The following is a 144,179-nucleotide window of genomic DNA, read 5'->3' as shown; positions in this document are numbered from 1 at the left end:
AAATCAAACAAAGGAACAAAAGAAACCATTTAAACTGACACCCAAATTTGACTCATATGCGCAATTCAATACGAAAATAGAAGACATCCTTAAAGAGATCCTTCATGCAAAAATCATAAAACCACCCAATAAAAGTTCTTTGGAGCCCCTGTGGAGGATAATTTAACTGAAACTGATGAATCTTCACCTCCCAGGGAGGAACCACATGTGCCTACTAAAAAGAAGGGGTCACCCAAGCTTGATATAAAGTCCTTACCTCCTTCTCGCAAGTATACCTTTTTAGGTGAAAAGGACTCCTATCCAGTGATTTTGAGCTCCTCTCTGAGCATCTGTGAAGAGGAAGTGTTGCTACAAGTACTGAGAGACCACAAAATAACTCTTGGTTGGACCATTGGTGATTTAAAGGGGATAAGCCCATCCATGTGTATGCACAAAATTCTGTTTGAGGAAGATTTTAAATCTGTGGTGCAACCACAAAGGCGGCTTAATCCAATTATAAAAGAGGTGGTCCAGAAAGAGGTTATGAAGCTATGAGATGCAAGGATCATTTACCCAATTTCTAATAGCCCTTAGGTAAGTCCTGTGCAAGTTGTTCCCAAGAAGGGAGTTACAGTGGTTATAAATGAAAAGAATGAGTTGATTCCTACAAGAACCGTCACCAGTTGGAGAATGTGTATTGACTACAAGAGGCTTAACACTGCTACTAGAAAGGACCATTCTCCCTACCCTTCATTGATTAGATGCTTAAGAAGTTAGCTGTACATGCATTTTTTACTTTTTGTATGGATATTCAGGATATAATTAGATTGTAGTAGACCCTCAAGACTAGAAGAAAATGGTGTTTACTTGTTCTTTTGGAGTATTTGCTTACCACCAGATGCCATTTGGGTTATGCAATGCCCTAGTAACTTTTCAAAGGTGTATACTTTCTATATTTTTTGACATGATTGAAAAGTTTATTGAGATATTTATGGATGATTTTTCTGTATTTAGTAATTCTTTTGATACTTACCTGCAACATCTAGCTTTAGTCTTGAAATGGTGCCAAGAGAAAAAATTTATTTTAAACTAGAAAAAATATTATTTTATGGTAACTGAAGGTATAGTTCTAGGATACCATATTTCAAGCAAAGACATAGAGGGTTTTTACAAAGGACTGCATGCATACTTTTGATACTCTGAAAGCTAAGCTTATCTCTGCACCCATCATACTTCCTCTCAATTGGGATTTACCATTTAAGTTGATGTGTGATGCTAGTAAATATGCCACAGAAACTGTTTTGGAGCAGAGACAAGACAAGCTATTGCATGTCATATACTATGTAAGTCGTGTCTTAAATGATGTCAAAAAAAATTACACGACTACAGAAAAAGAATTTTTAGTTGTGGTTTATGCATTTGATAAGTTTAGGTCCTATCTAATTCGTTAGAAAGTTATTGTTTACTTTGACCATACTGCACTTAAGTTTCTTTTGACTAAGTAGGACGCTAAACCTAGATTGATTAGGTGGGTGCTTCTTCTTCAGGAGTTTGATATTGAGATCAGAGATCGAAAGGATTCGGAGAATCAGGTAGTTGATCACCTTTTCAGAATTGAACCTGAAGAAGTAGTAGTTCACCCCATTCCAGTGAATGAAGCTTTCCCTGATGAGCCGCTCTTTGTTATACATGGAGCTCCTTGGTTTGCAGACACAACAAACTACAAAGCCAGCAGGATGATTTCCAAAGAATTCACTAAATAGAAAGTTAAGAAGTTGCTCCATGATACACAGTATTTTTTATGGGAGGAACCTTATCTATTCAAGAGATGCTCAGCTGAAATCATTCGAAGATGTATACCGGATGAAGAAACACAACAAGTGCTCTGGCACTGTCATGATTCTAAACATGGTGGTTATTTTGGTGGAGAGAGGACTGCAGCCAGTGACGGACCCAGCAAATTTTAAGAGTGAGGACAAAATATATATTTTAAGAAATTTTTTTTGAATATTTCCAATTATACTAAAAATATAATGGAGATATAAAAATTAAAAAGAGTTAGTAAACACTTTCATTCTTGAAATATTTTAATTTATTTTTGATATACTGTCAGATTAAAAATTTTATGCATCTATTTAATTATGTATTGTAATTAAAAAAATTACATTTTACATTCATCACGTAAATAATTATCTAAAAAATATACATATTTTAACATATCAAAATTAACTTTTATGCTTTTAAACAATTATTCTACTACTCATTATAATTTTCAAATATTAATTATATCTCATTCAATTAGAAAATTTATTTGTTGTAATATTTATGAAATAAAATATTTTTAATCTAAAATAATTGTTACAAAAAAAATTATTTAAGAGATAAAATTAAAAATTATTATATAATATTAAAATAAAGAGTAATAATTAATAAATAGATACTTTTTTATTTATTATAACTAATTTTTTAAGACAAAATAAGATACTGATAATTTTATTTATATTTAGAGAACTGAGATTTAGTTTGATAATTAACTAGTTGATTAGTTTTAAAAATTATATTATCATTGTTCATTAATTTTTTATTGAGTTAATTTATTTACTTATTTTTAATTTTAATATTGAATCAAATTTAACAAAATAAATATTATTACATGTTAAATTTAATAAAAAAAAGTTTAACATGAATCTAAAAATAAAATTTTATAAATTTTTGTGGGAACAAAAATATAATTACATTGAAATAAATATATTGATTTATATAATATTGTTACTTTTCTTTAACTTAGTGGGGGCAAATGCCCCCTCCTTCTTGAACCTGTATCCGTCCCTGACTGCAGCAAAGGTCCTCCAATGTATGCAATTTCTATTGGCCCACTCTCTTTAGAGATGTTCGAAACCTTGTGTGGAACTATGATTGGAAATTAATCTAAGCATAATGACATGCCACAGCAAGCTATCTTAGAAGTAGAGTTATTTGATCTATGGAAAATTAATTTTATGGAACCATTCACTCCCTCATACTCAAACAACTACATTTTGGTGGTTGTGGATTATGTGTTCAAGTGGGTAGAGGCAATGCCTTTGACCACCAATGATGCCAAGGTTGTGATTAACTTTCTTTAGAGGTACATATTCAGCAGGTTTGGTGTCTCACAAACCTTAATCAGTGATAGGGACAGTCACTTCTGCAACAAACAACTAAATTCTCTTCTTCAGATATGTTACCTCCACATGCTAGTGATACATCGATGTGGCTGTACTACGATAAAAAAAATTCTCTTAGAACCATGACAATTAACAAACCAATTCACTAAAATCCCATTAAATAATGTAGACCCTTTTCAAAAAAATCATATCTAAGTTATATCAAGAATCACCTAAAGCGGACAACTCTACTACAAATAAGTTTTAATGTAAATAATATTACAACTTTGGACATAAATAACCTAACATTTAATAATTTAATTAAATTACATTAAATCAAATTAAATTAAATTCTAATAGTACATAGTAGTTAATCTAATTTCAAGATGTAACGTAAAAAAATTAAACTAAATTAAATTATATTAATTTAAACACTAATATTTAAGGATAAATTAAATTAATTTTAATAAATTTAAACTAGATTACTAGCCCATTAACCTAATGTTTAAGAATTAAATTAAATTTTTAAAAAATAAACTAAATTAAATTTTTGACAAATTTTTATTGCCTATTTAATCTAACATTCGAAACCTAAAGTAGATTTATCTAAACTCTAAAAAAAACTTCTAATCTAGTTAATCACTACTGTAACAAAGTATTGTTTATCACTCTTCTACCTTGGATTTGTACTTTTAAAATTCTAACAAACTACTAAATCACTATTCTAACTACCTTTTGTAGTTTAAAAATCTCAATAGTGCATATAATAAAATTCTAAACAACTTAACATCACAAACTATTATTATTTTTGAAAGGTATTAAATTTCACTCACTAACCTTTTCATGGATGGAACCAACAATATGGACAATACCATCTAACCGATAAATATATTCGGGTCGTCTTCCATATTTGCAGTTTGAAATTAATATCGTTTTGTTGGTGCAAACTTTTTTTGGAATTTGGATTTGGGGTGGATGGTTTTGGTGAAATGTAATTCGAAACATGTGGATTCAAATTCTTTATATATGTATATCTATATACCAAATTGAAGCAACTTATTTCAATTTACCACCAACATCGTTGCAAGTAAATCAAAGTCATTCAATTCGATTTTCTATAGCCTAATTTGAATTCATTCCATTCGAATTATTATAAACATATACCATGAGTATAATTCAAAACAAATGTTATCTAATTACTATTGGTAGATTTCAAACCATATTAAATCAAATGTGATAGATTCGATTTATGTATATATCTAATAATTTGAATCTAATTGATTCAATTTACCCCTGAAATGGATAAATCAAATTTAGTCAATTCGATTTATATATAATTAGAAATAAAAATATGCCCGTAATGTTTCTTAGTTTAGGGGATTTACATAAAATTGATTGCCATCTCATTTTCTTACGCGAATTTTTCTTAATAATATATTTCTCGTGGATTGTATTTTTACAAATAAAAAAGTATTTACAACGAATCTCTACGGATGAATAATACGACCCTACAAATTATACTTTTATAAATAAAAAAATGTTTTCTCTTACAATATGTTCTATGTGAATTATTTATTTTAAAGACACCCTCATAAGTTTGTCAAACACTAAATCATCTACTTCGATGGTTACTTGAAATTGGGTTATTTTTAGACCTGAACGTGAGGTACAAACTTTTTTTGAACAGTGTTTGGCTTCTGTCGGTGCCGAGGTGTCGCCGTCCGAGTTTCTTGTGAGAAGATGGGGTGATACCTACAAGAGACTCTGATGTTTAAGTTAGTAAGAATTTTAAGCAGATTTTTTGTAGATTAGGTTCTTAATATACCCGAAGATGTTAGTATATTTATAGTAAAAAGAATAACCATCTTTTAGAATAACTTCACCTTTAATAAGGAATAACTGTTTTTTTTTTTTAAGTTGTTAAGATCTCTTTTTTGAATAAGTAAAAAATATCTTAAGAGTTAGTTACTTATTTACATAAGTAAAATTGAACTGCCTCATCACGTCCGACTTTTATAAAATCGGATAGGTATAATAGTTAGATCTTTTAAATAAATTTTTATTCATTTTGGACGGAATTATATCTTTGGACTAGAATATAAACATTATTTAATATTTAAATTATTAATCAATACTAAATCAATATATTAAAAAATTGGCCCACGAATAAGAACTACGTGGTAAAATAATAATGACAAGAATAGATCCCTGTTTTATCCAAAAATTGATATTTTTTCTTTCTTTCTTTCAAATTCTATAATGTACCATTTTTATAACTATTATTTACATAAAAATAATCAGAATAATTTCTGTGTAAAAAAAGATAATTAAAAAGTGTTAAATAATTAAATTATTTAAAATAACATACAGGGACAGATTCATTTTTTAGGGTGTGGGGGCAAGCGCCCCACTACAATTTGGAATTTTATTGAGTAGTATATAATAATAATATTTATTTGTCTCCATTAAATTATTAAATTTGACCCCACAATAATTTTTTATTCAACTTTCGACACTTGATAGCCAATTTGAGAACTTCATATTAGATGTTCATTATAATGATCAAGTTTCAAATTTAAATAAGATTGATGTTCTTTTTTAGAAATCGACTCAAAAGAATATTATCTATCCATTTGTATTTCTTCTTTTAAAATTAGTTTTAGTTTTTTTATAATAACTGCACTAATTAAATAAACTTTTTCAACTATGAATATCATCGAGAGCTAATTGTATGAAAGTTGAATTTTAAATGATTGTTTAACGACATATAAAAAAAGACATTTTAATTATATTGTCAAGATTTTAAAATATGAAATATAAAAAATTAAATCTTAAATTATATGTTATTATTTAAATTACTATTTTAGTATTTTAATTTGTAATTAGATATTTTAAAACCTAATCATATTTTACAATAACAAAATATAATTATAACAACAATTATGCTACGTATACATAAAATTAAATAATCACTTGTACAGAATAAATCTTAAAATATAAATTTTGAAATACAAAATACACATTAAAACTAAATGTTAAATGATATATATATTTATACACAAATTTATAGTAGATAAATTGATAGCTAATTTTTTATGTAAACGTAATATTTTTATTATAAAAATTATTATCATATTATATATATTTCGCCCCCACTATCAAAATTTTCTGGATCCGCCACTGATAACATATATATCTTCATTATTATTTTCATGAATAAATGACCATTTGTACCCATGAGAGATGAGAACGCTGACATTTGTACCCATGATAGCTCGAAACTAACCTTGTACCCATGAGAGATGCTGTCCGTGTGACAAAAGTGCCCCGCCTTGGATCTGAGCTTGGTTCGTGCCTTTCTGAACCTACGTGGCACTCCCACCCCCCCAAAGCCTATCTGACGTGGATGTGAACGTTGATTATCAAAAGAGATAGGAAAAAGAAACGTCAGTTCCCGCGAGAATCAGTGGTGCCCTAGCAGAGGTTCCTCGTCGCTGTTGGTCCATTCGAAGCCGGAGAAGACGACCAGAGTACGCTGAATTGAGTAGCAAGGAAAGGCTTTTACCATTCCCTTCGTATTCGACATCGAGGTGGTCACTCCCTTTGAAGAATTACACAGGTATGTCGTTTCCCACCAAGGAATAATTTGATATGTTGTTGCAAGTAGTTAGACAAACGTTACTGGCTAATGAAACCGTATGAGTTACTGTATTTCCTTCGGAATTGATAGAGAGTAGTTTTAGGGTTTGTGTTAGCATCAGTTACAGAGAATGTGTGTTTATTGGTTTGTTAAATTTTACTTCCAGGGATGGCTACCATCCACATAACTCTGTCAATTCATCATAGAGGAAGGTTTGAGAGAGAGCCAGTTGGTAAGGTTAGCTACATTGGTGGAGAAGTGACGGAGATAGAGAGGGTAAACGTTGATACCCTCAATGGTTTTTTCATCTCTGACTTGCTGAAGGACATTGGTTATACGTCCATTTCTGAGTTTTACTGGCTAGAACCTGGGAAGGAGCTTGATGATGGGTTGAGGCTGCTAAGGGTTGATATGGATGTAGTTAGGATGTATGAGGCAGCCATGAAGAATGGAAACAGAATTAATTTGTATTCAGAGCATCCTGTGGATCAGCCTGTTGTAGTTGAGGTTAAGGAATTGACTCCATCAAAGGGGAGAAGAAAGGTCTGTGTTAAAAGGGTACCAACTCCAAAGAAGACTCCAAAAAGAAGATTAGCAGTAGTGGAAGATGATGACGATGCTGAGATAGTTGGTAATGTCCAAGTTGAAAAACAGGCTCAAAAAAGTGCTGAGCCCCAGCCCATGGTAAAGGCCCATAAAGAGAACAACCCAGCTCCTGTAGCAACACAAGAACCAAATAACATTTCCCAACCTCCTCCAACACCTGTCCAGCTGGATGAACTACCATCAACTCAGTCCCAACCTTCACAGCCATCTTTTGAGATAGAGCAGCAACCATCTGAAACTCATGGGACAGACCCAGTCCCTTCCCATGATGCCAATGTATCTGAAGCTTCACAGCAATCTTGGCACTCTGATGATACAGACCAATTCATTCCCTCTCAGGCCAATGTCTCTGATCATATTGTACCAGAGCAGCTCACCCAATACATCCCACATCCTTACAGAAATCCACTTTCACAAGAAATCCCTGAGTCAGCCCCACCTTCTGACTCGAACAGAACTCCCCAGAATAATGAAACCAATCCTTCAGATGAGGCTGAGGGTCGGACAAAAAATAACAGGAGAAGATCAACAAAGAGGCCCCCTCCTACAGGACAGTCATTCATCCCTAATCCTGATCCAGACAAGCCTCCAACCTTTTATGTCCCAGTTGATGAGGAAGATTTTTCGGATGACAACGCTGGGTATCATTGCTATGAATCAGAGAACTTGCGTAGCATACCTAGTGATGAAGATTCTGATGAGACCACAGCCTTTCCTCAGAGTAATGCCGATGTCCCTGTTAGCCAGGTGAGGTTGGAAGTGGGAATGGAATTTGAGACTCTAAATCAATTTAAGAAAGCAAACAACCACATTTATCCCATTGCATATGCAATTGTTGAATCAGAAAACAAGGACAGTTGGAAGTGGTTTTTAGATATCCTTCAGGATGACGTGGGAGATTTTCAGGCGAACGGGTTTAACTTCATGTCGGACATGCAGAAGGTATGTATGTTTTAATTCTGCTATGTGTTTTAATTCTGCTATGTGTAGTTTTTTATGTTTCATTAATGAACTACGTTCAGATGCTTAGTGTAGAAGAATGACCAGTGTGGTTTAGGGTCTGGAAGTATGACTTATTAAATTATGATAGATGTTGTTTATGGTCATTAAAGTCTGAAAATTGAACTATTGTAGAAGAATTGTTATTGAAATATTGTTTTCATGCTTGTTATTGTAGAAGAATTGTTATTATCATTATTAGGGTGATAATTGAATGCTATTTATATTAATGGTTATCTGCAAGGGTTAATTCCTGCAGTCCAAGAAATGTACCCAAAGGATAAGAGTGATCCTCATAGAACTAAGAGGAGGATTGGCACCATCGTATGCAAATACTGCCTCCAGGTGTGTGCAGTGTATTATAATTCGTTGTTTAAGTTCATGTGTACCAATTTAAGTTCACATGTACCAACTTAAGTTCATGTGTACCAATTTAATTATACCCTATTTTACGTAGGCTGGTCATAACAAGCGAAGCTGTAACAAGAGAAAGGAAGCAATGGGTGAAGCGAGTGCTGCACCACAAGTCCCTGCAAGTGATGAGGATGAAGATATGTTGGCTGAGATGTACTATGAGGAGACATTAGAAGCTGCCGAGGCTAAAGCAGCAGCAATTGAGGTGAGAAACGGTTCCACAGCAGCCCAGACTTCACAGGTTAGTTCGTTACTTGATTCGTTTCCTTAATTACATTTGTTTAACGACTCATATTGGTAAACTGGTTGTTCTTTAGAATCCAGCCTCCACCCCCGATGCCACAACCAGCAGCCACACAACCCCATGATACAACAACCACTGGAGCAACTAGGAAACAATATAAAAAGAGAAGTATCAAGCGACCACCCCCTCTGCACATACCCCACAAGCTTCTGCACCATCTCTGAAGAATCCAATCACAACCCCTTCCACACACAACTCTCAAACAACCCCAAATCCACTGCAGGGTGCTAGTGCAGGGACAACCACAAGGTTTGTGCAGTTCATGCCTACAACGGATGTGGACGGTATTTCTAGAATTAGAGGCATAGCTGTTAGAGGCAGGGGTGAAGGAAGAGGTCGAGGCAGGAGAGGTGCATCAAGCGGAGCCAAAAATGGAATCTCCAGCGGGAGCAGTAACTCAACACCAATGTCATAGACTGTGTTGCTTATGTTTTTTTGCTATTTTGATGTAATTGCCATAACTGATATACTAATTTTAGGGCACTGGTTGGTTTATTACACTATGTTGGAGTAAGCAGCATTGCTGTTTTGGTTGTTCTGACTGTGAAATGCTACTTCTGCTATATTTAACTATGTTTTTTGGTTTATTTCATGGTCAGTCCATTTTTTGATTAGCTTTCCTGGTTTTCAGCTTATGCTTCTAGTTGCAAAATCTATGTATAACGGTTATTCACTCTATTATGGAACAAGATTATCATTAATCTATGTATAACCATCAGGTCTCTATGTCACATATTGAGCTTAATTATGATTCTTTAAGTAGAAAATATAGTTGCATGTGCATATATATCCAACTGAGTACCAATAAAAGTTATCATATAGAACTAACAGAGCAGCAACAGAATCAAAGTGTCTATGTCAAAAACAGGAAATACATTCATTCTCTCATGATTTACAAAGGCCCTAATTCAATACAAATTTTACATTTTCACAAAGAAATACAGCAGAAAGATCAAACAAAATACAACACCCAACGCTATCCATAAAAGCAACAGTCTAATTTCCCTAATTTCACCCCTAATTTCAACCCTAAGTTTGTCTATCCCTCTTGCCAGGATTGACGATGCTTGCTGATTTTTCCCAGGTTCAGTGACAATGAGCCCATCATCATGCCTTGGATAAGAACTCCATGACTGTCTTTTGGCCAAACATCTTGCTATGCTCTTCCATCCTTCTTCGATTTCATCAACCCATACAAAGTATTTGCAGTCTCTTATCTGCCAAAACAAAACAAATGCACCGTTTCATCAACTTAAATGCAAACAAAACTTTCTCACCTGAACTCCAACAGCGTATGCCCTTACCGCCCATAGAGGACATCTGATGAACCATCGATTAGGGTTCGTAACGGTGCCAGACTCCATCAACGCAAACTCTCTTCCACAGAAGCATCTGCCGTCCAGCTTCTTCACCTTCTTCTTCTTCGAATTTGAAGAAGAACTGCCACTGCCATCAGTTGGAGCAGGGGTAAATCTGCGGAAAGACATTGAGGGAGGTACGACCTAATTCTTTATCACCGTGGGTGTACGTCACACTCATTGAGATTCAACAAGCTTCGATTCTCTGGATCCTGGTTTGTATTGAGGAGGGGGGAAGCTACCTAGAGTTTTGATTTCGTGAGTTCAGCCTATCCCTTTTGATAATCAACGTTCACATCCACGTCAGATAGGCTTTGGGGGGTGGGAGTGCCACGTAGGTTCGAAAAGGCACGAACCAAGCTCAGATCCAAGGTGGGGCACTTTTATCACACGGACAGCATCTCTCATGGGTACAAGATTAGTTTCGAGCTATCATGGATACGAATGTCAGCGTTTTCATCTCTCATGAGTACAAATGGTCATGTATTCTTATTTTCATATAAAGTTTACTACTAGTCTACAACTATACTAACGTGAATAATCATTTTTTTATTAGGCATCATTTTAAATTTTTAGTAATACGGTGGCCGGTGGGATTTTCAAAACAACCACTAATGGATGCTTCTGCATTATTTTTAGTGTTCTCTGAACCAATAATAAATTGGTTATCAAATCAAAGTAACCGATCAAACAATCAGTTAATTAATCAAATAAGTTTAATTTTTTAATAATGAATTGATTTACAATAATAAAATAAAAAATTTTATATATAAATATATTATTTTATTATATTTCATTCAATTTAAATTAAATTTTATTTAAATTTTTTAATTTTTAATTTTTCAGTTTCTAAAATCTTGATTATTTCACCTTTCAAAATACTGATATGATAATATATTTGTATGTTATAACTTAAAATTTTGATTTGGTAAAATTTTTATTTTTTAAAAAATAATTTATAAAAATTAGCTTTTGAAAAATAAGAGAAAGTATTAAATTAAGAGGATGATTCAAATAAAAATGTCTATTTCATTTTTTGTTAAAGATATTTTTGTATTGTATTTTAATTAATTTTTATATAACTTATTTAGTATTTTTTGTTATATATTATTAAATTCCTCAAAAAAATTTTTTTTAAAAATAATAAAAAATATTTATATTGGACTAAAATAAAAAAAAGTAATAAATTAGTTATTAGATTTTTTCTAAAATTATTTATATAAAAAAAGTGTCACATTCATCGAGATATATATATATATATATATATATATATATATATATATATATATATATATATATATAATTTTTTAAAAATAAAATTTATTATACGAATTATATCAATAACAAGACTCAAGCTTCATAAAATATTTGTAAAAAATAAAAATAATAATAACTAGTTTATATTCGTGCGATATATAAAATAATTACTATATTATTATTACATTATAGATTAAAATTCATAAATTTAAATTTATTTTTATTTTTAATATAAGCATTAGAAATAAATAAAATTTTTATAATTAGATGTCATGTAACAATATATAATATTAATTAATTTTTAAAAATACTGAAAAAATAGTTTCTTTTATTTTAGTCAAATAACTATTTATTAAAGTGGACAAACTAATTAATTTCTTTTCATATATATATTTTTTTAAAGACAATAAAAATAATTGATTAGAGCATTGGTTGAGATAATTAAAATTACTATTTTATTAAATTTTAATTTAAAGAGAAATCTTAGTTAATTTTGGTATAGAAATTTTGAATTTGAAAGCCTCGATATAAAGGCAATTCACATAAATAAAATAAGTTGGAGAAACTGTTACGCAAATACAATATTGTAAAAAACCATACGAAAATGCAACAAACCCAATTATATGTAATCCGCGACACCCTAACGCGGAATCTGAATACATGTAATCTGCTACACCCTGTTGCGGATTACGTTGAGAACGTGAAAACACATAAACCGCTACATCCTGTAGTGGTTTATGAACAGTTGGGCCCAGATTGTATTTCGCGAGACCCTGTAGCTAGGGGTGGCAAACGGGTCTAAACCCGCCGGGCCGGCCCCGTGTAACCCGCCAAAAAAGGCGGACCGGGCTAAAAAATTAAGACCGCCAAATAGCAAAAGCCCGCGTAACCCGCACCGCTTAAATTGCGGACTTTGGTAGGGCGGGACGGGCTTCCCCGCTGGGCTTAGTATTTTTTTGGTAAGGGGTAGTTTTACAATTTTTTTGCCAAAACTCAACTTCTCCCAACCCAACTTACAAGAGAATGAAGATGAAAATTGAGTGTTTTAAATTATGTTTATTTTGTTTTAGAGACAATATTTATAATTATATTTTGGATTATGTTTATTTTGCTTTGGGAACAATATTTATAATTACAAAGACTTTAATGTTTGTAAATATAAAAATTATAATTTGTTTATACTTTTAAAAATTATAATAGTTAAAAGTAAAAAACAAAAAAAAAATTTTATGCTTTTATATATATTATTTAATAGTTAAAAGTAAAAAAAAAAAAGAATATTTGGCAGGCTTAGCCCGCCGGCCTGCCAACCCGCTGTTAGGTGGGGCGGGACGGGCTTCTGGCGAGGCGGGGTGGGCTTCCCCGCTTGCCACCCCTACCTGTAGCGGATTATGAAGAGAGTGGCTCACTTTGGAACAAATCCATGAATACTAGTATAATAGTAACAACTCATGATGCAAAATGCACGAAGTCATACAAATATAATCGTCATAAGCAATAAGTCGTAGAAATATAATAGCCACCAGGCATTAACACTAACACAAAATAAATTAACTACATAAGTCATACAAATATAATAGTCACAAGTCGTTAACACTAACAGGAAATAAATAAGTCATAATTCGTACAAATATAGCGGTCGGAACTAACACAAGGGGCACTACTGCCTGTCACCATCATCATCATGGTCGCCCCGAAATGGACCAAGTAGGTGCGAGTCTGTGCCACATCGAGTCGGACGCCTAACTCTGGTCGCTCGCCGATCTCCGGGTGGAGCATCTTGTAGCCAACTCCAAATGTAGATGGCAGCGTCCCCCCATGCTAAATCAAGTGTTGTACGGGCTGCCTGCGGGATCATTCAGGTCGACCGGCAGCTGGGACTCAGGAAGCTGGGACTCAGGCGATACTGAATAATCCGTTGTTCCTTTCCATCAGACATGGGTAAATATGTGGCCCATCTGAATGACAGAAATATCACATAAATTTGTAATTTCATATGTAGAACGTTAATAACTTGAAAGAATACGTGTATTAACGAATATCTAGATACCAACAGAAAAGAAAAAGCGTCAAAATCCTGCAGCCTCAATGAGGGAAACTGCCAAAAAATTCATGACTGTAGCAACTATAGGGCTCGGCCAAGTTGGTGACATTTCTGTTTGCCATCCTACAGATGCATCAGTACAACCAGGCCAACGCAGCTGCGCCCTAGCTATAGCTGCCTATGTCGTCAAGTCTCGCCACAAATGGCAACCAGCAAAGGTGGACCCGATTACCATTCTTGTCCATGAACAGCTGTGTTGACAGAAGCATCAGCCGGTAACACCCTGAACCTCTCATGGAACCATGTGAAGTGGACCGTGTATAACTTTCTCTTATCCGGTGGCGGAAGCTCACCAAATAACTCCTGGAACCACTCCCACGCCGGTCTAGCCCCTCGATGTGCAAGTGGAAGTCAGTCATGCACCCAAAAATAGGCTGGCCATCCACGGGCAGCCCCAACTGATATGCTACATCCTGGAACGTGATAGTACACTCTCCGAACGGCATATGGAAAGTGTGGGTCGTCTCAGGCCGCTACCTCTCGATAAATGCGCTGACCAGAGGCTCATCCAACCAGAACCAATGCGCGTTCAGCCTAGTCAGGTGGTACAACCCAGCCCTCTCCAAGAAAGGTATGATCCTATCATGTAACGGTATATTCTGTTGTCTATAAACGCTATAAATAAATCGGGTTGGCTGCATATTCACAAATAAAGAACACCTGATTAATTTCTAACAATGACATCACCAAATCATAATTTATGTTTCAAGACGTAAACTACCTAGGTTTTAAAATTACAAATTTACCATCCACAACTTAAATTTCAAATTCTCTACATTTAAATTTAAATTTTAGTTTTCAAAACCTAAGCTAAACTAAGGTTCTATTTTTCTAATTAATAAATAACTTCCTTAAGATTAAATAAAATATACAGGTATCATTCAATTGAAAGAAAATAAAGAGACTTACCTCATCATTGATCGTTTCGGCTACGTGAGCAATGCCGTTGAGCCGGTACAGCCGCCTTTCATCTTCCATTGTTCCACTGCTCCAAGAATATCCTCTGGCTTCTCTCTACTTTCTCTCTCTAAGTCCCTATCAAAACTCTTCAAATGAAATCCGCTACACCCTCACGCAGTTTTTATAATAAGCTACTCTCTTCATAATCCACTACAGGGTCTCGCGGAATACACTCTGGGCCCAACTGTTAATAAACCGCTACACTGTGTTTTCACGTTCTCAACGTAATCCGGGACAGGGTGTAGCGGATTATGTGTATTCAGATTCCGCGTTAGGGTGTCGCGGATTACATATAATTGGATTTGTTGCATTTTCGTCTGGTTTTTCACAATGTTGTATTTGCGTAACAGTTTCTCCAACTTATTTTATTTATGTGAATTGCCCTTGATAAAAATTATGTTAAATTTTGATTTATTTTATTCTCATTTAAATTAATCACTATATAAGTTAAAGTTCTATTTTGAAGTTACACTCAAACTTCAATCTGATTTTTAAAATTTTAATTTACTTAAATTAAAAAAAAAACATTTATATTTATGTTACATATAAAATAATTACCATATTATTATTATTACATTATTTATATATATGGACAAAAAAATCCAACTGTTTTAAAATACAATTTTTTCTAATATTTGATTAAATTATTCTTGCATTTAGTACTCTTTTTATTGGTGGGACTTCCTCTTAGTTAAAAGTATAATCATTATAAATATTTTAATTACTAATGTTAGAGATGTTCGCAGATCGGATATGACCAAAACTTCGATATGATCCGCACTAAATTCATCAGATCAGATTCGATATCCACACTTTTTATGTTTGAATCGGATATCAAATATATCCGTAAAATAAAAAATATTTAAAAAAATTATTTCTATAAAAAAAGGTCAATCTCTTTTAAAAATATTTACTCCTATCTAATTAGAGTGTGGATCAGATTCGATCCAATCCGATCATCTTATAGATCGGATCATATCCACAAATTAGGATAAATACCATGAATTTGTGGATATAATCTGATCTATGAACACCTTTAATTAGTGCTATAAGTTCGTTGCTGCAAAAGTATGCTTCTTTTTTATTATAAACCATTATTAGATCTTAATTATCATTAAAGCAATTTAATTGTCAACAAAGAGATAATACTTATATTGGTTTCTGAAGTTATGTTCGTGTTTTAATCTAATTTCAAAAGTTTCGATTTATTCAATTTAGTCTCCCAATTTAGTAGTTATTACTCACATTGGTTTCTGATCTTATTTTTGTCACAGTCTCACAGAATCGTTTTTTTTTTTTTTTGAACAAGAGAACTCAACACAATACAGTGGAGCGACATACAGACAAACAGCAACCAAGATCAAAAAGGAAAAAATAAAACCAACAGAACAACAGCAAAACATCAAGAGAAAGCAAACAATCCCTGATGTCTTCTCCGGCATTGCCATCAACAACAAAAGGGATCCAAACTACTCCATTCTCTATAACTGGTTAGAGACATCTGAAACACCTCTTCTGGACCACCTTCTTTGTTATAAAAAATACGCCTGTTCCTCTCGATCCAGACATTCCAGGTAACCGCACAGAAGCATATCATCCACTTGTTCCGCTCCACCTTTCTGTTTGCAGCTCCTGTCCAACTCTCAAAATGTTCTTTTATTGAGCCCGGGATAGCCCACGATCTCCCGAATTCAGTAAGCCATCGACACCACACCTGCCAAGTAAACTCACAACCCAAGAACAAGTGGTGAATATGCTCAACATCTCTTTTACATAATACACATATGTTGTCTCCATGATTAATAATCCCAAATCTAAGTAGTCTTTCTTTTGTGTTCACTCTCCCTATCAAAGCAAACCAAGTAAATAACTCCACCCATGGTGGAACCAAACCTTTCCATATGGTTCTGGTGAAACTGTAGCTGGTGATATCCTCCGGAAGAGTATCTGACTGCACCACCTGCATAAAAGAGTTAGTTGAAAAGATTTCCTCCTTATCAAACTTCCAGACAACTATGTCTTGCTTATCCCACGCTAGTTTGACAGGCCTTAGAGAGACATGCAAGAGGTCCACCAATTCCAACTCTCATTGATACAAGGCTCACCTCCACTGAAAGTTCCAAATCCACTCTATCCCATCCCAAAACCCACAATCCCCTATGACAGATCCTTTCTGGTTTGAAATAGAAAAAAGTCTCGAAAATCTCATCTTAAGCGGACCACCTTGTAGCCAGACATCTTCCCAGAATCTAGTCCTTCTTCCATCACCCACCTCCATAGACAACCCAGCAATCATCTTATCTCTTACATTACAATCCTTGAGCTGCAACTGACATATGTCCCTCCATGGTCTCCCTCTAGTAGGTAGTGGCTGGGCTGATAATATCACATTGGGATTCAAGTCATAGCAAGAGCATACAATCTTCTTCCATAAAGGACACTCCTCCTTTGAAAAATGCCACCACCACTTGAAGAGGAGTGCAGTATTTCTAAGTACTGCATCACCTACCCCCAATCCACCCTCCTTCTTAGGGGCCCGAACCACTTCCCACTTAACTAGTGCTATGCCATTCCTATCTTCCTCCTTGCTCCATAGAAATCTTCTTTGCATCAATATCAACTTTTCTGCCACAGCCTTCGGCATCTTGTACAGGCTCAGGTAGTACACTGGTAGGCTATTCAGTACAGACTTAATAAGGACTAACTTACCCGCTTTATTTAGCACCTTCGCCTTCCACAAGCTGAGCTTTTCCTCAACCTTGTCAAGTATTGGTTTCCATGTCTTAACCAATCTTGGGTTTGCTCCTAGAGGAATGCCAAGATATCTTACTGGAAGGTTCGCCTCTTTACATCCCAATAGGTTGCACATGTTGTCAGTCCAACGCTCTTCACAATTGATCGGGATTAAACTTGATTTATCGAAGTTAATCGTTAACCCCGACATTACCTCAAAGCACCGTAGCAGCCTGACATAGTTTCTGATGGTCTCCTCCTTCGGTGGACAGAATAAAATAGTGTCATCTGCAAACTGAAGATGTGATAACTCTATATTTTCATTACCAACCAGCAGCGGCGAAATTCGTCGGTTCCTAACTGCCTCCCCTATCATCCTGTGCAGAACATCCACTACCAGAACAAACAAAAAAGGAGACAGTGGGTCCCCTTGTCTCAAACCCCTCTCCATCTTGAACGGTTTAGATGGGAATCCATTTATTAGGATTGACATGGATGTTGTACCCACACACTCCTTAACCCATCCTCTCCATCTCCAACCAAAGCCCATCTTCTGCAGCACAATATCCACAAAGTTCCATTTTACCTGATCATAAGCCTTCTGAAAGTCTAATTTAATAATTGCCGCCTTCTTCTTCCTCATCTTCAACCACTGCACTGTTTCGCACGCAATAAGTGCCCCGTCATGAATTTTCCGACCCTTCACAAATGCGCTTTGAGTCTCCCCAACTAGACCTGGCATTACCGACCTCATCCTTCTAACCATTACCTTAGATATTACCTTGTATATGCAGCCTACCATGCTAATCGGCCGGAGGTCCTTTATCTCCTTTGCCCCAGTGAACTTCAGCGCAAGGGCCACCCAAGTAATATTGGAGTCAGAAGGCAGCCTTGATGTCCGAAAGAAGTCTAGAACAGATGTCGTAAATTCTGTACCAATCTCATCCCAGCACTTCTTGATGAAGTTCATATTATACCTGTCGCTACCTGGCGCCTTAGATGATTCACAATCCCAAACAGCCTCTCTAATCTCCTCCAAAGTCGGTATTCTCTCCAAAGCACCCGATTCTTCTTCATTAATCCGGTTTACCAATCCGTCTCTAAAACCCACCACCGGTGATCTCTCTTGATGATACAAGTCTTTGTAAAACTCCTCGATGGCGATCTTGATCCGAGCTTGATTTCTTATCAACCTTCCATTAATCACCAAGGCATCAATTCTATTATTCCTTCTTCTTGCCGATGCCAAGTTATGAAAGTACCTCGTGTTTTTATCCATGTCTTTCGCATGCCGAGAGTGCGACATCTGTTTCCAGTGTATCTCTTTCCTCACATACCACTGCTTGCAACAACTTACAAGAGCCTTCCTTCTAGCTTCCATTGTACCATCATAGTCTCCATTCCCAACCGCGTCATCTACCTTCTTGATCTCCTCCTCAAAACACTGAATTTTCTTATCCATATCACCAAATTTTTCTTTATGCCATTTTCTCAGGGGAACCGTTAGAGCCTTCAACTTATCTGTGAACTGCCCCCCTCTGATCTTCCTCCATTCCTCTCTGACCATTCTTAGGAATCCTTCATGTGTAAACCAGGAGTCTAGTGACCGGAATGGACGCGGGCCACCTCTGTATATGGTACCTTCAACTATTATCGGACAATGATCTGAAAGGCCTCTAGGACCTCCTTTTAGGCGAATCTCCGGGAACTCCTCAGTCCATTCTATACTTACTAGGACTCTGTCAATACGACTACAGGATCCGCCTCTATACCATGTAAATTTACGATCGTTCAGCGGTAAATTCACTAACTGCATATCTTGAATCCAACTCTTGAATTCTTCTGCAGATGCTGTTAACCTGTCCTGATTTTTCCTCTCCTCAACCTGTAAAACTTCATTAAAATCACCCATGTAGCATATCGGGACTTGACATAGACCAGCTAGAAAGCTCAGTTCCTCCCATACAGCAAGTTTTTCCAGTCTCGTATGAGGACCATAAACCAAACAGAAAGCACAAGGGAACTCATTTTTCAATAAGACCCCCTCAACACATAACCACCCCTCCCCTTTGTAGCAGTTACTCATGCTGAACAGCATATCGTCCCACATTAATAATAGACCTCCAGACGAGCCTTCCGACTCTACAAACTCCCAACCCACCGCATCGCTTCCCCAAATCCGTACCACATCAAATTTAGTCATAACTTGCATTTTTGTTTCAACCAGACCTAGCATATTCAGTTTTTGTTTCTTTTTTAACTCTTTTATCATACTCAATTTTCTAACTCCCCTTAACCCCTAACATTCCAAGAGCAAAATATCATTTTAAAACATTGCTACACACCTTTTTGAGTTTTTTCGGTCTGCTTCTTCGCGCCTTCTCCTTTTGCTTTGCTAACCTCCTCTTCTCAGCTAACGCTTCATTCTGTTCTTGCAAAATCATCATCAAATTGTCCTCTTCATTGTACTGCACTGCTCCGGATTCAATGGCCAATTCCCACGCCTTCCTATTTTCAATCATCTGTTCTTCCCTCTTCAAGACATTGTCAATTCTGATTATCTGTTGCCCACCGTCGGTTTCCATGCCCGCCCCAGTTTGACTGCTTCCGTCATCAACTCTAGCAGAACCCAGGAACCTGCCATCGTCAATACTACCGTCCAAGTCCTCCCGTCCCACTAATTCCTTCTCGGGCAGAGAGCCAGCATCCTCAACGTCTCTTTCAATCTCGTGTTCAATGGAGAAGCGCCTTGTTGGCTCATGGAGGCTCACCCTTTGTGCCGTCACAAGATCTCCGATCCCTTCTTCTCCCCATCTACGGCCTTGGTTGTCTTCACGGTGGACTCCTTCTCTTCGTGCACTCCCGGCTTCGTTTTGGTTCAGCTGCGGAATCTCCCCTTCGACTTGGATCCCACCAGCGGCGCCCATCTTCCCAATTGGCGGGCTACAACCCGGATGAACACCAACCCGGCACAAACGCATGAGTACTCCACCTGCTTGATCCTCCACTTGGCTTGGGTTACATGCGTGCTCCTCAGCATGGGTTGGGGCCTTGGTATAAACTGGACAACCCAAGCTTCTCTCCTTATCACAGGTGGACCTCACATTGTTTTTGGCCCAATCAATTACCTGTATTTGATCATCCTTTATTTTTGACCTGCTCCGTTCATGCAGCCCAACATTACCATATCCCCAACTAACCGTTTGCTCTGATCCTGAATCAGTAACCAAATCACAGCATCCCATCAAATTAGCAACTCCTCCTATATCAATGCCATCCGTTACCCGTGGGATTTGAATTTGAATTGATTTGCCATTACTCCATTCATTCAATATATTTTCAGGAATTACCAAACTATCCTTTCCGTCCTCTTCCTCCTTTGGCACCGCCATCACCAACTCAGCCGCTGGATCTCTGTTTACCAATGACTCTATCAAACCGCTAGCACCTGAGATATCGCAAGTTCCTCGGATATAAGGTTCACCTATCTCCTCAAACTTACACTCCAATCCAAAACTCTCGTGGCCAACCTCTTTAACTAGGACATTAAATCCACTAGTACCAACAGTGATGTAAATCCACTCATTTATTCTGTCCATAATACGGGTGTCAATTTGCACTCGTGCCACACTGAAAGAGAGACATGATTCTGTGGCTTTGTCGCACCCAACAACTTCTCCCCATTGGCTTCCTATCAACTTGAATGTCTCAGTTGACCATGTATGCAAGGGAACCCCAAAGCACTCTAACCATACCCTTCGAGTTTCACTACGCTCCTCTTCATCCCATCTCCGTACATTATGAAAAAACTTCAGGAGGTTGTTCAACCCGAACGTATAAGTTTCTTCAGCACTGAGTATACTCTCATATGTCAGGAGTGCTTTGTACGCTCCTAATTCCCTGACCTCCACCACTTGGGGTAAATTCTTCTTAATCATGGCCTTCAAGGATTTATAGTCTATCTCTTTTGTCGTTCCGCCTATTAAACTCCTCTATAGCCAGTTAAGATTTGCTTTTGCCACCGGCACTTCCAATTTCTTCGTCCCCCCATTTTTCGTGCGGGTCGTCTGGTGTGACCTTCGTCATCAGCTCTTTCTCATTGTTCCGTCCAACCCTTTGGCGCACTTCATGTTGAGGTTGAATCTTGGCAGAATTCTGCGCGACGTATTCCTCTTGATATCCCTTCGTATTCTTCACTCCATTCGTGCGTCGATACCTAGCTTCTCCTATTGTGACAATCTTTCCTCGTAACCTCATCTTATTCATCTCCGCAATTGCCTTCAGGGCTCCCCCCTTCGTTGTATATCGGATGAACGCAAAAACGTACAGAGTACCATTTTTTTGCTTTCGTGACAAATAGATATCATTTATCCGCCCAGTCCAATTGAACAAGTGATGTAGCTCCTTCTTGGAAATATCTTCTGGAAGGTGATCTACAAAAATAGAGAACGATTCATTTTCCAAACGATAGTACTCTTCTCTATTCCAAACCCTAGGATCTCTACGAAGAAACCTACTCCTACCCCTCTCAGTGTTTTCCACCCCTCTCTCTCTCTCTCTCTCTCTCTCTCACTCATATTCTCTATTCTCTCTCTCAAGAAATGTCCTTGTATGTTTTGAGTCTCACAGAATCGTTAACGGCATACTAAGATGGACTGACGACGGCTACGCTGTACTTTCTAGCGACTATTTGATGTGACAATTGAAACTTTTTTACCATAATTTTTTTCATAAAGCACTTAAAATCCTAATGCGAATCACGGATACCAAGTTAAAAGATCAAATTAAGTAAATTGTAACTTTAAAAATTAGATTGAAGTTTGAATATAACTTTAAAACAGAACTTTAACTTATGTAGTAATTAATTTAAATGAGAATAAAATAAATCAAAATTTAATATAATTTTTATCAATGCTTTTAAATTTAAAATTTCTATATCAAAATTAACTAATATTTTTTTTAAATTGAAATTTTAATAAAACAGTAATTTTAATTATTTCAACTAATGTCCCAATCAATTAATTTTATTGTCTTAAAAAAATATATATGAGAAGAAATTAATTAGTTTGTTTATTTTAATAAATAGTTATTTGATTAAAATAAAAGAAACTATTTTTTCAGAATTTTTAAAAATTAATTAACATTATATATATTTTGTTACACGACATCTAGTTATAAAAATTTTATTTATTTTTAATGTTTATAATAAAAATAAAAACAAATTTAAATTAGTAAAATTTAATCTATAATGTAATAATAATATAGTAATTATTTTATATAGCGCACGAATATAAACTAGTTATTTTTTTTTTTGCAAAACTTTTATGAGGCTTGAACCTTGTTATTGATATAATCATATGATAAATTTTATTTTAAAAAAATTATATATATTTATGAGTGTGACATATTTTTTTATATAAACAATTTTAGAAAAAATTTAATAGTTAATCTATTACTTTTTTGGTTTTAATCCAATCTAAATGTTTTTTATTGTTTTTGGAAAGAAAATCTTTTAAGAGATTTAATAATGTGATAAAGAACACTGAATAAGTTATACATAAACCAATTAAAATGTAATATAAAAATATCTTTAATAAAAGATAAAATAGGCATCTTTATTTGAGTTGTCCCCTTAAATTAATCCCTTACATTTGGACTTAATCCTGTTTTAATTCTTAAAATTAAAGTGTCTTATTTAAAATCTAAAAAAAAATCATTTAACTTTAATATAGTTCTACCGTGAGTTCAAGATTGATATTAAATAATTAATAGAATATCTTACGTTACAACAGTATAAGAACAATGTCGATAATTTGAAAAAGATGTACAAGCTCGAGAGGTATAAAATTAGCAACGGATGCATCTCCGCGAGCCGCTAACCTTAACTCAAATACATGGATAACATACCCGCTTTCCGTGAAAAAGTTCGCCGGCGATAACGAGGACAAGGCCATTGTCATCTCTATCACGGAATTTTACTCGGCTATCGAAGAGGTTGGTTATGAGTATTCTAGATTTAAAAACTAAGCTTCGTTGATTATTTAACTTTGACGTCAACATTGAAGTTAAATAAAACTTTTTTTTGGATTCAAATAGAATATTTTAAATTTTAAAGACCAAAACATGATTAGGCTCAAACATAACGGACCAACTTTACTTTAAAAAAACTTTTTGAAAATTGTAATATTTATATTTGGTAAATTAAATTAAAAATTATTTTTAATAAGTATGAACAACAATAAGTATTTAGTAAAATAACTTTTAAAATTTAAAAATTAAAAATACTATAATAGATATTAATATAAGTATCAAATTTAGATGTTAATTAATAAATAAGATTATATTAGATTTTTTAATTTTGATAAGTACAAGTCAAACTTTTAATTTTTTTTTTATTTTTAAAGATTACAAATATAAGTACATAAATTTTTATAAGAAAAAATTTTAAAAGCTAACACTTTTATTAAAATTTAGCTAGCATTTAACCATAAAAAATATATAATTTTATATTATTAAATATAATTTTATGCTGTTAAAAATATTAATAATAATTAATTAATGACTACAAATTATAAAATGTACTGATCTTCTAACACTACTATGTTCTTAATTTATCAAACACAAAACAAAGTTGCTGTACTTCAAAAAACTTTTCCAAACAAACAAAGTCAGAGTATATACTTAACCATATTCAATCATGATGTTAATTCAAGAAAATTCAGCGATGGAATCAGATTATGCAGCATCGACGAGTCGTTAATTTATGGCACCATCAACAGGAAACGTTCAGCAACGTATTTAATTAACAGCCAGGTTGTATATGTAGTTATGTACAGCCAAATACTACTACTTGGGCTTAGGCCCACTTGCTACAATATCCAGCCAGCTACATCGTACACCCATTCATGCTGATGTTGCCAGTACGATTTTCTGTATGAAAAAATGGAGCTAGTATTATTTATTTAAACACTACATCTTATATGTTATATCATTCATTTTATACAAAATTCACAATACAAGATAAATAGATGGTATAAGATGTTCAGACAAAAGAGTTTAAAAGGATCAAATCAACAAATGTGAAGAATTAAGTAACTAATTAATAATTAATTTAATATGGACTGCATCAATTACATGGGCATGGAAACATATACAGAAAGAAATGGAATAGAGCCAAAGAGAAGCGCGGGCGTTAATTAACGCCGTTGAACAGAGTTGGTGGTGGCGGCGGCGAGTGCAGAACCCGCTTTAACGGCGAGATCACAGAGGAGAGGCAGAGTTAACGGCTCACGAGATTTGGAGGCGGGAACGAGGAAGTAGATTCGGCCAGGGAGAAGGTCCTCGTCGTCGGGAACGCGTGGCATGCACGTGCCTACATGCAATGACTCTGAGTTGCAGAGGAAGCAACCAGGAGTCTCTGAAACCACGTGGCTGGCTGGGATTGGGCGGTGGTACTCCTTGATCCCTTTACCCTCCATGTCCATCACCATGATGCTTGACGGTCTCCGGAAAGATTCGAAAACTGCGTCGCGGCTTTTGCTGGCGGTTAGCGATGATGACGAAGGTGCCTTTGTTTTTGACGGTGTGGTCGGAAACTTGGAGTGAGAATGAGAAGACGCACAAGCACCCATTGGAGATGTATGATGTTTATGACTTAATGAGTTCGTAACTTCGCCACTTGCTTCTACCTTTTTATTGCGGCTTCCTTTTTAAAAAAATATTAAAAAATTATCGAAATTTATTATTTTTATTAGAAAAAATTTTATTCCCTTTTTTATGATATGCTAAAATGACATCTCTTTCTCTGTATTTTATAAGAAAAAGTATATAGAACTAAGAGGTTATCAGTCAAAAACTAAATAAAACCACATCAATTTGTATTAATAATTAATTTTAAATTTTTTAAATTCAAAATTAAAAAAATTTAAAATTAATTAAGTAAACATAATTAAAACCTATAAAAATCTTCCTCTTCTCTCTCACATTAACCTATCCACCTCCAATAATTACACATACAGATCTCTCTCTCTCACTGTCAGGCTCTCTCTGTCTCCCTGCCGCGACCCACTCCTCCGATCGCTTCCGCTTCCAGCCGAAACTGTCTCTACCAGATCGAGAACTCGTGATGATATCTCAGTAATGTCTGCACCAATAAATCCATGTGTATAACGAGCAAGAGCCAAAAGATCGACATTCTTTAAGATTGGTGACTTCCTCAAGCACGCCTTGAAGATCTGGAGACATGAACTCTCATCCGATAAAGGAATGTATATCAATTGGTCAAGACGTCCTGGCTGAAGCAATGCAGGGTCTATAATGTCAGGTATGTTTGTTGCTCCAATGATGAACAATGTTTTCTTAACAGACATTCCATCCATCTCTGTTAGTAGTTGGTTCAACACTCTATCAGCACCGCCGGAATCCCCTCTTGAACTTCCTCGCTGCAGATCCAAAATGTCAAAGCCTTAGAAAAATAATTAGTGGCAATTTGTGTGAAATATAAAAAAAATATTCATTTAATATAAAAAAAACATCCTAGTACTTAACAAAAGAAATATTCAGTTATATTTTAGCAAAAATAATTAAATATTTATAAAATTTAAAAAAAAATGAAATTCTTAAAGAAATAGAGGCATTCACATTTGCAATACAAAAAAATTCGAAAAATATATAAAAGAACATCCATTTAGTATGAAAAAGAAACATTCTGATACTTAATAGAAAAAACATCCATATATATTAACTCGTAGAAATTTTGGATTCACCCAAAGGTATTTTAGCTGGTTTTTGGCTAATACCCTTTTGGTTCCCTAGCATTGTTCATTTTATAAATATACATTCTCCTCCCTTCTAGCTTTTAAAAAACCTCCTCTTTAATCCATTTTAAAATTTGTGTTAACTAATATTAACTTTATCCATTTTTTAAAAGAAATAAATTATTTTTGAAAAAAAATACCCATTAGCAAAAATTTTATTTTTTATTATTAAATTTTGCTTACCAAAATACTTTTTAATAAATTATTTTTTTATGAATTAAATTATATTTTTACCAAAATACTTTTAAAATAATTAATAAATAAATTATTTTTTCTAAGATACCTACCCTTCAATAAATTATAATTTTATCAAATTTTTTGTTAACCATTATTTTTATATTTTACTATTAATTTTTTGATATCAATATATATTATTTTAACATTAAATAAAAAAATCTTACCACTGTTAATATGTATAACAATTAATACATATTGATATTGAAAAATAATCTTACTAAAATTTTTTATTTAATATTAAAATAATATATATAGATATAAAAAAATTAATAGTAAAATATAAAAAAATTGTTAACGAAAATTTTGGTAAACTTATAATTTAATAATTAAAAAATTATTGAAGGGTATTTTAAAAAAATAATATAATTATTAAATTTTTTTAAAAATATAATTTAATCAATAAAAGAATAATTTATTAAAGGATATTTTGGTAAGAAAAATTTAATGATAAAAAATAAAATTTTTGTTAATGGGTATTTTTTAAAAAATAATTCATTTTTTCTTAAAAATGGATAAAGTTAACATTAGTTAATACAAAAAGTTTAAAATAGATTAAAGAGAAAGTTTTTTAAAAGTTAAAAGGGAGGAGAATGTATATTTATAAAATAGAGGGGAAGGGGTGTCATTTTAGCATCTCGCAGAAGAAGGGAGTGAAATTTTCTCTTTTTATTATTATTAATTAATTATTAATATTAAAAAAAAAAGAAATACCCACATGATGATATCTTTCTATAAAAATAATATTGTGAATCTTTAGATGATTAATCAAACATATCAATTCATCTAATAGTTTGTAATATTATTTTTATGTGAAAATGTCATCATGATTCATGAGAGTATCTACCTAAAATAAAATATATTATTAAATTATTAGACTAAAAAATTAAATTAATAATTACATAATGATAAAAAAAATTTAATCATTTTTAATATTTTTTAATTTTTTATTTGTTTTGTAGTGTGGGTTGTGGATCTAGTTTGTTCTATGGTGCGTGCGTCCAAAGATTAGGTTGCAAAATGTAACTGGGTCAGGGTCTCTCATATATATTGACATAACACAAGTGCATTATGTAGTAGACTTTAGCAATTGATAATCAAATGTGAATACTATATACTTAATAGTGATATCTACATATGAGATGAGTTGTCTCTATCGTGTGCGCGCGTGCGTCCTCGCTCTGATGTGCCTTCTAGATTAATCGTTATCAATTCCACAAACAAGATTAAAAAGAGAAACGGCAGATACACCTAACATTATTATGTGTACTGTACAATGTGGATGGTTGATTTTGTTTTTCAGTATTTCAAAATGTAATCTCTCGTGTGTGTGTGCTGCTTTCACGCAGATACAGATTCAGAATACTCTAATTTATCGATCAGATTGAGAATACTATTTGTTTTGTTAGTATTACACTATGGGATTTTTTGTAGGACACTCGTTGAGGTTATTTTTATTAAAAATAAAGTTTATTTCTTTTGAATATATAGTAGTATAAAAATATAACAAATCTGCCTTGTTTAACATTATCGTCATCCAAGTTCAATAAAGTAAACTTAATACTAACAAAAATTACTCTCATTAAAAGAGCATAATTATACGCATGCGTATATTATTATTGTCTCGTCATCTTCTCCTTCTTCTTTGTATTCCTCCTCCTCCTCCTCCTTCTTCTTCTTCATGTATTTTTCTCATCGTCATTCTTTTGTTGCTGCTGTTATTATTGCATTTTTTTTCTTTTCTTCCTCCTCTTCTTGGTAATTTTGCAGCATTACATATTTTGAATTGTGTAGAACAACAAAACCAAATACACCTTAATTCACTCAGAAATAAATCGAAAATTAAATTTCGAATAAACCAAAATTACTTAATGATGACGATACACAAATAAACTCATTTCAAGACAAGCACATACTAAATGTATCTTATTTAAATCTAGAATGAATCGAAATTACTTAATGATTGTGTTCGAAAACAAGCACACAAACAAAAAATTGAATAACTAGAAATTCACTCAGAAATGAATTGAAATTACATCTAAAATGAACCAAAAATTAAATTGCGAATGAACTGAAATTACTTAATGATGACGATATATAAACAAATTCGTTTCAAAACAAACACAGACTAAGTGAACCTTATTTAAATCCAGAATTAACCAAAATTACTTAATGATTGCATTCGAAAACAAGCACAAAAACAAAATTGCATCATGAACAAAAACACATCTAAATCCAACACGTGATTTTGCAACATTATACATTTTTTCTTCTTTATTTGATTTTTTCATATTTTTTCATTTGATGCTACTGATAAGTATTGACCAATTTTTTTATTTCTTAAGTAATTTCGGTTCATTCCTTAGTTAATTGAGATTTATTTGGATCTATAAATAAATTCAATGTGTTTTTGTTAATGATTGAGTCCATTTTACTACTTGTTTAAATCTGAACTAATTTCGGTTTATTTGTATGTTAATTGATGTTCGTTTGATGGTATTGATAAGTATTGACTAAATTTTTTATTTTTTAAGTAATTTCAGTTCATTTTTTAGTTTAATTAAGGTTCATTTGGATCCAAAAATGAATTTGATATGTTTTTGTTGATGATTGAGTTTTTTTTACTGCTTGTTCAAATTTAAACTAATTTTGGTTCGTTTGTTGTTTTAATTAAGATTCATTTGATGCTGCTGATAAGTATTGATAAAATTTTTTATTTTTTAAGTAATTTTGGTTTATTTCTTAGTTTAATTGAGGTTCATTTGGGTCCAAAAATAAATTTGATGTGTTTTTATTGATGATTGAGTCTTTTTTTAGCAAAGAAGAATGAAATTATTCATTATCACTTTATTCAATTATATTAGATTTCATTCCGTTCCATTCAATTTGTCTTGAAAGTCATCCCAACCATTGGGACAAATTATTCATCGATAACATACTTGAACTATAAATGAACCAAAATATTATTATAACAACACCATTGTATAATAACAAATAAACAAAAAATTGTGCATTTTATAAACTCAAAAACTCATGCATTCTATTCAAATTCAAAATTTCAGTTCATTTTATATGTAATTTCGGTTCATTTTTTGGTGAATTAAGGTGCATTTGGTCTCATTGTTTTGCACAATTCAAAACACATAATGCTGCCAAATCACCAAAGAGAGGAGGAAAAATGAAAAAAATGCAATAATAACAGCAGCAACAAAAGAATGACAATGAAAAAAAAACACGCAAAGAAGAAGGAGGAGGAAAAAAGAAAGAGAAAGAAGAATCTGCGTGAACGAATTTAAAAAAAAAATAATAACAAGAAGAATACAAAATAAAAAACGTATACGCATATATATATAAATAACTTAATTAGACTTGATTACTAGGGCTTTTTTATATAAATAAACATTGGAAACACTTTAATTCCTGGAATAATACGCATGCTTTGAAATTTTTTCTTAAATACGCATGCTCATATCAAGACCATCGGCCACGAAATGGAGATGCCTACCATCTCACAACCGGCACCCGCGAAATGGAGGGGACAGGTGCAGGTTCCAACTCAACTCTAGCGCACACGAAATGGAGGGATAGCCATTTAGTGGCTGCCATCCACGAAATGGGAAAACCTGGGGCGGTGGTCACGAATTGGATGAAAATCACGTGTACCGCCCACGAATTGAGACCAGAATTTGGCTATATAAAGGCTCGTAGATGACCCGAAAGAAGCCATTATCTTCACTCTCCTCTCACTCTCGAAAGTTGCTCTCAATCTCTTCACCCCCTTTCTTTCTTAAAGAATTTCTGGTATTAAGATTTGTTTGCTATTTCTATGGCTTCGGAGAACGTTTACGTTTATATACCCAAACGGTGAAATTTCTCATACAGCAGAAGGTATTACATTCGTTTGCGATGATCCACTGTGGATAATGATTCCGCCACAGATATCGTTGCAAGAGTTGAAGAATCTGATTCTGATGCATACCGGCATGGTTGGAAAAAAAGAAATCAGAAAGCTGACTTACAGGATACCGGTTGCAGTGGCCAACTCGTTTTCCTATCAAAAAATGCAAATAAAATCCGATCAGCATGTGTCGATGATGTTTTCTTATCATCGCAGCATAGGAAGCATCTATTCGTTGGAGCTTTGTCTAAATCTTCAAGATATTGGTGGAAGCTCATCCAGTTCGAATAATGTGGAGGGTGTGAGAAATCGTGGGGCGGCTGATTTTGTTCTGGCTCGGGATACTAGTAGGGCCCCAAGTCCAAGCTTCAATGCGTTCGTTCCGTGGGAACAGAGTGTAGGTATTCGTGGAGCACGCCCCGCCCCTTCTACACATGTTGGGGTCGATATGGTTCTTGATGCTGCTATTGCAGATACGTCTGACGAGGATGACATTGAAGATTTCAGTGATGGTGAGGCAGAAGCCGTTCCGGAGACGCAGCCTCTGCATGGCGATGCTGTTCCGGCAACAAGGGTCGAACCGGAAGGTGGTGGTGTATCCTCATCCACACCAGCACACTACCTGTCCCTAAATCTTGGAGCAATGCATTCCAGTAACGCAGAGGACGGACCGAGCAGCTACCCTTTGTCAGGAGAGATGGAGCTCGAGATTGGGTTGAAATTTCCTAATCGGGAAACAGCGATGCTAGCAGTAAAAAACTACAACATTCGTAGGAGTGCAGAATATAAGGTGGTAGAGTCAGACCAAAGTAGGTATGTATGTCGATGCAAGCAGTTCGGGGATCAATGTCGCTGGATGGTCTCGGGTCATGCAATGCATCGGGGGTGGACAGAAACCTCCTTGTTCTCTGAGAGTACCACCTATAGTAATCCTGGCTGGAACGCAATGTATCTGCACGATCAATCCGCAGCCGGTATGCATCCGTGCGCCGGTTGGCCCATACCTCAAACCACTCGGATAGTCGAACCGGCCACCATCCGTCATCATTACGAGCCGATTGTCGATGGAAGGTATCTATATTAAGCGGAGGGTTTGGAGGTCCTTGCTTTCTCCCAAACTGTTGCAACACCCGATCAACATTTAGGATCTCAATCCACCTGAAAAATATTAGAGGCACAACGGCGGTATAGAAATCTCCATGCGGGTGGCCGAGGAATTCGGCAGGAACTCTAGACAGAATCCAGGGCTCCAAGTACGGTTGCCAAACAAACTGCAAAGAAAAGGAACCCCGTCACAACAGCCATATAAGGTGTTATTGAATACATATTAATAACTACGGGCACCAACCTCGTCGACCTGCAGATTATCCAACCGCAAACGGTGCCTAAGTAAGCGCTGCTCAGCATAGTCATTTTGTCCTTTTTTCCCTGCCCACCTGTTTGACAATGACAAACTTAATAAAAAAATCTATTTCCGACATGAAAGGATAATTGATAAAAGTCACAAAGTGTGGAGACCGATAAAATACCTCGTGGCTAAAGGAAAACTGTACGGTGTCGTGACATTCGGGGCCCAGAACGGTAATCTGTAGTATATTCACGATATGAGCAACGTGTGACACCCAGCCATACCCTCAACACTATAATCTGTTGCTAGGCACATAACACGATATAACCAACAGAGGACGGTACTACCCCAACTGTAGGTACCTATGGCATCATACTCAGCCAATAAAGGCAGATATCGAACATGGAATGTGTTGTTGGCCTTGTCTGGAAGAAGCACGCCTCCCAACAGGTAAAGTATGTAACATCGTGCATACTGCATGAGGCCATTATCATCTAAGTCAAGCGGCATCTGTTGAAGACGAGTTCTGAGCCACTTCAACTTGATGTTGTACTTCGTTGTCCCTACGTGGCCGGCAAGAACCTCACCTAGAAGTTCATGACACCATTCCCAAATATCTCTTTGGTGAAACTTACTCCATGACCTTAACGTACCGCTAACAGGATGACCATCAACAGGTAGACCTAACTGCATGGCTACATCTTCCAGGGTTATGGTACACTCACCCCAAGGGAGATGAAAAGTATGAGTCTCCGGTCGCCATTGTTCGACAAAGGCACTAATAAGTGGATTGTCGTACTCGAAGCGCTTGATCAGCGAGGCATGATAAAATCCGGTGCGTCTCAAATAAGGCTCAAACCTCTCCCGCCTAATTTCCATGGTTGGATCCTCAGCCTCTAACATGAAAACATCAACCAGCGTGCCATGAGGAGTAAGAACATGTGTGAGCTACAACATAAGAAGCCAAGAAAGACAACAGTTACGAATACTATATAAAATTTTTAAATATCGAAGAAATTAGTTATAACAATCCCTAACAACAGCAATTCGATTAATGACGTAAACTAACCTTATGGAATAAATGTGCCGCTATGTGAAGTTCGTCCAACCGGTTCAAGTTCTCCTCCACGTTCACCCCTCCCCCACTCATATTAAGTTAATTTTTTTTAAAACTCACCACCACAAACTCACCCCCTATCAGCTTTCATTTACCACTCTCACAACTTTATTTTTCTATCCCTATTCCAATTTCACCGCGCATGAAGGCTCTCCCCACCCCCCTTTTATAACACTCTTGGCTCCATTTCTAATACACCCCTGCCACCCAACACGCCAATGCATGTGAGCTTCTTGCTGCTGCCGCTTTGACCACCCAACTCGTGCCCGCCAGAAATGAAGATCCCAATTCGTGGTCGCCGCCAACTAAATGGCCCATTTCGTGGCCGGTGAGCTAGAGATGCTCCATTTCGTGTGCGCCGTCCAGGAAGTGCCTCATCTCCTTGGTGGCAGCCACGAATTCGCAGACCCTGCACCTGTCCCCTCCATTTCGCGGGCGCCGGTTGTGAGATGGTAGGCATCTCCATTTTGTGGCCGACGGTCTTGATATGAGCATGCGTATTTAAGAAAAAATTTCAAAGCATGCGTATTCCAGGAATTAAAGTGTTTCCAATGTTTATTTATATAAAAAAGCCTAACTAGTATAACTTAGATGCTGCGTATTATTAAAAATATAATTCTAAAATGCATAACATTTTGGTATTAAATATATTGCTGTAGTACGTTTTGATGTTAGTCTTCACACGCCCATCTTTTCAACGTTAAGTAAAAAGAATTCTATATTAATGATCAAATTTGTTGCCAATTAATAATTAATTATATTGAGATTTATAAAAAAAAATTACATGATTTTATATCATATCGTTTTAATAACTAAGTTCCTATATCTCTGGAATATTATATAGTGTTTTATTTGTTTATTTTTTTTTTGAAACAAAGAAGCTCAACACACTAAAGTGGAGCAGTAAAAAATATAAATAGAAAAAAGAACAAAAAGGATCAATCCCTTGTCATCTCCGGCGTTGCCATCAACAACCAAAAGGATTAGAACCAGTCCACTCATTGTAGCTCAAAAACATCCATCCTTAAATGTCCTCAACACCTGCTTCTCTGTTGCTAAAAATTATGGTATTTCGTTCCAACCAGATATTCCAGATCACTGCAAAGAATCCAGCCAGCAACATCTTCTGTTCCTCTCTACTATTATGCATGCAAGTCCAACTCTCAAACTGCCCTCTCATGGTTCTTGGAACAGCCCACGGTATATCTAAATATCTGAACCAAGCGCACCATACCTGCCACGTAAAGTCACACGATAGAAACAAATGGTGTGCAACTTCCATCTCCTTTTTACACAAGACACAAAGATTATCATGCTGATGAATAACGCCTAATCTGCTCAACCGTTCTTTAGTATTCACCCTACCAATTAGAACAAACTAACCAAAAAGCTTAATCTTGGGAGGTACCAATCCTCCCCAAATTGAACTAGTGAAATTGTAGCTCGTAATCTCTTCCGAAAGAGTCTCTGATTGCAGCACCTGCATAAAAGAGTTAGTAGAAAAAATATCTTTATTATCAAATTTCCACACAATATTATCCTCTCTACCAGCTGATAGTTTCACCGACCTTAATCTCTTATGAAGTTGATGAACCAATTCCAACTCCCATTGGAACAACTCTCTCCTCCACTGAAAATTCCAAATCTATTCTATCTCATCCCAGAACTCACAGTCCCCTATCACAGATCCTTGTTGGTTTGAAATAAAAAAGAGTCTTGAAAAAGTCAATTTCAGAGGACCACCTTGCACCCAGTTGTCTGCCCAAAATAGAGTTTATCTTCCATTCTCTGCTTCCATCGCCAAGCCATTAAACAGTTTATTTATAACTCATCATAAGTTCTTATAGCTCATCATGAGTGCCTCTTCTAGTCTTTTGTCTTTTTCTTTTTTTTATTAAATTATTTTGCACATAATAATATATCTTTGCTTTTTATTGAAATTTTTTTTATCAAACAATTGATATTTTTATTCCTCTATGTAATGATTGTTTTTAATTAAATTTGATTTTTTTTTTCATTTGGTCTTGTAGTGCAATTATTCTGTCGAATTCTATAATTTCACTAAATTTTCACTTAAATCTTTATATCATATCAGATTTTATAATTAAATTCCTATTATAACAAAAACATTGAAATTAATGAAATATTATGTTAAACTATACCTAATATTTAATTAAGTGTTAGACATATTCGTTTATTTAACAGAATATTCTATTAATTCTAACGTTTTTGTTATGATAAAAACTTAATTATAAAATTTGATATAATTAAAAACTCAATAAAAAAAATATAGAGATCTAATAATTAAAAATTCAATAAAACTAAAAATACGAACAAAATAATTAAAATTTTAATTTATAATACATTATATCCATGGAATTCTATATCAAAGTGACACATCTAGGACATTGAAGATGCGAATGATATAATTCATAAAATGTATACAATGTTTTAAATGTGGTATATCGTATACATTTCGTCTATTAAACTTATATCAAATATTTGTTACTATTTTTTAATAATATATCATCATTTTTAACTACTCAAATATATTATTATTATTATTATTGTTGTTGTGTAAAGGAGATTACTCAAAAGTCACACACAAAAAAGTCACCCAAAAAAAAGAGATTACTCAAAATTGCATTACAGTAAAAGAATTTCAAAGGTATCATAGAGTTGATATTGATAGGTGAAAGAATTAGATTCTAGTAGAGAGAGAGAGATGAAGAGAAGATTTTGAATATAAGAGTGTGTATTATGTTGATTAACTAATTATAATTATAAATTTAATGTATTTATATATACACTCTACTAATTATAACTAGTTATTAGTTATGCAGATTATTAATAGCTAATTACAAGTTATCTATATTTTACTCTTTTTATCCTCTCTCAAACTTAAAATGTTAAAATTCTACAACCTAAATTTGTTATAAAACTCTAGAAATTTGGTGAAAGAGACAGTTTTAGTTATAATGTCTACCACCTGAGCATCACTAAGAATATGAGTGATTTGCAGTCTTCTTTTTGTAACATGATCTTTTAAAAAATGAAGATCAAACTCAAATATTTAGACTATGAGTATTGCACCAAATTGGCTGCTATGAGCACTACTCCTTAATTATCACAGTATATCATAGGAACAAGCAGTGTAATGTGAATTTCAAACAAAAGTTTCTTGTTAGCAAGTAGTTCAGTGGCTAAGTTGCACACCCCTTTGTACTCAACCTCTGTGCTGCTGCGAGAGACTGAAGCTTGCTTCCTGGAGAACCAAGAAATTAAGTTCGATCCGAAGTAAACACAAAAATCAGAGGTGGACTTTCGACCTTCAATGTCTGAGACCCAATCTGAGTCAGTGTAACCGGCAAGCTTGAAAGAAGATGCTAGTTGAAGATTCAAGCCCAAAGTAACTGATCCTTGACGGTACCAAAGGATATGTTTTAAAGTTTTCTAGTGTGGCTTTCAAGGCTGCTGCATGAGCTGACAAACCTTATTAACTGGATAAACTAATTCAGGCCTAATCAAAGTAAGGTATTGGAGGCTTCCCACAATAGAACGGTGGAGACTTGTATTCTTAAAGAGTTCACCATTAGTGGATGTAACTTCAAATTAAATGTTATAAATGTAGGAAGTGGCTTGCAATTTTCTAAATCGGCTTTCTTTAGAACATCCAAAATATATTTGGATTGGGTAAGTAAAAGGCTATTGCTAACCGGTCTAACTTCAACACCTAGAAAGAAATACAAATCACCCATATTTTTAAGAGAAAAACTAGCATTAAACTGCTGAATAAGAGTAGAAATAGCAGTGGTTGATGTCTCTGTTAAGATGGTGCCTGAAGATGTATCCCTATAAAGAGAGACACCAGACTTTGTTGCTGTAAAATCATGGTTTTGTAATTCACCTGTCAACCTTTCAAACCAGATCCATGGTGCTTGCTTTAAGCTGTAGAGAGAATGGGTTAGCTTGCACACTAATTTAGAATCACCAACTTCATAACCATAGAGCTATTGCATATAAATTTTTTCACAAAGCTCTCCATTAAAGAAAGCATTATTAACGTCTAACTGTTTGATAGGCCAACCATGAGTAAGTGCAATAGTGAGCAGAATCTTTATAGTGGTAGGGTGAATAACAGGACTAAAAGTCTCTATAAAATCAATCCTTAATCTTTGGTGAAAGTCTTGAGTTATGAGTCGTGCCTTGTATATCCTAAGTATGATTCCTCATTAAGGCAGCATATTCTTCATTTATGTCTTGCTTCTAATGAAGTATGAAAAAGACTTCTTTTGCTATTTTTGGTTCAAGCTGTTTGAGTTCAGCTGAAAATAATTTGGACCTGAATTTACCATTTTTAGCTCTTGTGACCATAAGATGAGTATTTAGAGTAGGACAAAATCAAGACAGAAAAAAAAGAGGGTTGGGTTGAGTTGAATGCAGTTCAAGTTAAAAGGGGTAATAGAGGTAGCAACTATGGAGTGATATTTGTGAAAATTAGTGTTGGGATAATTAGAATTGCTGGTACATGAGATATGGGGACAGATACAGTAGTGGTAGTAAAAAAAGCCATAGCTAAAATTTTTTAATGGGAACACTTTCTCTTTAAATTATCAAATATCACATTATGGGTAATGAGTATTTTGCCAAATTTTATAAAACACTTAAACCCTTTGTATTATGGTGCCAAATCTAAATAAACACAGACCTCTAATCGAAACTGCATCTTAGTTTTGTTATAAGGTCTAATATTGAAAAAACACAAGCACCTAAAGACTTTTAGCATGTCCAGGACCAAGTTTTGCCAAAAAAATTTTTTTTTTAAAAGTAAAAGAGCTCAACATATTAGAGTGGAGCAAACAGTATCAAACAAAACAAAACAACAGACAACTTCCACAAACTCCTTAGACAAAGAAACAAAATTCCCACGTCATCTCTGGCATAGCCATCAACAACCCTAGGGATGCACACGTCTCCACTCGTCGCAGCTAAGGATGGTCATTGTGATGATATCTTCTACGCCTTTCTTTTGATTATGAAATATCCTCCTATTTTGCTCCATCCAAATGTGCCAAATGATCGCACAGAAACATCTTAATCGCTGCTTTCTATCTTCTTTTCTTCGCAGCTCATCTGTCCAACTCAGGAAATGGTCCTTCACTAACTCTGGAAAAGCCCAGACCCGGCCAAACATAGATATCCATGCACTCCACACCTGCCAAGCAAAATCACAGCCAAGAAACAAGTGATGGACCTGCTCAACATCTTTATCACATAAGACACAGCTCTTATCATTCTGGCTAATAATCCCGAGCCGACTTAGCCGTTCTTTAGTGTTCACTCTACCTATCAGGACAAACCAGGCAAACAGCTCTATCCTTGGTGGGACCAAACCTTTCCAGATGGTCTTTGTGAAGCTGTAGCTGGTTACGTCCTCGGACAGCATTCCTTCTTGTAGCACCTGCACAAAGGAGTTAGTTGAAAAGATACCAAGTCTATCATATTTCCACACAACTCTATCCTCCCTATTATTCGCTAGCCTCACAGGTCTCAAAGCCTCATGTAGTTGACTCAGAAGATCTAACTCCCATTGAAAGAGCTCCCTCCTCCATTGGAAGTTCCAAACCCACTCTAACCCATCCCAAAACCCACAATCCCCAATCACCGACCCACACTGGTTTGAAACAGAGAAGAGCCTGGGGAAGCGATCTTTCAAGGAACCACACTGCAACCAAACATCCTCCCAAAATCGGGTCTTTCGTCCGTCACCAATCTCCATTGCCAGACCTGTAACCATCTTATCCCTCAAATGTTGCTCCTTAAATTCTATATGGCAAATATCCTTCCATGGGTCTCCTCTAGTAGGCAGCACTTGAGAAGACAATAACTCATTCGGCCTCAAATTATTACAGGAACAGACCACCTTCTTCCACAATGGGCACTCTTCCTTAGAAAAATGCCACCACTACTTAAACAACAGTGCTGTGTTCCGAATCATAGCATCTCCTACCCCCAGCCCACCGAATTTCTTCGAGGCCTGCACCAACTCCCATTTCACCAACGCCATACCCTGCCTCCCATCCTCCTTACTCCACAGAAATCTTCTCTGTAGGGAAATTAGCTTCTCAGCAACTGCCTTCGGCATTTTGTATAAGCTCAGATAATACACTGACAAACTATTCAAGACTGATTTTATGAGCACCAGCTTTCCCGCTTTATTTAGCACCTTAGCTTTCCAAAGGCTTAGTTTCTCTTCCACCTTATCTATTATCGGCTTCCAAGTCTTAACCAATATTGGATTAGCTCCTAAGGGGACTCCGAGGTATTTAACAGGGAGCGTACCTTCCTTGCAACCCCACAAACTGCACATACGACGTACCCACTGCTCTTCACAATTGATAGGAATCAAGCTGGACTTATCGAAGTTGATACTGAGCCCTGACATCAACTCAAACCATCGCAATGGCCGCTTGTAGTTCTGCATAGTCTCATCATCTGGTGGGCAAAACAGGATGGTGTCATCAGCAAACTGAAGGTGTGAAAGCTCCACACTGTCTCGACCAACCACCAAAGGGAAAATACGTCCGTTCCTGACCGCCTCCCCAACCATCCTATGAAGTACACCCACAACCAGCACAAACAATAAAGGAGAAAGCGGGTCACCTTGTCTCAAGCCCCTTTCCATTGTAAACGGTTTAGACGGCGAACCATTAATCAAAATCGACATTGAAGCTGTGGTTACACACTCCATAACCCATGCCCTCCACCTGCGTCCAAACCCCATCTTCTCCAGTACAAAATCCACGAAGCTCCACTTGATTCTGTCATATGCCTTTTGGAAGTCTAACTTGATTATGGCTGCCGCCTCTTTTCTCCTTTTAAGTCAGTGCGCCAAAAAAAATTGATTTGGAAAGCTAAAATTCATGACAGTAATGGACAATAAATTGATGAAGTGGATTGCAGGAGCAAAAGCTTCTCTCTAGAATTTTATGACTGATTCCTATTTAAAAAAAATGATAAAAGTCATAAAACTAATTAAAATGAATCTAAAAATAATAATTAAAAATTAAATATAAATAAAAAATAATCAAATTATAATATAATATTTTTAATTTTTTAATTTTAATAGAATTGTTTATAATAATATTTGTTAATAAAATTATCTTTATTTAAAAATAAATCAGATTAAGTATATATATATATATATATATATATATATATATATATACACGAGTGTAAAATAAAATAAATAAAAAAAATATGTTTAAAAATTATATAATTATTAAATTTTTGTGAAATTTTATACAAAATTCAATTTAAAAGCTTATTCACAGAAATGACTCTTCTACAAACGAGTTTGTATAGATTAAGTAATGGCTTGAGTTTCGTCAAAACGGCTCTCGATTTGTTATATACATACGAGTTGAATGAATGGGGTTGAACTGTTGAAGCCTTGAAGGGGAATTTTGAGACATGAAACTTTCAGCTTCAGTGGTGTGAAAGTAGGTATAGGACTCCCCGTATAAGCTATTGAAAAACTTGAAACTGAACCTTCCCAGATATTGACTCACCAAATGATGGACGGTTTATGCGGTGAAGGCTGCAAAGATTTGCCATTATTACTCATTCTTTTTTTGTTTATTTATTTAGTATTTGTTATCTGTTTGACGGGTTGGCGTTACTCAATACTCATTAGTCATTACTAGCTACCTAACAAAAGTCAAAGCATAATATTTATTTTTGCCGTTTTTACTATGAAGAAGTATAAGAAACTAATAGAATATATGTACAATGTGTACAATAGGATTTAGAGATATTCGATTCAGTAGGATATCAGATGTTTATTATCACTGGTATCCAGATGATTATTGTGGATAGTATGGGTGTATTGTGTTTAAAAAATTAGTAGTATTTTACTCTAGATATTCATTTTTTAACCAATATTAGGCCAAATAAACAGCCCATTGTACTCATTATATCTATTGTACAAATATTCCATTAGCTCTCTATAACGAGATTCTTTGACTATTCATACATAATACTAACATTGACTTCAATTAAAACGATATATTCGCATGCTTAAAATAAATAAATAAAAGTGTTGTACAAGGAAAAACAAACAAATGGTTCTTTTCTTTTCTTTTTTTTCTTTATTTTTTTTTGGGTAAATGGAGAAAGAACAAAAGAAAACAAACACTACGCAGCTATTTTTTTCTTTTAAGAAATAGTATTTAAACCTTTTTAAGTGTAAAGTTCCAAAATATAATTAAAAGAAGTGAGTTTATATTGCTAGAGTTAAAAATGAAAATGAAAGAAAAAGAAGCAATGAATCTAACCCTTTTTTTTTTCTTATCCATAGAACTTGATGGCAAGCACCACAATAAATTGCAAATTGAGTCAGTATTTTTGTCAAGAAATTGCATCATTTTCGGAGAGTACGAGTAGGCCCAAGTACATTCTAACTTGGTCCAGCCCAAAAATCCACTAAGGCTCCCACAAATATAAATCCTAAAGTAAAATAAAATAAAATAAAATATGAATAAACATCTAAATTAATCTGCAAAGAATTTTAGATGGGACGCACTACAAATTAGTCTCTCAGTTGTTTTTAATCAAATTTTTAATGTATGTTAGATAAATAAATTTCTAATGAGTTTTATTATAAAACAATTAAATCCTAAAAATTATTATTATAAGACAAATTTGTTATTTTTCAAAATAATAGAGGGACTGATCTTATTCGGTGAGAATAATTTTCAAAACTTGTAAAGAATAAACTTTTATTAGAGATTAAAACATCTGATCTATAATTTTTTGAAAAACTAATTTGAGTATTTATTCTAAAATTTTTTTACCACATTATGAACTAATTAGGAGGCATTTACATTGTACGAGACAGGTGAATGGAGCCATCTCATAATTAGGTTAACCCATGGTGATGAAGAAGCGATACCAAATAAGTTGAAGGGTTTGACATGTCCAACAAGATAGATAGATGTATAGCAGGTTCTTGTTGGTGTACTTGTAATGTTATAAACTTATAATGCAACTTGTTTAGTGTCAATCGAGGAGGTTGAACTTTGATGATGAACATGAGCCAGCCCCACATCGAAACCGCTACTTGCCCCTCACCTACTAGTCTACTACCATGACCCATCCCATGTTTTTGACCACTTCCATCTGCACCTTTCGGACTCTATTAGCTGGCTTTCCTTCGCATTCAAACCTTGTTAACCAATCATGCATTCCAATTATTTGTACTTCAATTTCTTTCTTTAAGCTCCCCTACAAGCTTCAACTTCAATTCTGTACTGCCTCTGCAACATAAAAGTTAATCAACTTTACATATTGTATATCATTTATTAGTGATTCATGATAAGATACAATAATAATTAGGTACATTGAATGATGTCTATGTGCGAAGATAATTACAAATCTTTGACAAGACTTAAAATTAGTTAAAATTAAGGTTGTACATTTTTTAGTTGTAGAAAAATTAAAATTAAAAATATTGTCAAAGAATTAAAATATAATATCAGTTTTTGCTATACTTTTAAATATTATCAAAATTTCATAACCACACATATAATTCACCGAATAATTAACATCCATATACTCAACACAATTTAGTGAACGAGAGTTTGTTGGTGCTTTTTGTATGTAAGCCTGCATTTATTTATAGACATGGATACTGAAATTGAGGTAGAGATACAGAGACATAAAATTATGTTTGACAGAAAATATATAGGCAGAATTTAAGGTTTAGTGTCTAGACTCTAGAGACATTAAATTAGTATATTTTGTATCCATCATAACATAAATAACACAAGAATACGAACAAGAAATAAGGCTTTTTTTATTTATTTATTTTGTATCTTTATTTTTTATATCTTGTTTTCAGTATCTTATCTTATGATGTTCTCGTAATCAAACGCAGTCTAAAGTATCAACTACTTTGAATATATTATAATGCCACTAGAATGCTCTGTTTTCATTACAGAGAATTAGATTGGACTCCTTTAATTAACTTCAACTAGAATGACACTGTTTTTTCTCCCCCACATTTCCGGTTATGCAAATGCATGTTACTTCTAGGTCAATTTCAACTAGAATTAATCTCCAAATATGTAAACTCACTAATGGCTGTCTCTAAGATTGATCCTTTGCTTATTGCTCATACTTGCATCTCTGTTTGATATAAGAATCACATTAAATAAAAATGTTGTACTGTATGGATAACTCTTATGTAGACCTAATTAAATATGAATGTTTCAATGTGACAGTAAATTTGAACAATGTTAACTGTTTCTAAACCTCTAAATTTGACGATGCTGTAAAAATTCCAAGTCTTAAAATGTGAAGGGGCCAAAGATATTAGGTAGCATTAGTCTATTTCAAATTAAATTGGATTTGGCATGACGAATCACATCGCAACAGCTGTACATACATTATCTAGTTACTAAATTGTCATATTAATTAGTGACAACCTAATGTGTGATTTACCAAACTCCGTGTGACCTCACTCACTCATCCCCCATTCTCGATCAGTCATATATAGCAGAATAATCATGACCCATATAAACAACCTATTCAGCCATAAAAGCCATAATCTTTGCACTCCATGCTGACTCATCACATTTGCCATTGTTATGTCATCAACCAAGTACAGACCTCAACGACGTTACAAAACAAAAGACACCGCTACTCATATGAAAATGTCTTGGTATAAAATTTATAGTTAAGATGTTAACATATATTATGTTAAAGAAAAAGTATAGGTAGATAATGAAAATACTAAACAATGTGAACAATGAATATATCGGATGTTCACTAAGTGTACGGATGATTATTCTAATATTAAGATTTATGTGAGTAATTTAAGGTATAGTGTATTTTTATTTTATTGGACCAATTTTAGAACTCCTTATTCATATTATTCACAAAAATTATTGTATACTTAACAAAGTCCTATGTTAAATAGTTTTGTATGAGTAATTATGTGTGCACGTTATTTTGACGCGAGAAATGTGAATGTGCCTCATTTTGTATGTGCAATATTTATTTAGAAGTCAGAACTATATTAGCATAAGATGGAACAGAAACCACACTTCAAAGTGATGAATACATACAAAACAAAATGTCATCTTATTGAATATTGATGCTGTTTGGAGACTCATCAGATCAGATTACTTACAAAGCTAAATATGAAATGCACATATATAACTGGAAATTTCTACTGTATGCACTATGCACATGTTTAATTCATCTCATTGCATTGGTTTACTTCATAAACTAAAGGGTTGGACCTATGTACAACATTCATTGCATGGCCATTCTGACTAGTTTTGTTTTTATTATTTATAACCGTACCACCACAGGCTTGTTACAGCTGTAAACAATTTCCTCATAATATTAATAATGGTTTTGTTGGATAGTTAACTGTTTTTTAATCAACAATCAGCCATAAAGAATAGATACACAAATATTAAAAGAGACGAAAAATAAAAGTGAAAAAAATATTGAAAAAAAAAGTTAGTTTTTCATCTTTTTCTAATATTAATAATATTGAGCCACTTTAAACTAATTTAAATTCATCTAATAGTTTGTTCATTAGTCCGCTTATATAAATATCACCGGTTTAATTTTGTGTTATATAAACAGCAATCTATTGACTAGCAATAATTTTTTTAATAAAATTAAGATTTACGATGAATTCAGACTGTAGATATACTGAGAAGGGAGCCACTCAGATAAAGACGTTTAAAATGTCTTTTTTTTTAAAGATGTTTTTAAGTAATTAAAATTTAATACATATAATTGAATAAATCATATTATTTTTATCAAAATTTGATTAGATAAATTGATTTGGTACAAAAATCGGTAAACTATACCTTGGACTGGTTTAAATTAATATTTTTTTTATAAAAAATAACTACATTATCTCTATTATAAAAAATGACTAAAATACTCTTATTATATATATATATATATATATATATATATATATATATATATATATATATATATATATTTTTTTTTTTTTTTTTTTGAAAACCCTAAATTCTAACCCTTTTATTTTTTCTATGTCATTATAAGGTTAGAATTTAAGATTTTTAAAATTAAAAAATATATATAATAAAAATATTTTAGTTATTTTTTTATAATAGAGTTATTGTAGTTATTTTTTATAAAAAAAGAATATTAATTTAGATCGGTTTAAAGTTTGGTTTGTCGATTTTTCAACCAAATCAATTTGTCTGATCTAATTTTGACAAAAATAACATAGTTTAATCGATTATATATATATATATATATATTAAATTTTAATTAATAAAAAATATATTTTAAAAAAAGACGTTTTAATCATTTTTATCTAAGTAGCTCTCTACCAAAACACAGAAAAAATAATGAACCATTTTCTCAACCAAAAATCATAAATCTCTTACATCAGCCAATACCCATTATTCCCGTTTTAATATCGAAAATATTTAATAACAAAATAATATTAGTCAAAAGCTACTAAATTTATTATTTTAAATTTTATTTAATATATTTTACAATAAATTAATATTAAATAAAATAAATTTAAACTATCTAAACAAATTATTTGTCTCTGTATTACCGATTCAATTCATTCTTGGATCCCGCAAAGCCAATAATGAAAAATGTTCCAAACTCTGCGCCTTTCGTACCCTTCGGACCCCTCACCTCTGGGGAATTTTGTTGGCTACCCATATTCTATTGTCCAAACAGCGATGGCATTTTTCGGTTTTATTAATACTATATCAACATATCGTATAACATAATTTGTTAGAACATATTTTAAATTAAAGTCCAATCTCATTGTTTAAAATAAATTTACATAAAATTAAAGGAAATATTAAGAAAATATTGCACACATTTCATTATCTAGCTATCAAAGTTTATTTTTCAATTTTCATTTATCCTTTTGTTTTTGGATAGCTTTTCCAATATTTTCTTTTTATTTTGTTTATTAGAGGTAGATACTATCACTTCGTGTCCATATTTTTAAAGAAAAGTACAGGGAGTCAATTACAATATAAGCCAAGTCAAGTTAATTTTTTGTAATTTTAGTTTTAAAATTCAAAAAATTAAGATAGCGAGGAGTTGTTTTTTTTTTAATAATAAATCTCTTATTTTTTAACTAATTGGTTCTAGTTGGTTATTCTCCTAGTTAATTTTTTAGTGCAACCGTATTCATAATGTCATTTTCAATTGGATTTTGCTACTGTAGAGAATGACTTTTGTGAATAATGAATTCTAAAATTAGCTCAATAAAATAAAAACATACTACACTCCAAATTATCCACCAAGGGACGAAGCTAGGTTAAAGTTGAGGGAGGAGCCAAAAATTAATCTTGTAATAGAAAAAAAAGTAAAATAAAACTTTTAAGGGGACTAAAATAAATTTTGTACACAATTTATAAAGAAAATTTGAAATTTGGGAGGGTCATTGCCCCCCTTTGGTTATAGGTGGCTCCGTCCCTGTATCCACCTAAATATTAATATTAGGATAATTATCCGCACACCCAATGAATTGAACATCTGATATATTCATTGTTTACATTGTTTAGTATTTTCATTGTTTATCTATACTTTTCTTTTTTAATTTAAAAATATAAAAGCATTTGAAACATCCAATATTTTTTTTTCTCTTCTTAATTTTTATTCATCCATTATTTTGTTGGCCGATTATAATTGAAAAAATTTTAATTGCTTTAAAAACTGCTTAGAAATACTACTATCAGTATAAATCATATTTATAACAATATTTTTTAAAATTAAAAATAACATTATCAATTTAAAAATAACAATATTATATATTCACTCAATATTTTCTATACCATATATTAGTCCGTCAACATCCTCAAAACTCAACCCCTTGAATATTTATCCATAATGCAACCAACTAAATTATTATTTTTTATGGATCACTTTCATTATGGCATTACAAAATATACTCTAGTCTTTCAGCTGTCAATCCTGCATGAATTGGCTTTTGAAAGGTAAGTCGTCCAAAACGGGGAAATAAAGACATTTTAGACGAATATTTATATATTTAATTTGAGCCATTGCCTGTAAATAAATGTTGGAGGATAAGGATAAGGTGATATTCATATTCATTCTATCAAGCCTAGACATATAGGCTTGCATATTTTAATCCTTTGGCAAACTAATCCCAAGGCTGTTTAATTTTGTCTGACACTGAATGATAATATATATACCTATTTGAAATTATTTTAGCTATTAATATCCAGAATATATAGACAAAAAAAAGTTTTGGAAAAAACAAGAGTAAGATCCTAGATCCCCCAAAAAATTATTCGGGTTGTCTAGTGTGTCTGTGTTTATAAAAATTGAGTGTAGAATGTAGACATTTAAAGTGTTGCATTTGATAATTAGGATATTTAATACAACAGAGAGATAAAAAATACAAATTTACCTTGTTATTTATATATTTACATTTCAATATAGATTATGTTCTAAGGTTAACGATGATATTGTATTAGTGGCAGAAATAATGACTGATAAAAACAGTTGAAATTAGTAAGACCTCAGCTTTTTTGGTGAAGCAATACTCGGCCAATGCAATAAGATGATAAAAGGTATTTACAAACAGGCACTTCCAAAATCAAAATAATCGTTTTTGTTATGCCTCAAATTATTACAAACAGATCATATCCAAATAGCATTCATTGTCTTTTGTATTTAGCCTCTTAACTTGTTTTGGGTAAACTATATTTTTGCCCTTAAAATTTATTAAAAAATTTTAAAATAATATTAAGTTTTATTTTATTTTAATTTTATTCTAAAATTTTTTGATTTGTTTTAAATATATTTTTAATAATTAAATTTTAAAAAAATTAAAATTAATTCAACAATAATACATAATAAATATATTTAATTCACTTGTGTTAAATACTGTTCTTATGAAATTCTTTTTAAATTAGTCATAATTTTTTTTAAAAATTAGTCGTTAGAGATAAATTTAATACAAATAAAATTTTTTTAAAACAAAATAAAATTTAAACATATTTTTAAAATTTTTAACAAATTAAAAAAAAAAAAACTTTACCCATTTGTTTTTTATGTCTTCTACTACTACTGTATGTTGATTCTACGTTTGATACGGGAACAAGGACAAGGTACTCTTCTGTAGTTGAAATTAGTATTTGATAATCATTAATTTAAGATATGGATACAAGCTAAGTTTCCACTTAGAGAAGGTCGGTAATTACAAATCACAGGACACATGCTGTTACTGTCAATGGCCACAGTATTAACTACTGTTACTGTATTAACTACTGTTACATATCTAATACAATAAATAATATGCTACATTTTGGACGCTTAAGTTACCGTATTGGATTAGTTTGATGTCGTTTTCAAGAATAAAATTCCTTCAAGAATTAAATCTCATACCAAAAATATTGCACCAACTCTCAATGCTATCCGATTCACCGGGTTAAAACTTCAGATCTACTACAAATTAAAATGGAAAAGAGGAGACAGGAAATTAAAGATTCGAATATCCCACAAGACTTGGCTAATTCTCTTCACGAATCTAATAGCTTCGATGGTTCACTAAATTACAAGCTCTACATAAAAACTAATCTTCAAAATTTTTTTATATTTAATTTTCTCCATATTTAATATATTCACAAAGAAATTTAAAAAAAAAAGTTGACCGAAGCACATTTTCTTCCAAAAATGCCCCTACTCCGGTATAGAAGTCAACAACGCCGCGAACTTCTCCTTACCACCACTTCTACTACTGGCTCTCCTGGACCTACGTGAAGAAACGGCAGCTCCGCCACCAGCTGCGGCAGAAACACTCCGTAAAGACTTATAATCCGGTTGGGCAGTTATGACAATCTGTTTGCGGCGATATCCGTATTTGTCGGAGGTGGCAGCGGCGCTCTTCATGAGAGCGGAGCTGGCCTTAACGGCCAATGCGGCCATCTCTGCAGGCTGCAAGGGTTGCCTCAGGCGGTTTAAAGGAAGAACGAAATAGAGTTGTCCCGGTTGCAACACTTCGTCTTCGTCAACTGCGGTAACGACGTCGTCAAAGTCCATCTGATCGGAGTTGCATATAAAGCAGGTAGGGTTCTCTCCCAAGAGGTACGAGACCTTCACAGGGTACGAGAATTCCTGTAACGTCCCGTCTTGGAGAACGAGCTTGGCCGTTGCAACTACCTCCGCTGAATCGGCTGAGCTACAGTTTCCCATTATCTTTCTCTTTTCTTTCTTTCTTTCTGTTTTTATGTTCTATGCGTGACTCAGTGAGTCAGCGAGTCGGAGGGTGGAAGGTACTGCGAGAAGGGAGGTGTTAATGAGCATTAGCTGGAGGAAAAAGGAACACGAGGCGGAGATTATATATAGAACGAACCAACCTCGTGATTTGGACCGTTTTGCCACGTCGGATATTATTTAAAATTGTTAAAATTTTTGAACAGTGGGAATGGCTTTCCAGGCTGTAAGTTGTTGTTGACAGGTTGTACTAGTAGCGCGCGCATTAGTGTGTGTCATAACATAGAAATACACTCTCTCTTAAATTACGGACCCTGCCACTTGGGGGTTCGGGATTTGGGAAATATTTTTTTGGAGCGATTTCAACCGTTTGATGAGAATGTGGAGCAGATCACGTGGATTGTAGTGGGGGGCAGTGTTGTTCGTTATGGTGGTACCTAATTTTACACCGTGGATGATGAACTAACGCTTCTTCTTGTTGTTAGGAGAATTAAGGGTGGGATTTGGGGTATGGCGAAATAAAGTGGGATGGTAAAGTTTGCGAAATTTGGATAAAGGCACTATTCGTCACTCTCAGGCCACACCCAAAAGTGCTGCCATTCATTTTTTTTTTTCGAGATTCTCAGCATCGTGTTAGGTTCTTCACGGGATGGATGGGAAATCGAACTTTAATTTTGCCTATTCTTCGTTCCTAATACAATTTGTTCAAAGAATTACCTCTACAATCTACATTACTCCGTGCTATACTGATTACTTTCCTTCAGTTTTATTTTATTTTTTTTCTTTTAATATTGCTAAATGATAATATTAAATGAAAACATATCTTAATGTTAAATGTTTGTCGCCTATTTAATGGATTCAATGAAAAAATAATCACCAATTTCCCTTTTGTGCTAACTGCTACAATAATCATTTTTCTGAATAGCAAGCAGCCAAGCAATCATTTCACTGGATTTATGCAAAACGATAAATCTTATGTCTATCAATGAAGATCGAGTATTAGAGTAGAAAAGCTAACTAATAATAATATGAAATTTTAGGGTATGGCTTCTTTTCTTGCTTCTTTTCCAACACGTGGAAATCGACTAATATTAAAAATATAATATAAAATGTGCTCTTCATTATTGTTGTACAGTTTCCATTCTTTTAAATCATGGATCTATTTAGAACTAGGATTATAAGTTTGATAAAAGTAATAAAAGAAAGATTTGCCAGCCATTATTATGGATAACGTTAGTACGGCGTTGATTAATTAATTAATTAAAATGAGGATTAGAAGAGAGTCTTACATGCTAATAAAAAGGTAAGAGATCCCGGTTTTGGTGATATGACGTTGAAAATAAAGGGTTGTTAGGTGAATATTAATGAAGGCATAAGTAGTTTAATTAGCGTTCTTATATTGTGCATGGAAAATTATTCCGAAGCGTATCATTATTGAATGAGGTTGCTTTTGGTTTATAGGGCGCGGGAAATAATTGGACATATATATCATCCATTACGTACCCAGTTTTGATTGTCGTTATTGGGGGAACTTTAAATTGTTTAATTTAACGAGGAAGGAAACAAAATAAAGTTGAGATGGATTATTGGAGGGTGGAAGAGTTATATAAAGCAAGAGTCAGAAGGGAAAACGACGTGGCGACCATTGAAGCCACTAGTGCTTCGGTGCAAGGCGCACAAGAAGCCACGTTTCACGTCCAACAATATGACTTTCGCAACAGTAAACTCTACAAAACTATACCAATACGTTACTAAATTATTAATAGTTTTGTGAGGAAGATAATGTTTTTTATACTAAATTTTCTTTCTATATGATAACATATTCTCTATTCTGATTCGAATATTAAAGTGTTATTCAATTTTCCCTTAATTGTGTGCGAATGTATACGAAAAAATGTAGCTTTTTAACAATTGCATCTTCATATGTAGTGTAAGGCCCTCATAATAACTTGTGCTTTATGGTGTAAATTAAACCATATAATTAACTGACTATTTCTATAAAAAAAATCTTTATATAAAAAATTATATGTTTAATCAAATTTATTAAATTATTTAATAATAATTTATGATACGAATAAAAAATAAATAAAAAATATGAATTAAAATTGACTAAAAATATATTAAAATAAAAAATAAAAGAATAAATTAAAATTAAATACAAACAAAATTATTTAATTTTTTATTTAATTTCTTGATATAATAAAAAAGTGACTTCTCAATCTAATTTGTTCATATAATAGTTTGAGAATTGAATCGAAAAAATTCACTTAACCTTCTATCTAATTTTCTAATACAACAAAAGATAAATTTACTCAATCTTATTTGTCTACATTATAATTTCATTATAAAACCAAAAAAAAAATTTACATTTCTAATTACTCAACGACGATTACAATCATTTATGACGTATTTAAAATGTCTTATTAGAATAAAATAAAAAAAATATAAATCTTAAACATAAAATCTAATTTAATAACTAAGTAAATAAAATTAAAATACATCAAATTAAATTAAATATTTTAAAATATAAACTCATAATTTTTAAATAATATTTAAATTCTTTATATCACAAATATTTAAAATATACTCCATTTATAATATCATTTTTACATTAAAATATTTTCGTAAAAATAACCACCAAAACAATAATCATTGAATGACGAAAACAGATTAAGATACATCATGATGTAGAATTATATGTCTTTTTCCTAAAGTTGAAAATATCTTTATTATTCAACCAAATACGTCCAACAACAACAAATGACTAATAAATTCAGGGGATTGATGCCAGCCAACAAATATCATTTATGTATGCTCGAGCAATTGTAGTAATTATAAATAACACTGGCCACCCTATTATATATATTGTCTTGGCATAAAATGAACTAAAGCTTCCAAAATATTAATATATAGCATAAGCAAAAATGGAAAATAATAAAAAAAATTAATCAACTATCAATGAGTATAAATTTTAGGTGCGCAAAAATGTTTAGTTTCAAATTTATAGTTTTTAGATTTTTGCCCATATAAACATAATATATCTCTCAGCTGAAATCAGAATATTACCAGGAACTCTATCACTATCTATTCCAGCTATACATTTTTTTCATGAATTATATCATCAGCCTCAATCTCTGCTTCTGTCTCTCCTTTTCCATTTCCAAAGCAAGTTGAAGTCTAGCTGGTATATAGTGATATTTGTAATTTTGTTAGTGAGAATTATTATTATTATTATTATTATTATTATTATTATATGAAATAAGAAAAATAAATTTATATCTTTCATACTATAATAAAAGAATGTATAAAAATAATATAAATATCGTTTCTTTTACTTAATAATCTCCTGGATTGGTTTGGATCAAATTCCCCACCAACTTTATATATTCTTGCTGCCACAAGAAACCAAAGCTCATCTCCTTATCATTCTACGATCGACTGTAGACATTGAATTATGTGTTAATAATTGATGAATTTAATTTAGTCGTTTTCATTGATAAATTAAAGTAATGAATAAAATGACATCTCTATATTATTACAATGCAACTAAAATATCTAAACATTTGAATATCAGGTTTAGGTACCAATTTGATCTTACATGTTCTTAAAAGTAAAACATAAAATCATTTGACATTTTAAATAACAGGCAAGCTAAAAATAAGGGCAAATCACTCTATTAAGTCAAGAAGAATAAAATTTTACACAAATTCGTCAAACTAAAATCTAGTTCATGAATTCACTAATGTACATTTCTATATAGTTCGAACTAGATCAATTCGAACTCAAACTACATGTAATTTGAATCAATGTAATTTGAACTATGTATACACGCACACGCCCACTAATTCGAATCAACCTGATTCGAATTACACATACACAATAATTCGAATCAGGATGATTCGAATTATTCGTGGTATAATTTGAATTATGCTGTTTAGAAATTAATAATTTATTAAAAAATTTATTAAAAAAATTAAAAATATATATTTTATTTCATACATTAAAAAAAAACTAACAAAATATTTAATTACGACACTTCTTTAAAATATTAATGAGCTATTAATTCGAATTCTATACAATATTCTTTTGTCCATTTTTAATAGCTCATAAATATTTTTTAACAAAATTTTTTAATAAATTTATTTAAATTATACTACAAAAAATATTTTATTCTATGCAAAATAATTTTAAAAAATGGCTTAAAAAATGTTAGGAATACTATAAAAATTTGTAATATTCTAATGACTTAAGTAAATACATGCATGTACTCAGATTTTAAATAAAATACTCTACATAGTCAATAATAATTTAGAAATTAAAGAAAATATTTTATTCCATACAAAATAATTAAAAAATATATTTTATTCTATACAAAATAATTTTAAAAAAATGGCTTAAAAGATGTTATGAGTATTATAAAAGTTTGTAATAGTCTAGTGATTTAAGAAAATACATAATAAAAATATATTTTCTTTAATTTCTAAAGTATTATTGACTATGTAGAGTATTTTATTTACAAAAAATTTAAATAAATTTATTAAAAAATATTCATGATAATTTTTTAATAAAATTATTTAAATTATATGGTGAGATAATACATGATTCGAATTATCATGGGGAAGTTCGAATCACTCTGATTCAAATTATATGGTGAGCAATTCGAATTCTATACAATACTCTTCTGCCCATTCTTGATAGCTCATGAATATTTTTTTAATAAATTTATTTAAATTATACTTAAAAAAATATTTTATTCTATGCAAAATAATTTAAAAAATAGCTTAAAAGATGTTAGGAGTACTATAAAAATTTGTAATGTCCTAATGACTTAGGACATTAAAGAAATACTCTACATAATCACTATAATTTAGAAATTAAAGAAAATATATTTTTATCATATATTTACCTAAATCACTAGAATATTACAAACTTTTATAATATTCATAACATCTTTTAAGCTATTTTTTTAAAATTATTTTGTATAAAATAAAATATATTTTTAAATTATTTTGTATGGAATAAAATATTTTCTTTAATTTCTAAATTATTATTGACTATGTAGAGTATTTTATTTAAAATTTGAGTACATACATGTATTTACCTAAGTCATTAGAACATTACAAACTTTTATAGTACTCCTAACATTTTTTAAGTCATTTTTTTAAAAATTGTTTTGCATAGAATAAAATATTTTTTGTAGTATAATTTAAATAAATTTATTAAAAAATTTGTTAAAAAATATTTATGAGCTATTAAAAATGGACAAAAGAGTATTGTATGGAATTCAAATTGATAGCTCATTAATATTTTAAAGAACTCTCGTAATTAAATATTTTGTTAGCTTTTTTTTAATGTATGAAATAAAATATATATTTTTTTAATTTTTTAATAAATTTTTTTAATAAATTATTAATTTTTTAATAATTTTTTTTAATAAATTATTAATTTTTTAACAGCATAATTCAAATTATACCATGAATAATTCGAATCAGTCAAATTCAAATTACTTGGAAACGTGTGTGTGGGTGTAATTCGAATTACTGTGTATGTGTAATTGGAATCAGGTTGATTCGAATTAGTGGATGCGGGTGTGTACATAGTTCGAATCATGCATTGGTGGATTCATGAACCAAATTTTGATTTTGCGGATTTGTGTAAATATTTTCTCTCCTTGGTTTATATAAGTGATTTGCCCTAAAAATAATGATTAATTATAATTTCACATTCATATATATATATATTAAATTATGTAGAGGAAAAATTTTCTTCTCATCTCCCATGCCATTAAAAGCAAACAAACAATCAAAGTTGGAAATGGTTGCACAATCTTCATTATATACTGAACTCACTTTTCACTTGATGATACCATGCATGCACATGTTAAGAAATTCTTCTCTATGAAGCAAAGAGAGAAGGTACATATAATGCCTTATCTTATGTGGTTTTTGGTGGCGGTTAAAGATGGTGGGGGCTAATAAAGAGAACCCCTTACTTTAATTGAATTTATTTTTTGTATAAAATTTAAACTTGGGGTCCAATATGATATCTTGTTAAAAAAAGGCATGTATGTCTTTCTCTTCCATAGCTTTACAATTTCATTATTTGGCTTTTGCTTTGGTTGTAATGCATGAAATAATTATCAGAGATACCCCTCAATGCTTACCAAGAAGCTTCTTCAATCTTCACTATTCTCCTTCCCCCACACAATGATTTGGCCTTTTTATCTTAAAAGAATTTCTAGGTCCACCTAAATGTCTTTTTTCTTATTAAATTCTCTAATTCTTTCCATTATCTTCTCCCTACACTATACTGGCGGCTTACATAATCAAACTTAATTAACCTGTGGTGTTAAAATGAAAATATTAGTCTATGGTTATTTAATTACCATAATTATAACATATTAAATATATGATAATTTTTTACACAAATGTTAAATAATCAATATTTTTTATTTGCCTTATATTTGAGTTTAGTTTTCATTTTTTTTACCAAAAATACTGATCTCTAATATTTTTTAAATTATTTACGTATCTCTACTTAATAATTTAAATTTTATAATTTCCTTACTCGGCATTCTTCTTTGTTAGGTACATAAACTAATTACATACATAGATCTAGCTCGAAAAAAATTTCAATATGTAACATATTGTATCAAACTTTTTATCGATGAGACCAGTTCAAATTTGAAAGGATATACATTTTCTACAGTATTCCATCAATCCATCTTTTTTTTTTTATTCATTTTCTTCAAAAACAAATTTTTGTATTTATCAATATATTTTTTTAAAAGTTCATGAGATTTTGTTTGAGTAACAAAGTAGAGGTGAACAAATAACTTAAATAAGAAAATTATGAGACTGAAGACTTTTTAACCAATATGTCATTATTTCAAAATTTATTATTAAAATATATTTTTAAAATTATTTATTCAGATATTACCGATTTATCATGATGGTTGCACCTATTAGCTTTTTACGAGAAGGTGCCTTTGCGTTCAACGCTTTTTTTTTTTTTTTTTTTATGAAATTCAGTTCTGATTTAGTGTCTTCAGAACAGTAAATGGTAGAAACTCAGGTGCAATCGATTTCACGTGAAGTTGATAATTGAGAGTCGTTAGATAATTTGACTAATTTGACTAAATTTTCATCTAACGGCTTTCAGCTATCAACTTCACGTGAAATCGACTGCACCTGAGTTTTTACTACAGTAAATACTTTATGAATTAATGTTTTTTTGTTAAGAAGTATTTTTGGAATAACCGTCTTCCAGGCACCATGTAAAAGAAAAATAGGTGTACTTGTGTCAAAATTATGCATGGTATCTAAATAACTAATTTAAAAAGAATAATAATATTTTGATACTAAATTTTAAAATTTGTGCTAATAAGTTATAGTTTAAATGACATAGTGTCCTCGTATCAAAGGCTTTTAGAAATTGTGATATATTGATTAAAAAGCTAACATTTTTCGCTAAGGGCTTTTGAGTATTTCCATACTAGCTAGACTACTGAATTAGAAAAGTTGCATGCAATAATGTCTACCAAATAAGACCGGATGTACAAACAATAATGCAACCAAAGCTTCTCAGTTCTCATCACTATATTTTAAAATTTTGTGATATACATGAGAAAAATAGAAAGTGACAGTCTTTTGCATGATTCCTTTAGTTAAATATTTTTTTTTTCGGATTAGTATCCTTATATTCTTTCAAAAGTATAGAGTAATTAATAATTTCCGAGCTTACCTTTGCCTTCGCTAGTAATAAATATATATATTTTTTGTTATTCAGAGCCTTATATCTTGACCTATATATAAACATTTTTGGAATTTTTTTGGGTTTTTTTTTTGGGGGGAGGGGGGGACGTAACGAATTAGTTTAAGCATCCTTTTCAGTCTCTGCATTTGTTTTTGTTTGCCATTACAAGGTTTAAAGTTCACATGTTTTGTCGAGAATAAAGAGGATGAATAGGGATGGTTGCCAACTTTGGCAAGAGTTTTGAATGTTTTTGTAACAATTGCCTCACCTAATTTTAATTGAGATTCAATGGATCGATATTCATGTAGTTATAAGTATAATCATTTTTTATTTTATTTTCTTTATATTGTTTGGATATGTGATTATAAGAAATCTTAGAAATTACATTTATATATGTCGTATGAATTTGTACTAACGTTTCAATTAATAAGGAAACACATGCGTCATTAATAATTGCTAGTAGCTTACTTATTAATACAATCCCACTAGGTAATAAGTAGCAGGCCAACAAATTATTTTAAACTGCACACTATATTAATTAAGAAAAAATATAGGTAGACGATGAAAACACTAAATAATGTGAACAATAGATATATTTGATGTTCAATTTATTAGGTGTGCGGATAGTTATCCTAATATTAAGATTTAGGTGGATAATTTGAAAATGTAGTGTGTTTTTACTTTTTTGGGCCAATTTTAAAATCCATTATCCATATTGTTTACAAAATTTATTATTTATCTAACAAAGTCTACTCATTAATTGTCATTAATTAATAATTATTTAAATTTTATCTTTTAAAAATACAAAATTAATAATTATTAATTGCAGTTATTTATAATTAGAGTAAATACCCTTTCCGACCCCTGTCTTTTTTGAAAATTGACTAACCGCACCCTAACCTTTAAAATTTGACAAATCGGCCCTTGAGTATTTGCTTCGTTAGACACATCGACCCTTCTGTGGCTCCCTCACTTGAAACTCGACGAAAAACGCTGACCTATAACGATGAGCAGGTGACCTGACATGTACACATCAGCTGAATTTGTTAGGACAATTTGGCCCCTGTCCAGTCATCAAAACGTCGTCGATTGAAGGAAAGGAGAGACGCGCGTTTTAGTGACCTTCTCCCCTTTATCCTCCTCTTCGAACCCTAACTCAAGTAGCAACCATGAGTGACGCAGAGCTATCCTCAGCCGCTCAGACCCGTTGTGGTTGGAGGAAGGGTAGGATGGGTTCGAGTAATGCTAGTGGAGGAAAGAAGGTGAAGTTTTAACACCCTAAATACAAGTGTGGAAGTTATGCAATTATGCAAGGATCTGCAACTGCCAAGAACTCAGACAGGATTTTCTTCGATTGTTGTCACTATCGTGTAAGTGTTCTTTCAGGCTTGATTATTGTAGTCAATTTGCCTTTGTGCTTGAACAAATGATCTTCATAATAACTGCAATTGCAGACGGAACGACCTCACTGCAACTACTTCAGATGGCTGGAGGAGCTGATTTCTTGTCATTTTGCACATGAGGAAGACATTGATGTAGATGAAAGAATGTTCTAGAGAATAGATTTGAGCAATTGGAGCACAAAGTGGATTTGGCAATTGAAGAAAATTCAAAGAAATGGAGTATTGGATTTAAGGTCTATGTTATGGTAGCCATGTTAATTGTATTAGCAGCAGTGAAATACGTTGTTATCTAGGACATAGATTGTATGTTGTTGCAGTATGGGATGTATGGTTAATGTTAATATATAGAAAGTTTGCTTTTGGATATGTAGTAACTATGTTATATATGGATAGATTGTGATTTCGTTGTATTAATGATAATCTAATTTTGTGTAATAGTTACGGATCTATGAAATCTTCGACAGTGTGATTTATATCCAAAAGCAAAAGAATTTCATTCATAATGCTATACACATAGGCATAGCTTAGTCTGCTGATGTATCAGCTGGAAACAAAAAAAAAATATTTTGTTGAGTTAAATGTTTACTCTCTAAACAAAAGATCACTAGTAGTCTGTTACATACTTTAAGTCATTAAACAATAGGTCCCAGCCTTTAATACATTGTGGATCCATAACAAAAAAAAAAAAAAAGACACCAATCCTATGTTGCTGTAACCATGTGTATGAGTTGGTCATTTCATTGCTGGTGGCCTTAAGCAATATCTCCTCTTGGATACAGAAATCAGGTGGAAGGGGTTTGTAGGGCTCATCTTCAGTGGGAGAAGGTCACTAAAACGCACTTCTCTCCTTTCCTTCAAACGACGACGTTTTGATGACTGGGCAGGAGTTAAATTATCCTAACAAATCCAGCTGATGTGTACATGCTAGGTCACCTGCTCACCGTTATAGGTCAGCATTTTCCGTCAAGTTTTAAGCGAGGGAGCCACGGAAGGATCAATGTGTCTAACGGAGCAAATACTCAGGGCCAATTTGTCAAATTCTAAAGGTTAGAGTGCGACTAGTCAATTTTCAAAAAGGATAGGGGTCGAAGAGGGTATTTACTCTTAAAATTATTTACCTATACTTTTTTTACTTAATATTATGACTACATATTGTCCAAGTAAGTAACAATGCAATTGAAAGAAAAAAAATTGATAATCAAATTAGTTCCTTAAAAATGATATATTCTTTAAATTCGTTATGGAAATATTTTTTCAATCAAATTAGTTTATCAAATATACAAATTAATTATATTTGTCCTTCAGTCACTCCATTAATAATTTTCGTCAATGAATAATGTTATGAAATATTAATTAACAACATACATAATACTTGACATGTCTAATTGAATATTGATCAAATATGTTTATGAAAATCTATTAATTTAGTTTTTTTTCCAATTACATAAATCCTATTTCTAATATCATCTAGCTACTAAATTAATAGATTTTCAAAATATATTTGATTAGCGTCTAATTAGATATATTAGGTGTCATGTATACTATCAATTAACATTTTATATCATTATTCGTTGACAAAAATTGTTAATTGAGTAATTGAATGACAAATATGATTAATTGATACTCTTTGAAGGACCAATTTAATTGATAAAATCTTTTAGAGATGAATTTAGAAAACGAATCTCATTTTTTAAGGACTAATTTGACTATTAATAAAAAAAAAAGAAAAAAGAAAATTAAGATCATTAAATAGTAATGATATTAAAATTATTCTACTTAAATAATTATAAAACAAAAATATTACTTGTTCAAAAAAAAAAACAATTACCAAAATCAGTCATTTTTTATTTATATATAAATATATATAGTTTAATTTATTTTTAATATATATTTTATATTTTAATATATATTCTATTTTTAGTATTTACCTAATATAGTTGATGAAGCAATTTTCTGAATGTCCATCTTAGAATGTTATATAAGTTACTTTAATTATCAATATCTTTAATGTCGATAATGTTTTAAGGAAAATTTTCTTAAAATCTCATGCTTTTCAATTTAAAATAATGTGAAAAGAAAAAAAATATTACTTACTTAAAAATATCTTTACATAAAAATAATAATAAATAATTTAATATATTTAACTAAATTATTTAATATAATACATGTCAAATATATATAAGTGTAGCCACCAAGAACTACATCTTTTGGCTTCTTTAACCTTTTGTTGAGTATTGTTTTACTTGGTTCTAGAATATTTTTATTTCCTTTATTTGAATTTCCATAATTTTTTTAGATATTGTGTATTAGAAGTGTAATGTCTTATAATTTTCTAATTAGAAAACCGTTTTATTTTGTTTTCTTATTAGTATTTGGGAGATGGTATTCTTGATGTTGGAGTGTTAGATGGAGTTCATTAGGCATTAATACATATGATTAGTTATTAATTTAAAAAGTATGATTTGATTAATTTCTACCTATTTGTACATTGAACACAAGAGTATAGAGTGCATGATTCCATGGCACCGCCGATACGCTATAGATTGGATTTGGTGGCAATGGTACCCATTTTGTACATTCCAATTGACCACTCAAGTGTCCTCTTTCTTTAGAGGTCAAACAAATTGGGCATGCCAACCTTGCTGGCAAAAAGTGTTAGCGGAGGAAGGAAGGTTCATGGTAATGGCAACTCCAAACTTTATAATCAGATATCCAATTTGATCAATGATTCTAAGACCATATAACATCTTTAATGGATTTGAAAATCTAATGGACTGACAAAACAAAGATTATTGTTTTTTGAGGGTGTCTTGATTCATAATATTGTACTATGTTCAATGTGTTATTGCCGGTTGGTGGAGTTGATTGTTTGCTCTCCTTATCCAATTAATTTAGCCAAGATACATCAACATTATGCAAGATAATGGGTTGTCCTATTATTGAGTATGATTTTAATAAGGAAGGTCCCTTCACTAGCAAGCATGAATCTTCTTACCTTTTAAAATATATGTAGCCTTGATGCAGTTAGATGTATTGATTTAAAAAAATCATTGGTTTGCTCTGTGTGTGACTTATGATTAAATTATACAATAATGGCATGCATATCGCCTAAAGTGCATTTCAGTTTGAAACTTATCAATACTAAAACGCCCATTTACAAGTTTTCTTTGGTCAATGATTGAGTAAATTTATTTTATGCAGAGGATGAATAAGGCTTTTATTTACAGTGTAGACATTTTAATAAAGCCTGATAATAAAGGTCACATAACTCAGAGAGAATACCCATTTACCAGTAATGACTTGGATACATTGAAAATTTTACTCTTGAAAAGAAGATATGTTTTTTTTTTTTTTTAAAACTTAAGCTGTTTACTGCTACTGAGAATCAAATATTGCAAGTATATTTCCACTACAAAGGTTTGCATAGATATCCTACAAACTTTAGATGATCTGTTTATTGATCAAAAGCATTAGTATATACTGTTAGCAAAAGCCATTGATTTCAATGGAACTTATTGCCCAACACTTTTTTATCCCACTTTCATCCATTATTTTCCTGATCTTTCTCATGTCATCCCATCTTTGAGATTCTGAATACATGTTTGAGAGAAGCACATAAAGCCCAGAATTATATCTTCCCAACTCCAACAATTGCTTCATGATTTGCTTACCAATCTCTAGATTTCCATGGGTTCTACAAGCACCAAGCAAAGCACCCCAAACCACCACATCAGGTTTCATGGGCATCCCTTTGATTAGGGCCATCGCTTCTCCCAAGAGCCCGCCACGCCCTAAAAGATTGACCATGCATGCATAATGTGTAACACCAGGAGAAATCCCAAACTTGGAACTCATTATGTCAAAGTAATATCTCCCCTTGTCCAAAAGACCACTGTGACTACAAGCAGAAAGTAGCCCTGTGAAGGTAATCTCGTCAGGAAATAGCCCGCTTCCTTGCATCTTCTCGAACATGTCAATAGCTTCTTCTCCAAAACCATGCAGAGCAAGTGCCCCAATAGCAACATTCCATGACACCACATTCTTCTTTGGCATCCCAAAGAAGATGTCCATGGCAGTCTGAAGGGCACCACATTTAGCATACATGTCAATTAGGGCGTTACAAAGGGTCACACTTAGTGTAATATTATTGTTACAGATGTAATTGTGAGCTTGTTTCCCCAATTCCAAATCACCCATGTGACTGCAGGATGAAAGAACGCTAACAAGAGTGGTCTCATCTGGCATCACACCTGAACTACACATTGTGTGGAAAAGTTCCATGGCTTCCATGTATTTCCCTTCTTGAACATGACAGCAAATTATTGAATTCCAAGAAACCACATTTTTCACTGGCATCCTATTAAACATCTCCAAAGCATAATCAATAAGCCCATAGTTAGCATATGCATTAACCATACAAGTCCACGAAATGACATTCTTATCAAGCATTTGATCGAAAACACATTCGGCATATTGCAAATGCCCGCACTTGGCATACATATCAATGAGGGCATTCGTCACAATTGAATCAATTGCAATTCCGGTAGCGATTATGTAAAGATGCATGAATCTTCCCAACTCCAAATTACCATGCTTCGAGGAAACAGAGAGCAAGCAAACCAGGGTGATCACATCAGGCACCACATCCAACTTTTGCATCTCTCGAAACAAGAAGATGGCTTCTTTGCAAAACCCCAGCTTAGCATACCCACTAATGATCGAATTCCATGAGACCAGGGTCCTATCAGAAATATCATCAAACACTTTCCTTGCACTATTTATAAGGCGACAAGCAACATAGGCACTCAAGAAAGCGTTCTGCACACAAGCGTGAGACCCCATCCCAAGCTTAATAGCGTGAGCATGAAGAAGAACAGCTTCCCAATATAAGGATTTGCAAGCACAAGTTTTGACAACAAAGGGGATGGTAAACTCATTAGGGGAAATCCCAGCATTTACCATTTGGCGGTAAAGTAACAAAGACCTTATTGGGTCATCGCTATTTGAATAACCCTTTATGAGATGATTGTACATGAACTTATTAGGTTGGGGACTTTGGTCGAACAGAAGCTGTGCATAACGGAGATCCCCCATTTCGGGAGAAGTGCAGAAAGAGACAAGCTTGCCAATTGTGAGCACCTGACCAGATAGGCCATGGAGGATAGTCTGGGCATGGAGGAGCTTGAGCTCTCTCATGGAGGAACATCGCTCTAAGAGATGGTGAAGGGTTTGGTGAGTGGGTGACTTGAAATTATGCCAAATGCTTTGTGCTGAGTGAACGCAAAACAGGCGGGAACCAACGGTCGCGTGTTTCAGAGCGGCTGACATCAAATCAAATCAAATAAATCTACCTACCTAGCTTCCCTACAATTACAAATAATCATGGACTAAATTCTCGTATTATTCCCTAGTTTTACCAATTTAGTCTTTAAATTTAAAATTTATTATATTAGTCTCAAGATTCATATCCTGTATTGGTCCCTAGATCTTTTCAGTGCTGAGTTAGTGAACAAAGATTTGTCATGCTGTAAGGATTGGCTGACGTGATAAAATTGATTTTATAAAAAATACAACAGATCACTAATAGAGTGAATTAGGGTTTATAAATAGGAAGGACCAATTTGGATAAGAAAATTAATCTTGCGCGTTAGTTAGTCGTTTTGCAATTCAACGTGATAAAGAAGAGATAACTTAACACTTCATTCGCAAATTCACCACTGGAAAGACTAACATAGTATCCGAAAATGAATCTCAAAAATTAGTATAGACAATTTTAAATCTGAGAGACTAAATTGGTAAAAGCCGTAAATCTAAAAGACTACTATAGAAATTTAGTCAATAATCATGTTTCATAGATATAATAGATTGTTGTATTATCTCAATTTAGGCACTTTTGTAAGAATTACTATCAAACTTGGTTATCTCGAATTATTATGTTGGCAATACCTAAAAAATCAACTACTCAAATCAGTTATAATATATTTGTATATAAATATATATTTTATTCAATATATTTTTAATATGTATTTTATATTTAATATTTATTATATACAAATCAATGATTAAATAACTATTTTAGTGAGTGATTTTTAGTGTCGGATTTCATTTTGCTACTACATATCTACATCTATAATTCTTTAATAGTTTAATTTTATATGGTTATAATTTACCTTTATTTCTACCATCATCGCATATTATTTTCTTATTTTAAAATTGTTAGTTTTCTGATCCAATGGACATTGTTTGACTATAAATTATGCAAAACTAATTAGTAATTCTTTCCACACTTTCCTTTCATATTTATACAGCTATCATATAAGCATGAATCAAGTTTGACCAGCTAGTGAATTAGACAGTGTCTCAAATGATAACCAGTGTTTTAGTCATTCGAATGGAGTCAAGTTTAATTCTTAAGGATCAAACTCCCTCAAATCCCCCTAAGGATGGAATAAAAGTGACTCCAAACGTCATAAAGAAACAATATAGAATAGAACTCTTCACATTGCATAAGCACCAAATGAATGTTACAGATGTTGCGCCAGATTATCGCAGGCACAGTACACACAGTTTGGAACAGTGGAACTTCTAGTACCATGCTATATAAATCATTCAGATTTTCAACTAACTTTCCCAAGTAACTTAGTAAAACAGCAAAAAACTGGGAAGAAAAGCTGGAAGCAGTTGAGAACCAAGAAATAAACCTTTAGTATTTTTCCCTTGCCCTGCTGAAAGAGCAGTTATTACATTGTTGACTATAGTCGCCAGAATTTTATTCACAAGGAAATTTCAAAAAATATGTACTTAAAAAGCAAATGACTTTGTCATTCACATTCACACCCTTTGCATTCATTTACACATATATCAACAGTGAGCTATGTATTTTACAGAGAAGAGAAGAGCCAAAAATTGAAAAGACAGGAAGCTGATGAAAGAAACCAAGACAAAAAGGCCATAGCAGCAGACATTTGATATCTACCACATAGTCTTGCAGGGCAAAGGGATCCACCAGCTTCAAGCAGAAGATCCGCGACACTCGCTGTAGAGCATGCTGCAGCCAGCGAGAGATACGCTAAAACCTGCATAGTAGATAAGGAAAACGAAAAGAAAAACCTCAAAACTATTAGTTCAGTATTGTAACCTTATTAATGCCTCTTCAAGTCTTAGCCATAAGTTGCAGATAACTACATACCATGTCTCCCAGAAAGATTATCATTACAATCCTTTGCTGAATTTGTAGGTCTTTTATGAAGACGGAGTAAGCATCTACTACTAACAATGTTACGCTCCATGGAATTACCAAACCCATGACTGTCACCAAATAGCTGCAGAATAGCATAACTTATTATCAGTTAGAATTTATAAACTGCAAGGCATGCCAATTGTAACGACAAGCATGCTGCATAAACCTAAATCCTTTTCCTCCTCTTGGTTTTAGACCTTGAACATGCTAAGCGGCTAAGCTCCACACAAACACTCATCACAATCAAATCATGTATCAAACAAAAAATGTGAAAGAAATTGGGAACTCCAGCTTTGTATTAAGAACCCCAATCAATCAATTGTTCATGCTCATTAAGAAACTAGAAATGATCTGTTCTCAGCATTCTTACATCCTACACAAATCCAAAAATGCTGTAGACTCTGGACCTATTAGATGCGCAATTTAGTTATAGGGAATTTCAATTAATTTCCCATCACCATTCAGCAATAAATTCATTTGTAAACTTTCTATCCCAAAATCAGAGAGGTATGTAAGACTTTGAACAATTTGCAAACCAATTTCAGGGCCAGCAAGCTTGCAGTGACTTGCCTATAATTTGAGAAGTGTAAATTACTGCCTCATTTCTTATGAAGAATAGATCTGCGACATAGCAGGATTGAATTGACATGTAACCCCACATAAAAACCAATTTTGAGATCGAAAGTTGAGAGTAGGTGTGCATTCAGATGACATTGCAAAATAGTGTTTGTTATCAAAGCAACACATTGAAGACTAAAGAGTGAATCAGAAAAAGAAATAGTTGGGAACAGTGAATACCAGAAAGCAGTGTACGAGTAGAAATCGACGCCAAAGCACATGAATAGAAGGGAGGCGGAGGAGAAGACGGTCTGCCCCAAGCGGAGGGCGAAGCTGGCGCTGCTGCCAAACGCCCCTGCCACTTCCTCCATCATTCGCACCACTTATCTTCTTCTCTGCATACCCATACAAGTAAGTGGAACCTGGGATTGTGATTTGTGAAATTCAACCATATTAATTAATTAATTTATATAGGAAACACGGCATAAGAAGAGCATAATATTATACAGTGATACATGCCACACGCCACAATTAGTGAGTGAGTGCATTCATTAATTATTTAATTAATGTTAGTTTTGATTGGTTTAGATTTTACGGTGAGTTGCAAAAGAGAGTGACAGACAAAAGTGGAATCAAGGAATAGAATTGGTAAAGAGGTCTTTGGTTAATAATGGTTTCGATCGTGCGGTTGTCTTGTACGTAGAAAATGTTCTGTCGGCGGGATACCAGGTTGTTGGATTCGGATTCGGATACCGATACGGATAAGTGTGATAGGGAAGTAGTGACTATTCAATCCTCTTGTAATTTGTGAATAAATGCTCAGCATCCCAAACAATTATGTAAACATCATAATACACTCATCTTTCAATAAAATACTAGTGCAGGGACTGCATCAAAAGAAATTCATGTAAATAAATATGTAGTGACAAAAATGAAAAAATACCATATAATATTTATTTCATGAATAACTTTTTAAAAAAATTTTTGAAAATCAGTAATTTTTAGTATTTTTGACTATTTGACTAATATAATCATTAAATTATCTTTAATAAATAAATTTTATTAATCTATGTATAAAATTCTAAAAAAATATAGGTGCATATAAATATAAGTATAAATTATATATTTTTTATGTATAACATTTTTATAAATATAGATGCAATATATTACTAATAAAATATTTATTAAAAATAATAATATTTATTGGTCATATAGCATTATTCAAATCTTAATAAACAATTAAAATGCTTAATGTAGCAATATATATTGTTTATGTTATTTGCTAAATTAACAACTATGAAACACAAAATGTAACTTATGTTCATATTTAATGACTAATAATAAAATTCGCTCTTAGAATATGCAGTAAAAAGTAATAGGAACAAACTTGTAAAAAAAAATTGAATTTTTGTTCGCTTTCATATACTGCTCAATAGTGAATACGAAGACATAGACTAAACAACAACAAAAAAAACAAGAATGTTAAAAGGAAAAAATACAATTCCATTATGGCAACTCTTTGTTTTAATATTATTATTTACTAAAGTATACTATAATTACGTAGTAATTTTTTGTCAGAATAATTACACGGCACTTGTACATTTTATCGTCATAAGGAAGAGTCGAACATTAGACGGTAGGACCAGAAACAAAAGGCCAATCTCCAAAGCAAGCATCACCCGAATTTGTCATACATGTAGTGGAAGATAATAAAATTGAGTTGGGTCTTGGCCCAGTTACCTAGTCCATAGGCAAAGACCCCAAAGGAAAAAGTGTTTGGTTGAACACTTGAACAGCTTGTATATTTTGTTAAACCAACGAGGCCTAATCCAAAAAGAAGAAACACTCCCCATACTATCATTTACAATGAAAGACACAAATCCTATCGGGAAGGAGTCAATAAAATGGAATCCATTATGGCTTTTGGGGATTTCCTTGGGTAACCAGTAAGCGCAAGTCCCTTATTTGAGGGTGCTGGAATTTGAAGGTGGCAACACTATCCGAATTTGCGGGTATTTATTTGACTATTCCTATTTGTTCGAAGCGGATTTTTTAGTGATGGAGTTTTTGGACAAGGCGAGGTGGAGTCGGATTTAGATAATATCTAATCCAGTATATATCATGTATATATAAATATATATACTTTTTGTACCATACTAATATCCTCGGCCAAACGAAGTAACAACTGAAAATAAGTCAAACTCTTCAAACAAAACTCCATACCGAGAATTCCGCACCATTCAAGCACCTAAACTAATCCTTAATAACAACCCCACAAAGACCGAGCACTACTCGAACGTTTACTCAATAAATATTTCCTAGCACACTATCTATTTCAACAAACGAGCAAACCTCGTCAGGGTATGAAAAAGAAACACACACATTAAAATATTCTCAATCAAACAAAGCAACAGCAACCTCGCCTCTATGATACTTTCTTTTATTTTTTTTCTCACGTTTATTATACGCATTACTGACTTGAGCGTCTCTTTTGCAGGTTCCTAAAGTTCATGACCTAAAATTTAAATCTATGATGTTCCTCAATAGCGACTCCAATCCCATTTTTCGCCGATCTTTTCCAACTTTTTTAGATGGAGCTGCCCTATTATGATTTTCTAATTTGCCTGCAGGTTCCATAACCAGTTTTGATGAGTTCGCCAAATTGTTTATTAATCATTTTGCAGCATCCAAAATCTATGTGCGAGACTCAGACTATATTAGCACGATCAAGCAAGGACAGCACGAGAACTTGAAAGACTATATGACACGCTTCACAATAGCAGCCATGGAAATTCCCGACCTCAATCCAGAAGTGCAATTGCACGCCATCAAGAGCGGTCTTCGACCTAAAAAATTTCAGGAAGCTATCGCTGTGGCAAAACCGAAGACATTGGAGGAATCTCAGGATAAAGCGACCGAACAGATCGAAATAGAAGAGCTACGCGAAATTCGGAGGAATGAGAGACCATCATTCAGAAAGGAAGAAGACAAGTCTTATAACAAGGATTCCAAGAAACCCTTTAAGCTAACTCCGAAGTTTGATTCATACACCAGGTTCAATACCAAAAGGGAAGACATCATTAAAGAAATATTACACAACAAGCTAATAAAGCCACCGAGCAGAGCCGGTTCATACCAAGACCAGAGGTACGTCGACAAGTCAAAACACTGCGCCTTCCACCAAAAGTTCGGCCACACAACTGACGAATGCGTGATCGTCAAAGACCTACTAGAAAGGTTGGCCAGACAGGGACACCTAGACAAATACATAAGTGGCAGGATAAGACCAGTTACGCAGAACACAAGCGACCGGCAACAAGAGCAAACTCCAAATACCTCAGACAAAACCAGATTTCAACCTCCACTGACAAGAGGAGTTATCAATTGCATCTCTGAGGGATTCGTGAGTGGTGGACAGACAAGCTCGGCGCGAAAGCGTAGTTACCGAGCAATGCTAATGGTCCAACAGACAGACGAGACCACCATTCGCAAACCACATACATCCCAGATATCTTTTGAACAGTCCGACTACCAAGCAAGAGCCACCAACCTAGATGATCATGTAGTCATTTCCATCCAGGCGAGAGATCTCCTGGTGAAGAAAGTTCTACTTGACCCCAGCAGCAGCGCGGACGTCTTCTTTTACTCTACTTTCAGGAAAATGAAACTTAGTGAGCACACAATACTACCATCCTTGGGGGAGCTAGTCAGATTCTCAGGGGAACGAATATCTATCCTCAGCAGCATATGGCTAAAAATAACCATGGGCGACCACCCCTTGAGTGAAACAAAGGACGTGCAGTTCCTAGTTGTCGACTACACTAGCCCTTACAATATCATCATTGGTAGACCTTTTTTAAATTCCTTCGGTACTATTGTATCCACTATCCATCTATGTGTCAAGTTTCAGGTACAAGACGACCAGATAGCCATTATACATTCTTACCAGATCGAAGCTCGACAATGCTACAATGAAAGCTTGAAAATAAGATCAGAAACCAACCAGAAGGACGAGCTAGAGAAGGAACCTATGATGTGGCAAATATCTCGAACACTGCCGATCTTGATCCAAGAGGAGATCTCCACGACAGGCCTGCACCAACAGATGACCTTGAAAAGGTAACAATAGATGACAATAACACTTACATAAGTCGTTCTCTTTTTTCAGAAACTAAATAACGAATCATCAACTTGCTTCGAAACAATGCCGACCTCTTCGCGTGGACGGCAGCAGACATGCCCGGGATAGACCCGAGTCTTATATGCCACAGATTACAAATCGACCCTAAAGTTCGACCTGTATCACAAAAGAAACGAAACATGGGAGACGAGAAAAGAGCAGCATGTCTGGAAGAGACCCAAAAACTCCTACAAGCAGGATTCATAAAGAAATTACGATTTATAACATGGCTCTCTAACGTGGTTATGGTAAGGAAAGCCTCAAGTAAGTGACGAATGTGTGTAGACTTTACTAACCTGAACAAAGCATGTCCTAAAGACGCCTATTCACTCCCATGTATAGATAAACTGGTCGATAATGCATCAGGATACGATATCTTAAGTTTTCTAGATGCATACTCTGGATATAAGCAGATTCTAATGCTTCCAGAAGATGAGGATAAAACAACTTTTATCACCAAACCTGGAAACTATTGTTATAAGGTTATGCCTTTTGGACTTAAGAATGCAGGTGCTACTTATCAACGACTGATGGACAAGGTCTTCAGTAAGCAAATGGAAAGAACCTTGAGGTCTATGTTGACGACTACGGTGGCTTTCAATGCAGTGGCTATAAATACCTATACATTAACCTACCAATCTACACATGACATGATACTTTTTGTAATTAGTAATTTTAAATTTTCCTTGACTAGTATTAAAATTTAATTAACGACAGTAACTTTAAAATTTAGATTTTTATTGCAGGATAAAATGGTTATTTCAATTAAAAATAAAAGATATAAATAATTATTTATTAATATGAGGACCATTTCTTCAATTCTTGGCATTGGTGGCGACTCCATTTCCAGTGAGAGAGGGAACGATTTTCCGGTAATAGACTATTTTTTATTGTCAAAGAATATAATGGATGGTCTAATTTGTTCTTTTATTTATAGATCATAAACATACCATTATTTATCAATAGATCTGTAATTAAAACATGCTTCAATTTCTTATTTTGTATGGTTGGAAATTTCAACATCTGATGTCTGTTTGTCCATAGTCACCATAGTCACCAAAACTTGTGGGCATCGTAGACTGCACCAATAATTGGTAAAATAATTAACAATAATATATTATATTTAAATTTTTCTTTTAATTTATGATATGTATATAATGATGATTATATAAATTTTAAAATTTAATTTATTTATTAAATTTTTATAATTATACAGGTAGAATAGATACTTGCATAGGCGGATTAAGATTTAACTTTTTAATACTCGCATATAAAAGTGAGACGATTTCTATACAAGTTATTGTAAGGTGGGTAGGAACGGGTTGGGCAAAAACCCACCCCTACCCATCCCATTGGCAAATTGAGACTCACTTCCATCATCACTTCAAAAGAGTCTACTTCCACCATCGCTCTCCTCATTCCTAGCTCCCAAGCCATTTTCAATCAATAAAAAACTACCCCGAGTTCCGCCTGTATTGCTGGACAGTTCCCCAGCCTTGCCATGAAACCTCATATCCATTTCCCTTCATGAGTTCTCAGCAATCCTCCACTACCCGAATCATTGAGTCTCCCCGAAAGCACCATCAGTATTTAATTTCAACCACCCTTGTGCTGGAGGGTGCCAAACTCCTCGATCCCTATTAGGGGGGATATCATTTCTAGACGCTTTCCTCTTCCCTTGATTTCTCCATTTCCACATCGCCCAGCAAGTCACAAAAAATTCATCAATCCAAGAATGTACAGATGATACTCCTAAATTATTTTCCATATTCATTCTTATCCAATTTGCCATATCGATTCCAAAGAAAATAGCTGTTGCATTCAGTTGGATGAGTTGCATCCAAGTCCTCGCGGCTTGGGGGCAGTCTCAGAAGGCATGAAGAAGGATCTCAGCCTGGTTTGGGCAGTAGTGGCAGTTTGGATTTGTCCCCATCATGCAAGCTCTTCTTCCTGCTGTTAAGATCCTCCCATGGGCTAGTCTCCACATGAGCATTTTTATTCTTTACATCCCTTTTCATTTCCATATGGTTTTCCATATTGGGAGTTGTTCTTTCTCACTGCTTCGAGTTAACAATTTATAAACCGAGGCTATGGTGACTTCACCTTTCGAGCTATGATTCCATCTTATAGTATCTTCAGTTTGTTTCGTTAGGTGTCCTTTTGCCTTCAGGCTGCAACATTCAACTAGCAGCTAAACTTAATGACCAAAAAAATACAGCAGCTAAACTTCTTGTTCTATATGGATATGCACAACCAGAAGCCTCAAAAAGTAATAAGATTCATTCAGCCAGAGCTCCCATGCAAACATGTGCCTCCATCCACTAAGCATTTATTTCTAATCAATCAATAGTGATCGGTGCTTAACAATATACATAATGGATATAAAATACGTTATGGGAAAGTCTAGGATTCAACAACTTTTGTGTTTTGTGGCCAGCACTTAACTATCAACCATCAAAAGAAAAGTGAGTAATCTCTGACCATTAGACGTAATCTCACACCATTAAAAATACTATTAATGGCCAATTAATGGTTACAAAACACAAAAGTTGCGGACCCCTAGCACTCCTCATAAATTATAAATAAAGACAACTCTAACCCCAGTGATATAAAGTTCAATTTAATAATTAAATAAATAAAATTAAAATACATAAAATTAAATTAAATATTCTAATACTTACAAATATAAACTAATAACTACTAAATAATAATTGAACTCTTCGTATATGACATACAAACATGATAAAGCTATCATTGCTTAGTTTTGCTTGTGTAACTAAAGAAAGATATGTTTGGAACAGCAAATCACAATTGCCCGAGAATGATTTTAGGAGAAAAAGCAAGAAAACAATGAATAAGCTGTTTTGTGCCAGTGTAAAATCAAAAGTTATTTCTAGTGAAAATACCAAAAACACAAATGAGGAATGACAGGCAGCAGCACCATCTGTCTCCAAAAAGATTTTTTAAAAACAAAGTGGAATAAGAGAAAGGGAGTAGTAGCTCAAAAGTGCTTGAAACACAATCACTGAGAATTCTCTCAACAAATATCAATTTCATCATCATGGCTACTTTATCATCTTTCTCTACCAAACTAGTACGTAAAATCAAAATGAGGCATTCAGAATGAGTAGGAGGATTGTTTTCATCATATGAATGATCATATGAAAATGTTCATAAATATCCTCATCATGCCCAAAAGTTCCAGCATCAACTAAAATTCCTCTGCATAACAATCCACATTCAATCAACAACACAGAAAATTATAAAAATAAAGATGGTGGAAATGGAAGGAATATGGAAGAGTGGAGTTCCTCTCAGACAAATGCCTCGATTTGTCGTCAGTATTGTTAAGAATGGAAAGATCGGACTCGTCATCATTGATTCATCATCATAGAGAAACACCACTTCCCGTTCCTTCCTCAAAATCAATTCCAAAACAAACAATAATCATCATATCAGAAAGAGAAAACAAACAACTACACAGACATTATAATTTCCTGATCAAATCGCAAATAAACAAATTTAAGCTCGCAGTCACAGAAGCTATGACCAAGGTTACAATGCCGAATAGGCAAATATGCCTCCACTTTATAGCTGACTACTGACCAGGTTTCGACGAGAGGCTTTAGGGTTTATGCTAAGCGCACCGTTTTGTAGATTATAGGCCACTTTTTGGGCCAAATAATTTCGGTGGGCTCATGGCCCAGAAGGAAATTAGTTTTTGGTGCAGCTAAAGTTACCTTCGTGTGTACACCAAAAACACAGAAAAAGTTACCCTCGTGTGACCATGAACAAAACCTAGTTATCATATAAGAGTATCGACTCTCAGAAATTCTCTCAATAGGAGAGCTTCTCTTCTCTCATTAGGAGAGACTTCTGTGAGCTTTTAGGTTCTTCTCTAACAGGGAGCCTTTTTTCTCTCAACACACACAGTCATATCCTCACAAATATAGTATTAAACTTGAGTCTTCTACAACGCTGAGAAACCTGAAATAAACAGCCATTTTACTCAGAAAGTCACAATATGAACAACATTGAAAGAAAAGTCATCAAGTTCAACAAACCTGGAGAGCTAGGGTACAAGAGAGATTGCTAAAATGTAGTAGGGAATGTAATAAATGAGAAAGAGATAAATTTCAAAACATACAAGAATGCGCTACTGGAAATGTGGAGAAACCCATAAGAAGTGGCAGTTACTGATATTGGATCAAAAAAGTTGTTATTCAGCTTCAAGGACAGGAAGAGAGGGCTGCAGATTATGCAGAACGGCCCTTGGAATGTCAAAGGAAACATGGTCAACCTCAGATTATGGAGGGAGGGGGAATCGGTGTTTGAAGTGGATCATGACTTCATGGAATTTTGGATCCAAGTGCATGGTATCCCATATGACCTCATGGAAAAGGAGACATGTATTGTTATCAGAGAGATGCTGGGGGATTTTGGCTGAGGCAGAAGATCCAAAAGTCGATGGCATTCTTAGGAGATCATATCTGAGGATAAGGGTTAGCATCAACATAACCAAGGCTCTGCCAACAGGATTCTGGCTCGACAGAGAGGAAATGCCACCACTGTGGGTCTTCTTCAAGTATGAAAGGCTACCAGACAGCTATTGTTTCAATTTTGGTATATTAGGACACAAGAAGAAATCGTGCAAAAACCCAACAGCAATGGCTTGCTGGGACCCATCCAAGAAGAAGTGCTCACCAGGATTGGGAGTAACCCAATTTAGACTAAGTCCAACCATGAGAGGAGGAACTTCAAAACAACAGGGAGGGAAGGAGGAAAAGGAGGAACATGCGCGTCAGCAAATGGGCCTTAGACGGGAGAGTGGTGATGAACAAAGCTCTGAGGAGAGTAGAATAAGGGCTGAGCAGACACCACAGTAGAAAATCAAGAAAAAAAGCGGATGGAAAAACCAAACAAGGAGAGAGGAAAAAATGGCAGACTCAGGAGAACAGGTAGAGGGAGTATCAAAAATTCTCGAATTTCAGGATGATAGGGATATGCTATTTGACCTAGAAGCAGCGTTTAAATTTAAAAATCTTATTATGGATATAAGAGAAAGAAAGAATGAATGGGCCAGCAACACAAAGGCCCAGAAGGGATAGAAGGGGAAAGAGGCCCAGAAGTCAAGTGGAAATGGACTAAGGAAGGATTTTGGGCCCATCCTAGACTTAAATCCTTTGCAAGCAGAGAATATTAAAGGGAATAGGCTGAATAAAAACCCAAGAGAAGAAATGGAGGTGAACAGCTACAAAGTTGAAGACTGGAAGTTGGGCCAGGAGAATAAAAGAGAAAAAAAAAACCATAGGCCAGGAATTAAAAAGGTTCATGTTAGGAAGGAAGAAAGATGAGCAGGTTAGTAAAGGTAGAATAGAGAGTATGAATCACCAGGAAGTGGGGAGAATAGGAATGCAAGATGATGAACTGAGCAAGCCATCTAAGGAGGCAAAGAACAGAAAGCTAGATTTGGTTAATCAACATGTTAATCAGGATGAAAATGTCTACTTTGTGGAATTAGCAGGTGATGAAGATGAAGACAAAGCAGCTGAAGAACAAGCTGAGTGGAAAGCACAGTTAGCCAAGAAATTGGAATTGAAGTTGAGTCTAAAAAGGAAAAGAGAGAACTGGCAGGTGCCAATGCTCACATACAAGGACAGGAAGGAGGAACAAGAGGACAAGGAGCTCAAGAAAATGAAGAATGACAATACAACTGTGGATACAGGGGAGTTTGAGTTAGCGATGCATGTGTCTAGGTAGATTTGGGGAACACATATGGCTGAGGAGGCGGGTCTTAACATGCCCTAACCTCAGCCATGAGTATTATAAGTTGGAATTATTGGGGAATAGCAGCTGTCCCGACAATTTCTGAGTTATATGAGATATGTAAAAAAGTAAAGCCGCTAATAGTTTTTTTAATGGAAACTAGGGCTAGAAAGAAAAAAAATGGATAGGGTTAGAAGAAAGCTTAAGTTTGTTATGGAAATCTAATACTAATATTAATGTTTATGAGTGGTGTGATAATTACATTAAATCTAATATTAACATTAACAATGATTTGAATTGGCAGGGTATTTTCGTGTATGGGAATCCAGTTTTTCAAAAACGAAGGAGACTATGGCAGGAGCTTACGGTAAGCAACATGAGTAAGGAAGTATCTCAAGCTTATTTGGGGGATTTCAATGATATTTTAAATCAAGATGAGAAGGTAGGCATTCATCCACAACCTAGAATTTATTTAGAAACGTTTAGAAGGTTTGTAGATGATAATAGTTTAATAGATATTGATCTTAAAGGCAGTAAGTACACATGGTTTAGTAATCCAAGAAATAATGCTATCACTAGGGAAAGACTAGATAGAGTGTTAGTGAATTGGAAGTGATTGCAAATATGTCAGAATGTCAACTTAAGAGCCTCTCCGGCCGTTACTTCGGATCATTGTGCTTTAATTCTGGATACACAGCGGCGAGTTTGGATAAAAAAAGATTTCAGGTTCGAGGCCTATTGGGCAGAACATGAGGAGTGTAAAGAGGTCATCCAAAGGAGCTGGAAATGGGAAGATGGTAGTAGAAAATGTTGGAATCAATTCACAAAAAAAAAAGAACAGATGCATTAGGGAGATAATGGAATGGAGCAGTAGGAAGTTCAAAAGAGCAGATAAAGAGATAGAAAGGAAGAAAATAAAACTACATCAAATTCAAGAGGCAGGTATGACAGAAGAGAAGCAAAGAAGGGAGAGAGAATTAAAGAAGCAAATATCAGAGCTATGGAAACAAGAAGAGAAATATTGGGGGTAAAGATCAAGGCTAAAATGGTTAAAGTGGGGCGATAAAAATACAGCTTTCTTTCATGCGACAACTATTCAGAGAAGAATTAGGAATAGAATTGACAAATTGAGAGATGAGACAAGACAGTGGATTATAGGGGAAGCAAATATCATGAGATTGGTAGAAAGACATTTCACTAAGCTGTTTACGTCGGAAGGAAATAGGAACCTGGAGGAGTGTGTAACAGAAATTCCTAAGAGAATCACAAGAGAGATGAATGAGGAGTTAATGGCGAACATCACTGATGAGGAAATAAAGGAAGCGGTGTTTAGCATGGGAGGCTTAAAAGCTCCAGGCCTAGATGGACTAAATGGATTATTTTTTTCAACAACACTGGGATATTTTGAGTAAAGAAGTGTGTGGAGTAGTCAAACAGATTTTTAGGGAAGGCAGCGTACCGGAGGACTTGGGAGAAACAACTGTTGTGTTGATTCCTAAAACGAGTCAACCGAAAAGCCTGAATCAACTTAGACCCATAAGCTGTTGCAACTTCGTGTACAAGATAGTGACGAGGGTCTTGGTGGGGAGGTTAAGGAGAGTTTTAGATGCTATTATATCTCCAGTCCAAAGTGCCTTTGAGACTTATACAGGACAATATAGTGATTGTGCAGGAAGCTTTTCATAAGTTAAACAAAAAAAAAAATCATGAAAGCAATGACATAGCCATCAAATTGGATATGAACAAGGCATATGACAGGCTGGAATGGAATTTTCTACAAAGGGTAATGGAAGAGTTTGGTTTTAGCAAAGATTGGGTCAGATTGATGATGAGTTGTGTGAAGAGTGCGAGTTATAGATTCAAAATAAATGGCAAGCTATCAACCAAGATCATTCCACAGAGAGGTCTCAGACAGGGAGATCCCCTATCACCCTATTTATTTATTTTGGCTGCTGAGAGTTTTACTATTCTCATGGATAAGGCGAGGAAGGAAAATCTTATATCTGGAATTAGGCTTGCTCCAACAGCACCGGTCATTACTCACCTACTTTTTGCTGATGATTGTATTATTTTTGCAGGGGCACAAGAAGAGGAGATTTATCAACTTATCCAAATTATAAATAAATATACAGAGGCATCAGGACAGAGAATTAACACTGACAAGTCCGGGTTGATATTTGGAAGGCAGGTATCAATACAAAGGAGGGTAAACATTGAGGAGATCACTGGAATGGCATCATGGGATGATCCAGAAAGATATCTAGGGCTACCAGCAAGATAGGGAAGATCCAAGAATAAGGCATTGGAGTGGATACAGGAGAAGATGCTGGACAAGATGCAAGGATGGAAAGAGAAGCTATTAAATCAAGCCGGAAAGGAGGTTTTGATAAAAGCAGTAATACAGGCGATTCCTGTCTATGCTATGAATATCATTAAATTTTCCAAATCCTTTTGTAAGAGAATTGAAACAGCAATAGCCAGATTCTGGTGGACAAGCAATGGTAAGAAAAGAAGCATTCACTGGAAGAGTTGGGTAAAAATGACAAGAAGCAAAATAAATGGAGGTTTGGGATTTAAGGATTTAGAATGCCAGAACATAGCACACCTAGCTAAACAAGCTTGGAGGTTGTTAAAAGAGGAGGATGCTATATGGGTTCGGACTCTAAAGGCCATTTATTACCCGAATTGCAACCTATGGGAGGCGGGAGTAGGTAGGAAAGGAAGTTGGAGTATAGGGAATGAAGCGGAGGTAGATATTTGGGAAGACAATTGGACGGTAGGGATAGGAAAATTGGGAAGAGGCGGAGCAGGAGGTATTAGAAAAGTGAGTGAGCTGATTAGAGAAGGGGAGGGTTGGGATAGGAACAAGATTAAAGAAATATTTCATGGAAGCGTAGCTGAACTAATAACTAAGACTCCTATTAGCCTGATCAACAAGAAGGATCACCTTGTTTGGCAGCACAGAAAGGATGGATGACAAACCCCAATTTGACGGTTTGTTTTGTATTGATTTTTGGGGATTTTATCACCTTTTACCCATATTTATTCAAGAAATAGCATGGTTTTGTATATTCTCCTTTAATTGTGCTTGAATGTGAAAACATGCTTTTTAGGACTCAAAATAGCTAAATTTAATTCACCTTGATTCTATTAGATGCCTTGATATGTTTGTTAAGTAATTTAAGGTTTAGGAGGCAAAGATTGGATCAAGGGAATGAAGAAAGAAAGCATGAAAAGTTGGAGAACTCATGAAGAAATGGAAGAACCGGAAAGCTGTCAAGCCGACCTCTTCGCACTTAATCGGCCATAACTTGAGCTACAGAGGTCCAAATGATGCGGTTCCAGTTGGGTTGGAAAGCTAACATCCGGGGCTTCGAAACGATATAAGATTTGCTATGGTTGAACCGCTCATGATGACCCGTACGCGCATAGTACGCGCACGCGCCGTTGCTGCCACCTGGTTCACTTAAAGCAAAACGTGGCCAGCGAATTCTGAAGCCTTGTGGGCCCAATCCAACTCATTTCTGATGCTATTTAAGTCAAGGATTGAAGGGGGAATGAGGAGACTTTTCATACTTTAGGTGTTAGTTACCAATTAGTTTAGTTTAGCTTTGTAATTAGTTTCTAGAGAGAGAAGCTCTCACTTCTCTCTAGAATTAGGATTAGGTTTAGTTCTTAGATCTAGATTTTAATTCATCTTCTTCTACTTCTATCTTCTCAATTCCTTGTTGTTACATTCATTCTTCTTCCATCCTTTTGTTGTAATTTCCTTTATGTTGTTCTTGCATTTTGTTGTAGATCTACTTTTGTTCCTTCTATTTTCTTTCAATTCAATTAGAGGTAATTCATAATAATTGTGTTCCTTTTGATTGTTGTTGTTAATTCATTGCCATAATTGTTGTTAGATTCTATTTTTGTTATCAATTTACTTTGCTTTTCTTTTATGCCTTCCAAGTGTTTGATGAAATGCTTGGTTGGATTTTAGAGTAGAGTTTTATGTTCTTGGCTTGGAAAGGTAACTTAGGAACTCTTGAGTTACTAATGTCCAAGTAATTGATGATTGGGATTCATTGACTCTAGTTCTCACTAATTGAATTAGTGGAGAGTTAGGACTTATGAACTAGGATTGATATAGCTCATTTGACTTTCCTTTACTACTAGTTAGAGGATGATTTAATGAGATTAATCCTTGCCAATTCTCATATTGTGGTTAGTGATTAGGATAGAGATCTTTGACCACCAACCCTTGCCAAGACCTTTTTAGCCATTAGTTTACTTTCTTACCATTTATCTTTCATGCTTCATATCAAAACCCCAAATATAACTCACAACCGATAACAAGACACTCCATTACAATTCCTAGGGAGAACGACCCGAGGTTTGAATACTTCGGTTTATAAATTTTAGGGGTTTGTTTTAGTGACAAACAACTTTTTGTATGAAAGGATTAGTGATTGGTTTAGAAACTATACTTGCAACGAGATTTCATTTGTGAAATTCTAAACCGTCAAAAATCCAATCGTCAAAATGGCGCCGTTGCCGGGGAATTGCAATGGTGTTATGTTATTGGTTATTGTACATATGTGAATAGTGTGAATATCTTCCTTTTTTTGCTTTATTTGCTAGTTGTAGAATTTTATTTCTCTTATTTTCCATTATCTTTTGATTTTTGTTTTCTCTTTCCATTATGAATTCTCATTTTGGCTATGAGTGTGATTACAACTATGTTGTAGGTGATGAGGGCTATAATGGAGATGTGTATCAAGGATGGGACAATCAAAGGTGGGAAGAGCCATATGCTTATGATCAATCATCATGGCAACAACCCCCACCAATGCACTATGAGGAAGAGCCATTCTTTGATGCATATCAATCAAATGGCTATGGTGGATCTCCTTGTGATTTCCAAGAACCACCACTATATGCCTATGAGTCATATCCTCAACATGACCCTCAACCACACTCACAAGCCTATTTTCAACAAACACCTCCATATGACCATGATCCTTACCCACCATACCAACCTCCTTTTGAACCATATGAGCCATACATGGAACCACAATTCCAAGATTACTACTCCCAAGAACCACTTCAATACACACCACCACCTCACCAAGAAGAACCACCTTCCTATAATGAACCCTTTCTCCAAGACAATGAACTTTCTTATCCACTCCAACCTCTAATGGATGGAACCCTTGGTGTTCTTCTTCAAGGACATGAGGATATGACAAAGGATGTGCAACAATTCATGACCGCCTTGGATGCGGTGGTAAACCGGTTAGCATCCCAACTTTTGGACACTCAAGGAACTCACATGGCTCAAGAAGAGCATAGCATGAAGGAGAGATTGGAAACTCCGGTGGAAAAGGAGGAAGGCTACTTTGTGTTAGAACAATTGGAGGAACCTATGACCATTGAAGAAGAGGAAGAAGTGGTTGAAGACTTAGGAGATGCGGAACTTCCATGGGAAGCTAAAATCAAAGAAAATCCCTCCAAGAAGAGTAAATTTGATGTTGAGGAGGAATGTGCACAACCTCCAAGGCATATTCTATATGAAGACTTGGAGAGAATGAAGCAAGAATTGAGTTCCCTTGGTGATGAAGATCATGCATCCAACCATCTTGGGGGTGAATCCTTTGAATTTGAAGAACCTTCTCCCAATGAGATAGAAAGCAATGTGGAGGTAGATTTCTCTCAACCTCCCATTTATGATTTGAGTGATGAGGAAGAGTTAGATGAAATTGATGAACAAAGGATTGGAAGTGAAGAAGCTTATGAAGAGGTGGAGATTAATAAGGAAGAACACAAGGGAGTAAAGCTTGCTAGCACGTTGGAGATACCTCTCCCCAAGCCACCACCATCCATTCTTTCATTCAAGTGGGTAAATTCCTTATACTCAAGCTTTATTATTCCCCTTGAATTTGGTTTGCTTGAGACGGATGGTCAACTTAGACATATTTGTGGCTTTAAAAGCAAAAAGGAAATGGCTAGTGGTTGGAAACATTATTCTAGGCTCATTATGGTTGCATGTTCAAAGCTTAATTGCACGGTTTGGCATAGAGCTAGATTGTTTGGGTCTAGGAGAATGTTTGGTCACTTTATTGAGAATTCTAAGGTCATGCCACCCAAATGGAATAATGATAATCAACTTGAAGATGGGTGTGGAAATAAGATATGGGATCCGGGAATATATGAGGATCAATTTTGGGAGCCCATGGTTTGTGAAGAACTCCATCAAGGCTTGAAGATATTAAAATTGAAGAATGGAGCTTATTGGAGATTCAAGCATTGGTGGATGTTCAAGGATAGCTTCAAGCACAAGCCACCTTGAGAGGAGCTCCCCATAAGTCCAACTTAAGGACAATAAACAAAAGTGCTAAGTGGGAGACAACCCACCATGGTAAAATCCTTTCATTTTCTCTTTTGTATATATTGGTAGAATTAGTTTAATTTCATATTTTGTTTAGTTAGTTAAGTTTGTTTGGTAGTTTAAGTATGTTAAATAAGGTTTTATGGTGTTTTGGTAGCTGTTTGGAGGTTTGGAATGCTTGGATTGGTGCAAAAACATAGAAAAAATTTTTGAAAAACAGAGCACCATCCACGCGTACGCGTACATGGCGCGTACGCGCACTTCCAGCATTTTCGACCATCCACGCGCGCGCGCCATGCGTGCGTACGCGCGGATTGAGAAGTTCCAACCTCCATACATTTTCCAGAGAGTTGTGCCTGCGCCGCGCCAACGTTGTGCCTCTGGCACAAACCCTACTTGCGCACACGCGCACATGACGCGTACGCGCCACTCTCGAAATAAGCCAACGACGCGCGCGCGCCATGTGTGCGTACGCGCGGATTTCTTTCTCCCATCCACTTTTCTTTTCTTCTCCTCTTTCCAATTCTTTCCTTCTCCTTTCTTCTTCCCTTCTCCTACCCCTCATCCAACACTTCCAAACACCATGGATAACCATTTATTTTAGTTAACAAATTAGTTAGTTAGCTAGTTGATTAGTTAGTTTTAGTTTAGTTTTCATTTTATTTTCTCTCTTTTCATTATAAGTGTTGGAGTATTGACTTTGTTTACTATACATTGCTATATCCCTTATTGCCTAAATGCTATTTTAGCATGAATGTTTTTAGATAATCTTTGTTAGATTCTATGATTGAGGTTATATTTTGCTACTTGGTTTTGAGTTCCTCATGCTTACCTTTTGAAAAATACCAAGTGATGAGAATTGTCTTCGAGCTTATAACTCTTTTGAATTGCATGTTGTAGCTAGCCACCATGTGACTTGAACCGTATTCTTTGATTAGGCAACCTCTTGATGGATGATGTTGTGCATTTACCTTAATGCATTGTGTTCATGATTATATCCATCCATATGTTTGACTTGAATGCTTTCATGCTTCTCTAATGCTTGTCTTACCTTACAAGCTTACTTAAAGCATCTCAAGCACACTAGGATAAATGGAGTGCATGCTTCTTTTGTGACATAGCTTTTATGCTAATGTGTATTCTAAACCACGCAATTTAGAATTCACACACCTAATATTTCTTAATGTCACACTAATTCACTCACCTCATTCTAGTGATTTACCTCATTCCAACAATGTATGCTTCCTTGCTTTTATATCTTCTCATCTTATGGTGTTATATTTTTGTTTTTCATAATGAATGCACCACAAGCAACCATGGAAGCGGAAGAAAGAACACATAGCAATCCGAAGAGTCGCCGTACCCCCTTGCTCATCTTTGAGTGCACCGAGGACGGTGCAAACTTTTAAGTGTGGGGAGGTCGTCCGACCGGTCGGCGATTTTGGGTGACAAATTTCTAATCCCAACACTTTTGCATTTCATTTTAGGTTTTTTGGATTTTTGTTGCATTTTCTTATTTTTGCATATATATACACAATAAGCTTAGTCAAAATAATGAAATTTTCCAAGGATTTCTATCTATAGGGCACCAATTGATTTGAGTGAAAACTTTTCATAGAACTTGCTTGAATTATATATATTATGGATCATGTTTTGAGCTAAGAATACAAGCTTGTGAGACTTGAGCCTAATAGTGTGGTTACATCTTATAACCACTTATTTTTCCTTCTTGTGTGTATTATTCTCTTTCTATGATTGTAATCTTTGATTTGTTTGATTCTTTATGTCCATTATTTTGTGTATTCATGCATTTATGTGATTGAGGCCATCATTTCATTTAGCTCACTTACCCAAATAGCCTACATTTTATCTTCCATTGTTAGCCAAATTTGAGCCTACGATTAACCCACTTGTTCTTAATTTAGCACATTACAAGCCTTAAAGCGAAAAAACAATGAATGTCCTTTATTTGGATCTTTGATTAGCTTAGGCTAGAGTGTGTGTATCATTCAAGTGTGGGAACCTTGGGACATTGGGTGAATAAAAGGGTAGTTTTGTATTATTATTGTAAATATTGGGAATTGGGTACATGCTCATGTATTGATTAAATGTATAGACCTTATGCATTGGTACTCTTGTATATAGTTTGAAAGAAAGAAAAAATGAGAAAAACAAAAAAAAATATATATGAAAAGTATAGAAAAAAATGGAAAAAGAAAGAAAACAAAAAAGAAAGAAATAAAAAGGGGACAAAATGCCCCGAGGTGAAGCTCAATAAGATCAATGCATATGAGTTGTGAAATGAAAAGAAAATGCATGAGTATGTGAAAAAGTGAGAAAATGGGTAGTTAGGTTAGAACTTAATTGTATAGGATGTCATAGGTTAGGTGGGAAGTTTAAGCTTATCAAAGATTCAAATTTCAAGCTCATTTGACCAAATATGCATCCTACCTTGACCCTAGCCCCATTACAACCAATGAAAAGACCTCATGATACTTGTATGCATGCATGAAATAAATGTTGATTGTTAGAAGAAAAACAAATCTTGGAAAGCATGAAATAGAGGAGAATTGAGTGAATCAACCCTAAACACTTGAGCGAATAGAGTGCAAACACATCCGGTGAGGGTTCGATGCTCAATTACATGTTTTCACCTATGGTCATCATTCTTCATGCAAGTTTGTAAAAATATTTAATAACTCAATTCAATTGTGGATTAGACTTGCTAGTCCTTAGCCCTTGTGCATATATGTTTCTTGGGAATTGATTTATTTTGACCAAGCACTTGCATTCATTTAGATAGTTGCATATAGGTAGATTGCATTTAGTTAGTTTCCATTGAATAAATGCCATACCCTTACTTCATTCTTGGTTTAAGCATGAGGACATGCTTGGTTTAAGTGTGGGGAGGTTGACAAACCCCAATTTGACGGTTTGTTTTGTATTGATTTTTGGGGATTTTATCACCTTTTACCCATATTTATTCAAGAAATAGCATGGTTTTGTATATTCTCCTTTAATTGTGCTTGAATGTGAAAACATGCTTTTTAGGACTCAAAATAGCTAAATTTAATTCACCTTGATTCTATTAGATGCCTTGATATGTTTGTTAAGTGATTTAAGGTTTAGGAGGCAAAGATTGGATCAAGGGAATGAAGAAAGAAAGCATGAAAAGTTGGAGAACTCATGAAGAAATGGAAGAACCGGAAAGCTGTCAAGCCGACCTCTTCGCACTTAATCGGCCATAACTTGAGCTACAGAGGTCCAAATGATGCGGTTCTAGTTGGGTTGGAAAGCTAACATCCGGGGCTTCGAAACGATATAAGATTTGCTATGGTTGAACCGCTCATGATGATGCGTACGCGCATAGTACGCGCACGCGCCGTTGCTGCCACCTGGTTCACTTAAAGCAAAACGTGGCCAGCGAATTCTGAAGCCTTGTGGGCCCAATCCAACTCATTTCTGATGTTATTTAAGTCAAGGATTGAAGGGGGAATGAGGAGACTTTTCATACTTTAGGTGTTAGTTACCAATTAGTTTAGTTTAGCTTTGTAATTAGTTTCTAGAGAGAGAAGCTCTCACTTCTCTCTAGAATTAGGATTAGGTTTAGTTCTTAGATCTAGATTTTAATTCATCTTCTTCTACTTCTATCTTCTCAATTCCTTGTTGTTACATTCATTCTTCTTCCATCCTTTTGTTGTAATTTCCTTTATGTTGTTCTTGCATTTTGTTGTAGATCTACTTTTGTTCCTTCTATTTTCTTTCAATTCAATTAGAGGTAATTCATAATAATTGTGTTCCTTTTGATTGTTGTTGTTAATTCATTGCCATAATTGTTGTTAGATTCTATTTTTGTTATCAATTTACTTTGCTTTTCTTTTATGCCTTCCAAGTGTTTGATGAAATGCTTGGTTGGATTTTAGAGTAGAGTTTTATGTTCTTGGCTTGGAAAGGTAACTTAGGAACTCTTGAGTTACTAATGTCCAAGTAATTGATGATTGGGATTCATTGACTCTAGTTCTCACTAATTGAATTAGTGGAGAGTTAGGACTTATGGACTAGGATTGATATAGCTCATTTGACTTTCCTTTACTACTAGTTAGAGGATGATTTAATGAGATTAATCCTTGCTAATTCTCATATTGTGGTTAGTGATTAGGATAGAGATCTTTGACCACCAACCCTTGCCAAGACCTTTTTAGCCATTAGTTTACTTTCTTACCATTTATCTTTCATGCTTCATATCAAAACCCCAAATATAACTCACAACCGATAACAAGACACTCCATTACAATTCCTAGGGAGAACGACCCGAGGTTTGAATACTTCGGTTTATAAATTTTAGGGGTTTGTTTTAGTGACAAACAACTTTTTGTATGAAAGGATTAGTGATTGGTTTAGAAACTATACTTGCAACGAGATTTCATTTGTGAAATTCTAAACCGTCAAAAATCCAATCGTCAATGGACAGTACACTGTGAGAACCGGTTATCATGTCGCTAAGGAGGAGAAGGATTCGAAGGAAGAGGGAAGAATCTGCAAGGCTTCGACTAGTCAGGATTGGAGGGAGGTTTGGGAAGCTATTTGGAGATTACCGGTGCCTCAAAAGGTTAGAATGTTTCTATGGAAAGCAGTGCATAGAATTTTTCCAGTAAACACGAATCTGCACCAGCAGAGAATTACAACAATGCCCACATGCAACATATGCCAGAAAGAGGATGAAACAATTGAACATGCGCTATTATTGTGTCCGTGGACTAGAGCAGTGTGGTTCGGATCCAGTATTCAAATTGTTCCTATGGCCTATAATGTAAGATCTTTTGGAGAATGGATAATGGATAAAATCAAAAGAATAAAGACTGAATCAGGGAGTGAACAAGAGAAAACTTTATGCAAGCTAGGATGTGTTTGTTGGTGCATATGGAAAGCAAGGAACCAGCATATATTCCAGCAAACAAAAATTAGCCCACAAAAGGTAATTATTCAATCAGAATATCTAACAGCAGAATTTCATAAAGTAACAAAGGAATCTAGTAAAGCAAACAGTCCAGATACAGGCAGGGGCGGTGTGAGAAAAAGAATTACCTGGAGACCGCTGCCAAAGAATAGGTTGAAAGTGAACACAGACGCAGCTTTCCACAGGGATACCGGTACAGCAACTCTAGCAGCAGTAGTAAGGGACTGGTAAGGAAAAGTCATAACTGGGACAACAGTAACATTCAAGACAGTATCACCATTAATTACGGAAGCTCAAGCATACAGAGAAGCACTCATACTTATTAAGAATCTTCAGATACCCAATTGCATAATTGAAACTGACAGCTTACCTCTGGTTCAGGCAATCAACGCTAGAACGCCTATAGCGGAAGCAGATGCTATCATTCGAGATATTCTCCAACTGCTGGAAGAGGCTCCAGATGTGGGAGTTACCTGGACTCCAAGGGATGGCAACAAATTAGCTCACCAACTGGCAGCGATGGCAGCGGGGAATAATCTTGGGAGACAATGGACAATGAACCCACCTACTCAATTAAGGAATACAATCAGATTAGAAGCAAGTCTCGCAACAATTCAGCATATTCAAGATATACATAATCAAGTAATACAGAATCCAACCAATAACAATTCCGATTTAATCACCCATCAAGAATTGCATCAAGAATTGCAAATTGAAGAGACGTTACCTGGAGGGGTGGAAACGGAAACCCGAGACAAGCCATCAGCGATAATTAGGGAGCATCATCGCCTCAAAGCAATGCACCTACCCACCAACGACAACCACAAGATAGTCTCTGATAGAGCAGATAAGGACAGAGGAGGAGGCGCAGTCGATCGGGCAGAGATTCAGAAGGAGGTATGCCGGAGAGTGGGTAGCGATCTTCAACCCAAGGATCCGACAGAGGTTGCAAGGCAGATCCGACTGAAGGCTAAGGATAGAGGAACAGCACGCGAAACGGGGTTTGAAGGGAGGCAAGGGGACGCAGATCAGGAGAGAAAACCCGTCGTGAAGTGCAGCAACGGCCTACTTTAGCACGAAACCTTCAGGATTAGAGACGATAGAGGCAATGGGAGAGGAGGAGCTCGGAATCACGAACATGCACAATCGCTGGAGGAGGAGAACACAACGCTGGATAGCTCGCAGTGAAGGAGGGAGAAGACCAGGCTGAGGCGTGAGGGTCAGATTGTATCCAGGTCGAGCGTGGGTCTGGGTGGGTTACGGGTCTCTTAGCTTCAGGTGCCTTGGGCCGGGTTGTTTGGCTGGCCCAAGGCCACGTCCAAAAAAAAAACCTAGTTATCGTTTCATAATTCATACTCTATCTATCTACGAATACGTTACTACCATTTGTTAGTACCAGTTTAGGAAATCAGCATCCTATATCATGTGTTATTGGATTATTGTTAATGCCTACCTGTTATAGCTTTGTTACTACAATAATAATCCCAATCTGTTAGTCGTACTCATTTGTCTACTGGTACGTTGCCATTCGATACCACTCTTGCAACGTGTAAAGTTGTTATTTACAATTATAAGAATAAAAATGGTTTACTTTATTTAATTTTATTGATCATCATACTGTGCAGGGTTTGAAAGATTGAAGGTACGTTTAAAATGAAATTTCATAAAACACCTGTGAAAAAAAATCCAAAGGCTTGATTATTAATTTTGGATAGATGTATTGTAAACACTCGTCCATTCTCAATTATGAGGAATTTTGTCCTATAATGGAGTTAATCATGTGGTTGTTGTTAGGGGTGTACATGATTTGATCCGGTTCAAAGATTCAGTTCGTATCTAAATATTTTGGGATCAATTTGATATTATTTTATCGGGTCTAAGGTTGAATAATGGTCTCAAAAATAGATTTGGATATTATTTAAGGTCGAATTCGGGTCAAGACGAACCCGACCCATGTACATCATAAGAGGAATAAAAAAAATATACATGTTTTAATTAATTTCAATATTATGTTATATTAATTATAAGTTTATTGTTTTATTTTTAATTACATTTGTTGAATTAGGAAATAGATAAAAAAAGTATGAAATTATAATTTATGGACAAATTCAAGTTTAAGTATGGTTATCAACTTCTCTATAACAAGTATTTTTTTTTCTTCTTTATAAATGATTATCATAATTTTTTGACATAAAATTTATCAAGACCTGAACTTTATCCGGTTGAGACCGGATTTTAATGTGGCTGAAAAATAGTGTGATTTTACCGGGTTTAAGATCGAATAAGAATCTAAAAAAAAGACTCAATCATTATTTAAAATTGGATCCGAATCAAAACGAACTCGATTTTACCCCACCTCATATGCACCCCTAGTTTTTGTAAGCTTAAATTGCTTTTATGGAAATGGCATGGAAGCAAAGGGGATATCTATTTTATCAATAGTTTTGTAACTAGTAAAAGTACTTTTCTGCTCCCATGTTGAAAGGTCTCATCCTTATCTTTCATTGTGCTTGTTCAGTTTAAAGAGGTTACTTGCTAGTTTGCACGAGTGTTTGTAGTGCAGTTTGGTTCGATTATTTTAAAAAAAATATTCAATTTAATCCTTTATTAAAATTGTAGTTCGATTTAATTTGAATTTTTTGCTGAAATTATCCGAACCAAATCAAACAAATTAAAACCGATTTGATTTAATTCAGTTTTTTCAATTAATTCAAATAAAGACCTAATATACTATTTCACAAAGCATTAAAATCATACAACACAATAAGTTAATAACTAACAAAAGACTTGACCCAATGAAATTTAACGACAAAAGAAATTACAATGACAATTAAAGTCATTAAAAATTTAATTAGTCAACACAACAAAAGATAAAAATAAATTTTTAACAAAAGACAACCACATTTTAGTATTCTTTCAAGCAAAACAACGAAACTTCTTTAAACAAACCAACTTCAAATTAAAAGGCAACAACAACAACAACAACAACAACAACAACAACAACAACAACAACAACAATAATAATAATAATCATCTTCTTTAAACAGACTTGTTCATTGTACCCTTTGGAGGAGCATTACATGCCTACAATTTCACCTTTTTTACTAATGTTATCACTTATACTATGATCAAACTACAAAAATATCAGTTACAACATCAAATATCAACACAACAATGAATCAAAACAAAAAACAAAATAACAATAAATCGTTGAATCAATAACAAGTTAAAAGCAAAAAATAACAACAACCATCAGACCAGTAATATAAGTAGACTTGTTCATTGTACTCTTTGCACCATATTGAAGGTTCCAAAAACATATTTAAAATTATTCCACCCATGAAAATTTTTACAATAACAGCGTGTAAAATCCTGAAAATTTATTAACTAATAAATTAATTATGAGTCCAATAAATTAGGAAGTTAAATTTTATAATTTGAAGGAGTACAAATAATTAAAATACGAATTTTTAACACTAATTTTAAAAATTTTTGGCCCAAAATTGAACCAACGGGTCAAACTAGTTGAATCAGACCTGATTAAATGAAGAACTCAGCCTTCCCTTCCCCCAAATCATAAGAAACAGCCTAAGGAAGAGAAGCATTGCACCAAACCCTAACCTCCATTTTTAATCCAACTTCAATCTTCCAAATCTTTCAATTTGGAACTCCAGAGCTCCGATCACTGCACCGTTTGCAGCCACGCAACTGTCTTGCTAAGCTTTTCAAATCTATCTGAATAAAGTGGTAAAAAAATTTTCTCACCCAATTCTTCCCCTTTTATATTTTTATGATTTTGGGTATTGGATATTGAGGGGTAATGTGATTTTGATATTTTAGGGTACTCTAGTAGTGGATAATTGCTGAATTCTGTCCAATCGTTCGTAGGTAACGGTAAAGAACTCCTATCCCTTGTGAATTTTTCAAATCTATGAAATGGTATTGAATTTGTGAATGTATATGAAATTATATGAATTAGGTTGAATATATGTGAAGTTGAGGTCAAATTAGTGAATTGGAACAAAGTTGTGGTGATGGAAGCTTGTTGAGTTGATTTGGAACCCTTGGGAGCCTGTGGATAAGAGGAGAGATTTTGACGTGCTTCGGGCTTGGGGAGAAAATCGGCCAATATATGGTTTTGGTTTCCTGTAATTAATGTATAATGTTATGCAAAAACTCAGGCTAGTTATCATAGGATAGGTTTGAATACTTTGAATTGTGGTTATAGTGGATTAAATGTGTATAATTACATTGTTGATATTGATTTGATGAAGTTGGTAAATTTGTATGTGAAAATGGTTTGAAGAAATTGGTGAATTTATGTGTTAGAATGATTGAGAATTGGGTAATGATTATGCGATATTATGTAGGAATGAATTGTGTTGATTTGGTAAAAGTACAATTTTTAACCAACTTTGACGTACTGTAACTTGGCCCTTGGACTCCCAAATTTGGTGAAATTTGTCTTAAATAAAAATTGGATCCGAGTAGTTGATGACGTTCAAAGAACGAATAAAAAATAATTTTTAATGAAAAAGTTATACGTGTTTGAAGTTTAGGTTGAAAAATAGAATTTTGCAGAAATTGCTAAAAACCAGAAAGTCTGGTATGTGTGCCACACACACTATTGTGTGCATGCACATACTAGAGTGTGTGGTAAGACTTATGCATACGCACGAGGGGAGTGTACACGCCTGAAAAGTTTACAAGTTGTGTGTACGCACACTATGATGCATACGCACACGCTGGGAAAGCTGTCTAGTGCGTGCGTACGTACGTACGGTATGATGCATATGCATGATGCCCTGTTTTGCACTAAAATCCTGTTTTTAATTGTTTGACCTTTTTGGCAAGCTTGTAAACCTCCATAACCATTGTTTTTTTTAACTCACAATTTTTTAATTATCAACCAATCCTCTAGTTTTCCAAAGTTCTATAAATCCTACTTAAGGTCCTATAGTTATTGTCAGGCTTAGGAAAGAGACTAAACCTAAGGAGGAAGTTAGATGATATTGAGAAAGAGCGGTGAAGGGAATAATGGAACTAATGATGCATGAAAATGATGAATTCTGATTGCATGAGTTATGGATAATTATGATAATGATGATTGATATTGATGATATGAAAGATCCATCTGGCTTATGCATTAAAAATTATCTAAGACACGAGTTTCTCTAGGTAGATGTAATGGCTTACCACCACTTGCTCCAGGTTGAGACTCGATACTCTGTTGATCCTCCGTCGCAAGATGTGACCGAGCACTTTAACTCTCCGGATTTCCCCAATGAGATTAAAATTTATTGATTGATTATATATATATATATATATACTCTTAGAGATGTGTGCACATAGGGATTGTTCAGAGTTTGCTACCAGACATGTCGGGTTTGACTGGATAACCGGTAGATGAGACTCATTAGCTATAGGGTAGGCATGCATGATATGCATTTGTATGCTTCGTTTGAGTTTGCATTAGTTTTGGCTTGCCTAGTTACTTAACTGTATTTAACTGCTATATGATCTATCTAATATAACTGCTATCTATACCTGTAGTTTTTCCTTGTCTATTTTGCCTGTGTTTATTTTTGAGAGATCCCTCTGGCAGGTGGAGGAGGCACTGAGGGTTGTTCCATTTAGAGTTTGACGGATAGCTGAGATAGGAAACGAAGAGTTAGACTATATTAGATCCCTTAGGCACAGTTACTTTAATTATAGTTTAGTGAACATTTTAGGATACGATTATGGATTGTTGGAGTTTTGGAATGCCTCTGGCTTTCTGGGACATTGTTTATTATTTATGCGGACACATTTTTCATACTGAGAACTCCCGTTACTCATTCCATATATATATTATTATTTTTTTAGATGCAGAACGCGAGGCACCTCGCTGAGCATGCTGGAGGCTCTGTTGAAGCGAATATCTACTTTTGGGCTTTGTGTTTTGTAACTTGTATATATATATATATATATATATATATATATATATATATATATATATATATATATATATATATATATATATATATATATATGTATCAATTCACATGTATTTAAACCAATTTGAGTTGGTTGAGTGATTAACTCACTTGTCCACTTAAGCAAATGTCGGGGGGTTGAATCCTGCATTGAGTGTGTAGCAATCCATTAGCCAATGACAGACTCTTAAATGAAACTCAGATCCACAATAGATTAGTTTTTAACCTATGACAAAAAATTCATGTGTATTTATTTATTATAATAAATGACATGGATTTAATGTAATATTTTATATTAATTTTGTTCTTCCTTCAATACACGACAATTGCAACCTCATAAATTGAACTATCTGACTCACGACCTGGAACTTGTTGTGTTTGTGTTTACATTGAAAATCTGAAGGCATTACTTGTATGAGGTTAAATTCTACGTCTTTTCTGATCATAAGAGTTTGAAGTACCTCTTCGATCAAAAGGAACTTAATATGAGTTAGAGGATATGGATGGAATTACAGAAGGACTACGATTTTAAGCTGAATTATCATCCGGGAAAAGCTAATGTGGTGGAGGATGCCTTGAGTAGGAAATATCTAATCATTGCTTGGATGATGATTAAGGAAGAGAAGTTGTGGAGAGAGTTTGAGGACCTCAACTTGGGCATTAGAGAGGAGCAGAGAATATGTGCTTGAACCAGTTGCATATGTCCAGCAGTGAGTTCAGGACTGAGATTCGGAAGGCTCAGCAAAATGATCAGGAGTTGCAGAAGATGTTGCAAGCAATTGAACAGAGAAAATAAGGAGAGGTTACTCATGACAGATAAGGAACTTGGAGATACAAGAGGAGAATCTGTATGCCGAATGTGGGAGACTTAAGGCATGAGGTGTTGTTAGAGGCTCATAGGAGGGATTCTCGATTCATCCTAGGGCTATGAAGATGCATTATAATCTGAAAGCAATGTTTTGGTGCCCACGAATGAAGAATGATATGGTGACGCATGTATCTAAGTGCATGACTTGCCAGAAAGTAAAAATTGAACATCAGAAGCCTTCCGGCATGTTGCAACCATTGGAGATTCCATAAGGGAAATAGGAAGATATTGATGCATGAGCATATTTTCTATATTTTCTTATTATTTTATATATGAATTTATTGAGTTTTATTTAGATTTTAGTGTTTGAGGCCTATTCAGATGCTACTTTGAGGCTCATTGTGGTTTTATTAATTTTAGGAAAGATTTGGGCGAGTTTGACAGAGTTCGTGCAGAAGAAAAAGGAAAAAAGTGGATGCTGTCAACCCTGACCTCCTCTCACTCCAACACAAATAATTTGAGCTACAGAGGTCAAATTGATGTAGTTCCAGCAGCATTAAAAACCCAACTTTCAGAGCTTTCCAACGATATATAATAGTCTACACTTCTCTTCTGACATCATAGCACTAAATGCCACGACTCGGCATTTGGCGCCAGGTGCCTCGTAACTAGCTCCCAAGCCACTGCCTCGAGGGGTGCTAAACGGCGAGCCTGACATTTAGTGCCAATAAGACAGCAACCATTGCAAAGCTTACTGCCTCGTGGGGCGCTAAACATCGATTCTGTCATTTAATGCCAGTAGCACGGATCCAATCTTTATGAAAGGACTTCATTAGTTAGATTTGGGTCATATTTATTTTATTTTATCTTGTTTTAGTTATTTTTATTCCCAAACATAATCTTTTGGGCTTTAGTAGTTACTACTTTATTTTATTTTCAAATCAAATTAGGTTAGATATAAAAGGGAAAAGATTTAGCCCTTTGGGCTTCTCTCTTCTCTTCTACCTCATTCTAGTTTTCACACACTTTTTGAGCCCTACTTTTCTCTCTGAGTCATGAGCAACTAAACATCCTTGGTTAAGGTTAGGAGCTCTGTTTATTCTATGGATTGATACTATTGTCACTCTATTTTAATTAATGTATTGATTTAAATTCAAGAATTAATTTCGTTCTTCATCTTATGAATTTGAGTGTATTAGAAAATAACTCTTATTCTACATGAATTCTTGTTGATTCTTGAAAAAGTTATCTCGCTTAAATACTAGCTTGAAAGTAAACTCCTCCTAAACCACTAATTGCTTGGACTTAATGGGATACGTGACATATAATCCTCTTATATTTGGGTAATTAGGGTTTTGTGGCTAAAAAACTAGAATTGGACCTAATCCTCTAATCTATATTAAGTGACCAAGAAATTGGCAGTTGATTAGGTTAGAGGAGATTAAATCACTAAGGAATTAGGATTTAGTCAATTACAGTTTGCCATGAAATAAATCTTGCATGATTAAAATAGTTGGTAAGAAATATTAATTCGAAAAAATAAACATCTCGAAAACCTTAACTATTCTCTCGCATACTTTTCACACCGAATCTACTGTTTGCTTTCTAATTTTCTGATTTACTGTTTAATGCACTTTGAACCTCAAACACCATTTTTTTCTTGTCTGAGTAAGTGAATCATTCGACTATTGTTGCTCAGTCCATCAATCCTCGTGGGATCGACCCTCACTCACCTGAGGTATTACTTGGTAAGACCTGGTGCACTTGCCGGTTAGTTTGTGATTTTGAAAATTCGCACCAAATTTTTGACGTCGTTATCGGGGATTGATTGTGATTGACTGTGATTGACAACTACCTGTTGTTTGATTGCTTAGATTAGACATTCTTTGCTTTAATTTTAATTAATTTTAACTTTAATTTTTCGAAAATTTTATTTTAATTTGTTTAAAATTTTTCCTGTAATTTTTGAAATTAAGTTTGGTGCCTCCGTAGTTTATTTTTGTTATTTATTTTTTCTTCAATTTTTTTTCGAATTTGTTGCCTATTTTTCTTTATTATTTTCGAAATTGTTTGTTTAATTTCTTTATTAATTTTCGAAATTTTAGTGCTATTTAATTAGTCTGTTTTATTTTATTTCTTTTACTCAGATTACCTCACTAGGAATTCTCTTCACTTTGACGTAGAGATTTCTACCTTTTTTTTCTGTTTGTTTATGAGCAGGAACAGGAACAAAGAACATCTTCTTGACTTTGATCATGAGATTGAGAGGATTTTAAGAAGACCTTTATAGTAGGCTAGAGTGTACAAAGTCGCTGAGAATCTCAAGGATAACTTTGAGAAGGAAGTTGAAAAGCTCACTATGGATCCTAACAACAATAACAATGTTATTAATCCTCATGTTCTCAATGCTCCTAATGTGCCTGAGCAACCAAGAAGGACAATGGGCTCATACACTGCTCCTAGACCCAATTTCTATGGAAATAGTATTGTTGTACCCCTGTAGCTGCTAATAACTTTGAGTTGAAGTCTCAGCTCATCTATCTGGTGCAATAGAATTGCCAGTCTCATGGACTTCCACAGGAAGATCCAAACTTATTTATCTCTAATTTTCTGTAGATTTGTGACACTGTGAAGGCCAATGGAGTTCATCCGAATGTCTATAGGTTGCTTCTCTTTCCGTTTGCTGTACAGGACAGAGCTAAGCAATGGCTTGAGACACAGCCCAAGAAAAGCTTAAATACTTGGGACAAGTTGGTTAGTAGATTTTTAACCAAGTTATTTCCACCTCAGAAGCTGACTAAGCTGAGGATGGATGTTTAGACTTTCAGGAAGAGAGAGGGTGAATCTCTTTATGAAGCCTGGGAGAGGTACATGATGATGCTCAGGAAGTGTCCTCCTGATATGTTCTCAGACTGGATTCAATTGTAGATTTTCTATGTTGGAGTTACTGAGGCCGCCAAAATATATCTGGATAATTCTACAGGCGAGACTCTTCACATGAAAAAGACTCCTGAGGAAGCTCTTGATTTGATTAAGATGGTTGCCAATAACCAATATCTATATTCTTCTGAGAGGACCTCTATGAGAAAGGGAGTCATAGAATTGGATGCTTTGGATGCTATTCTTGCTCAGAATAAGGCCATGTCTTAATAGATTGATGCTATTACTCAACTCTTGAGTGGAATGCAAGTCTCAGCCATCAATACCCAAGATACATCCTATGACATGAGTGGTGGCTTTCCTCAAGGTGAGAGTTATGATTATAGCCAATTTTCTCCTGAACATGTCAATTATATGGGCGATTTCTCTAGGCCCCCCAATAATGATCCTTTCTCTAAGACCTATAATCCGGGGTGGATGAATCATCCTAATTTTGGTTGGGGAAATCAACCATAGAGGCAACAAAATTTTGGCAACAATAACAATCAGGGCCATCATAATAATTTCAATTAAAGTAATTTCAACAACAACAATCCACCATCCAGTTCTCAGAAGTTCCCTGACTTGGAATCTATAGTTGCATAGCTCTCCAATAGTACTCTTAGTTTCATTCAGGAAACCAGAGCATCACTTAGGAACTTGGAGGTTCAGATGAGTCAACTAGCCACAAAAGTTACTGAAATTGATCAGAGGTCCACCAACACCCTTCCTAGTAACACAATTCCAAATCCAAGAGAGGAGTGCAAGGTTATCACCTTGGTAAGTGGACCAGTGGCAGTTGGGAAAGCACAAGTTACTGAGGGACCGGTTGAAAAAGAAGTTCCGGAGAAGACTGAGGATGTTGTAGTACACGCCCCTCCAAGGCACCCGGATAACCCCTTTCCGGCTGACCTTGAGCAATATCCGGCATTGTCTAAAATACCTGAATACAAGCCAAAGATGTCATATCCTCATAGACTTCAAAAGGAGACCAAGGACAAGCAGTTTTCAAAGTTTTTAGAAGTCTTCAGAAAGTTACAAATTAATATTACTTTTTCTGAGGTTTTGGAGCAATTGCCTCTCTATGTCAAGTTCATGAAGGAGTTGTTATCCAAGAAGAGGACTTTAAAGGGAGATGAGACAGTGGTCTTGACCAAGGAATGTAGTGCCATAATTCAGAGTAATTTACTAAGGAAGATGCCTGATCCAGTGTACCATTGGAAACACAACCTTTGAGAAAGTCTTATGTGATCTGGGAGCAAGCATAAATTTAATGCCCTTATTTGTGATGAAAAAGCTACAAATCAAAGAGGAACAACCAACAAGGACAGCATTACAAGTGGCAGATAAATATTTGAAGCATGCACATGGAATAGTGGAGAATATCTTGGTCAAGGCAGGTAAGTTCTTCCTCCCAACAGATTTTGTAATTCTTGACATGGAGGAGGATGAAAATGCCTCTATAATCCTAGGAAGACCATTTCTAACCAATTGGAAAGCTCTGATTGATGTGGAAGAAGGTGAATTGATACTGAGGGTGCATAAAGAGCATTTGATCTTCAAGGTTTTTAAACCCATACATCACTCAGGTGAAGAAGGCAATTGCATGAAGACTGAGTTTACTGATCCAAATCTTCAAAAATTCTCTGATGTTGTAGAACAGAGTTTGCAGCTCAAATCTCCCTTGTTGGAAATCAATACAATTTCCCTTGACATCAAATCTAAGTTTGGTGTTGGGTGTGCGTCATCCACCAAGGAGGAAGTTTCCAATAAGAAAGTTCCAAGGGGATGGAAAAACAAGAAGATCCTCACTAAAGGTTTCTCCCCTGGGTTTAAGGTGGTGTTGACTCGTAATCCAGTGTTGCCCTATACAGTAAACAAGATCCTCTCTCTTGAGCATATTGAGCTAATCCATGAGGACATAGGGAGACGATTCACAGTGAGAGGTGGGGAGTTGAAGCATTATGACCAACCTCCACCATAACCACAATCAACCGTCAAGTTAGTGACATTAAAGAAGCACTTGTTGGGAGGCAACCCAATCTTTAGTATCCTTTGATTTTATATTCATTTTGGTTGTATTTAGGTTATTATGGTTCTTTATAGTTTTCCTTTATTTTACATGTGTTTTGGTCATTGAAGATCGGATTTCTGCCAGTAAAGAAATTTATAGAATTAAGCGCGTTGTAAGTATAGCTTCTAAACCAACAGAAAATCCTTTCGTACAAACGTTTGGTTGTCACAAGTAACAAACCTAATAAAATTTATAAACCGAAGTATTCAAACCTCGGGTCGTCTTCTCAAGGAATTGTAGGGAAGTATGATTTATTATTGGTTATGGAAAATAGTATTTTTGGGTTTTTGAAAAAGGTTTGAATGAGAGAAATAGATTGCAGGAATTAACAAATCAATAGCTAACAAAACTCTTGGCACGGTATGAAAATTAGAAGTCCTATCCTAGTTATCCTTATCAATGGTGATGAGAATTATATTTTGCTCCTACTAAGTCAACCTCTAACTATGAAGGTAAGTCAAGTGGATAAATCAATTTAACACCTAAAGTCCTAGTCAACTCCTAAGGAAAGACTAGAGTTATAGGAATTTAAATCAATCAGCAAAGATAACAATTATCAATCATGATGAGTTTGACAATTCAAGAGTCACCAATTAATCAACCAAAGCCAAAAGGAAAAAAAATCTAAATTATTTATATAAATAAAGAAAAGCAATCATAATTCTTAAATACCTCAAATTATATTAAATAAAGAAATCAATTCTAACATGGAGTTCATAAACCAACATTAACAAACTAAAATAAAATAATAGAATAAATAAAAGTAGAAGGACATTGAACCTGGGATTGAGAAGCAATCCTAAAATTAAGAGAAATCCTAAATACTAATCCTAAGAGAGAGGAGAGAACCTCTCTCTCTGAAACTACATCTAAACCTAAGATTATGAATTATGAAAGCATGATCATGAATGAATGGATTTTCCCACTTTATAGCCTCTAATCTGTGTTTTCTGAGCTGCAAACTGGGTCGAAAACAGCCAGAAATCGCTGGAGAAGAAATCTGCCATGCTGATTGTCGTCACTGCGATGCGTCCGCGTGGAGTACGCGTTCGCGTCGCCTAGAATCAGGGAAACTATGGCATATTATATATCAAATCGAAGCCCCAGACGTTAGCTTTCCAACGCAACTAGAACCGCATCGTTTGGACCTCTGTAGCTCAAGTTATGATAGTTTTAGTGCGAGAGGGTCAGGCTGACAGCTTTGCAGTTCCTTCAACTTCTTGTATTTCTTCCACTTTTCTATGCTTCCTTTCCATCCTCTAAGTCATTCCTGCCCTATAAACTCTGAAATCACTTAAAACACATATCAAGGCATCTAATGGTAATGAGAGATGATTAATATTAGCAAATATAAGGCTAAAGAAGCATGTTTTCAATCATAGCACAAAATCAGGAAGGAGAATGTAAAACCATGCAAATAGTATGAACAGTGTATGAAAGATTGATAAAATCCACTCAATTGAGCACAAGATAAACCATAAAATAGTGGTTTATCAACCTCCCCACACTTAAACATTAGCATGTCCTCATGCTAAGCTCAAGAGAAGCTATAAAGGAGTGAAGAGGAATGATAGAGAGTATGCAATGCAACCTATCTATGTGAATGCAACTACATGCAAAATGTTTCTACCTACTTGGTTAAAAGTAAATAAGTCCTCCAAGACAAATATGAATCAAATTCCACTAATTCAAATTACACAATAAAAGACAAGTAAACTTGTAAGAAGATAGCTCATGAAAGCAGGGAACATAGAATTAAGTACTGAACCCTTAATGGTAGTGTATATCACTCTAACTCTCAAGTGTCTAGGGTCAATCACTCTACTCTTCTCTAATCATACTTTCTAAACTTTGTTCTTCATCTAACCAATCAACAAATATTTAATATACTAATGCAAACATCATGAGGTCTTTTCAGGGTTATAATGGGGCTGAGGTAAAGGTAAGGATATATATATATATATATATATATATATATATATATATATATATATATATATATATATATATATATATATATATATATATATATAAATAAGGCTAAGTGAGCTAACAAAGTGAATCCTTGATTAGTCTAAGATCTCACTTAACATATACATACTTTATATAATTTAAAATGCTTTACCTAGCTACCCAAATTTTTTTCACTTTTGTATTACATGCTCATGTATCAAACTTATTTTTGAATTTTGTTCCATGTGCATTGATCCTCTTTATTTTGCATTTGGGGTAATTCATATATATATTTTTTTGTATCCCCTTATTTAATTACTTAAATTTTTTTTCTCTTTTTTTTTTCAATACACATGGTAATTTAATTATTTTGATTTCATATGAGCATGCTTCCCAAATTTTTAAATAACTTATTCAATTTAATTTCCACCATTTTTTTATCATCCCATGTTCCCATAAAATTCCCCATACTTAAATTATACACAATATCTATCTTAAGCTAACCAAGGATTCAACTTGGAATTTTTAATTTATTTTTCTGCTTAAGGCTAGTAATGTGGTTATAAAATAGAAGGGGATTAAAAAGCTCAAAGTGGCTAACAAGGGTGACATAAAAGGGTAGGCTTATTTAGGATAAGTGAGTGAGAACAAGTAATGGCCTCAATCATATGCAAGCATGTAAATACACTAAATAATGGACATATAGAATGGAACAAAGCAAAGATTGCAATTATAGAGGAGAAAACACACAAGAATAAAATATTTATGGTTAAATAATGTAACCATATAAATAAGCTCAAAATCTCACAGGTTGTGTGTTCTTTGGCTCAAAAACCATGTTCCAAATACAACTTCAAACAAATTTAACACATAGACAATTTTAATTTTTTTTAATTAGTGAAAATTTTCAAAAATAGGGTCTTAAAAAGAAACTTATTATTTTTCAACCAAGTAGTACTTAAATGCAAACAATCAACTACACATGCAATCTATTATGCAATGCAACATTGAAAAATCAAAGAAAATAGAGTATTGGTGTTGAAAAGAAGGTAACTAACCCCTGGAAGTCGGTATCGACCTCTCCACACTTAAAGATTGCATCGTCCTCGGTGCATGCTAAGATGTGCAAGTGGATGGAGGTTGTGGTTCCTCAGCTGGGGCTCTTTTTGTTCCTTTCCTTGCCGGTGGTTTGGAAGTAGCTTTCTCTTTACCCTTCTTGGTGGCCATCCTGAAAAGGGAAAAAGAAAGTAACTTTTAAAGCTAAGGGTTAGAGCAAGGAAGAGAGCGGGAAATGTGGTAATCAATGCACAATAAAGAAGAATGACGTTAACACATGGTCATGACTACATGTGAAAAGTTCATCAATGGAAATATAGCAAGTGCATGTAATGACAATTAAATGCAAGATGTTTATTGGCATGCTGGCAAAGGCATGAGTAGCATAGATCAAGCATTCAATGTCCAATTTAGATTACCAAGTCTTTCAAACTAACAACATATTTGTAATAACAATTATACTTAAGTAATAAAATATAAAAAGGATTTTGTGAAAAGTAAGCATTTAGAGTAGTAGATAGAAAGAAATAAAAAAATAGTGCACAATGCCATATGGGCTTTTTCACAAATACATAGCAAGCATGGTAAATAAGCTATTGAAAGTATTAAATTGAACATGCAAGCAACCCTTTAAAAAGTAATATATAATTGTCAAACAATTCCTTTAATAATCCACAAGTAAAATATAGAAAATAATGACCCAAATAAATTTCTAACACCAATGAAAATAATGCAATGAATGACAGTATGCAAATAAATTAAATGAAATAGAATGGAAGTGAAGAGGGATGAGAAGTTAAAGAGATGAAAAAGAAGAAGAAGATAAGAAAAGGAAGAAGAAAGAAGGAAAGATAGAAGAAATTAGGATTAGAAAAGAAAAGATAAGATAATTGGCGCTGATCTGGATAAGTTGTGCGGCGCAGGCGACGCGAGCGCGTGGGTTACGCGTTCGCGCGGATAGCGCTTCTATGAAGTGATGCGGACGCGTGGAGTGATTTGTGCCATTAGCGCAAGGGCAGCCTCGCAGTCGCGCAACTCTCTGTTTTGAATGCATTTTGCCAAAAATCTGGGTGACGCTGTAGCGTGGTTGACGCGATCGCGTGGATGGCTATTTTTGGAAAACGACGCGACCGCGTGGGGAACGCGTTTGCGTGGGAGGGCTTGGGCTTCTAGCGCGGTTCCAGACCCATTCCAGCCCAACTTACTACCTTACATCCTTTTACGTTGATTTCACAGAGCCACGCGTTCGCGTGGGTGACGCGGACGCGTGGGGAGGCTATTTCACAAACGACACGGTCGCGTGGGCGTATTTGTGCCAAAGGCACGCCTCCAGCCACACTTTCGCGTGACTCTCTGTTCAATTTTCTTTTCTTCCCAATGCACGGGTGACGCTGTCGCGTCGCGTGCAATTTTTTTTAATAATAATGCAGTATGCAGAATGCAATGCTAATATGAATGTTATGCATTATTCCAGGTCTAATCAAAACTCAAAAACAAACAAAATATACTAGAATTAAAACTGAAAAAGGGACGATCATACCTTGGTGGGTTGTCTCCCACCTAGCACTTTTAGTTAAAGTCCTTAAGTTGGACATTTGGGGAGTCCTTTGTTATGGTGGCTTGTGCTTGAACTCATCCAGGAATCTCCACCAATGTTTGTACTTCCAGTAACCTCCGGGGTCCCAAATTAGACGCATAAAGTCTTCAAGCAAGTTGAAGCAAGTGACAAGGCCCCAAGAGTGGTGATTGGTAGAATGGATTCTGGGGTCCCAAACTTTACTTTTGTACCCATCTTCTTGTTGATCATCATGATTCCATTCGGGTAGCAAGCAATCTGAATTCTCACTAAAGCGGCCAAACAACTTCCTAGACCCATTCAGTTGAGCTTTACACCAACCTTTGCATTTAAACTTTGAGCTTTTCACCATATTGAATCTTGCATGACGACTCCTACCACTAACCATCTCCCTCTTACTCTTAAAGTCACAAAGAGCTCTAAGCTGACCATCTGTTTCAAGCAAAGCATATTCAAGTGAGCTAATTAAGCTTAGAGATGAGAGATTTACCCACTTGAATGAAGGGATGGATGGTGATGGCTTTGAGGAAGAGGTCTCCAGCAACTGTGGTAAGGTGATTTCCAGCTCCATTCCCTTGGGTTCTTCCTTGACAATTTCCACCGTTTTGCAAGCTTCTTCAATATCAACCTCTTCCTCTTGGTAGATTTCTTCCAATTCAATCTCTTCTTCATTTCTTACCAAGGGCATGGGAGGTTGTGCTTCTTTTTCTTTAATCTTCATGTCAAGTCCAATGGGAGATGATTCAATTGTAGATAAGAATTCATCAATGATTGAATCCATCTCTTGATCAACCTCTTCAAAGTCTTCAACCATGATATGCCTTGGAGGTTGTACACCCTCCTCAACATCAATTTCAAACGTCTTTGAAGGAGGCTCTATAACTTGACTTTCCCATGGAGGTTCCGCATCTCCCAAGTCTTCAACTACTTCTTCCTCTTCAACGATCACGGCTTCCTCTAATTGTTCCAATACAAAGTCGTGCTGCTCACTGTCCACCGGAGTTTTTAGTGTCTCTTTCATGCTATGTTCTTCAGTAGATTCTCCACATGAAACCGTGGGGATTCCTTGAGTGCTCAGATGTTAGGAAGCTAATTGATTTACTATCTCGGTTAAGGCAGTCGCGAGTTCCAGTACATCTCTTTGCATCTTCGCTTGCCCTTGAAGAAGACCACGAAGGAAGTCATCCATTGGAGGTTGGGGTGGATATGAGGGTTCATTATTTTGGAGAAAGGGTTCATAATAGGAAGGTGGTTCTTCTTGATAAGGATATGGAGATGGTGAATATTGAGGTGGTGGCTCATGAGAGTAATTTTGTTGGAATGGGGGTGGTTCTATGTACAGTTCATTTGGCTCATAAGGTGGTTGGTATGGTGGATATGGGTTAGGGTCATATGGAGGTGAATGGTGGAAAGGGACTTGTGAGTATGGTGGTCCAAAGTCATGTTGAGGAGGGGGTTCATAGGCATATGGTGGTGGTTGTTGATAGTCCATTGGAGGTGGTTGTTGCCATGAGGGTTGATCAAATCCTTGTGGCTCCTCCCATCTTTGATTCTTCCAACCTTGATGCCTATTTTCATTATAGTTTTCATTCCTTACAACAACATTGGAACCAAACTTAAAGCGATGGGGGTGAGAACTCATAATAGCAAATAAAAATTAAAAACGAAAATAAAAACAAATTTAAATTAAAAGGTTATTGAAATTTAAATTTTGAATTTGAAAATTAAATTTTAAATTTTGAATTTTTAAATTTTGAATTTTGAATTTTGAATTTTTGAATTTTGAAATTTGAAATTTGAATTTTAAATATTGAAATTTGAAATTTGATTTTGAAATAAGATAAGGTTTTGAAAAAGATATGATTTTTGAAAAAAGATTTGAATTTTGAAATTTAAAACTAAGATAAGATAAGATAAAAATTTTAAAATAGAAATCTGAAATTTTTTTTATGCAAATTTTGAAAATTCAATTAAAATAAAGAGAAAAGATATTTTTGAATTAAATGAGGAAAGATAAAAACAATAAAATGACACCAAACTTAAAATTTTTAGATCAAAACGAAGAAAACAACTAAGAACAACTTGAAGGTCAAGATGAACACGAAGAACAACTTGAAGATCAAGATGAACATCAAGAACAAATTTTATAAAATTTTTTTAATAACTAAATAAAAACCAATAACCTCTTAATTTATGAAAAAGCAAAAATAAAAACAAAAATAAAAAATAAATAAACAAGCAAAAAGCAAATATTTACAGTAACCAATAATAAGGCACACGTTTGCAATTCTCCAGCGACGGCGCCATTTTGACGATCGGATTTCTGCCAGTAAAGAAATTTATAGAATTAAGCGCGTTGTAAGTATAGCTTCTAAACCAACAAAAAATCCTTTTGTACAAATGTTTGGTTGTCACAAGTAACAAACCCAATAAAATTTATAAACCGAAGTATTCAAACCTCGGGTCGTCTTCTCAAGGAATTGTAGGGAAGTATGATTTATTATTGGTTATGGAAAACAGTATTTTTGGGTTTTTGAAAAAGGTTTGAATGAGAGAAATAGATTGCAGGAATTAACAAATCAATAGCTAACAAAACTCTTGGCACGGTATGAAAATTAGAAGTCCTATCCTAGTTATCCTTATCAATGGTGATGAGAATTATATTTTGCTCCCACTAAGTCAACCTCTAACTATGAAGGTAAGTCAAGTGGATAAATCAATTTAACACCTAAAGTCCTAGTCAACTCATAAGGAAAGACTAGAGTTATAGGAAATTAAATCAATCAGCAAAGATAACAATTATCAATCACGATGAGTTTGACAACTCAAGAGTCACCAATTAATCAACCAAAGCCAAAAGAGAAAAATCTAAATTATTTATATAAATAAAAGAAAGCAATCATAATTCTGAAATACCTCAAATTATATTAAATAAAGAAATCAATTCTAACATGGAGTTCATAAACCAACATTAACAAACTAAAATAAAATAATAGAATAAATAAAAGTAGAAGGACATTGAACCTGGGATTGAGAAGCAATCCTAAAATTAAGAGAAATCCTAAATACTAATCCTAAGAGAGAGGAGAGAACCTCTCTCTAAAACTACATCTAAACCTAAGATTATGAATTATGAAAGCATGATCATGAATGAATGGATTCCTCCACTTTATAGCCTCTAATCTGTGTTTTCTGGGCCACAAACTGGGTCGAAAACAGCCCAGAAATCGTTGGAGAAGAAATCTGCCATGCTGATTGTCGTCACTGCAACGCGTCCGCGTGGATCATGTGTTCGCGTCACCTAGAGTCAGGGCAACTATGGCATATTATATATCAAATTGAAGCCCCGGACGTTAGCTTTCCAATGCAACTAGAACCGCGTCGTTTGGACCTCTGTAGCTCAAGTTATGATAGTTTTAGTGCGAGAGGGTCAGGCTGACAGTTTTGCAGTTCCTTCAACTTCTTGTATTCCTTCCACTTTTGTATGCTTCCTTTCCATCCTCTAAGTCATTCCTGCCCTATAAACTCTGAAATCACTTAACACACATATCAAGGCATCTAATGGTAATGAGAGCGGATTAATATTAGCAAATATAAGGCCAAAGAAGCATGTTTTCAATCATAGCACAAAATCAGGAAAGAGAATGTAAAACCATGCAAATAGTATGAACAAGTGTATGAAAGATTGATAAAATCTACTCAATTGAGCACAAGATAAACCATAAAATAGTGGTTTATCAGTCATGCAAAGTATTTAAAACAGGAACAGGTGCAATCAGAAGAGTATTCAGAACACTCTAGAGGGAATTCAGTTTGGATGCCTTGGTGCTAAACGTCGCGAGCTGGCGTTTGGCACCAGGAGGAACATATTTCGAGGATAGCCCACTGTGGAGAGGGTGCCAAACGCCGAGCCTGGCGTTTAGCACCAAGGTGCACACATTTCAAGAATTTGCCACTGTGATGGTAGCGCTAAACGCGGCTACATGGCGTTTAGCGCCAAGGGCTTTATTACCCAGTATGCGTTTGCACGGACCTGTGTTTTCTTTGCTTGGGGACAAGCAAACTTTTATGTTTGTTGTTGTAGAGTGCTCTCTGTTTATCTTATCATTAATGTGGTTGAGTTCCTTTTATTCTATTTTTCCTTCCGCTCTTATTTTGTTATCTTTTATTTTCTGTTGCTTGTCTTTATCCGTTGCATGATCTGCAGTACTTTTAGTTCTTTGGTTTTAGTTTGATTTAGCTGTCTATTCTTAATTTGAAAGTATGTCTCATGTACCCTACCACTTACTGAGCTTGAATCTAAAAAAGAAAAATAAAAGAAGTGATGTATTGAATGAGAAATTGAGTTTATATTTAAGAGTAGTCTTATTTGCTTAGATGTGGTGGTGTTTATCTGTGATTTTGAATGCATGATATGAACAGTACATATTTAAATTTGGATCAAAGGATGTTGAAGCATGAGGAACATAAATTTAGAAGCAAAGAAATAGCAAAAAGAAAATAAAAGAAAATAAAAGGACAAGCCCTGAGGCTCTGAGTATTAATGGTTAGGAAGAATAATAATGATCGAAAGCTCAAAAGAGTTATTTTCCCAGCCATATCCTTATGGTGTGAATATGTCAAGTAAAGCTTGAGACTAAGCACTTAGAGTAGCCAAGTGCAAGTAAAGAGTATGCCAAAGACTCTAAGCACCACTGACTAGGAAAAATTTAAAAGAAAAAAATTAGAGCTCAAAGAGTTCCCCAGTTAAGTGCTTGTGGTGTTTTGTGTCAAGTAAACCTTGAGACAAAATATTTCGAGTCACGTCTAGGCTCAAGGTGCAAAGCACCAAAGAAAAGAAAAAGAAAATGTTGTGTTCAAGGATTAGTCAGAGGTCAAAAAGAGAAGAATTCATAATATTATCCGGGTTCTAGTTCCGAAGGACATTAATATTTTTGAGCTTCAAAGAATAATGAGATGTCAAAACTATTCAGGGCCACAGTATCATTAACCCTACTCAGAGAAAAGAGAGGAGCTTAATTGAAAAACTCAATTCTTAGGCTAATCCACTTCTCACTTTTCTATATTTTCTTATTATTTTAGATATGAATTTATTGATTTTTATTTAGATTTTAGTGTTTGAAACCTATTTGGATGCTACTTTGAGGCGCATTGTGGTTTTATTAATTTCAGAAAAGATTCGGGCGAGTTTGACAAAGTTCATGTAGAAGAAAAAGGAAGAAAGTGGATGTTGTGAACCATGATATCCTTGCACTCAAATGAGCATAACTTGAGCTAATAAGGTCAAATTGATGCAGCTTTAGCGGCATTAGAAAGCCAACTTCTAGAGCTTTCCAACAATATATAATAGTCTACACTTCTTTTTTGGCATCACGGTGCTAAACTCCACGACTTGGCGTTTAGCGCTAGGTGCCTCGTAACCAGTGCCCAAGCCACTACATCGACGGGCGTTAAACACCGAGCCTGGCATTTAGCACCAGGAAGACAGCAACCATTGGAAAGCTTATAGCATTGTGGGGCGCTAAACGCCGATTCTGGCGTTTAGCGCCAGTAGCGCAGATCCAATCTTAATGAAAGGGCTTCATTAGTTAGATTTGGGTCATATTTATTTTATTTTATCTTGTTTTAGTTATTTTTTATTCCCAAACATAATCTTTTGGGCTTTAGTAGTTACTACTTTATTTTATTTTCAAATCAAATTAGGTTAGATATAAAAGGGAAAAGATTTAGCCCTTCGGGCTCCTCTTTTCTCTTCTACCTCATTCTAGTTTTCACACACTCTTTGAACCCTAGTTTTCTCTCTGAGTCATGAGAAACTAAACCTCCTTGGTTAAGGTTAGGAGCTCTGTTTATTCTATGGATTGATACTATTGCTACTCTATTTTAATTAATGTATTAATTTAAATTCAAGGATTACTTTCGTCCTTCATCTTATGAATTTGATGTATTGGAAAATAACTCTTGTTCTACATGAATTCTTGTTAATTCTTGGAAAAGTTATCTTATTTGAATACTAGCTTAAAAGTAAACTCTTCCTAAACTACTATTTGCTTGGACTTAACGGGATACGTAACATATAATCCTCTTATATTTGGGTAATTAGGGTTTTGTGGCTAATAGACTAGAATTAGACCTAACCCTCTAATCTATATTAAGTGACCAAGGAATTAGCGGTTGATTAGGTTAAAGGAGACTAAATCACTAAGGAATTAAGGTTTAGTCAATTACAGATTGCCATGAAATAAATCTTGCATGATTAAAATAGTTGGTAAGAAATATAAATCTGGAAAAATAAACATCTCTGAAATCTTAACTATTCTCTCACATACTTTTCACACTGAATCTACTGTTTGCTTTCCAATTTTCTGATTTACTGATTAATGCACTTTGAACCTCAAACACCATTTTTTGCTTGTCTGAGTAAGTGAATCATTCAACTATTATTGCTCAGTCCATCAATCCTCGTGGGATTGACCCTCACTCACCTGAGGTATTATTTGGTACGACCCAGTGCACTTGTCAATTAGTTTGTAGTTTTGAAAATACGCACCAGATATCACCATGGATTTTGTGTCTGGTTTGCCAAGGACTTGAGTGGGATTTGATGTGGTATGGATAATTGTTGATCGGTTGACTAAGTCCGCTCATTTTTTGCCTATTTGGGTAAATTACTCTTTTGATGAACTAGCAAGGTTATATATTAAAGAGATTGTGAGGCTGCACGGTGTGCCTATGACCATAGTTTCTAACAGATATCCTCGTTTTACCTCTAGATTTTGAGGAGCTTTCCGGAAGGCATTCAAAACTCCATTGTGCCTAAGCACTGCATATCATCCTCAAACTGATGGTCAATCAGAGAGGATAATACAGACTCTAGAAGATACATTGAGGGCTTGTGTGCTAGATCAACCGACAAGTTGGGATTGGTATATACCACTAATGGAGTTTGCGTACAATAACAGTTATCATGCAAGCATTGGAATGGCTTCGCATGAAGTATTGTATGGAAGGAAGTTCCAATCTCCATTTTGTTAGTACGGAGCAGGTGAATCAAGTATTCTAGGCCCTGACTTGATAACCGAGACAACAGAATAGATTAAACAAATTCGAGCTAGAATTCTCACTACACGAAGTCATTAGAAGAGTTACGCAGATCGGTGGTGGAAGCCGTTGGAATTTAATGAAGGCGATTTTGTATTTCTGAAAGTTACTCCAACCACGGATATCAGATGAGAAATAAAGACTAAGAAGTTAAACCCTAGGTACATTGAACCCTTTGAGGTGTTGAGACAGATTGGACCAATAGCCTATCAGGTGGCTTTACCGCCACACCTTTCAAACCTACATGATGTCTTTCATGTATCACAACTCCGCAAATACACACCAGATGCAAGTCATGTCTTAGAACTCGAATCGATTTAGTAAAATGAGAATTTGACGTTTCAAGCAATTCTTGACCCGGATTGACGCTGTCAGCGTTAAGAAACTTCGAGGAAAGGAAGTCTCGTTGGTAAAGGTTGCTTAGAGTCGGGCCGAAGTTGAAGAACACACCTGGGAGCTTGAATCGGATATGAGGAAAGATTATCCGCAGTTATTCTCAGGTAATTGAATTTTGGGGGCAAAATTCTTAATTAGGGAGGTAGGTTGTAAAATCCTGAAAATTAATAAATAATTAACTAATAAATTAATTATGAGCCTAAGAAATTAGAAAGTTAAATTTTATAATTTGAAGGAGTAAAAATAATTAAAATACGAAATTTTAATACTAATTTTAAATATTTTGGCCCAAAATTAGGCCAACAGGCTGAATTGGTTGAATTAATCCCGTTTTGGGCCCAAGGCCCAACATATAAATGAAGAACTCAGCCTTCCCTTCCCCCAAATCATAAGAAACACGCTGAGGAAGAGAAGCATTGCACCAAACCCTAACCTCCATTTTCAATCCAACTTCAATCTTCCATATCTTTCAATTTGGAGCTCCAATCGCCACACTGTTTGCGGCCACGCGACTGTCTTACCGAGCTCTTCAAATCTATCCGAATAAAATGGTAAAAATATTGAATTTTTCACCCAATTCTTCCCCTCTTACATTTTCGTGATTTTGGGTAATGGATATTGAGGGGTTATGTGATTTTTGATGATTTAGGGCACTCTAGTAGCGGATAATTGCTGGGTTCCATCCAATTGTCTGTGAGTAACGGTAAAGAACTCCTATCCCTTGTAAATTTTTTAAATCTATGAAGTTTGGTATTGAATTTGTGAATGTATATGAAATTATATGAATTAGATTGAATATATGTGAAGTTGATGTCAAATTAGTGAATTGGAACAAAGTTGTGGTGATGGAAGCTTGTTGAGTTGATTTGGAACTCTTGAGAGTCTGTGGATAAGAGGAGAGATTTTGAGGTGCTTCGGGCTTGGGAAAAAAATCGGTTAAGGTATGATTTTGGTTTTCTGTAGTTAATCTATAATGTTATGCAAAAACTTAGGCTAGTTGCCATAGGATAGGTTTGAATACTCTGAATTATGGTTATAGTGGTAAATATGTATAATTGCGTTGTTGATATTGATTTGATGAAGTTGGTGAAAAATTTGTATGTGGAAATGGTTTGAAGAAATTGGTGAATTTATGTGTTAGAATGATTGAGAATTGGGTAATGAGTATGTGATATTGTGTAGGAATGAATTGTGTTGATTTGGTTATGGTTTAGTTGGTTTTGGATTGGAAATTTTGGAAAACTTAAGGTTTTGAGTCTTTGGTAAAAGCACAAGTTTAAATAACTTTGACGTACTGTCACTTGTCCCTCAAACCCCCAAATTTTGTGAAACTTGTCTTAAATAAAAATTCGATCCGAGTAGTTGATGACGTTCGAAGAACAGACAAAAAATAATTTTTAATAAAAAAGTTATGCGCGTTTAAAATTTAGGTTGAAAAATAAAATTTTGCAGAAATTGCTGAAAACTAGAAATTCTAGTATGTATGCCCATGCACACTATTGTGCACACGCACAGACCAGAGCGTGTGGTGAGACTCATGCGTACGCACGAGGGGTGTGCGCACGCACACCCTGAAAAGTTTACAAGTTGTGTGTACGCACACAATGATGCATACGCACACGCTGGAAAAGCCGTCTGGTGCATGCGTATGCACGGTATGATGCGTATGCCCGATGCCCTATTTTGCTCTAAAATCCTGTTTTTAATTGTTTGGTCTTCCCAATAAGCTTGTAAACCTCTGTAACCACTATTTTGTTGAAACTCACAATTTTTGAATTATCAACCATTCCTCTAGTTTTTCAAACTTCTATAAACCCTACTTAGGGTCCTATAGTCAGTGTCCGGCTTAGAAAAGAGAGTAAACCTAAGGAGAAAGTTAGATGATATTGAGAAAGAGTGGTGAAGTGAATAATGGAACTAATGATGCTTGAAAATGATGAATTGTGATTGCATGAATTATAGATAATGATGATAATGATGATTGATATTGATGATAAGAAAGATCCATCTGGCTTATGCATTAAAAATTATTTGAGACGTGAGTTTCCCGGGTAGATGCAGTGGCTTGTCATCACTTGCTCCAAGTTGAAATTCGGTACTCTGTTGACCTTTCTTCGCAAGATGTGACCGGGCACTTTAACTCCCCAGATTTCCCCAATAAGATAAAAATTTCTTGGGGATGCGCTCCCGCAGGAACTGTCCAGGGTTCGCTACCGAACATGTCGGGTTTGGCGGGATAACCGACAGATGAGACTCATCATCCATAGGGTAGGCATGCATCATATGAATTTGTATGCTTTGTTTGAGTTTGAATTTGTTTTAGCTTGCCTAGTTGCTTAAATGTAATTAACTGCTATCTTATCTATCTGCTGTAACTGCTATCTATACCTGTGTTTTTCCTTGTCTGTTTTGCCTGTGTTTGTTTCTGAAAAATCTCTCTGGCGGGTAGAGGAGGCATTGAGGGTTGTTCCACTTAGAGTTTGGAGGATTGCTGAGATAGGAAATGAAGAGTTAGACTATATTAGATCCCTTAGACACAGTTACCTTAATTCTGATTTAGTGAAAACTTTAGGATACGATTATGGGTTGTTAGAGTTTTGGAATGCCTCTGGCTTTTTGGAACATTGTTTATTATTCATGCGGGCATCTTTTCCATACTGAGTATTCTCAGTTCTCATTCCATACATATATTATTATTTTTTAGATGCAGGACGCGAGGCACCTCGCTGAGCATGCTAGAGGCTCTGCTAAAGCGAAGATCTACTTTTGGGGTTTGTGTTTTGTACCTTGTATATGTATATATGTATATAGGTTCTCCATCTTGTGTATATTTGTATTTTGTCCCTCCTAGAGGTTGACTTGGAAAAACATGATTTTATTTCGCCTTTTGAAAATATTTTGGATTATATGCATATATATAATTATACTCTGGCCGTCCTTTGCTTCACAGGTCGAGTCTGGTGCTTGCTATTTGTATCTTTGGTATTCTATATCATATGTATATTATCCTTTTATGTGTTGTTATCTATTTTCCTTTTATGCTTAACATCGTTTCATGTATGACGCATTTTTTGCTTGTCTTGTTCAACGTTTTCTTCAAGGCTCCTAGTTAAACTTCTTTCCTTATATGCCTATGTACGCATTTTACTTTTAGAGGTTGTAATACTCCACCGCCTCTGATTTATGAACTTAGAATAAAACTCTGTGTGGTTGAGTGTTACACAGCGGCTATTTATTTTCAATCTCATCACTCCACCAATTCACCAAAACCACACAAATATCACCAAAATCACATTTGTAGTCTCCACTTTTCAAATTAACAGATTAACAAATTCAAATTAAAATCAATTATCAGCAGCAATAATAAGAATAAACAATTAACAATAACAATTAATAGTAGCAGCAACAATAACAATTGACAATTAACAAATTTAAATCAATAACAATTAAAAATTCAAAAGAAAATAAAAAATAGTAGCAGCAGCCAGAAAAAAATTAAAAGAAGAGAGAACAGTAAATCAAGAAGTAAAAAATCAATAGAAGAACAGAGAAAATAAAAAAATCAAAAATAGCAAGAAGCTGAATCAGAAGTAGAAGAATCAACCTGACTCAGACTCCATTCTTGATGAGTTGTTGATGCAGACAGAGTGGCAGAGTGCAGAAAAGACGACGGAAAGAGAGACGCTACAAGGACGATGACGTGTTGCTGCGGCCTGCGTGAAGCCGTAGAGGACAACGGCGTGCTATCTGGAGCCGTGCCGGGAAGGACGACGGAGAGAGAGCGGCACTACGAAGAAGTGAGAGGAAGAGGACAGGGTCGCAGGACGCGAGTCAGGAAGAGGTGGCAGCAATGGCGGAAGTGCATAGCAAAAGGATGACAATAGGGAATTGTCACTGTGAGAGAGGGAGACAACTTTTTCGACACTGAAGAGAGGTGAGGACTAAGGATCCAGAGGTCATTAGGGTTAGGTCATTTAGGGGATTAAGTTTAGAATTTGGTTACTAAATCAGTTCGATTTGATTTAGATTTTTTTATTAGAACTGAAAATCGAACCAAACTGCAGAAAAAACTACAAAACACTTATTTTTAGTTAGTTTAGTTGTCAATTATTTCAATTTTTGACTTTTTTTTTAATTTAGTGTTATTTTCGATTATTTTAGTTGTCAGTTATTTCGATTTTTTTTTTTGTTTAGTTGATCGATTTTGTTCGGATTAAATTGGTTTTAAACACTCCTACTAACTTGCTAGGTGCCTACGACCTACCAGGCAATAATTTAAGACTTAAGAGGATGCTTGCGCGGCTTAATTACTCAATTATGATAGTAGCATGCAGTGGGCTAATAAGTCTAGGTAAAGTACCAGGTAATATCCACATATGTACATTATACATGTATGAATGATGAGCCTCTTTTGGCCCAAACCTACAAGGACACTAGATGTGTATATATATATATATATATATATATATATATATATATATATATATATATATATATATATATATATATATATATATGGTATAGAAGTGATTGTCTTTCTATATGTGTAGAAATGTAGTGTCCACTTTTTTATTATACCAAGTGTATATGAGAGAGAACTAGAAGTGACACTTTAAAGTAAATGTTGAGATGCAACACTGACATTTACTATAAGGATTAGTAACATTTTTTTTTAAGATGAATTGGACAACCTCCAAAGATTAATAACATTTTTAAATTTAATTAAATTTAGGTAGGTTAATTAAAGTGAGAGAATCAAAAGAGACAATAGACTTATCTGAGTTGGGCTTTTTTTAGATTGATTATTGTGATGATTAAGATCTGCGTCAATAAAAATGACTCTAAATAATTTCGGATTATGATTCCTTATTTTATTTTTTTTATTATTTATTATATTGCTGAGATCTAAGTCATTTAACAACGAAATTTTGTGTAAAATATGAAAGATCTGCAGTTGAAGTTGAATTGAATTGTGACTCTAGAAATAATACTTTAAAAAAGTCTAATTATTTTTATGTATCTTTATATGAAAAAATATTTATACCATTAATTATATCTTTATAATAAAACTGTTTGATATATTCCATTCAAATTACATGTTATGATTGTCAAATTGATATATTGAAAATTTGATATCATTATATTTTAATGAAGTATATAAATATTTAACGAAACACTTTTTTATATATGCTCAATCAATAATTGAAATTCATTCAACTTCTTTTATAGCTTTTTGGAAAGAAAAAATATTACTATCAAAATAATAATAATAATAATAATATTATTATTATTATTATTATTATTATTATTAAATGTCATTGTGTCACGTTAATAAAATTGGTACATGTAAAAATAATATACTATAAAAACATATCGTATGTATTATGATATGAAATATTTCAGTACTTTTAATTATTAATTTGAATTATAAAATTAATTTTAATAATTGTTAATTTTAATTATAATATATTTTTAATTAAAATCAATAATTAAAAATAAAGAAACACAAAAATCATAGTACATGCAAGTGAATGTAAGTAAGATGCTATTTTTCATGACTTCATTTGCTATCTATTTTTTTTTTCATAATTATTAGTGCTATAAAAAAATATGATAGCATAAAGCAGTTGAATTATGAGTTTAAAATTTAAATAATTATTATTACGAAAAAACTGAAAAAAAAATATTTAGACTCATATTAATATTCACACAATAATATAATGATTAAGGGTCGAAATAAAAGAGAACCATAAAATAAGAACAGAAATTTTTTTATTTATTTCTATGCCAATAATCAATTTAAAAAAAAGTCCAACTCATTTAAGTTTATTATCCTCTTATTTTCTCACTTTAATTAACCCACCTAAATTTAATTAAATTTAAAAATGTTACTAATTCTTCAAATAATGAGAACGGTAAATTTTACTGTTGCTTCTGAACATTTACTATAAGGTGTCACTTCTAATTCTCTCTCATATACATTTGACATAATAAAAGAATGGACACTACATTTCTATACATGTAAAAAGATAGGAAGCGTTTCACATATACCGTTGTATTTTAGCAGTACATGATGTTCCATTCTTTTTAATCATTGAGATTTATAATAAAATAAATCAAAGAATGAGATTGAATGAGAATCTTGTATGTAGAATTGTTTGACTAATGAGCATGGTGAAGAAGATATTTGTCCTTTCCTTCACCCACCAAGAGAGAGATAAAATTACAATATTGTCCGATTTATAGCTAACTTGTGTTGCCGTGTTGGATGAGTTGAGCTTGTGATAAGTTAGTGTGACTGACCTCTTTTTCAACAAGCATTGAAAAATTTATTAAGAAAAAACTTATTGATTATTCATTTTCTTCTAAAAGAAAATTGATTGGTTCATTTATAAACCTTTTTTTTATAAAAAAAACATATTATTTAGGAATTTTTATAGTTATCATTTTCATTAATTATAATTATTGTAATAATAGTATAACAATAATTAAAACAACATTAACAATAATAACAATATTTTTCTTAAAAAAATTAAATATAACACGTAAGCCAGACTTCTTTTTATTTCTATAAACTTCTTTTATAAATTGCACATAATTATATTTTAGCAATAAATATCACAATTTCTTTAAGTATTTCATTTGTTTTAGAATAAGTTATAAAATAGGATCCTAAAGTTTATATTGAGGATAAAATTAACCTTAAAAGATATGAAGGATAAATAAGACTCCAAAAAATTTAATTAATAAATTGATCCTTTTGTTGTTTTTAATTAAATTTTTAATATATTTATTGAACAAATAAATCTTTAATAAATTTTATTACAAAATAGTTAAGTTCCAAAAATACACTCTAAAAAAAATTATATTCTTTTAAAATAAACGATGGAAAGACCAATCTATATGATGAGAGTAATAAACGAGAATTTCTAAAAAATAAATTTTTTTAAGGACTAAAATATTCGATTTAAAATTCTTTAAATATCAATTTTGATATTTATCCATATACAATAAATAACCAAAAATTTAACACATAAAATTTTATTCAGTAAAAATAAATTATAAAAAAATATGTTATGAATAACATTCTTATAAAAAAAATTAACATTCACACTTTTATAATAACAAAATATATATAAAATGATAATACAAAGTTTAAATTAATAATGTAAAAATTATCCTATGAAAGAAATCATAATACATTTGATATATATATATATATATATGAAAATTTTGATCCTAATGTTAATGTATTTTTTTTTACAGAATTAATAAAAATATTATAATTACTCACAAACTAATACTTTATTAAATATATTGTAATTTGTCTAAATACTTTTTTCATAAAAATTAATTATTTTTTGGTAACATTTGGTGTATTATTTTTTGTTTGGACTAAGAACACTATAATACAACAAACTAATATGATTCCAAGTATTATTATTTAGAAAATTTTACGATTTATTTTCAAATTAAGATCCTACGAAAATGATGAAATTTTTTCTATTTTACAAGTATGGTCAAACTTATTAGAAATATTCATTAGTCAAAGAAAAATATCTTATAAATATTAATTTGTAAGAAATTATAGTATTATATATATATGCATTATGATTTTTATCATTGGAACGATTTTTACGTTTTTCATTTAAACTTTGTATTATGTTTAATATTTTGTTATTATAAATTTATGAATATTATTTTTTTAGAAATTTTTTTTCTAATATATATTTGTATATTTTGTTTTATTTTTATTCGATAAAATTTAATATATTATATTTTTGGTTATTTATTCGTAAATTGTGTTAGACTAATAAATTTTAGGGGTAAGTATGGTTTTGATTCCAAAAATTTAGCACCAGAATCGAAACCGTCCCTCATCTAATTTTTGAATTAGAATCATCCTTAACGTTTTTTTTCGTATTAAAATCGTCTTTTTAATTTTTTTTGGACAAAAATACCCTCCACCTCTATCAGCACCTTTTCTTCCACCGCCACCCCCACCAGCACTTCCTCCACCACCAACACCAGCACTTCCTCCACCAACAATAACATCATCAATGAAATCAACCCAAATTCAACCACCAAATTAACACACAACAACAATAAAATCAGAAAACAACAAATTAAAACACCCTCTCCATCTTGCAGTGCTGGGAAAGGATTCATATTGAAGCATACAATGTTGTGCTGGGTAATTCCTTTATGAAATTGCAGTGCTTGCAAAGATTGATCCAGATTGGGGAATGAAATATAAGAAAAAGCAGATGAAGAAGAAGAAGCAGAACCACCGGAGCAGCGGCGTGGTCTCCCAACGCCGTCCTCCTCCCCTTCTCCCCCCCGACGCGTTTTCTTTCTCCCTCCCCCCAACCGCAGCGGCGTGGTCTCCCGAGATCTCCCAGCGCCGTCCCCCTCCCCCCAACGGCAGCGACGTGGTCTCCCGGCTCCCCCCCTCCCCTTCCCCTTCCCCCCCGGGGACGCGTTTTCTTTCCCTCTCCCCCAAGCGTTTTCTTTTATTTTTTTTTATTTTATAACTTTTTTTATTAAAATAGGGATAGTTTAGGAATAATATAAAAAAATTTATTAAAAATGACGATTTTAATACGAAAAGAAAAAATGTTAAGGACGATTCTAAATAAAAAATTAGATGAGGGACGGTTTCGATTTTGGCACTAAATTTTTGGGATCAAAACCATACTTATCCAGTTATCCCTAAATTTTATGTATAGTTTTAAAAATTTATTATTGTTGTTGTTGTTGTTGTTGTTGTATTAATTAATAGTATTAAATTTAAAAGTAGTTAAATAATAGTAAAATAGCACAATTTATGTAATAAAAGAAGATATAATAAACTTAATAATTTATGATAATAAAGTATGATTTATGAATAAATAGTATATTTATTACTTATCCTGTAATAATTTATATAAGTTATAAAAAAAATATTTACGTGATGAATTTTAGTTTAAAACAATTTGATAAATATAGATTTTTTTATTTTATTTTAGTAAAAAATCTAAATTATTTAATACATTTCTTTTTTAATCATCAAAACTATACATATTTATCTATCTTATATTTTAAAAATATATTTTAATAGTGTAATACTAATTTTTTTTTATTTTTTGTTATATTTAATATGTTAAAAATATAAAAAAAAAAATCAATATATTGAACGTAAGTTTGTGGCCCAGAAAATAAAGAATTGCTATATAACTTTTCAAGCCAATAACCATGTGTTTTAGTTGGTTATTTTAGAAAAATTAACAGTTCAGTTAGGGTTATTTGGTCATTACATAGTTACTAAATGACAAAAGTAAAATTAGCAACCTTTTAATACCAATGAACATCATATTCCAATATTTGTCAGTGAACATGTGATAATTTTCCAAAAAGATAATCACTTCTGCACCATAGAATTCACTATATATATAATTATATATGTAGCAAGCTACGATGATTCAATGTTTAGGTGAAAAGATTTTGAGGGATATCAATGTCCTTTTGCGCATCCGTTGTTACTTGCCGCTGTCTGTTTTCACTTGCATTTTCTCTTTTTAATCAATAATAATATAATAAAAATTTATATACAATTATTTTCATATAAAATTATTAATTAAGACAATTAAATAATAATTTAATTAAATATATTAAATTATTTAATAATTTTTAATTAATAACTTCATTTAAAGACAATAAATATAAATTTTTATCTAATAATATAATAAAAGACTAAAAATAATACTAATAATAAAATAAAAATAAAAAATTACATATAATTATTTTTATATAAAATTAATAATTAAAATTTATTAAATAATAATTTAATTAATTTTATCAAATTATTTAATAATTTTTAATTAAATATTAACTTCATATAAAAATAATTTTACTTGAGATTTCACCTAAAATAAAACATGCAAAGTAATTGTAATATGTTGTGATAAGAGCTGATGTGGATGACCATTGATTATATGGGTGGTTGATTTTTTCAAGCCAAATTAAACTTTAATGAAGTTTGAAAATGAAGCCAATGTATGCCTATAAATAGTGAACCATATATGAAGCAACGTACAATCAATAAAACAATTCTCTCTCTCTTTTACGTTGCAATACTTCTCTCACTCTCTTTATACTTCTTTATATTATATTTGTTACATCTTCCTTATTTATTTATTTAATTATTTTATAACACGTTATCAGCACGAAACTCTAACGAAATTTTAAGAAGACTCCAGGTAACAAATTTTTATTATGTCGAATCTCTTTCATCTTGAATATAATGCTTTTGATATATTTGGAAATAATTATTTATTATGGATACTAGATGTTAAAATCCATCTTAATTTAATGGATCTTGGAGATACCATTAAGGCTGAAAATAATACATCCCAGAAGGATAAAGCCAAATCCATGATTTTTCTTCGTCATTATATTAAAGTATGATTGAAAAATGAATATCCCACATTAAAAGATCCTGCAGATCTGTGGAAAGACTTTGAAAAAAGGTACAATCATGTGATACTTCCTCAAGCCCGATATGTTAGGGAAAAATTTTTTTTTTTTACCTTCCATATCTCGAATGTGCTCCTGCAGAAGCAGTATCGAGAAAAAGAATTTAAAAATATTCTGAGTTAATTTCTTACTTTCTTGTTGCTGAACGCAACAATGAGTTACTTTTAAGGAATCATGAAGCGCGCCCAATTGGCGCCGCCCTATTTCTTGAAGTAAATGCGGCAATTAACCCCAGAAGAGGTAAATGGCAAGATTTTGATAATAAGAAAAATTATGGAAGGAAAAGAAATTATGTTCACAAGAAAGGATCTCACCAGAAGTGTGATAAAGAAAGAAACAATGGGCAAAGTATATCAATTGAGGATAAATGCTTCTGTTGTGGTGGAAAGGGCCATTGGTCACGTACCTATCGTACCTCAAGGCACCTAGTTGATTTTTATCAAGCATCCTTAAAAAAAGGAATGACAAAAGAAAGAAAACAAATTTTGTTTCAAATTATGAAAATTTCACCACTCATTATGATGTATCTAATTTCTTTGAGAATCCTGAAGAAAATATTGGCTATTTGATCAATGATGGAATAGTTTGATATATGTATGTGTTTGTTAAGTATTCATGTGAATAATTTTACTGTGCATGTACTTCTACCCATTTTATTATTATTATCATTTGTTTTTGAAAAAAAATGGCAAGGACATATTCTGAAGATATTTGCCTTGCGGATAGTGCGAGTTCACACACTATTCTTAAAAGTAATATATATTTTACCCATCTTGTGCCAAAAGATGAATATGTTAATACTATTATTGGCTCGAGCAATGTGATAGAAGGCTCCGGAAGAGCTATAATTTTGTTTCCTAGAGGAACAGAATTTATAATAAATAATGCACTATTATCTACCAAGTCTCTGAGGAAGTTGTTGAGTTTCAAAGATATTCGTCGAAATGGATATCATGTTGAGACAATGAATGAGGGAAATCATGAGTATTTATGTATCACAACTCATGATTCAAATAAGAAGGTTATATTAGAAAAGTTACCCTCACTTTCATCTGGATTGTATTATACCAAGATTAGTGCAATTGAATCACATGCCATTGTAAACCAGAAGTTTACTAGTCCAAATGAATTCATAACTTGGCATGATAGATTGGGTCATTCGGGAACAACCATGACGAGGAGAATTATTGAAAACTCTCATGGACATTCACTAAAGAACCAGAAGATTCTTAAATCTAGTGAATTTTGTTGTGCTGCATGTTCTCAAGGGAAGTTAATTTTAAGGCCATCACCAGTAAATATTGGATTTGAGTCCCCTGAATTCTTAGAAAGGATTTAAGGTGATATATGTGGACCTATTCATCCACCATGTGGATCTTTTAGATATTTTATGGTCCTGATAGATGCATCTTCGAGATGGTCACATGTGTGCTTATTATCTTCTCGCAACCTGGCGTTTGCGAGATTACTGGCTCAAATTATTCGATTAAAAGCACAATTTTCAGAAAATCCAATCAAAGTAATTCGTCTTGATAGTGCTGGTGAATTTACTTCCCAAGCTTTTGATGCTTATTGTATGGCTAATGGAATAAGTGTTGAACATCCAGTAGCTTATGTTCACACAAAAAATGGGTTAGCAGAATCACTTATTAAACGCCTCCAATTAATTGCTAGACCCTTACTTATGAGAACAAATCTCCCAACCTCGGTTTGGGGGCATGCTATTTTACATGCCGCAGCACTTATTCGTTTGAGGCCAACGAGTTACCATCAGTTCTCTCCTATGCAATTAGCATTTGGCCAGCAGCCAAATGTTTCTCATTTAAGAATATTTAGGTGTGAGATATATGTTCCCATTGCACCACCTAATCGCACCAAAATGGGACCCCAAACAAAATTGGGGATATATGTTGGATATGATTCTCCCTCTATAGTGAGGTATCTTGAGATACAAACCGGATATGTATTTAAAGCTCGGTTTGCGGATTGTCATTTTGATGAATCAAAATTTCCAATATTAGGGGGAGAGAATAATCTTCCTGAAAAGGAACTTAATTGGAATGCATCATCGTTGGTGCATTTAGATCCTCGATCAGGGCAATGTGAACTAGAAGTTCAAAAGATTATACATTTGCAAAGAATAGCAAATGAATTGTCTGATACATTTTTCGATACAAAGAGGATAACCAAATCTTATATACCAGCGGAAAATGCCCCAATTCGAATTGATGTCCCAGTAGGACAAGTAGCCACTGAAGCAAATTCACGCCAGAAGCGTGGCAGGGCGAAAAATGCCCCAATTCGAATTGATGTCCCAGTAGGACAAATAGCCACTAAAGCAAATACACGCCAGAAGCGTGGCAGGCCTGTCGGTTCCAAAGATAAAAATCCTCGAAAGAGAAAAGAGGTAAATATTCCTGTTAAAAAAGACATAGTAAAAACATCTGCAGTTGTCCAAAATTCTGATATAACGCTAGAAGACGTTCAGGTACCTGAAAATTGTGAAAATGACGAGATCTCGATAAATTATGTCTTTACAGGAGAGAAATGGGACCGCAATAAGACAATTGTCAATGAAATATTTGCATATAATGTGGCATTAAATATCATGCATGAAAGTAAGGATCTTGAGCCAAGATCAATCGAAGAATGTCGACAAAGGAATGATTGGCCAAAATGGAAAGAAGCCATGAAGGTTGAATTAGACTCACTTGCAAAACGTGAAGTCTTTGGACCTGTAGTCCGTACACCTGAAGATGTAAAACCTGTTGAATACCGATGGGTATTTGTGAGAAAACAAAATGAGAAAAATGAAGTTGTGTGCTACAAAGCCCGACTTGTGGTACAAGGTTTTTCACAAAGGCCCGGTATAGATTATGAAGAAACGTATTCCCCTGTAGTGGATGCGATAACATTGCGTTATTTGGTTAGTTTATCTGCATATCATAAACTGCATATGCATTTAATAGATGTGGTAACAGCCTATTTATATGGCTCATTAGATCGGGATATCTATATGAAAGTTCTTGAAGGACTAAAGATATCTAAACCATCCAATGAATATTCGCAGGGGTTATACTCAGTTAAATTGCAAAGATCTTTATATGGTCTAAAGCAATCTGGACGAATGTGGTATAATTGTCTTACTGAGTATCTGACCAAAAACGGATTTAAGAATGATGATATCTGCCCGTGTGTTTTCATAAAGAAAACTACATCTGGATTCATTATTATTGCTGTGTACGTTGATGATTTAAATATCATTGGAGCTCCTGAAGAAATTCCAACAATTATAAAAACTCTAAAGGAAGAGTTTGAGATGAAAGATCTTGAAAGGACTAAATTTTGTCTCGGCCTGCAGATCGAGCATATAAAAAATGGGATCTTTATTCATCAAACAACATACACAGAGAAGATTTTGAAAAGATTTTATATGGATAAGTCACATCCATTAAGTACCCCAATGATCGTAAGATCTTTGGATGTGAAAAAGGATCAATTCCGTCCTAAAGAAGAGAATGAAGATATCCTTGGTCCTGAAGTACCATATCTTAATGCTATTGGAGCATTATGTATCTTGCTAATAATACGCGACCCGATATATCATTTGCTGTGAATTTACTAGCAAGATATAGTTCCTCTCCCACCAGAAGACATTGGAGTGGAGTTAAACAAATCTTTCGATATCTTCATGGAACGGTTGATATGGGATTGTTTTATCCCTATGGATCCAAGTCACCATTAGTTGGCTATGCAGATGCTAGATATTTGTCTGATCCACATAAAGGGAGATCTCAAACAGGATACATATTCACATATGGTGGTACAGCTATATCATGGAGGTCCACGAAACAGACGATTGCTGCAACATCCTCTAATCATGCTGAAATACTAGCGATACATGAAGCTAATCGCGAGTGTTTTTGGCTGAGGAGTGTGATCCAATATATTCTGTCATCATATGGACTGATTGGTCAGAAGATAGCTCCAACTATCCTGTTTGAAGATAATCCAGCATGTATTGCTCAACTTAAAGACGGATATATCAAAGGTGATAGAACCAAGCATATTTCTCCCAAATTCTTCTTCACTCATGATCTTCAAAATCAATGGACAATTGATGTCCAACAGATCCGCTCAAGTGATGATCTGACAGATTTATTCACAAAGTCACTCCCAAAATCTTCCTTTGAAAGATTGGTATATGAGATTGGGATGCGCCGATTTCGAGACATCATCTGATGTCGACAAGAGGGGGAGATTGTACTCTTTTTTCCTTGGTTAGGTTTTTTTCCATTGGGTTTTTCTTGACAAGATTTTTAATGAGGCAGTTTCCATCACTAAAGGATATTGTACTCTTTTTCCTTCACTAAGGTTTTTTTCCACTGAGTTTTTCTTTAGTAAGGTTTTAACGAGGCCAAAACCCAAATGGTCATCTAAGGGGGAGTGTTGTGATAAGAGCTGATGTGGATGACCATTGATTACATGAGCGACTGATTTTTCCAAGCCAAATTAAACTTTAATGAAGTTTGAAAATGAAGCCAATGTATGCCTATAAATAGTGAACCATATATGAAGTAACGTACAATCAATAAAATAACTCTCTCTCTCTTTTACATTGCAATACTTCTTTCACTCTTTTTATACTTCTTTATATTATATTTGTTACATCTTCCTTATTTATTTATTTAATTATTTTATAACATAATAAAACCCCTTTTTGGACCAAGGAGGAGTTCCCCACATAATAATTACAATGGCAGCAGAATTACGGAACACCACAGGAAATCAATGGTTTGACTATCACTTACTGACTAAAGCAAGAATAAAATAAGGGTAAAAGATATTATTATCCCCCCAACAATCACAATAGCAGCAATAATAATGTCTACGCCTCTACCTCATCAGAAAAGCAGCAAGCCTTTGTAGCTTCTTTTGCGGATCACAAGTACTTCCATTCTTTTTCACTCACACATGCACTTGACTTCACAAGCAAGAACCAACTTTCAACTTTAATTAGAAGCAAAATAATTCAGTAACTCCAATTTCCATGAAAATGCGCTGTCAGCAAGGTGTCACGCACTATCTATTTGTCAAATTCCAGAAACTCATCTATATCATACCACCCCCAATCACCATCACCGCAAAAGTTGCGTCACCTCACCTCATAATTACCTCATTGTCCTAATAATTGGAGATAAGGAGAAACATTCTACAAAACTATCATCCTTTTGTTTTCATTATACTATAATTTTTTCATTATGCATGGTACAAATTACGTGGGAGAAAACTACAAGGGAAACAACACTTCCAGATCATATATATTCATCCATTAATATCGCCAGCGACTATTTGACAAACGTTTAATTACACATCAACATGAGTGGGACCAATTTCCTAACTAGTAACTACTCCAATCATGATTCCACGTACCGCGTGGGAGTGTACTAACCTGCTGCTTATTCACGACGAGGACGGTGGGGCTGCAGCTGGTTGGGCCTACCCGTGCGCTTGTCAATAGCCGTCGGCCCATGCGAGTCACAAACATGGGTCTTGAATTTACAACCAAATTTCCTTCCCAGGGCAAACGGGTCCCACCAGGCCCCATCGTCCTGTAGACCGGCCTGGCCCATCTTCTCGATCGTCTTTCTCATGGAGGAACACTCGCGCTCCAGCTGATGCACTCGCGTCCGCATGCTATCCATGTCCAAGCGCAGCACCTGATTGTCCCTCACAGCCACGCGCCACGTGTCACTCCCCACACGATTTCCCTCACCTGCTTCTTCCACCCCACCAAAACTACCTCTCTCCACCAATGCGGCCGCCGCCACCGAGGGCCTCCCTGGCTCCGCCGTCGCCATCAGAGTGCCAGCGATTGCTTGCCGCAGCTGGAGCTGCTCGAAGAAGAGAACCTGAACCACCGCTCGCAGCGGAAGCCTCTCGTTCTGCGCGGCGTGCGTGCATGCCTCTAGAGTCAGCTTCCGACAGTCCAGCACTCCGCAAATCTTCTCTCTCTCCTGTTCCGAAACCCACGGATGCGCCTGCAGTTAACGAAACCCGCAAAGCAACCTTCAGTAACGGATATTATAATAATAACATAATTTTGTGACGGAATCAGATACCTTTAGATAGACGTCAACGGCACGGTAGAGACCGTCGTCGAAGAGTCTCGCTTCATCGGGAAGCGAGATTGCAAGGTTGTAGAATTTTGAGGCCTTGAGATTCGAATCGGAAGCGATCTCGGAAAGATAGCCGTCAATGAGTTTTCCTACGAGCATGAGCGCCGGCGATCTAGGAACGCTGTCGCCTCCATCGATTTCCGAAGCGCTTCGGTGTTCGATACCGTCCAAGAAGTGCCCTAGAATCCTCTCTACGCAATCCACGTCGTATAGCGTTTCGTTGAGGTAGGAGTAGCTGGGAATGAGAAGGTCGTCGAGCGTGGCTTCTTCGAGCTGTGATCCTATCTTCTTTTCCAATACGTCTCTGCAATCTTCCGAAGCATTAAGAATGTTGGCGGTTCGTAAGAGACCGAAAAGGAACCTCGTGGCGGTTGAAGGCTTAGAACTCTTCTCGAGCGGAAGGTTTGAGACTATAGTCTCTAGCAGATCTTTCTGTTCTGCTTCGGTAGCTAACGACGAAGAGGAAGACGAAGATGATGGCAATGGTTTCCGGATAGACCTTGAAACGCCGGGAATGTGTTTCTTTGCGTAATGCATGAGGCAGCTCTCCGTTATCTCTGAATTCATCTCAGCCTCCTTCATTGCGAGAATCAATTGCTTGAAGAGAGGCATACCTAGAAGCGAGATCTCCTCAAACCATGAATATCCACCACTGCCGCTGCCGCCACCACCACCACCGGTGACTCCTCCTCCTCTAATCACGCCATTTCTTCTTCTTCTTGCTGCAGTTTCAATTCCATTCCACATGGCCTGCTTTGACGCAGAGCCACTAGCCGCGGCTATGCTGTCGGCTCCGGCATCGTTCACCGGCCAGCCGAACAATGCCGGATCAGCCGAAGAGGCTCTGGAGACGATGGAATCAATACACCTGATCGGGATGCCTAATTCCTCTGCCATAGGCATTAAACGCTCGCAGGATTTCAACGTTGTAATGGAGTCCTTGATGCTGTTGAGAACGGAGCTAGAGAGGAACCTTTCTGTCTTGGAGATGAGGTTGTCTTCGGAGTACTCCTCCGTCATCTCTAGAAACTCTCCGGCGCAGCGAAGAGAAGCCACGTTGGAAGGGGACAAGTCGATTTTGACACCGTAGCAGAACTTCGCAGCCAATTCAAAGGCCTCGGAACCGCCGGGGAACTCTGTAAACGTTAACTGAAAGTGTTGTTCTAAGATTTGATCTTCTTCTTCGTCCTCTGATTGCGCTTCTTCGGGTCTTGCGGCGGAGGAATGTTTGGCTTCTTGCTCCGTTATGAGTTGGTGGAGCTTCCTACTTTTTGACATGAGAGGGAACTGAAAAAAAAAAAAAAGAAGAAAAAAACGTGACAGCTAACTTTCAGTGAATGTGAATGAAGGTATGAAGTAGCATGGTTGATAGGGTAGGCATAATGTTAACCTTGTGAAGATGGAAGTTCATGTCATCAACTTCAACAACAATATCACTCGGCAATCCCGTTGTGCAGAACCTGCAGAGAGAGGAAAATGTATGAATTTTTTTTTATGGATATCTCGTTCTCATGAGAGAGAGATAGAGATTCATCTAACCATGCTTGCCCTTTTGAGGAGAGTTTTTTCTCTGTCGCCATTTTCGTTTTTCTCAGCAAAGTTTGCTAATACTCTCTCAGAAGTCGTGGTACGGCCTTAGTAGGTAGTTAGATCCATGAAAATCATCAGAATAATAGTAGTAACTTCAGTTGAAATGGAATCTAGAGAGACTGAAAAGTTTGTGGATATGAGAGATTAGAGTGATTCAAATGTTAGGGGAGAAAAATAGAGGTTTTAGGTCACCCGAAAATAATTGTAGGTGTGATATGCAAAGGATGAAGCAGACTTGACTAGAATAGCCAATTGCATAAAATGGAAGATGGGAATGAAAAGAAATTGTCTTGTTGCACTTTATGTAGGTAAAGAACAGATTAAAATTCATCAAAAGAAAAAAAAGATAGAAAGGAAAAGATGAAGAGTAGGGTGTAAACAGTATGGAATCCACAAACTCAAAGCGGACAAATGGGGCTTTGAGCAAATTCCTATAAAGGGGATCATAAAGGGTTGTTTCCTTCCTTTATCAACACTTCCTTTCTTCTTTTTCTTCTTTCATTTCTTTTTTTTCTTCTCTTTTATTTTTATTTTATTTTTTTCTGTCTGCTGAATTGGATCAGAATATCACTCTCTAGTCTCACCTACTGAATCGGACTCAGCAAAAGAGAGCTTCCTTTGATGAGTTTTCCTCCTAGAGCCCTTGAAAAGGATTTAATCAGGCATTACCTCATATAAGCATTGCTTGCCAACTAGGTGAATATCGCTTTTGCGTAACTGATGGATGAATATTTTATGAGTGAACTTCTTATTTGATCTCCTATTGACTTGGTTCCCTTGTTTTAACTTAATTAAATCATTCCAACATTATATTACACTATATGCAAATGCTAAAGGTGGACCTTTACATAGCCATGTTCCCACCAGCCTTACATTCCACAATGTCTTCAACTAGTTAATCAATGCAGTATCAATGATAATGGACCTCACAAAAGCATGGAATTCATTGAAGTCTTCTCTTATATGAAATTAATCTCTGTCATCCATAACGTAAGTTTATTTTTGTCTGTATTGTTGAAGACTTAAGAAATGTAGCATTGGTCAAAAAGCAAGATAAATATATGTAGTTAACTTAAAAATGTTATATGACTATGCATTAGATGGTTGATTTTGATTATCTCTGGGGTATAAATAAATGCAAATTGCTAGTCATGTATACCGAGTGGTACGGTATATTAATTATACAATTCAGAGTCAAGACATAAACGCTGCTCCAACTCCTCTACTCTCAAACCAAATAATTATTAAAGAAAAAAGAAATGGAAAAGGACAAAGGAAGCCAACATCTGCATTCATGTTGCCATATCTACCATCTCATAGTTCCTACCTTAGAATTTATGGCTGCCTTTAATGATTAGACAAGAATTGTAAGATACGTTACTCCATTGCAACTTCAAAATGATGGGGTGTATTTTAAAAGAGCTCAGGCAGATTTCAAATGCCCTCAAATTTTGGTAGCGCTAGCGAAACAATATTTAAAATTATTTTATATAATATATTCTATAATTTAATTATATATTTAATATATTTAAAGTTATAGAATTATTCTAATAATAATTAATAAATGTTAAATAAGATAATTTTTGATTGATTTTTTATTTTTTCTTAAATATTGTTGTTAATAAAATAGTTAATGGAAGACAGATCACAAATACGAGAATGTGGCAAATAGGTTTGAGGATATCTATGTTACTCCTTTTTCACACTATTGGGCTATTGGCGACTCTCTCTCAGACGATATAAAAGAGAGGAACTGTGCCAAAATTGTCAATAACATAGCCTTGTCACTAATTGTTATTGGGCAGTCTTCATTGAAAAAAGTGAGTAGTGAGGACTATAAAGACAAACCACCAAAAACCAAAATTCCTCCAATTCAGAAATAATAGTGGATTATTAGCAGACGCAATTGGTGGATAGCTTTCGTTGATTTGGATTATGGCAACATTAGTCTTACTTAACAGCTGGTAATTTTAGCATTATTTTATCCTAAACATCAAATATCCTAGGGCTCGAGGACACAAAAATTTACAAAGTATTATGGGCAAAATATGGCAGCACATAAACCACGGCAAATAATAATAAAGGAAATCCATAACAGAGCCATTTAAATACCTAGCACAAGAGCAGAGGAATTTATTCTTTATTTTTTATTAATAGACCCATTAACATAGAGAAGAATTTAGGATAATCTGAGTCACAAGCTCATGACTAGTCGAAGATTACATTTATTAATATAATATAAGCGACCTTAACCATTTGTTTATTGCAAGGCACGATGGCATCCGACAATATCCATCTCTATCCCTCTGCATCCCACCATCAGGCTAAAATAATCACAGCAGATCAGCATCCGAGGCTGCTTCAAGAATTTTGAGGGTTACTATTGCCTGCAAAAAAGCAACAATCATATTATAATAGTCAACGTTGTGTGCGTGTTATTCCTCTTTATGGATTATATTGTAAAAACATAATAATTGGTTCGGACCTTGAGAGGGGTTTGCAGATTGCGGCGGTGCTGGTTGAGAGGGTGTGACAGCAACACCAGGCCAGGGACGGCAGTCGCAGCGCTTTTGCTCATCGATGGTGTTGTAGAGAGAGTTCAAATGCCTGCCACAACCACCCCATGTGTACTTCCCACAGGTTTTACAGTCCACCCGATAACACATCCTCCAAATCTTAGAGTAAACCTCGTGATGTTTGTCTTACACAATGAGGCAGTACATACCCCATTTTATCATTCCATTCTCACATCGGTTTCGCCAACCGTTCTCTTTGTTTGTCTCGTCTCTTGTCACATCCGAACCACAGATAGCGCCTAGCAATTAAATCGGCAACCACCAATTATTAATGGATATAAGTATTCCCTTGTCCCCTACGATTACAATTGGCGCGTAGGTCGTAACAATCGTTCGACACCCAAAAAACAAGGTCTTGTTGCGTGCTCTATGCCTCAATGCCCATCTTCTCTATGCAAGGTTACAAAAACAGAGCAAGTATTTTAGAGCGACATGTTTGGATTAAAGTTTGCAAACTTTTTTATAAAATTAATTTTACAAACTTAATTTTGATAAAAAAGTAAATTGGTGTTAATGTAATTTATATTTGATAATTTTGTATCAAAATAGATTATAATAAAACGAATATTATTTGGATTAGATTATTTAAAATTATATTTAGACAAAAATTACTAAAAAAGACATAAATTTATATCATTTAAAATATTTATTTGTAAAACAGCTATAAAAAATTCAAGAATTTTGATGATTATTTTTTGTATCTCTTATTGTAAACGAGATTAAATGGCAAAATTAGTAGATAAAAAATAAATTCTTCAATTAATTTTTTCAATTTATTAATTGAACGCAAAAGTTACAATTTATTGCTTATGGCAACCAGGAGTCTAAACCCAGAATTATGTTCGCATTTAGAGAAAAAAAAGTTACCAAACAAAAAATTACGTATTTGCCAAACACATCCTAAAATTTTTAAATAGTGAAAGCAACACCACAGTTTTATCCATTTTCTTCACTTGAGAATTGAGATAAACTCTGACCAGGTTAACAATATAATCCAAAAAATTTCTAATAGTTTCAGGTTTTGGAAGGTATGGCCTCGGCCAGCCCCCCGTTGGCATTGGATTCATATCCACCTTGGACTGGGTATCATCTAAGACATTGTTTGGGGCTTGTTTTTTGTTCCGGGATAAAAATGATGTAGAAACTTACATAGATGAGCTCGCTTCGTAATTTTACAAATCAAACTCATCCATGAATTTTGACCCCCTTAACCATCCACAGAACTAGCATAATATAGTTCACGGTTGTGTGAGTAACATCTAAACCTTTTTAAACTTGAGATAACGTCAATTAAATGCACGGGGCATACAATAGCAATATAAGGAATCACATAACACTCCCTACAAACGATTCTTTTAGTCGCCAGAATGTATGATAGCATTACAAGTTCAAGTTAAACTCTCCATATGAAAAGACCAAGACCTAGATATATCAAGATTTGTCGCCATCGCCTTTGCCATCAGTTGATTCTAGTGATGGTTTTTTTGGTGCGCTGGCTTCTGGTACACTGGAATTTGATGGACGCTTAACTCCCCTACCTACCACACCAAGATGTGTGACTCCGGTGGATCCATTGGTGTGAGCAGTGGAAATGGTTGGAGAGTCAAAACCTGCACTGCTGTCAGCAGTAGCCATCTGTGAGGAGCTCACTTTTCCTGGAGATGATTCCTTCGCACCTGCCTTGGCAGCTGCTATTCCCAGGATCTCGGAAAGAATTGATTTTGGATTCAAAACCAGCTGCTGCAGATCTTCAAGCTGCAAATCCATATATTCCAATCAATATCAAAATAACAAACGAACAAAGATATAACTTGCAAGATTTTCTCCAGCCTACCTTCTTTTCCAATTCACTTGAGAGACCTTTGAGAGTTTCAATCTCTGCCTGTTTATCTGAAACCGAGTTTTCAAACTCAGATGTTTGTACATTCTGTTGTGACTCGGAAACAGAGGATGTTGAGTCCAATATCCTCTTTACTTCTTCTGTAAGCCGATGTAACCTTGCTTTACAAACAGATGTAGCCTTTTCACAATAAGGAATTGCTTCTTGAGGTCTAGAACCAACCTCCAAACACAAACATATACGGAAATTTCTTAATTCAAAAGTTAAGGGAATCTAGCAGTGTAAGAGAACATAAACGGTCATCCTAAATTTAAGAGCTAGCTGTCAGCAACTTCATTAATTCATTGAAAGTTATTTAGTCATCTCTTGTCTCAATTTTTTGCTACCAATTTAAACTGGCAGAAGATTACACGCATCAGTAATATCATGGATCTAGATAAAGAAATTTGAAGAGGATACAAGTCAGCAATTTTCCTATCATCTGGTTCAACCAGCTGTTCTAAAATGGATAGTGCCTTCTGGTAATCAGAGAGAGAAGTTTCAAAATCCTCTGCACAAAACAAAGATAGGAAAAATCCATTTAATAAATCCTCTACTCTTGTGAATCTGTGTGTGCTTGGGAAAGGAAAGCTCAGTTGAATTAAAATTATATAAAAGATCACAGGAGGACCTCTTTCCAATGCAACATCTGCCAATGCTGATAATATGTCAACTTGTTCTATTGTATTGACAGAGTGCTTTTCAACAATGGCTCTAGCTATATCAAGCATTTTCCATGCCAAGTCCAGGTCAGACTCATCTTCATCAGCTTCTGCCAAGTCCTCAGCATCACTATCCTCCTCATCTTCTTCCTGGTCATTCTTAGCAGACTCTGTTACATATTTTAAAAAATAAAACAATGAGATAGATCTGAAAACTATGGATGAGTGACACTGTACTTTCACAAAGTGAAAGTGTCAATTCCTAAAAACTTCATGAGGCTTACATAATAGTATTCACAACCCTACCCAATATGAGCCAATCACAAGCTTTCTTATCCCACCAACCATCAACAAGTGACAACTAGCTTTCTAAGAACATTTTTACTTCTATCTTCAATTAAACAGTTTAGTAATGATTGATCTGGTAACCTTCAATAGAAGATAAAATTCTATGAACTCCTTCATATAGCAAATTCCATAAAACAGTCTCCCTTATTCACAATGACTTGTGAAGGGAAGTATAATGCGGAACAGAACAACACATTCAAATGAAAACATGACAGAACATTCTTAACAGATTGAACATCAACTTATTTCTAAATTTAGTAGTAATAATCAATTTACACTAGAAACAATTCACTAACCATCATCCACTGCTGGACCCTGGTCAGTTGAAGTTACATCCTGCTCAATGTTGCTTGAAAAAGATGCAGTAGAAGATTCAGCATTTACAGAACTCTTCATAGATCCATCTTTTGTGGAGCCATGTTGAGATCCATCCTCCTTCTTGGGCACATCAGCCAAAGGATCAGTTTCCTCCTGAGCCTTGTATAATAGTGCGCAGCCATATTTGTAGTAGGTGTGTACACACTCGGGAGCAAGTTCACCATAGCGGGAAACTCTATTTTGAATAAAATTGTCTCTCAGAACATTGAATATATTAAAACGAATCATAGAAATGCAAAGGGAGATATGCCAGGGTAAACCTATATTCAGTTAATCAATTTGTACCAATAAGAGTGCAACAAGTTGTTTTGACAAAAATGAACTTGGTGGAACTAAAATCCGAAAATATCATCATAATTTTCTCAGTCCGGGCACAAACTACTTTAAGAGCTTATACGGGTGCCATTAAGTTGTTAGAAGATCATTTTTTTTAGGGTGTTTGGCAAAATCTTAGTAAAAGTACTAGGGAAAAAAGATCTTTTTTTAAAAGTTACAATTTACATCTTTTTAAAAAAAAAGATCTTTTTTACTAAATAAATGTTTCTAACATAATAAATTAACAAAAAAGTACTTTTATATTGTTGTACATAGGCATAATTGTTAGATAAAAAGATATTTTCACATGAGATATACAAACATATAATTACTTTTACTTTTCTAAAATGATCTTTTAAAACAAATCACTTAAAAAAAGATATTTTCGTAGGAGCTTTACCCAAACAAGCACTGAAACATCACTTGTACCCAAAGTTTTCCAAGATATACGCTATGTTTAGGTGAAAATTTTAGACGAAAATGCATACATTAAACTTATTAACATGTGTATAATGTAAGAAATGAGAACTAACGTGATTTCATTTCATCTATCAATATTCTCGACTAATAAAGCAGAGATTTTAAACCCGAACTGGATAACTACATGTTCCTTTTGGGATGGAGCATGTATGATGGTGACGCATCTAAGTCTCTAACTATTGCATTCATGCAAATCAAACAATTGCTCCCATGGAATTTCTGAATATTAGCTACCATCTTGGTCATGAATCCATCCGATTTGCAACCTAATACTATTAACGTGCACTTCCAAGATAAAATATCTCTTACCTATTTGGCTATTTCTCTATCTTTTTACAGAAAAGATCAAAGTTAAAATGAAGCGCCAGCGAGAAGCAAAAGACAAACCTGATCTCAAGAGCGCGGCTGAAGTTATCAGCTGCCTCTCCAAAATCGTTCTCTTTCATGGCCGTGTTCCCCTTCTCCATTAGCTCATCCGCGAACTCCAAGGACTTCTGAGGATCACTACCGGAAGCTTCTCCGGCGTTGTCGCCGTTGGAAACCGAAACCGAAACCGACTCCGCTCCGCCTTGCGCCGTGGATTCCACGGTAGCATCCACAGTGATTCCGCTCTTTTCATGGTCGGCAGGGTTTACAGTTTCAACAACAGCAACAGTTTCCGCTGGCTGAGCCACTGTGGCAGAGGTTTCAGATGCAGCAGCTTCTTCCGCCATTGTCACCTGTGAGAGAGAGAGAGAGAGAAGGGAGAGAGGTTTGAGCTAGGGTTTGATATTCTGGCGCAAAATACGAAAAAATGAAAAGGAAAGCGCAAAATAGAACCCGAACCGGAACCGGAAATAAGCCATTCAACCCGAACAGTTTGGTTTTTACACGTGTCAAGGTAATAGTGATACATAAATTGGGGAAATTTTCGAAATTAAATATGTTAACAATTTGCAAAAAGCGAGTGGCCACAAGCTGAGGATCACTGGTCAGCGAGTGAGTGATTGAGTGTTGTGGTGACGGAAGCTATGGTTTGTGCAATTTCACCACCGTTTTCAGCTCTCTCTCTTCAACGTCTCAGCGTGCGCAATGCGACATCTTACTCAAGTAAGCCGCAGAAGATAACTAACAAGCCAGTAACGGCCTTACCGGGTGCCGTTCCCTCGGGGCGGAGGCAGCTGCTTTTGTTACTGACGGCGTCTGCGGGATTGGCGGCAAAGGAAGCGGTTGCGGAGGATATTCCACTGTTCGGGATACGGAAGAGTTTGAAGAGGGTGGAGGAAGAGGCCGAGGAGATCGTGAGGGAAGGATTTGAAGCCGCGGACAAGGGCCTCGAGTCAGCAGAGAAGGGGCTGGAGACGGCGGAGAGAGGGCTAGAGGCGGCGGAGAAGGGGATAGAGACGGCGGAGAGGGAGATAACGTCTGCAGTGAGCTTTGGGGATTTGGCGCAGGCGGGAGTGGTGGCCGGAGCGGAGTTTTTGGGGGTTTTGGTTGCGACGGCAGTGGTGAACGGTATTCTTGGGCCTGAAGCTCAAAAATCATCGTGACTCGTTGGTGCGAATTCGCGTTACAATTGCTGAATATATTTGTCTTGTGTTAATACTTAATATTGTCATTATTGATGTATATCATGTTTGTTTTTTAATTTTAATCATTGTTGTAGCATCTGATCGTATTATTTGGAGATATTGGCGTTGTAAGATATCCGAGAAACTACTTATACTCGCTGCTTGTTTGTAACGTATAATCCCATCAGAAATTTAGAATGGAGAGTTAAATGACTGCTTCTGTCACCCAAAATAAAGTGCGTGGTGCTGTTGAAGTAGGTTACCAAATCTATGTGAAATTTCAGTACATTTATGGGTTTTGGTGGAAAGTGTAACTGTGAAAGAGGGCAATGTAGTAGGTAAGGCTTTCACGCATTTCATGGTTCTTGTATTATGAACATTGTGCAACTCAAAGTAGATATGAATAACAATTATTAGCTCAAACATCACGGTAGTCATTTTGTCTATATCTATATAAAGCTATAAAATTATACCCAAAGGTATATGTTATTTCCAGCTGTAATTGTACATTGTACATATTCCTATATGCATGTTGAATTTTGTATATTGCTTACTGATGAAAAGAGTCCTGGAGGTCGTCAGAATCCTATTGCCAATCATACACAAAATTAACTATATAACAATTAACTGCTAAAAAGAAAAGAAAACTGTTATATGCCTCGAGTATTCACATTGCTGAGATGCTTTTGTCAATGAACTGCATTGTCCAACAAACTGTTTGTTGAAGGTGAGCTGTGTCCACTTGACCAAGGATCCTGCACTGATACAGGAGAGCTGTCCTTTGCCTCCATTGATTTCAAAAAGCTTCCGGTCTTCTGCGTAACGATCAATATCTCATTCCCTTGCCCTGCTTTATTTAACTTAATACCGCCCAGTGACTTGTCACTTCCTCTGCGAGGAGATGAGTTTCCGGACCCAACTGATGAAGCTAGGCACATATTTTCCTCGGTGGATGCCCATCCACTGCGCTTGATGTGTTCTAGCTCCTCTGCCACTTCCATCATACTAGGCCTCATGTCGCTATGGAAAGCAAGACACCTAAATGCAAGCTCAGCCACCTTATGAATTGAATAGAGTGTCCAAGCATCTTGATGTGGTTCAAGGAAGGGATCTATGATCTCATCTATGGCACCCCTCCTAATCCTATCAACAGCAAGTGCTGCTAAATTGACCTCACTTTGCTGTCGACCGAAATCAACCACTTTCAAGGCAGTTATTATCTCTACCAAAACCACTCCAAAGCTGTAGACATCACTTTTATCAGAAAGATGGAAGTTCTGGTGGTATTGGGGATCAACATAACCCGGAGTCCCTTGTGGAGCAGTTGAGATATGTGATGTTTCTGTCATGCCAAGCCTAGAAAGCCCAAAATCGGCAACTTTAGATTTGAAGCTGTAATCCAAGAGTATATTACTAGATTTGATGTCTCTGTGGTAAATTGGTGGATGAATTGCTGAATGAAGATATGCGATTGCTTTAGCAGTTTCAGTTGCAATAGTAAGTCTTATTGTCCATGGAAGACCTTTACCCCTCTCTCTTTGCAGATGCTGAGAAAGTGTTCCATTAGGCATATATTCGTAAACAAGGATCTGCTCTCCCTCCTCTATGCAGCAACCAAGAAGGCGAACTAGATTAGCATGACTCACAGAAGAAAGGAGCTTGATCTCATTCATGACTTGGTCAACGCCGTTGGTATCTCTGTGCCTTATCTTTTTTATAGCAACCCACTCATCATTGTGAAGTTTTCCAGCATAAACTGTACCAAAAGCCCCAGTTCCCAGCCTTTGCTTGTCAGAGAACGAATTTGTTGCTCTTTCAATTTCTTTGTAAGGGTAGAAAGGTACACTGGAGTTGCCTGCAGCTTCACGCAAGAGGCGCTTTGCTGTTGTATGTTTGCTCAACCAAGCAGAACGGCGCCTGGCACAGTAGCATACGAGAGACAGAAGAACAGCCACGGCCAAAACTCCAGTTGTGATCACTGTCGAGTGTGAACAATAACGTTATGATTAATCAAAATATTTTTCTGTTACATGTTGTGTTTGGAAAATAGAAGAGAAGAAAAACAGGTATTGGAAGCTAACGAATCATGCATATGGAATGATAGCATAGTGATTAGTGAATGAATGATTAACTCGTCAACATGGACAATCCTATGAAATTCATTACTTCATCGGGTAGCCCGGAAATAAATCTATGCAATATGCTATGATATATGAGATCATACTCTAACAGTAATTAGTACAAAAGGAAGCTAATTGCGTAAAGATGTAGAGTATGGTTGTACCTCCAACAATAACACCTATTTTGGTTGTTTTTCCACATCCCCCCGATGTTACTGTTGATGCACTGCAACTTAAAACTGAATCAATTGATCACAAGAAGCAAAGTATCAGAAATGAGAAAATGACTATTTAAAAAAAGTTTAGTCTCCAACTGAAAAATAATAAACTCATTTTTCCACAACTGAAAAGAATAAATGTTTACTCTAAGTCAAACTTACGGGTCTTTTAATTTATACAAAGCTAGACCCTATTGGATATTAACATTTTGTTCATTAAACCCAATGGGGTGCCACGATTTATAAGCAAACCAAAGACACCCCATATGTCCCGGGAGGTGTAGGGTATAAATCGATGGTTTAAGAACAACGAATATTTGTAAGCAAATTATGTTAAGACAACTTAGTCACACGCTATTTTCTTTAAGTAAAAGGCCCACAATCTCAACTACCTGAACTATTTAAGTATTTATAGGTTCCATCAAATCAGGTAATTCAAAAAGAAAATCCTCAAATAGCAGGTAACGCACCATTTACTATTTGTTAATAGGAAAAGCAAAAAACGTTTTAACTTTCACCTTTGTTTCTGATTTTAGACATCTACTAGAAATTAGAAACTGTGACTCACATTACACTCAATATCCATTGTCAAGAAAACGTGAATAAACAAATTATGGGAGATGTTGAGAAGCTTTGACCATCCACCCTAAAAGAAAGAAAGTTTCAAATCAAATCTATCCAACCAGACATGTGCAGCCAGAACATGTTGACTTTGGATCTGGAAGGATTCTTTATCTGGTATATTACCATTCAAACCAAATATGTACACCAAATAGAAAAATAATTTAAAGAAAAAAAATCAAAACACATCCCCTGTTTATTTCCCATGACAATGAATTCATCAGGAGCATCAAAATTAGTATGCATAAAATTCAAACAGGAGTAAAACTCCCATGTAATGAACATTTGCTTCACTTCCATTTCCACATCACTGCAACATCAAGGGACGTATGAGGGCCCTCATGGTCCACGAGATTACAGGAATCAAAATAATGAACCTTATCACATAGGAAAAGTCGATGTGCCTCATGCCCTCATGTGCTCCCAACAAAATAAATCTTTGTTGATATTGTCCCTTAATAAAGCAATAACCAATCTTTTGACCATTCCAAAACAAAAGAATCTCCCCCCCCCCCCCCAAAAAAAAAAAAAAGGAAATCCTGGTCTTAACTTTACATCTTTCATGAGACATATCAAGATGATAATTCAACAAAGAACGAGGCTTGCCAAGTCTTTTGCAGAGATGATAAGATTGCGTGAAAAATGTCATGGTTCAAATTATCTTATTCAGTGCTCCAGCTGGGAGTATAATTAAACTACCTTATTCTTAAACAGTTTAAGGTCACATCTTAGAAAGAAAATCTTTCTTGTAAAATATTATTCAAAACCAAACATGTATCTAATCCATTGAACTACTACACACCAATTTTCCACGAAACAGAAATTAAGGTGGCGCAACATGGTTGCTCAGCAAAAAAAGCCACAACCAGGTGTTACATTCCCGATTGACCCATCAAACCCCGCATGGCCACGGCCATAAGAATCAAAAGCATAACAATTATTATAATAATAACCAAAAATAGATGGCACTTGCAAGGAATAATAAAATGATGACTTTATTAAAAAATTCTAAATATCTTATTCTCAATCAAAATGGGCTGAAGAAAAAACACACCTCTCCGGCAACCGGTACCGTTGATGAAACCATCTCCCTGGAAGCCATGAAGGCACTGGCAGCGAAACCCTGAACTATTTTTCCCCTGAGGATTCGTTACATCTGTACAGGTAGCGTTTTGAGAGCAACCAGAATCATGACAAGAACCCTGAATCCACCACCCCAACTCAACCACCTGAAACTGCAGAAATAATAGCTCCTTGCTCTGCCCAAGAGCAACCGAAGAGAACAAGAACTTGCAACGAGTGTTTTTCAATTCATCGAAACTCAAAACATCACCAACAATAACGTTGTTTCTCTGTTTCTGGCTCTGCGGGGTGAAACAACTGATGTTACCGCTGCTGCTGTCGCAGCTCTCCACCTCAGCCTGGCCGCCTGTGAAGGTGGAGGCGGGGATAACGCAGCCACCTTGCTCCTCCGTGCAGTTCTGCACGAGGAAGCTGTTGTTCCTCGTGGGGGCAAAATTGTCATTGAAGAGTGGCTTAATAGATCCCATGGTGCGGTTGCATTTCGCGGGTAGGCTGATGAAAATGGTGCTAGCTGTGATGTTCTGAACCAGAAAGCCGCCAACTTTGACTTGGTCTTTGGTACAGTTCAGTTTCACTTCGCAGCCTTCTGAGAACCCAAAAGGGTAGTTCAGGGTTTTCCCTCCGCAATGGCGATCGCAGTTCGTCAAGTTTTGTGCTCTCGTCAAAGCCATCAAGATTGTGAGCACGATAAAGAAGCTTGTGTGGTGGTGATGAAGAAGAAACATCTTTGAATTGGAATTGAACGAAACGGCGTAATCATCACCCTTCTGAAATAAAAGAGAAGCACGGAGTCAGCTTAGGTTTAAGTTTTTGCTCAAATTAAATCAAAGTTTTGATTTTTCTTATTAAAAGCATCATTTGGCGGATTATACGGGAAATTAGAAGTATGCGATGGAAACAGTTGGGGTAGTCATCTATCTCAATAAATGCCGCCTCATATTGAAGAGAACCACTGAATCATAATTAATAGAGTCTTGATTTTGATACCAATTGTTGTGAGAGACGCACCTTCAAGATTGTGCAATGGGTGAGCTGAAATGAATGGATGTAGCAGTTGGAGAAGCAAACGATGGAATAGAGATAATAAATTTCTGATTGAAGGAATGAAGAAGAAGCAGCAGCAGTAGAAGCAGCAACTCTTGGGAGGTATTAACGTCGTTGGCGTCGTTCACACTTGTTGTGTGAGTTGCGTGTGGGTCTTTTGTCGTGTGAGGGAGAGAACTTAAACCCGGTCCACATCCACATCGTTTTCTTCGTTACCCTTTCACTTATTTAAGGGAAGTTTTTATTGAGTGCCATATATACCCTTCCATTTTTGTTGTCTGCACCAAAAAGCCCTTGGTCTCTGGATGAAATTGCATGCACTGCACTTATTATACCATGTTTGACTAACTGGGGAGAGTTTAATTATCCGGTGAATCAATGAAGGAATACAGAATGATGTTGTTCGCTTTTCAAATTGTCCACTCCACCGTGTATGCTCTTCTAGGTTCTCACTGCTAACCTTCCATCATTACATCATAGCAATATTTTTCACTCCATTTGGTCCGATGTTGAGCGGAAGATCCAATCCAAATCTTTTCATTTCTACACAGAAGTTAATAATAAATCTAAACAATATACATGACAAAAAATTCATAAAATAATTGAATTAATTAAGAAAAAAATAATAAATTAATGTCTTAATTTTTATGAAAGAATGTGCATACACATTTTTGTTATTTTTTATAAATTGTATATTTGTTTTTATATTAAATAAAATTTAAATATTATTTATATAAAAATATATATCCAACTAAAAAAAATAAAAAATACAATTAATAACAAAGAGATACTAATTGATTAAACAATACCTGATCATCTCAATTTTAATTTATTAAAAACTTCTCTATACATAACATTAATCATGTAATTTTCAAAGACCTCCTCATGATTTTGAATTAAAAACCTTTATCCCTTACTTGCTATTAATTCTTAGAAGTGCCACATATAACTGTCCGTGCGTAAAAGCTGATCTTAGTAAGTACAAATTTACAGTTTTCAACGTCTGTTCTTAAACTTTATTGATTGTCATACCAAAAAATACTATCAATGTAAATTATTTTTTCTGAAACTTGATTGGAAAGCTGTCATTATTTGGAACCATATTCATGATTGGAATTAATGCAATTCCTCCTACTTTAGTCCCTGTTAGTATTTCACATTCAACCAAGTGATTTCTAAATCTCCTACTCTGTAATCGTGTATCATTGCATAGACTATTTGACTGGTCTGTGTTCCTAAGTAGCATCATCAGAACACCAATTTTAAGTGTGAGTTTATGAGGTGAAAAACCAGAATAATTAAAAACATTTAATACTTCTGAACCAAAGAATTCCAAGTGGCCTTTC

General features: G+C 34.6%; 11 protein-coding genes, 1 long non-coding RNA gene and 2 other non-coding genes across 16 annotated transcripts; 3 read left to right on the top strand and 11 right to left on the bottom strand.

Annotated features, from left to right (window-relative positions):
* Positions 1-24,696: 24,696 nt before the first annotated feature.
* LOC112747853 (uncharacterized) lies at positions 24,697-25,131 on the bottom strand. The gene has a single exon (XM_025796058.1). The coding sequence runs from the start codon at positions 25,129-25,131 to the stop codon at positions 24,697-24,699; it is 435 nt and encodes a 144-aa protein (XP_025651843.1).
* Positions 25,132-31,678: 6,547 nt separating this feature from the next.
* Positions 31,679-32,946, bottom strand: LOC112747852 (protein MAIN-LIKE 1-like). Its single transcript, XM_025796057.1, has 4 exons — positions 32,866-32,946; positions 32,050-32,744; positions 31,787-31,884; positions 31,679-31,719 (listed from the first exon to the last, which is right to left on the bottom strand). Exons 1-4 carry the CDS (start codon positions 32,944-32,946, stop codon positions 31,679-31,681), a joined length of 915 nt encoding a protein of 304 aa, XP_025651842.1.
* Positions 32,947-48,365: 15,419 nt separating this feature from the next.
* On the bottom strand, positions 48,366-49,285 carry LOC112748847 (uncharacterized). The gene has a single exon (XM_025797089.3). The coding sequence runs from the start codon at positions 49,162-49,164 to the stop codon at positions 48,652-48,654; it is 513 nt and encodes a 170-aa protein (XP_025652874.1). The 5' UTR covers positions 49,165-49,285; the 3' UTR covers positions 48,366-48,651.
* A 12,437-nt stretch (positions 49,286-61,722) lies between these two features.
* On the bottom strand, positions 61,723-63,902 carry LOC112748841 (pentatricopeptide repeat-containing protein At2g22410, mitochondrial-like). The gene has a single exon (XM_025797085.3). It carries the CDS (start codon positions 63,669-63,671, stop codon positions 61,827-61,829), a length of 1,845 nt encoding a protein of 614 aa, XP_025652870.1. The 5' UTR covers positions 63,672-63,902; the 3' UTR covers positions 61,723-61,826.
* Positions 63,903-65,024: 1,122 nt separating this feature from the next.
* On the bottom strand, positions 65,025-66,962 carry LOC112748839 (CASP-like protein ARALYDRAFT_485429). Its single transcript, XM_025797083.3, has 3 exons — positions 66,382-66,962; positions 65,533-65,665; positions 65,025-65,419 (listed from the first exon to the last, which is right to left on the bottom strand). Exons 1-3 carry the CDS (start codon positions 66,513-66,515, stop codon positions 65,225-65,227), a joined length of 462 nt encoding a protein of 153 aa, XP_025652868.1. The 5' UTR covers positions 66,516-66,962; the 3' UTR covers positions 65,025-65,224.
* A 1,045-nt stretch (positions 66,963-68,007) lies between these two features.
* On the top strand, positions 68,008-71,546 carry LOC112747850 (uncharacterized). Its single transcript, XM_025796056.1, has 5 exons — positions 68,008-68,080; positions 68,772-70,051; positions 70,120-70,260; positions 70,735-70,983; positions 71,538-71,546. Exons 1-5 carry the CDS (start codon positions 68,008-68,010, stop codon positions 71,544-71,546), a joined length of 1,752 nt encoding a protein of 583 aa, XP_025651841.1.
* A 1,893-nt stretch (positions 71,547-73,439) lies between these two features.
* LOC112753596 (small nucleolar RNA Z105) lies at positions 73,440-73,516 on the bottom strand. The gene has a single exon (XR_003177976.1). It is a non-coding gene; the product is annotated as a small nucleolar RNA Z105 (small nucleolar RNA).
* A 114-nt stretch (positions 73,517-73,630) lies between these two features.
* LOC112753617 (small nucleolar RNA SNOR75) lies at positions 73,631-73,718 on the bottom strand. Its single transcript, XR_003177994.1, has one exon. It is a non-coding gene; the product is annotated as a small nucleolar RNA SNOR75 (small nucleolar RNA).
* A 4,692-nt stretch (positions 73,719-78,410) lies between these two features.
* LOC112747848 (uncharacterized mitochondrial protein AtMg00310-like) lies at positions 78,411-79,064 on the top strand. Its single transcript, XM_025796054.1, has one exon. It carries the CDS (start codon positions 78,411-78,413, stop codon positions 79,062-79,064), a length of 654 nt encoding a protein of 217 aa, XP_025651839.1.
* Positions 79,065-127,000: 47,936 nt separating this feature from the next.
* LOC112748833 (BTB/POZ domain-containing protein At5g66560) lies at positions 127,001-130,348 on the bottom strand. Its single transcript, XM_025797077.3, has 4 exons — positions 129,509-130,348; positions 129,360-129,429; positions 127,913-129,256; positions 127,001-127,831 (listed from the first exon to the last, which is right to left on the bottom strand). Exons 1-4 carry the CDS (start codon positions 129,547-129,549, stop codon positions 127,250-127,252), a joined length of 2,037 nt encoding a protein of 678 aa, XP_025652862.1. The 5' UTR covers positions 129,550-130,348; the 3' UTR covers positions 127,001-127,249.
* Positions 130,349-131,662: 1,314 nt separating this feature from the next.
* Positions 131,663-132,578, bottom strand: LOC112748830 (uncharacterized). The gene is made up of 2 exons (XR_003175059.3): positions 132,045-132,578; positions 131,663-131,946 (listed from the first exon to the last, which is right to left on the bottom strand). It is a non-coding gene; the product is annotated as an uncharacterized lncRNA (long non-coding RNA).
* Positions 132,579-133,384: 806 nt separating this feature from the next.
* On the bottom strand, positions 133,385-137,735 carry LOC112748828 (uncharacterized). Of its 2 annotated transcripts, XM_072217609.1 has the most exons (7): positions 137,023-137,735; positions 136,585-136,916; positions 135,321-135,577; positions 134,646-134,846; positions 134,435-134,525; positions 133,970-134,225; positions 133,385-133,890 (listed from the first exon to the last, which is right to left on the bottom strand). In XM_072217609.1, exons 2-7 carry the CDS (start codon positions 136,908-136,910, stop codon positions 133,567-133,569), a joined length of 1,455 nt encoding a protein of 484 aa, XP_072073710.1. In that variant the 5' UTR covers positions 136,911-136,916; positions 137,023-137,735; the 3' UTR covers positions 133,385-133,566. The 2 variants fall into 2 exon arrangements, with proteins under 2 accessions (XP_072073710.1, XP_025652857.1); XM_025797072.3 differs by lacking the exon at positions 137,023-137,735 and having other exon boundaries at positions 136,585-137,010.
* LOC112748829 (uncharacterized) lies at positions 137,208-138,170 on the top strand. The gene has a single exon (XM_025797073.3). It carries the CDS (start codon positions 137,208-137,210, stop codon positions 137,724-137,726), a length of 519 nt encoding a protein of 172 aa, XP_025652858.1. The 3' UTR covers positions 137,727-138,170.
* On the bottom strand, positions 138,161-143,329 carry LOC112748826 (wall-associated receptor kinase-like 14). 2 transcript variants are annotated; one of them, XM_025797068.3, is made up of 4 exons: positions 142,798-143,329; positions 141,761-142,556; positions 140,032-140,106; positions 138,161-139,725 (listed from the first exon to the last, which is right to left on the bottom strand). In XM_025797068.3, exons 2-4 carry the CDS (start codon positions 142,512-142,514, stop codon positions 138,437-138,439), a joined length of 2,118 nt encoding a protein of 705 aa, XP_025652853.1. In that variant the 5' UTR covers positions 142,515-142,556; positions 142,798-143,329; the 3' UTR covers positions 138,161-138,436. The 2 variants fall into 2 exon arrangements, with proteins under 2 accessions (XP_025652853.1, XP_025652854.1); XM_025797069.3 differs by having other exon boundaries at positions 142,662-143,035.
* Between the last annotated feature and the right edge of the window lie 850 nt (positions 143,330-144,179).

Source organism: Arachis hypogaea, chromosome 15 (assembly GCF_003086295.3).
Source record: "Arachis hypogaea cultivar Tifrunner chromosome 15, arahy.Tifrunner.gnm2.J5K5, whole genome shotgun sequence".
NCBI classification, from domain to species: domain Eukaryota; kingdom Viridiplantae; phylum Streptophyta; class Magnoliopsida; order Fabales; family Fabaceae; genus Arachis; species Arachis hypogaea.
The sequence above is the reverse complement of the archived record's forward strand: the minus strand, read 5'-3'. Positions and strand labels throughout refer to the sequence as shown.

Bases quoted from the DNA above. Each gene is read 5' to 3' on its own strand.
- LOC112747853 (XM_025796058.1), bottom strand. From the start codon at position 25,131: ATGGGTGCTTGTGCGTCTTCTCATTCTCACTCCAAGTTTCCGACCACA.
- LOC112747852 (XM_025796057.1), bottom strand. From the start codon at position 32,946: ATGAGTGGGGGAGGGGTGAACGTGGAGGAGAACTTGAACCGGTTGGAC. The intron at 31,885-32,049 runs GTGAATATACTA...ATTGTCAAACAG, and splicing joins TGTCACACGTTGCTCATATC to GTGGGCAGGGAAAAAAGGAC. The intron at 31,720-31,786 runs GTAGTTATTAAT...TTTTCTTTGCAG, and splicing joins GGTCGACGAGGTTGGTGCCC to TTTGTTTGGCAACCGTACTT.
- LOC112748847 (XM_025797089.3), bottom strand. From the start codon at position 49,164: ATGGGAAACTGTAGCTCAGCCGATTCAGCGGAGGTAGTTGCAACGGCC.
- LOC112748841 (XM_025797085.3), bottom strand. From the start codon at position 63,671: ATGTCAGCCGCTCTGAAACACGCGACCGTTGGTTCCCGCCTGTTTTGC.
- LOC112748839 (XM_025797083.3), bottom strand. From the start codon at position 66,515: ATGATGGAGGAAGTGGCAGGGGCGTTTGGCAGCAGCGCCAGCTTCGCC. The intron at 65,666-66,381 runs GTATTCACTGTT...GCTATTCTGCAG, and splicing joins TACTCGTACACTGCTTTCTG to CTATTTGGTGACAGTCATGG. The intron at 65,420-65,532 runs GTATGTAGTTAT...TCTACTATGCAG, and splicing joins TAATCTTTCTGGGAGACATG to GTTTTAGCGTATCTCTCGCT.
- LOC112747850 (XM_025796056.1), top strand. From the start codon at position 68,008: ATGAAAGACACAAATCCTATCGGGAAGGAGTCAATAAAATGGAATCCA. The intron at 68,081-68,771 runs GTAACCAGTAAG...ATTTGCCTGCAG, and splicing joins GCTTTTGGGGATTTCCTTGG to GTTCCATAACCAGTTTTGAT. The intron at 70,052-70,119 runs GTACAAGACGAC...CTACAATGAAAG, and splicing joins ATCTATGTGTCAAGTTTCAG to CTTGAAAATAAGATCAGAAA.
- LOC112747848 (XM_025796054.1), top strand. From the start codon at position 78,411: ATGCTGGACAAGATGCAAGGATGGAAAGAGAAGCTATTAAATCAAGCC.
- LOC112748833 (XM_025797077.3), bottom strand. From the start codon at position 129,549: ATGGCGACAGAGAAAAAACTCTCCTCAAAAGGGCAAGCATG. The intron at 129,430-129,508 runs GTTAGATGAATC...CTCTCTCTGCAG, and splicing joins TCCTCAAAAGGGCAAGCATG to GTTCTGCACAACGGGATTGC. The intron at 127,832-127,912 runs GTATCTGATTCC...CGTTAACTGCAG, and splicing joins CCGTTGACGTCTATCTAAAG to GCGCATCCGTGGGTTTCGGA.
- LOC112748828 (XM_072217609.1), bottom strand. From the start codon at position 136,910: ATGGCGGAAGAAGCTGCTGCATCTGAAACCTCTGCCACAGTGGCTCAG. The intron at 135,578-136,584 runs GTTTGTCTTTTG...TATTCAAAATAG, and splicing joins AGCCGCGCTCTTGAGATCAG to AGTTTCCCGCTATGGTGAAC. The intron at 134,526-134,645 runs GTCCTCCTGTGA...TGTTTTGTGCAG, and splicing joins AGATGTTGCATTGGAAAGAG to AGGATTTTGAAACTTCTCTC.
- LOC112748829 (XM_025797073.3), top strand. From the start codon at position 137,208: ATGGTTTGTGCAATTTCACCACCGTTTTCAGCTCTCTCTCTTCAACGT.
- LOC112748826 (XM_025797068.3), bottom strand. From the start codon at position 142,514: ATGTTTCTTCTTCATCACCACCACACAAGCTTCTTTATCGTGCTCACA. The intron at 140,107-141,760 runs GTGTGTTTTTTC...CAATTGATTCAG, and splicing joins CGGTACCGGTTGCCGGAGAG to TTTTAAGTTGCAGTGCATCA. The intron at 139,726-140,031 runs GTACAACCATAC...CACACTCGACAG, and splicing joins AATAGGTGTTATTGTTGGAG to TGATCACAACTGGAGTTTTG.